This window comes from Manis pentadactyla, chromosome 7, assembly GCF_030020395.1.
Source record: "Manis pentadactyla isolate mManPen7 chromosome 7, mManPen7.hap1, whole genome shotgun sequence".
NCBI lineage: Eukaryota > Metazoa > Chordata > Mammalia > Pholidota > Manidae > Manis > Manis pentadactyla.
Window position 1 is genome coordinate 65349989 of NC_080025.1, and position 121896 is coordinate 65471884.

The following is a 121896-nucleotide window of genomic DNA, read 5'->3' on the forward strand; positions in this document are numbered from 1 at the left end:
GATATTAATCCTTGTAACATGATATTTACCTTCTTAAAGGTTACCAGCACCAAATCTCCTCTTAAGCAAACATGATTTGAGTGCCTAGCATTTGGTTGGCACTAGGGATAAACATTTAATTAACATTTCTGTCTTCCAAGAAGTTTCAATAAGACAGAGAGAGAGACCAATTTTGTGATAAGTGTTTTAGGAGTGCAGTGAAGGCATTCCCACTCAAGGAAGGATATTTAGAGAATGTGCTGTCTGAGTTGCCTTGCTTTGCAAATAGGAGTTAGCTGCTGAAGAAAGGTGAAAGAGGCCAGAAAGTGAACAGAGCAGAAAGGCACTATAAACAGAATATATGCAATGAAGTCCTATACCAAAGAATAAAGGCTTAACACATTGTGACAGACTTTGTGAGCTGCAAGTGGTGTTTTTTCCCAGAATTAATGGTATGTATCTGGGATTATATATGTTGGGGATAATGAAAAGCATCATTGTTTTCATTGGCTAATGATTTGGGATTTTGGTAGTGTGAAGTCAGCCTCAAATTTCTGTTTCCTTATAGGTTAAAACTGGAATAATAATACTACCTTCTTCCTGATGATTTCATGAGGATTGCATATTTGAATGCTTTTTGCACACCAGGCCCAGTACTTAGTACATGCTTATACAATGTATTACATGTTCACACAATCAGTACATGCCCCACAAATATTTTGTGTCATTATATAGTGGCAGTTCTGAGGCACTATTTGAAGTTGTTGAAGAAAGAGCAGGATAGAAACAGTGAGGCCAATTAGGAGCCTGTTGCCTTGGCAGGCAAAAAGTGATTAATTAAGGCTATTCCGGCAGTAATGGAGATTAATGGGGGATAACAGAAGCCATTTGAATCTACTTAATGTTGGGTTTGTGAATTTTCAGGATATAGGTTTCAAGAAAAAGTATCTCAAAAATTCATGAGGCACTGTGATTAAGTAAAAATTAAACAATGAATTTTTGAATAGAACAATTTATTATAATGTACTTGGACCTTTAAGCAAAATATTTAAGCATTTGTAATTCCCTTAATTTAAGTATAATTTACATAATTAAAATTTGACAGTACATTAATTAATCATTCCATAATGCTTTCTCCTTAGTATTGTGAAATGTTGTCCATGCTTTCAGAATACTTTTTAAGCATAGGAACATTGATTATATATCATGCTTTTTACCAGGATCAATTATATATCCATCATAAACTACTGATGCCTAGAAGAAATAATTAACAATTTTTATTCTATTCCAAATGTGTATTCCTATATATAGATGTTAATATTATCAATGATTTTATAATCCTAATAGGATTACTACTTTGCAATTTATAGACTCACTATGCAAATCATTTGTATAAGAAATCTGACAACTGATAAGAATCATTGTATTTACTTCTATTATTCATGTATTAGGTAAATACTTCTAACGTACTGGAAGCTTCCTTATAGCCTCATAACAATTTACTTGTTGATATTAAAGCTTTACTCAGGAGTATCCAAGACATTGGTCATTATTTATGCCATGTCTCCAGGGCAGCTAGAAAGAGTAGGTGTTATCACCTTCCTATTGATTTCTTAACAATATGAGTAGAGAAATCAGCATTCAGCCATATCTCCCCTAAACTGTAGGTCACTGGAGACATGGATAAGGCCATTTCAATGGAATGTTAGAGAACGACTCCCCTTTGGAGTGAGTCAATAGACACTTAAGAGACAAGAAATTGTAGATAGCCAGGCTGGAAAACTCTTTTAAAGGGTATTATTTTGAAGAATGACAAAAATGGAGTGGTTACTGAAGTGGAAAAGGGGGTCAAGAGAGGCACTTTGAAAGAAGAATATTGTAAGCTATGTCAAACAATGTGTATGATGTAGAAAGGAGCAAGGGATGGAGGAAGGGAAAAAGAAATTGAAGGGGTGGGATTTTTTTTTTTTCCATGAGAATACCAAAGAGATAGGTACCAAAAGCCTAACTGGAAGGGATGGCCTTAAATAAGAGCAGGGACACTTCTTTCAGACTTGGGAAAAGTCATGCCATATAGTACTGATGTAGGAAGGTTTGTGAAGTTGATTCTAGAAGTCTGAGAATTTTTAATTATAATTATGTCCATTTGGTTTATGAAGTATGGTGAGACATCACAGTTCAGAGTGAGAAGAGATGAGAATGTTGGATATTTGAGAAAGCTGGAAAGTTCTAAAATTGTCATCACTGAAAGTGTCAAGGTGAATGTATTTGGGATATGTAGACAGATGTGACTGTATTGAGCTACCATTTGAAAGCATGGTCATAAATCTGAAGTATGTCCGGAATGCATAGCTGTGTTATTTTCAACAGAAATATACTGCTTTGTTAGGTGTAGTCATAGAGTAAATGATAGTTGATCTAATCAAGTTGAGTTTTGTATTTTTTTCCCCTGAGTTTAAAGGAGGCTGGTGGGTGAAGGAGTTAAGAACTTACAAATAGAGCAATAATGTTGAAGAATGGATTCAAGCCAGATAAGAGAATTGACACATGAAAGAAGTAATAAGAAATAAAAAGGATAAAGAAAAACCTAAATATTTGGATTAAGTTAGGTAATGACCAGAGTGGGATATTTGTCTAGGTTTTCTAAAGCATTTCAATTATTGACAATGACAAGTCTGAGAGTGATCATGGGACTGGGTACCTGAAATAAGGAGAAGGACAAAAAAGCAGGCACAGAAGATTTCAAAGAACTGATCAGCCATGATATTGGATCATTTCTGTGGAGGTTCAGTATGCCATGAAATATGCCAAGAAAAGTGGTGAAAATAAGACCTGTGAGCCAGAAATTAAAGTCATTGATGAATTTGAGGAAAACAATAATAGTTAATGGCTGTTAAAATCTGGTGGTACACTCCTCAATCTGGTACTTTGTTAAAGTGGGAAGAGACATATGCTGGAAGAGGAAGATATGGGAAATAAATCACTTAGTCCATCTCTAGACTCTTGAGATATTGGAATATGTTTGCAAATATAAGCTTCACAGCAGTGTTCTTTGAGGTAAAGAAAATTCCACTGTGCAAGAAGGTGAAAGGAATAGCATGGTGGAAGACACTTACACACATATCTTAAAACAGTGTCATGAACACTATGATGAAGTAAATTCAGGTTCCTACAGATGCAAAGAAGAAAGGAAGCTGCTCCAGGTGCAGAAGACTTTTGAGAAGACTTGGAGTTTGTACACTATGCTTGATGTTAACATTGTACAACCTATTTCCACTATTCTCCATCTATAGAAAGGTACATATCCCCCATGTGAACCCCAGATGTAATTCTACAAAGATTCCTCTGACTAGTCTAACAAGGACCTCACTGTTCTATAAATGCCTGTGGAGCTTTTTGTATGCAGTGTACATGTGGACAGGAATTAATAAACTACCATACATGGTTTCTCACAATATTTTACTTATATCTTTTCCCAGCTGGAATATGGGTTCTTGATGAGTGAAAACCATGTTTTACACTTCTTTAAATTCTTCCAAGTAATTTGCAGAGTGGACTCTACAGTTAAGTGCTGCATAAATACCTATTAATGAATCTTGATTAAACTGATTTAAGTGCTAATTACTTTGGTATGACTGGGAAATATCTTACCTATTCAAAGACATTAGGCCTGATATAGTTTCACATAAAAATTAGCACTATAATTCAGTAAAACAGTATGCTTTGGTTTCAATATATTGAAATAAAATATATGCTAAGTGAATATTGTGATGGAAAAACACTATAACATGTTGTATATATATTTTGAATATCTGAGTGGTATAAGGGTGATTTGATGTCATAGACAACCTTAGCCACCACACCTCACTAGATTATCTATGTATTTGGGCAGACTTCAAAGGTAAGAAAAGAAAGAGCAATCAAATTTGTCCCCCTCACCAATATACACCATCAATTTATACTTCCATAGATGTATCAACTTTTGAATATTATTTATTACTGATATCACCAGTGTCAATCACTTCAGTTGATGTTAGCTCTTTCTCAATTTCCATTTCCATTTTCAAGTGATTTACATAAATTCTTTCATTTCTCCTTGTGAGTTACTGTTCACTATAATTTACTTGCAAATACTTTTTGTTGTCTGGATGTTATGAAAAATGAAAGAATAGCTATTGCAATACCTGTGACATGGTTTACTCTTTGCCCTTACCTGAGGATTTCCAGGCAGTAAGTTTGGCTTTGTGTCTGGTTTTTGGTCACTGTTCAATAGGTTTCTGTGCCTATAAAAAACATTAAATAAATAATGTAAATATTTGTTTAATCTCTAAAAATATATTTTAGATCTCATATGTATAAGTAATAAATAATTCAATATTTTAGTTTTATAAATAAGTAAGTAAACAAACACTATGTAATGCTATATACGAGTAAGCTTTAAATAGGCCTGTGATAGCTTCTCCAATGTAATAAATCACAATGATTTTACATTTTTAAGGACAGTTTAAAATGAGTGTTTTTATTATTAATACTTTCAGATAGTATCTTTTCTTCTAGATTGAAATAGTGGATCTTGATGCTGTTCTAAAACAAATTTATACATTTATCTTAGATTCTTAAAAAAGTTTATTTGTTCTCATTCCTTTAGTATTTATACTTCCTTATCATTAAATAAACAATTTGAAAATAGTAACAGCATTATACAGTTGGCAATAGAATACCAGTAGTAGATCTTAATGTTTATCTATGACTCTGATTTTGCTCTCTCCTATGTCCTCATGCCTGCAATAGTATTAGGTGATCAATAAATATTAGGGATTTTTATTGTAGTATAGTTGACATTCAATATTATATTAGCTTCAAGTGTACAACATCATGACTCAACAATGATATAAACTACAAAATGTGTAGTTACCATCTGTCACCAGTTTTAGTACAATATTATTGACTATATTCCCTATGTTGTACTTTTAATCACTGTGAGTTGTTTTATAATGGAAGTTTGTGCCTCTTAATCCCCTTCACATATCTCACCCCTCCACCAACCTGCATTCCCTCTGGCAACCACTAGTTTGTTTTCTGTATTGTGACATACATTTATGGCAACTATATATTGTATATTTATTCCTTCTGCTTTTTTAATTTGTTCATTTGTTTTATTTTTTTAGCTTGCACATGTAAGTAAAATCATGTGGTATTAGTCTTTTTCTGTCTGGCTTATTTCTCTAAGCATAATACCCTCTAGTTCTTTCCCTATTGTCACAAATGACAAAATTTCTTTTCTTTATGGCTAAGTAATACTATATATAGTATAATATATAATATTATATAATATATATGTATATGTATGTGTGTATATACATATGTATATATATATGTATGTATGTATATATATACCACATTGTGTGTCACATTGTGTGTGTGTGTGTGGGTGTGTGTGCATGGGTGTGTGTATGGATATCACATCTTTATCCATTAATCTACTGATGAACACTCAGGTCACTCCCATTTTTTAGCTATTGTAGATAATGCTGTGATAAATATAGGTGTGCATATATCTTTTTCAATTAGTGTTTTCATTTTTTTTAGGTATATACCCAGAAATAGAATTCTGAGCCATAAGGTATTTCTATTTTTAATTTTTAAGTAACCTCCATGCTGTTTTCCATAATGACTGCATCAGTTTACATTCCCACCAACAGAGCACAAGAGTTCCCTTTTCTTTCTCCACATCCTTGTCAACATTTACTTGTTTCTTGTCATTTTGATACTAGCCATTCTGACAGTCATGAGATGATATCTCATTGTAGTTTTGATTTGCATTTCTCTGATGATTAGTGATATTGAGCATCTTTTCATCTGTCTGTTGACCATCTGTATGCCTACTTCGGAAAATTTTCTATTCAGTTCTTGTGCTCATTTTTTAGTTGGATTATTTGTGTTTTTGGTGTTGATCTATATAAGTACTTCATATGTTTTAGATATTAATCCCTTATCATATATCATTTGCAAATATCTTGTCCCATTCAGTAGGTTGTCTTTTAGTTTTATTAATGGTTTCCTTGCTGTGCAGAAGCTTTTTTAGGTTGATGCAGTCCCAACTGATTATTTTTGCTTTTGTTTCCCTGGTCTGGGGAGACATATCCAAGGAACAATTTCTAAGGCCTATGCCCAAGTCTACTGCCTGTTTTCTTTTAGGAGTTTTATGGTTTCAGATTTTATATTTTAGGTCTTTAACTCATTTGAAGTTTATTTTTGTATATGATGTAAGAAAGTGGTCCAGTTTCATTTTTTGCATGTAGCTATCCAACTTCCCAAAGCCATTTACTGAAGAGACTTTTTCCCCATTGTATATTCTTGCTTCCTTTGTCAGATATTAACTGACCATATAAGTGGGGGTTTATTTCTAGACTATTCTGTTCAGTTGACCTATGTGTCTATTTAGTTCCAGTACTACACTGTTTTGATTATTATAGCTTTCTAGTATAGTTTGAAATCAGGGAGTGTGGTACATCTAGTTTTCCTATCTCAAGATTGCTTTGGCTGTTTGGGGTCTATTTGTTGTTCCAAACAAATTTTAGGATTATTTGTTCTAGTTCTGTGAAAACTATTTTTTATAGGATTACATTGAATCTGTAGATTGCTTTAGTTATATGGACATTTTAATAATATTAATTCTTCCAATCCATAAGAATGGCATATCTTTCTATTTATTTGTGTCAACTTCAGTTTCTTTCATCAATGTCCTATAGTTTTCAGAGTACAGGTGTTTCACCTTCTTAGTTAAATTTATTCTTAAGTATTTTATTCTTATTCATGCAATTGTAAATGGAATTATTTTCTTTATTTCTCTTTCTGCTAGTTCATTATTAGAATATAGAGATGCAATGTATTTCTGTATGTCAATTTTTTATCCTACAAACTTTACTGAATTCATTTATTAATTCTAATAGTGTTTTCATGAAGTCTTTAGGATTTTCTATATATAGTGTCATATTACCTGCAAATAGTGACAGTCTTAGTTGATCCTTGCCAATTTGGGTGATTTTTATTTTTTTTCCTTCCTAATTGCTGTGGCTAGGACTTCCAGTACTATGTTGAATAAAAGTGGTAAAATTGGGCACTCTTCCTGATCTTAGAGGAAAAGCTTTCAGTTTTCACCATTGAATACAACAGTAGCTGGGGTTTGTCGTATATGGCTTTTATTATGCTAATGTATGTGCCCTCTCTTCCCACTTTGTTGAAAGTATTTATCACAAATGCATGAATTTTTTCAAATGCTTTTTCAGCATCTATTGATGTATGTATTTTATGGCTCTAAACTTGAAATTTAATGATGTGTTAAGGACTCAAATCTTAAAGCCTAAAATTTTTTTCTTTAAAGTACTAAGTTGTCTTTTACCTAGGTACCTGCCCAGGCTCCTTGGTAGTAAGACTTAGACCAATCTGCTGATGTTTCTGACAGTAGGGAAAAAATCTTGAACAGGAAGGAGAACTATAAAGGAACAAAAGCAGATAAAGTTTTTAAAAAGAACCTGAGTGTTTATTTTTTATTAAAATTGCCAAAACTGTCAAAATCGATTATCTGCTTTCATATTAATCAAATAGCATTGGGCTTCCTGGTTAACACTCCCTGCACAAGAAAGTAAATAAATACATAAATACAATCTAAACAAAATGCCACTTAATAAGTATTTATTCTGTATATGAAAGTGAAAATAATATCTTTAAACAATTTTCACAAAATTTTCATTAAAAAAGTATCAGCTCCTTAGATGCTAAAGATATTTGAGATTACTATGCCATTTCGATAATGAGAAGGGGGAAAAGAAAAGCTATGAATATGGTTGATGGCATTGGAATACTAGGGAGAAGTCCCTAGTTTAACAGATCCTGTGGTGTAGCAATATAATTCTGTCAAGCTCTTCTTGGTAATGGCATATCTGTACATCCCGTTCCATGATATAGGATATCACATCAGAGATGCATTAGAGAGTGGAAAATAGGTATAACACAGACTTTTAAACCCACTTATTACACTTTCTTAGTTTACTATCTTTTTCACACAATGGTTTTAATTTGAAAAACCATTTCATAGGGAAAGAGCATTAGTTTTGAACCACAAGCTCTTGGTTAACATCCTGTATCCAAATCTAAAACAGTGATGCTATGACCTATCTCTCACTTTTGTTGTGATTATCAGCAAGGTTAACATTTGTAAAACATAGAAATAATAGGTGCGCAATTAATTTTCTCCCAATTTCTTCTCTCCAATTCCACTGTGGCCTTTAAAAGCATCTTTGATAGACTTAATGACTAATGAATAAATTTAAATAGAAGCAGCAATTCAAATCTTACTCTTTGAAGAGGCACCATGCAACAGCATAGAGACACATCATAAAAAGAACTCCTGTTAGAGTTAGCACTGCAGGAATCCAGTTATCAGGGCTCCAATAATATGAAATCTTTATTAAGACAGAAGTGGTAATCTGAGAAACATAATAAATATTTTTAAGTATTTATAGTGGTACAAATGATAAAAATGAATAATATATGCTGAGTAGAGTGTTTTGTTCATTTCACTGTTTCTTCTTATATTAAAATGAGATTATCACCTGATACTTACCTGAAAAAATTTTAAGAACACAAACATAACAAGTTACAAGGAATAATAAATTAACATCTCTTTCTGCCACCAAAACTAAATGTCTTTCCTTAGAAGTCTATGTCTTTGTTTGTAATATTGCCTCTTGACACCTTTTTCCTGCCCTGGTGAACCACTGGTGAAGGCTTGTTCACTTACCAACCAGGGTTATCCTCCATCATGATTTGCAAACCTGACATCTGGGAAGAAATTACCACATATCTTTGTTTGGATTTCTACTATAAGATGTAGAATAATTTACCACATTTATTTCCTTTAATTGTGACTCTTCTTCTGGGAAATAAAAGCCTATTAAATAAGGACCATTATTGCTTATCTGTAGAGATATGGATTCTATAGAGTTCTTGGCACAGATAAGATATTAATGAGTTTTGGCAAAATGACCAATTGAATGACTCAGAGAGTTCTGAACAGGACGAAGTATTATTTTAAAAAATGGGTTTGCCCTTTTTGTTCCCTATCATAAAAGCAGAATTTTTTTTTTTCAGATAAGCTCCCATCTAAAACGTTACCATTTAATAAGAAGCTGGTTATGTAGTTTAACGTAGATTTTAATTTCCATGATTGAGCAACATTACCAGCAGATGGCAGCATAAGATAGGATACATCTTGTGAACACAGCTGTTAGGTGTACCATTGCTTAAAGTCAGTCATGGGTTGGTTTCACAGAAATCAAAAAAGGAAGATAGATCTTTGCAAACAAGGTAACACCAGCAGCAGTGGTAACAGAAACAGCATTATTTACATAAGTCAGTAAGAGGAATCCTGATTATTGAATTTTGGTAGTTGTTGGGATTAGATAACATGACAACACATTCTGTTTTGTACTACAATCTGGGCATGTCTGGACAAAGAAATAAAAAGACCAGACCAGGTTTCAGCAGTATCAGTTGAAATATTGTGGCCTTATGTTCCTAAACAAATAATATATTGCATTTACAAGTGATAAACAGACCAAAAGGATGGCAATTTGGTGATGTCTTAATCACCTAGTTCTATTTTCAGCTCATTAAGATAAAATATACCAACCAAACATACTTGGAAAAAATGCCACTACTAATATAAAAAAAGAGATCCGTGGACTAAAACTGTTAAGTGAGCTAGCTTTCTTTCTTTCTCCTTTCCTTTCTTTCTTCTTTCCTTCCCTCCTTTTTCTTTCCCTCCCTCCTTCCTCTTTCCCTCCCTCCTTCCCTCCCTTCCTTCCTTCTTTCCTTCCTTTCTTCCTCTCTCTCCCAATAAATATTTATTGAACACTTACAAAACCTAAACATTGGGCATCAGAATCACCATATAAAGGAAATTTGAAACTTTGAAACTAAAAGGGGTGGGAGTAGCATTTATTTAACAGCCGCTATGTACCATGATTGATGCTAAGCATTTTAGCTATGTTATTTCAGTTTCCTTTAATGCCAATCCCAAAAGATAGGTGTTCATTGCTTCCAATTTACAATTGGGAAATGCAGTCCAGGGAGCTTCTGTGTGTTACTTAAAGTTGCACAGTTACTAAGTGGCAAAACTGGTGGTCACAAATACGTTTGTGTATCTCTAAAGACTACATTCTCTCCAGTAAATAATACTGTCTCCCAAGAAAATGAGGATATTATGAGAGTCTTGAGAAAAAAATCAATTCCTATACCACAGAAAAATAATTATAATTTTTTCATGGGAATTCAGCTGTATAAATTTAATTAAAGGGATTTGAAAATTGCGTACAGGTTAGAGGGAAGACTCGTCCTTATTTTTTGTACTTGGTTTGCCTGAGAAAAACAGTAGACTCCGCAGCCTCTTTATTCTCTGTCTTTACTGCCCTGCTTCTCTCCCTCACACAGACCAAAAATATCTAGAGCTATAAAAAAGAAAGCCACATCTATTTTTTTCAATATTTCAAAGTCTAAGATGAGTTTATGTAACTCCGGGGTGGGGGAATATGTTCCCAGCCCTGGGCAAAATACCTTTGAAACCAAAATCAGTCAAAGGGAGAAATAAAGTGGGAGAATCTCATTTATTGCTTACAAACAGTCATCCACTTCTGCTTGCCTGTGTCACTTGCAATCCAGCTGCAAAAAGGGACCCCACCCAACCTCTCTGGTCCTTGCATGGACTACTTCTCTCCTCCCCTTGGAAACACCTACTGATATGGAGATGCACTAAGGCCAGGTGAGAGATTCTGGAAATACTGCAATTTTACCCACAGTTGGAATATTACTTTTTTAGAGGAATTATGTAAAAAGAGCATAGTCTTTCTACAGGGATTAAATACAGTATTACTGAGTTGTATTTACATAACATTTACTACAAGAGCTTTCATGCCTCATTTGATCTTCGCAACACCCTTTGTGCAATACATATAGCTATTCTAATCTCTTTAGTAATCCGTGTGTTACCGGGTAGCTGCATCTGGAGAGGTGTCTCCCTGTGCACTAGGTGAAGCATGAGGAGAAACCCCAGCCTGGATGGGTAAGGATTCTTGACTCTGGACAAGAAAGAATTCTCAAACAGGTCAGACGAGGGTAGGTAAAGAAGGAACTCATTAAAGCAAGAGCAGCAGGGAATGCCAGTTGCCCTGCAGGCAGAAGAGAACAGGAAAGTGCAGAGGGAAAGAGGGAAAGTTCTCGGCCTAGGGCAGATTCTCTTGCCAACTCCTGAAGCCCGGGTTACCTGGGTCTGCTTGGATCTGCATGGCATGGGGACTCGCCCCTACCACTCCAGGATTTGGGGGAGCCATAGAGCACAGGATGGAGTGAGATTATGTTTTGAGAACTTCCCAAAGAAAGGAGATTTTCAGGTAGGCTACTAAGAGCAGATTGCACAGCTGCAGTTTCTTCTGGGTCACCCAGGTGATGGAAACACGCAGGCCCAAATCTGAGCTCTTAGCAGCCTCTTCCTACTTGTTAGGAGTAAAGCAGAGATAGAGTAAAGACTTGGAAATAAAATGAAATAGCAAAGAGACAAACTACAGTAATTTGAGCAGTGAGAAAACTTTATTTGAAAGTACTCATTTAAAGAAAGGAAAGTGTGGGCGTCCTCAGAGATGAGGCACACTGAAAGTTTGGGGATTCTGCCTTTTAAGTCTTTCAAAAATGGGGCAAAGGGCAGAGGGGAGGTTGTTGGGTGTAGGTTTGACTTGTGGTCTCAAGATGCCTATCTCTGGTGAGAGACACCATGTCTCCTTTCCTCTATTATTAGTCTTCCAGCTAATTTTGCTAAATAAACCTAACACTAGGGATTTACTTACTCTGTTCTTCTCCAAGATAGTGGTTACCCTCAAAGAGTGAGGACATATCAGTTAAGATTGCTCGCCCTGCCTTAAGGTGGGCTGTTCGATTATTGTCTGATTACCAGAGAATATGTTAGGAATTTTACTTCTTAACTCTCAGCTTTTTAAAATGGAATCTTAGCCTTAAGATGGAGTTCCTCCTGTTCTTACTATACTGTTTATATCTCAGCATTTTTCATCATAGGCAGGAAAAGTTAACCATGATGCTTGTCCCATGTCCCTGCCCTACCTCGCATGTACACAAAAAAGTATTTAAATATGTATTATGCACAGGCTTGGCTCTCTCATTTACATATATTTTTTCAATTGGTGACTCAAAATAAGTTTTTAAAACAGGCTTTGGGGGTAGCATTTGATACTCCCAGTGCATCCATAGCACCTTTTGTTTTAATTGATTTTAATTTTGGGGGGTCCTGAGTAGACAATAATCATAAGGACAAGGACACTCATCCCTGCCTTCTTGCAGTATCAACCTAACCAGCCTTGCTACCCATTCTTCCAAAGCCATTCTATCCTTCACTCTGCCTGTATAATATTCATCCTGAAACTACTCATTTACACAATTCCCAGGAATCTAAATAGGTTTTGCATTGTCCATAAAACAAAGTCCAAAAGTCACAGCTTTGATTCCAGGCCTGTGTCAGTCTACCTAATATCTACTTTTCTGCATTTACCTCTGGCCAACCCTCCTTAGACGGTCTTAGACAGTTTTTCTCCTTTCAGTAATAGACCATGTACTTTCATACCTGCATCCCCCATTTTCCACCATTTCTAAATGTATTTGCTTCTTACTCTATCCATCAAAGACCTACACAAATTTCAAATATCTCTTCTTGGAAACTTGTAATAATCTGTGATGTTGTCTGTATTACCTACCATATATATATTTACTCTTTCTTTGCAGCACTTGTATTAATGACTTGTAATCGATTAATTGCAAATAAATATATATGCTTACTGTGGTTTATAAGTCTTTGTATTTCATGACTCCTGCCGATCTTTTCACATTATTTCACTTTTCTCTAACTCCACACTGGTCAGAAGACTGCTCAAACCTCAACCATTTCTTCCTGCTTCTACTACTTACTAAGTCTGTGACTTTGCAAAAGTTATTTAAACTCCTAGACTCCCAGTTTTCTCCTTTAAATGTAGACAAAGAAGGTAGCATATCTTATAAGGAAAATTATTGAGATTTGATTTACTTATTATATTATAAAATTCTGAAAATCATTTTAGATCATGTATATATTATTGTGCAAGCTATTCTTGTTTTATTTTACATTTTAAATATAGGTTGAAACATTTTTTGTATTGCTTATGGGCTTGCTTAAGCAGAAACCATGATACTTTTATAGTTGAAAAATTTAGCAGTTACTCCTCCGTGTCATGAGCATGAGGAGTGATGAAATAAATGGCTAAGGATTGACAGGACGCTGGACTATGTATGTCATCAGACATTTACCTCATGATTAGGTAAATCACCAGTGAAAACAAAAGAATTTCCCATCTGTTATTTGGTCATGTACTAAGCTTCTCACAGCTGTGTGCAGTTAATTTGGTTTGATTCATAACCTTAATTACTTAACTTGTTATATGTTACAAAAAAGACAATAGCAATGTTCTTCCCTGTCATGAAGTCTTCTGTCATTGGGTATTAGAGTCACAGCAGATGTGCAAGGCTATAACCTGGCAGAGTACAATTTATATAGATCTTCTGACTTTTAAATTATTTTATTTAACTCTCATTGAACAAGTCTGCCAATAAGAAATTCTGATGCAAGTTTATGTAATAGTTGCTTCTCATGCTGTGTATCAAATACTTCAAGTAAAATATAGACCAGATTTCTATAGAACGTAAGTAATTTTTAGTGGTAAGACACTGGTAATTGAAGCAGAAATGCTGTGGGTATTTTTTCCCATTTGCCAAAAGTATTATAAAAAGTAATAAATATTATCAAATACATTTTTAAAAATATTAGTATGTTAATGAAAAAAAAATTCCCCCATAGTCAGGAACTGCAAATGAGAAGGAGAGTGTAGGAAAAGAAACATAATTTTCCCTCCACCCATCCAGGTTCTAGGCTCAGCTTCCTCTGTAATAGAAGACAGATGAACAGAAAAAACAAAACAAAACAGTAGTTTAATAACATGTATAACTCCTCTATACCTGAGAGATGCCCAGGAAAACTGAGTAACTCCTGGACACGGCCCATACCACTGTCTTAAATACCATCTCCAGCTAAAGACAAAAGACGTTGGTGGGTGGGAGAGCCAGCTGAGAGGCTAGCAGGGAAAGCACAATCAACAAAGGTAAGGTTAGGTCTTTGCCTTTTCTGCTGATACATTTCTAGAGATTTGATCATCTTCCTCTTCCTTGTACTTCCTGAGTCAGTCCTCCTGAGTCTTCCTGAGATGGGAGCCCCTTACAAATGGGGAGCATAGGTAACTTCCACTCTGTTTGCAGAGCTTTCCCTGTGTCTGCTAGTTCTTAAAAGTATTCAGCCTAAGGTCGAATAATCCTTATGCCAAAGAGCCATATTTTGGAGAGGCAAATTCTAGAGGTTAATAACCTTATTAGCCATCACTTATGCGTAATGTTTTCAAACAACCTGTTCTTGTGTTTTCAGCCAATTAATATACATTTGTAAAATGACTAATATAATATACTACGTATTACCTCCTATGCTTTGGGTACTGCACTAGGAGAGTCTTCTGAAGTAGCTTTGAATAATCCCTATTGATAGATTAGAAACTGAGGCTCACAGGTGGTAAATAACTCAACCCAGTTTCACAGTTGTTTAAAAACAAAGGTCAAATAAGTAAATTTAAATATCAAACTGATTGTATTCAGTGATGTGAATCAGGCAGTATCCATCTAGCAAACAGTAAAGACCTCCAAGGAACTTATAAAATGTAAGCCTTTTATAGGCAGAAGGGGACAGAGTCAAGGAAATAGCATATTACCTCATCTTTCTTTGGGAATGGAAGGGGTCTATCAGGCAGATTACTTCATTATACTGACCAGAAAATTCCAGACTGACTGGTTAAGATTACATTCCTGGGAAGGACTGAAACTGCAATTAAGTTACATACTAACCTTGGTTTGCTGATGTGGGGCTTAGCACAAATGACTCCATTTTGGTCCTGTTGTTTTTTTTTAACAGTTATTGAGTGGAAGACCTAGGATTCAAACCAAGATCTTTCTTATTTCTAAGGCCACACTCTTTCTGTTACACAGCTTGGGCCTTAAGGGTGCTTACTGTCTATGTACATCTGTTTAGGCAGAATCTATGTGAAATCATGTTGATATTATTTCTTTCATTTCAAACTTTTATTTGAAAAATTTACTTCCTTTTCTTTAGAAGGCCTGGTCATACTATGAATGAATGAGTATGGTGAAAGAATTTAAAAAGTGATGTCAAAATATTTCCTGAGCATTCATATTTATTAAAAAATTAACTCTTTTTTTCTTTTACTAAGATATCACTACTAAAGCTTCTTACTCATTCTCATATCTGAGGTGCTAATTAAATAACTATGTTATACAAATGAGAATAAATGCCAAAAAAAAAACCATGGAAAAATTATTTAAAAGTGTAAAGACAGAAACTCAAAATAATTGTTTGCACAACTATAATTTTCCTAGAATTAAAGACAGGATCATTAGCAAAAACAATTTATTTAGGGAAGTAAAGTCTTTTTAATCAGTTATTTGTCTCACTTTGATTACCCATTTTATTATTCTTTTTTTTTTTTTTTTTTTTTTTAAATAATTATTTTTTATTGAAGGGTAGTTGACACACAGTATTACATTACATGAGTTTCAAGTGTACAACACAGTGGTAGAACATTTATGTACATAATTCTAGGTTCCAGCTATCACCCTACCAGGCTGTTACAATATCTTGACTATATTCCTTATGCTATACATTACATCCCGGTTACTAATTTATTTTACCATTGGAAGTCTGTCCTTTTTTTTGTGAGGGCATCTCTCATATTTATTGATCAAATGGTTGTTAACGACAATAAAATTCTGTATAGGGGAGTCAATGCTCAATGCACAATCATTATTCCACCCCAAGCCTAATTTTTGTCAGTCTCCAATCTTCTGAGGCATAACAAACAAGTTTTTACATGTAGAACAAATTCTTACATAATGAATAAGTTACATAGTGAACAGTACAAGGGCAGTCATCACAGAAACTTTCGGTTTTGCTCATGCATTATGAACTATAAACAGTCAGTTCAAATATGAATACTCATTTGGTTTTTATACTTGATTTATATGTGGATACCACATTTCTCTCTTTATTATTATTATTTTTAATAAAATGCTGAAGTGGTAGGTAGATACAAGATAAAGGTAGAAAACATAGTTTAGTGTTGTAAGAGAGCAAATGTAGATGATCAGGTGTGTGCCTGTAGACTATGTGTTAATCCAAGCTAGACCAGGGCAATAAAACATCCACGTATGCAGAAGATTTCTCTCAGAACGGGGGGGTGAGGTTCTAAGCCTCACCTCTGTTGATCCCCAATTTCTCACCTGATGGCCCCCCTGCGACTGTGCCTGTCTTAGGTTGTTCCTCCCTTGAGGAATCTTACCCGTCTCTGGCTAACCAGTCATCTTCCGGGGCCATACAGGGAAATGTGAAGTTGGTAAGTGAGAGAGAAGCCTTTTTGTTTGAAAAAGTTAGCTTTTTACTTCTTTGCATATTTATGCCCTGTGGCTTCTATGCCCAGCATTTGTCTTGAGGAATCTTTACCACTTGGAAGAATTATGATACTCGGTAAATTTGATATGAGGCACGAATTCTATTTAAGGGTTGTAATTAGGAAGGAAGAAGAAAAGCTGTAGAAGTAGCAGGCGGAAGAAAACATGGGAAGATTGATTATTTCTTTGACATATCTTCTTGTAGAGTAACTTCAGCATATATAGGTTTTAAGCTACTACTTAAATTGCGCACACACATTAACATAATAGGAGTATAGTTACATAACCAAAGCATATCTGTAATTACCAGCCATCTGCAGTGAAACCAAGAAAACCAGTTAGGCACCCTAGGCATTTGTGAAAACTTATCTATGATATGGTGGATATTGTCCAACTGAACTTGAACAGTCTGAGAGAAATCAGACAAATTAAAACAACCCATTCCTGGGGACTGTTCACATGCCATATGTTCTTTTAACAGTAAATAGTCTGTAGTTGTAAGAGTTTGGAGCGCTACAATTTGCGCTTCTCCAAATTCTTGGTTGAGTTCCAACAGTATAGATCCAGTCAAATTTGTTGTTTTACTGTATGCACAGGCCAGCTTAGATATCTCCTTCCTCATTCCCATGGCAAGTCCAGGAACTGGTGGGATGAGTGCATCTACAGCTGTAGCAGTGCGTGGATCTTTGTTGGGGTTTTTTGATGATCATCTTCTGGCATCAGTCTTCCAGAGAGTGCAGATGTTGGAAGTTCTTTTTCATATCGTATCTTAGTTCATTTTCGGGGTAGCCCAATTAGGCTTTGATCCTCTGTATAAACACAAACAGACCCTTTGCCTACACTTTTATATGCCCTTTATACCCTTGTGTAGAACTCGTTGGAGGTTACCACACAGGAACTGCCTTTTTTTTTTTTTTTTTTTTTGCTATCACTAATCTACACTTACATGACGAATATTATGTTTACTAGGCTCTCCCCTATACCAGGTCTCCCCTATAAACCCCTTTACAGTCACTGTCCATCAGCATAGCAAAATGTTGTAGAATCACTACTTGCCTTCTCTGTTTTGTACAGCCCTCCCTTTTCTCCTACCCCCCCATGCATGTTAATCTTAATACCCCCCTACTTCTCCCCCCCTTATCCCTCCCTACCCACCCATCCTCCCCAGTCCCTTTCCCTTTGGTACCTGTTAGTCCATTCTTGAGTTCTGTGATTCTGCTGCTGTTTTGTTCCTTCAGTTTTTCCTTTGTTCTTATATTCCACAGATAAGTGAAATCATTTGGTATTTCTCTTTCTCCGCTTGGCTTGTTTCACTGAGCATAATACCCTCCAGCTCCATCCATGTTGCTGCAAATGATTGGATTTGCCCTTTTCTTATAGCTGAGTAGCATTCCATTGTGTATATGTACCACATCTTCTTTATCCATTCATCTATCGATGGACATTTAGGTTGCTTCCAATTCTTGGCTATTGTAAATAGTGCTGCAATAAACATAGGGGTGCATCTGTCTTTCTCAAACTTGATTGCTGCGTTCTTAGGGTAAATTCCTAGGAGTGCAATTCCTGGGTCAAATGGTAAGTCTGTTTTGAGCATTTTGATGTACCTCCATACTGCTTTCCACAATGGTTGAACTAACTTACATTCCCACCAGCAGTGTAGGAGGGTTCCCCTTTCTCCACAGCCTCGCCAACATTTGTTGTTGTTTGTCTTTTGGATGGCAGCCATCCTTACTGGTGTGAGGTGATACCTCATTGTAGTTTTAATTTGCATTTCTCTGATAATTAGCGATGTGGAGCATCTTTTCATGTGTCTGTTGGCCATCTGTATTTCTTTTTTGGAGAACTGTCTGTTCAGTTCCTCTGCCCATTTTTTAATTGGGTTATTTGTTTTTTGTTTGTTGAGGCGTGAGAGCTCCTTGTATATTCTGGACGTCAAGCCTTTATCGGATGTGTCATTTTCAAATATATTCTCCCATACTGTAGGGATCCTTCTTGTTCTATTGATGGTGTCTTTTGCGGTACAGAAGCTTTTCAGCTTAATATAGTCCCACTTACTCATTTTTGCTGTTGTTTTCCTTGCCCGGGGAGATATGTTCAAGAAGAGGTCACTCATGTTTATGTCTAAGAGGTTTGTGCCTATGTTTTCTTCCAAGAGTTTAATGGTTTCGTGACTTACATTCAGGTCTTTGATCTATTTTGAGTTTACTTTTGTATATGGGGTTAGACAATGGTCCAGTTTCATTCTCCTACATGTAGCTGTCCAGTTTTGCCAGCACCACCTGTTGAAGAGACTGTCATTTCGCCATTGTATGTCCATGGCTCCTTTATCAAATATTAATTGACCATATATGTCTGGGTTAATATCTGGATTCTCTAGTCTGTTCCATTGGTCTGTGGCTCTGCTCTTGTGCCAGTACCAAATTGTCTTGATTACTATGGCTTTATAGTAGAGCTTGAAGTTGGGGAGTGAGATCCCCCCTACTTTATTCTTCTTTCTCAGGATTGCTTTGGCTATTCGGGGTCTTTGGTGTTTCCATATGAATTTTTGAATTATTTGTTCCAGTTCATTGAAGAATGTTGCTGGTAGTTTCATAGGATTGCATCAAATCTGTATATTGCTTTGGGCAGGATGGCCATTTTGACGATATTAATTCTTCCTAGCCACGAGCATGGGATGAGTTTCCATCTGTTAGTGTCCCCTTTAATTTCTCTTAAGAGTGACTTGTAGTTTTCAGAGTATAAGTCTTTCACTTCTTTGGTTAGGTTTATTCCTAGGTATTTTATTTTTTTTGATGCAATTGTGAATGGAGTTGTTTTCCTGATTTCTCTTTCTGTTGGTTCATTGTTAGTATATAGGAAAGCCACAGATTTCTGTGTGTTGATTTTGTATCCTGCAACTTTGCTGTATTCCGATATCAGTTCTAGTAGTTTTGGGGTGGAGTCTTTAGGGTTTTTTATGTACAGTATCATGTCATCTGCAAATAGTGACAGTTTAACTTCTTCTTTACCAATCTGGATTCCTTGTATTTCTTTATTTTGTCTGATTGCCGTGGCTAGGACCTCCAGTACTATGTTAAATAACAGTGGAGAGAGTGGGCATCCCTGTCTAGTTCCCGATCTCAGAGGAAATGCTTTCAGCTTCTCGCTGTTCAATATAATGTTGGCTGTGGGTTTATCATAGATGGCCTTTATTATGTTGAGGTACTTGCCCTCTATTCCCATTTTGCTGAGAGTTTTTAACATGAATGGATGTTGAACTTTGTCAAATGCTTTTTCAGCATCTATGGAGATGATCATGTGGTTTTTGTCTTTCTTTTTGTTGATGTGGTGGATGATGTTGATGGACTTTCGAATGTTGTACCATCCTTGCATCCCTGGAATGAATCCCACTTGGTCATAGTGTATGATCCTTTTGATGTATTTTTTAATTCGGTTTGCTAATATTTTGTTGAGTATTTTTGCATCTACGTTCATCAGGGATATTGGTCTGTAGTTTTCTTTTTTGGTGGGGTCTTTGCCTGGTTTTGGTATTAGGGTGATGTTAGCTTCATAGAATGAGTTTGGGAGTATCCCCTCCTCCTCTATTTTTTGGAAAACTTTAAAGAGAATGGGTATTATGTCTTCCCTGTATGTCTGATAAAATTCCGAGGTAAATCCATCTGGCCCGGGGGTTTTGTTCTTTGGTAGTTTTTTGATTACCTCTTCAATTTCGTTGCTGGTAATTGGTCTGTTTAGATTTTCTGTTTCTTCCTGGGTCAATCTTGGAAGGTTATATTTTTCTAGGAAGTTGTCCATTTCTCCTAGGTTTCCCAGCTTGTTAGCATATAGGTTTTCATAGTATTCTCCAATAATTCTTTGCATTTCTGTGGGGTCCGTCGTGATTTTTCCTTTCTCGTTTCTGATACTGTTGATTTGTGTTGACTCTCTTTTCTTCTTAATAAGTCTGGCTAGAGGCTTATCTATTTTGTTTATTTTCTCGAAGAACCAGCTCTTGGTTTCATTGATTTTTGCTATTGTTTTATTCTTCTCAATTTTATTTATTTCTTCTCTGATCTTTATTATGTCCCTCCTTCTGCTGACCTTAGGCCTCATCTGTTCTTCTTTTTCCAATTTCGATAATTGTGACATTAGACCATTCATTTGGGATTGCTCTTCCTTTTTTAAATATGCTTGGATTGCTATATACTTTCCTCTTAAGACTGCTTTTGCTGTGTCCCACAGAAGTTGGGGCTTAGTGTTGTTGTTGTCATTTGTTTCCATATATTGCTGGATCTCCATTTTGATTTGGTCATTGATCCATTGATTATTTAGGAGCGTGTTGTTAAGCCTCCATGTGTTTGTGAGCCTCTTTGCTTTCTTTGTACAGTTTATTTCTAGTTTGATGCCTTTGTGGTCTGAAAAGTTGGTTGGTAGGATTTCAATCTTTTGGAATTTTCTGAGGCTCTTTTTGTGGCCTAGTATGTGGTCTATTCTGGAGAATGTTCCATGTGCACTTGAGAAGAATGTATATCCCGCTGCTTTTGGATGTAGAGTTCTATAGATGTCTATTAGGTCCATCTGCTCTACTGTGTTGTTCAGTGCTTCCGTGTCCTTACTTATTTTCTGCCCAGTGGATCTATCCTTTGGGGTGAGTGGTGTGTTGAAGTCTCCTAGAATGAATGCATTGCAGTCTATATCCCCCTTTAGTTCTGTTAGTATTTGTTTCACATATGCTGGTGCTCCTGTGTTGGGTGCATATATATTTAGAATGGTTATATCCTCTTGTTGGACTGAGCCCTTTATCATTATGTAGTGTCCTTCTTTATCTCTTGATACTTTCTTTGTTTTGAAGTCTATTTTGTCTGATATTAGTACTGCAACCCCTGCTTTCTTCTCACTGTTGTTTGCTTGAAATATGTTTTTCCATCCCTTGACTTTTAGTCTGTACATGTCTTTGGGTTTGAGGTGAGTTTCTTGTAAGCAGCATATAGATGGGTCTTGCTTTTTTATCCATTCTGTTACTCTGTGTCTTTTGATTGGTGCATTCAACCCATTAACATTTAGGGTGACTATTGAAAGATATGTACTTATTGCCATTGCAGGCTTTAAATTCGTGGTTACCAAAGGTTCAAGGTTAGCCTCTTTAGTATCTTACTGCCTAACTTAGCTCGCTTATTGAGCTGTTATATACACTGTCTGGAGATTCTTTTCTTCTCTCCCTTCTTGTTTCTCCTCCTCGATTCTTCATATGTTGGGTGTTTTGTGCTGTGCTCCTTCTAGGAGTGCTCCCATCTAGAGCAGTCCATGTAAGATGTTCTGTAGAGGTGGTTTGTGGAAAGCAAATTCCCTCAGCTTTTGTTTGTCTGGGAATTGTTTAATCCCACCGTCATATTTGAATGATAGTCGTGCTGGATACAGTATCCTTGGTTCAAGGCCCTTCTGTTTCATTGTATTAAATATATCATGCCATTCTCTTCTGGCCTGTAGGGTTTCTGTTGAGAAATCTGACGTTAGCCTGATGGGTTTCCCTTTATAGGTGACCTTTTTCTCTCTAGCTGCCTTTAACACTCTTTCCTTGTCTTTGATCTTTGCCATTTTAATTATTATGTGTCTTGGTGTTGCCCTTCTTGGATCCTTTCTGTTGGGGGTTCTGTGTATTTTCGTGGTCTGTTTGATTACTTCCTCCCCCAGTGTGGGGAAGTTTTCAGCAATTATTTCTTCTAAGATACTTTCTATCTCTTTGCCTCTCTCTTCTTCTTCTGGGACCCCTATAATACGGATATTGTTCCTTTTAGATTGGTCACACAGTTCTCTTAATATTGTTTCATTCCTGGAGATCCTTTTGTCTCTCTCTATGTCAGTTTCTATGCGTTCCTGTTCTCTGATTTCAATTCCATCAATGGCCTCTTGCATTCTATCCATTCTGCTTATAAACCCTTCCAGAGTTTGTTTCATTTCTGCGATCTCCTTTCTGGCATCTGTGATCTCTTTCCGGACTTCATCCCATTTTTCTTGCGTATTTCTCTGCATCTCTGTCAGCATGTTTATGATTCTTATTTTGAATTCTTTGTCAGGAAGACTGGTTAGGTCTGTCTCCTTCTCTGGTGTTGTCTCTGTGATCTTTGTCTGCCTGTAGCTTTGCCTTTTCATGGTGATAGGAATAGTCTGCAGAACTGGGACGAGTGACGGCTGGAAGGACTTCCTTTCTTGTTGGTTTGTGGCCCTCCTCTCCTGGGAGAACAGCGGCCTCTAGTGGCTTCTGCTGCGCAGCTGCGCGCAGACAGGGTTTCTGCTTCCTGCCCGGCTGCTATGGAGTTAATCTCCGCTGTTGCTGTGGGCGTTGCCTGGCTCTGGCAGCTACTCCAAAATGGTGGAGTCGTGTTGGAGCAGGAGCTGCTGGGAGGCTATTTATCTCCGTAAGGGGCCTCCCTGCTCCCTGCAGCCCAGGGGTTAGGGTGCCCAGAGATCCCGGATTCCCTACCTCTGGATTAAGTGACCCGCCCTGCCCCTTTAAGACTTCCAAAAAGCACCCACCAAAACAAAACAACGACCACAAAAAAAAAACAAGAAAAAAAATTTTTTTAATTAAAAAAAAAAAAAAAATTTTTTTTTAATTAAAAAAAAAAAAAAGGTTGTCGTTCGTTTTTCTTTATTCTCCGGTGCCAGCCTCAGGCCTCTGCTCACCGGTCTTTCTGCCCTGTTTCCCTAGTATTGGGGTCCCTGTCCCTTTAAGACTTCCAAAAAGCGCTCGCCAAAACAAAGCAGCAAAAAAGCAAAAAAAAAAAAAAAATGGTCGCGCGCTTTTCTTATGTCCTCTGTCGCCCAGCCTCCAGTGCCTGCTCACTGTTCTTGCTGCCCTGTTTTCCCAGTATCGAGGGCCCTGCACTCTGGCCCGGATGGCTGGGGCTGGGTGTTCGGCAGCCCTGGGCTCCGTCTCCCTCCCGCTCTGCCTTCTCTTCTCCCGCCGGGAGCTGGGGGGAGGGGCGCTCGGCTCCCGCGGGGCCGGGGCTTGTATCTTACCCCCTTCGCGAGGCGCTGGGTTCTCTCAGGTGTGGATGTGGTCTGGATATTGTCCTGTGTCCTCTGGTCTTTATTCTAGGAAGGGTTGTCTTTGTTATATTTTCATAGATATATGTTGTTTTGGGAGGAGATTTCTGCTGCTCTACTCACGCCGCCATCTTCCGCCCCTCCTACCCATTTTATTATTCTTTTGATTTTTCTTATTTTATTTTTTTTGTTATCATTAATATATAATTAAATGAGCAGCATTGTGGTTACTAGATTCCCCCCATTATCAAGTTCCCCACCATATACCCCATTACAGTCACTGTCCATTAGCATAGTAAGATGCTATAGAATCACTACTTGTCTTCTCTGTTGTACAGCCCTCCCCGTGAACCCCCCACAATTATGTGTGCTAATCATAATGCCCCTGATTCCACTTCTTCCTCCCTTCCTACAGCCCCCCTAACCAGTCCCTTTCCCTTTGGCAACTGTCAGTCCATTCTTGGGCTCTGTGAGTCTGCTGCTGTTTTGTTCCTTCAGTTTTTTATTTGTTCTTATACTCCACAGATGAGTGAAATCATTTGATACTTGTCTTTCTCCACCTGGCTTATTTCACTGACCATAACACCCTCTAGCTCCATCCACATTGTTGCAAATGGTAGGATTTGTTTTCTTCTTATGGATGAATAATATTCCATTGTGTATATGTACCACATCTTCTTTATCCATTCATCTACTGATGGACACTTAGGTTGCTTCCATTTCTTGGCTATTATAAATAGTGCTGCGATAAACATAGGGGTGCGTATGTCCTTTTGAGACTGGGAAACTGCCTTCTTAGGGTAAATTCCTAGGACTGTAATTCCTGGGCCAAATGGTATTTCTATTTTTAGTTTTTTGGCGAACCCCATACTGCTTTCCACAATGGTTGAACTATTTTACATTCCCACCAGCAGTGTAGGAGCGTCTCCCTTTCTCTGCATCCTCGCCAGCATTTGTTGTTCCTATTCTTTTCTATGTTGGCCAACCTAACTGGTGTGAGGTGATATCTCATTGTGGTTTAAATTTGCATTTCCCTGATAATTAGCTCTGTGGAGCATCTTTTCATGTGCCTGTTGGCCATCTGAATTTCTTCTTTGGAGAATTGTCTGTTCATATCCTCCACCCACTTTTTAATCAGGTTATTTGCTTTTTGGGTGTTGAGGCATATGAGTTCTTTATATATTTTGGATGTTAACCCCTTGTCAGATATGTCATTTACAAATATATTCTCCCATACTGTAGGATGCCTTTTTGTTCTGCCGATTGTGTCCTTTGCTGTACAGAAGCTTTTTAGCATGATGTAGCCCCATTTGTTCATTTTTTATTTTGTTTTCCTTGCCCAAGGAGGTGTGTTCAGGAAAAATTTGCTCATGTTTATATTCAATAGATTTTTGCCTCTGCTGTCTTCTAAGAGTTTTATGGCTTCATGAATTGCATTCAGGTCTTTGATCCGTTTCAAGTTTACTTTTGCGTATGGGGATAGACAATAATCCAGTTTCATTTTTCTGCATGTAGCTGTCCAGTTTTGCCAACATGGGTTGTTGAAGAGACTGTTATTTCCCCACTGTATGTCCATAGCTCCTTTATTGTATATGAATTGGCCATATATGGTTGGGTTTATATCTGGGCTATCTAGTCTGTTTCATTAGGCTATGGGTCTGTTCTTGTGCCAGTACCAAATTGTCTTGATTACTGTGGCTTTGTAGTAGAGTTTGAAGTCAGGGAGTGTAATTCCTCCCACTTTATTCTTTCTTCTCAGGACTGCTTTGGCTATTTGGGGTCTTTCGTGGTTTGATATGAATTTTAGAACTATTTGCTCTAGGTCGTTGAAGAATGCTGTTGGTATTTTGATAGGGATTGCATTGAATCTGTAGATTGCTTTAGGGAGGATGGCCATTTTGACAATATTAATTCTTCCTAGCCAAGAGCACGGGATGTATTCCATTTATTGGTATCTTCTTTAATTTCTCTAATGAGTGTCTTGTAGTTTTCAGAGTATAGGTCTTTCACTTCTTTGGTTAGGTTTATTCCTAGGTACTTTATTTTTTTTGATGCAATTGTGAATGGAATTGTTTTTCTGATTTCTCTTTCTTTCTGCTAGTTCATCATTGGTGTATAGGAATGCAACACATTTCTGTGTATTAAATTTGTATGTCACCATTTTATTATTCTTAAAGTCCTTGTGACTTGCCTTATATTTTGTAAAATATTAAATACATTATTGATCTGTAATTTATACATAACTTCAAAATAAATCAATTATACTGTTTCCAAAGAAAATTGTTTTATTTTAAAATGAAATAGTGTTAAATTAATATCAATATACTTAAATATTCAAGTATGTGAAATGTCACATGAAAAAATTAAAAATCCATATCATGAATCTGAGCAGTGTTTTATACTTGTACTTTTGACTAGCTTTTTTTAAAGTTTGATTTAGTGTTCTTGCATAAGAAACTCAGATATAACAGATAGTTACAGATTTTTTTAACTGGAAATGGTATCACAACTTTGGGGACTTCCATGTATGAATTTCAGTCCATGTGATGAAATCACAATCTTATATTTTTACTATATGAAGAAGGGTGTTTATAAGTGTACTCTTTCCTAACGCATATAAACCACCAATCAAGAAATTAATATAAGTCATTTTCTCTTTTTAATTAGGTAAGACACTATTTTCCTTAAAAATAAACCCTAGCTCTTCTGTTTAGTTGCTCAGGAAGATGTATCATATAACTTTAGGCAATAGCATAGTCAAGTAGAATCAGAAAAGGAAATTATATATCAGTTTTCTAGGATGTAATCTGATTAGGAAGTGGTAGGCAGAGTCATGCCATGCTGGTTTTCCCTACCTCTGCCTACACCTTTTAAATAATTCATTCCATAAGTCTTCTGTTACTTTATGTCTGTTTCTTACTGGGAGTCAGATGGACACAAAGACCAAGAAATACATGAATGTAAAATGTGATTCTCACTGTTTATTCATAGAATTTGTTTTCTTATAGGGCATATAACTGTAGCACATAAAAAACATGGAAATAAATGCCCCAACAGTTACATAATTCATGTCACTTCTAAACATAGAATAAAGTAAAATGTTTTGAGGGTCGATAGAAATGTGAAGATTAGACCCAGGTCAGCAGAAAGTGCTGGTGTCATCTATGGATACTCTGACCTATAAAAATATGGGTATAGTTCTCTATTATTTCATTCTTTGAAATGAGGGGTGAGAAAGCAGAGTAAATTCTCTTTCATTTTTGGGTAGCTAAATTTTTACTTATCATACACAAGTATTTACTAATCTCTCTTAAATCTCATTCCGACCCATTTTAAATTTCTTCTGCCCTCCTAGATCTACTAAAGAATAAGATGGGCAGACCAATAGTGTGCTGGTAAACTTTAAAAAGCAAAAACAAAACAAAATAAAACACAAGTATCCTAGTGTGTAGCATGTACCAATTTCTGTAGGGTTAATATTCCCACCATAACTAATTTCAAGCTACTACAGGCTTACAGCCAGACCACAAAATTTCTGAATATTTAACAATAGACTCTCATTAGCTTAAACAAGCCAGCTCCTACACCCCACTGTTCCAAATTACCAGATGAAAACAAATTTCCAGACATATTTAATTGGAAATTATCTTGTGAGGTATATGCTAGTAAACGATTGATCTTTGATGAGTCAAAGGCAGCCTTGGAAAGTAATATGCCTCTTCAGTGAGCACAATGGCGTAGAAAACATGAAAAGTTATAAAGACATACCCTTCATCTCAAAGCATAGTAATATCCCCAGGATTAGTTTTCAAATTCAGATTAAATGAAACACACTGAACAATTCCTATTTTGTTACTCTATGCATTGAATACCCCTTTTTCAGTCATCATCGGTTGGTTAAAAAACTTCATTGTATAGATACATATCATTAAACATGGATAGGTTGCCAGGATAAATGGATGAAAAGATTAGACAGTTATTTATAGAGACTTTCTCCTTTCTACTTTTACCCTCTGCACTATTTATGCTCAAATCAGAGTAAAAAAAACATAGCTATAAATTAGTATGATTTAAGATTTCTACTATCATCTGTATTTTGAAAATGGATATTAATTGTTTTTTTATTAGGGAATTCAATTTGCTGCATGCTGATAGTTTCAGGAATTTTGATTCATAATTCTTTGGGGATTATATTTGCAGGAAATGGTGTCTAGCCAGTTACCTCATTGTCTCTTTAGCTGATCTGGACTTGGACAAGTTTAATTCAGTTCATGAAACATGACTTAATTTCTTTCTTCTTCTCTACCTGCTCTGAGAGGGACCTCTGAATAGGGAGGTAGGGGTTCAAAGACAAATGTTAATAAGGAGACAATTTCCAGCAGTTCTATTTATTTTACTTAGTTTAGAGTTGGGCTTATTTATTATTAAATTCTTTAAGTCTTTCTACATTTAAGATAAAAGGAAGTCTTCCTATTTGCCTTTCTAAGCTTCAAGGTGTTATTTTACTTATTGTACTATCTATAACAGCATGCTAAGAGTTAACATATTTAAGGAATGTATTATGTAAAGTTTTCTCTACAGTTATTTTAGTGGTTTATATTGCTTTGTTTACTTTATAATAATATAAATATATTTTGTTCATGGGAACATTATTTTACAAATTCAGAAGCATTAATAAACCCTTGTTTTCATTCAGGAGGATTTCTTAATCTGAGTTCCATGTTGAGTTTTACAATCTGTGAGTATATGTGTGTATTATTCTGAAGAAAGAGAGAAACCACAGCTTTTATCAGATTCTCCAACAGTTCATGAATCCCTCCTACCACCAGTTAAGAATACCTCTCATATATTATATGGCATTGCCCATATACCAATTACATACCTCTCATATAGCATATGGCATTTTCCTTTAACTTATCAAGTACCATACTTGATACTGTAAAATATGCAGAGGTCTTTATTGAATGTCTTCACTAGATTACAATTATGGAATGCCTTATTTTTTTTTCAAGAGCCTAGAAGAATATTTTGAAAAATAATATACACTTATGTGAATTTCATGCTGAACATGTCTCCTATAATATTTATAATATGATTGAATTCATTTTTAACTACTTTAAGTTTTTTATTCTCAGGCCTTAATTTCTTTATAACTCATAGACACACACTGTTAGCAGTCTAGCTTTAAGAATGTTCTACTTTTGCAATGGGATTTTATAGTTATATGTTAGAAGCAGATAAAATTCTGGCAGTATATTCTAACCACTTAGAAATGTTTTAAAGTTTTCATATCTCATTCAACATTCTAAATTAGATCTGCCTTATAATTAAAAAAACCCTACAGTCTATTAATAACAGCTAAAGCCCAAGAGAAATTCTCTTTCCCACGATATAGTACACAAATTTCCAACACAGTAAATTGTGAATTCTATTGTGTTTGTATATTTCACATGTAGCACTTCACCTCCACATTAAGTATCACTGCCTTATTTCAAAGCCTACCTCTTTTACATGGATTATTAAAAAACGATCGCAACTGGTTTCATGGATACTGTTTTCTCCATTCACCAATCTTCCTTTAATATTTTCTTAACACTTATTCTAAAATCACTCACACTTATCAGATATAGCTGATCTTATCACCCTCTGTTGAAATATCTCTTTAGGTCCTCTCTGATTGGAAGATAAAGTTCATATTACTTAGGATGATGTACAGAAATCTTCAAATTTTGCCCACTACTTTTCTGAATCTGAATTTTCATTATTTAAGTTGGATTCAGTATTTTGAGTTGGATATTCTATTATTTATAACTAGAAGGGTTTTCTCTGACATATTCAGTTTTGTACTCCAACAACTAACACAAAGCTTGGCAAGCAATGCAGTTGAAAATTAGACAAATATCTGGAGACATAGGTGATCTTTATCTTTATAGGATAATTTTATAACACTCAAATATAAATAATAGCTACTTAGTAATATATTAAATAAACCTCTAGAAACATTAGCTTTTTAAAACCTATCTTAAGATAAGCAGGTGCTTTTGCATGTGTTTGCTGACTCTCAAGAAAATGGAAGTTATAAATAACCTGTTTAGGTACCATTTCCTCTTCCTGCACAATGGGTCATTGAACTATAGCATTTCTAAGGTTACTTCTGGTTTAATAGTACTTTTTGAAAAGAGAGGCACATATATCTCCCTGTAGATACGTGTGTATTATTTAGGTACAAGTATAAACATAAAAGCTGATATAGCTTATGTAGAATAGTACAGACCATTTGTCACAATCCTTGGGAGTACATTCCTAAGTCACAGGTTGGTAATCACTTCCAGGTAGCATTAATTGGTTTGCTGCTTTTAGCAAGCTTAGTGTAGTTTGCCAAGAGAATTATATAGATTACAATTTCACTCAACCACAAATCTAAAAATCCTTTCACATCTTGCTGCAGAATTTGTTTATTCTGTATTTTATATTTAATTACAACTGTTCTTCTTTGCTAGATTTTGCTTTATTAATCAGGGATTTCAGTGTAGAAATCCATGTGTTAATATGTTAGATTGTTTTGCACCATGGTACAGGCTAAAATGATCTCTCCCAAAAGAGCAAGATCCAGCAGATAAGAAAGACTTAGAATAGATAGATGAGGTTCATATTGAGCCAGAAATGGAAAACAATACATTTTAACTGTTTGGAATGTTGCTGTAAAATCCTATAGTATTATTGATGTTATAGCTAGGTCTTATGTAGTATTTACTTGATTTATCAAATGATTTGAATATATATTTGTAGAATGTGAAAAAAAGTTGCATGGTCACATATCCTGGGGTAGGGGAAGAGACTAAGAGCAATTTACAGAGTGACCAGGAGAATATTTATGCTTAAAATAATAAACTGCAGATTTTGACTGTATAAAATATATTATTAAAAGCTCCAAAGCAGACAGCTTTAGTGAGGCTACAAAGTAAGTGAGACTATTTTGTTTGTGAGGATTACTTGGGGAAAAATTTGCACATTAAATGCTAATAGTTTAGCAAAGTTTATAAGCATCTGGGATTATTTCCTTTTCAATTATTATACAAGATTTTTTTGTGATGCCTAACATATATAAGGAAGTTTAAAACCAAGTACAATAATCCACCTGATATCCATAACACAATCTCAGTGATTGCCAATTTATGCCCATTTTTGTTTAAACTTGCTTACACTTAATCTTTTCCACTAAATTTTTCTGAAGCAAAAGTCACATAGTCAAATAGCCTATCATTTCATCCATAATAAGAATTTCTATTAATCTAATGTATTCAATTTTCTAAAAATTTTCTTTTGGGTATTTTTTTTCTTATTTAATAAATCTTTTCCTACCCCCAAATTATTAAGGTATTCTCTTATATTCTTTCTAAAATTTGATGCATATGCTTATTCTTGCCACTTGAAGTCTACTATCCATCTGGACCTAATTTAGGTTTGGGATCATTCCTATCTTGTCCTTGTACATGCCAGTTGTCCCACAGTATTTACAGAACCCATCATCTTTTTAGCACTGCTCTATAGTGCCACACTTCACATAAATCATAGGTTCATATTGTGGATTATTAGCTGAACTCTCTATTCTGCCCTCCTGTCTTAATTACTGTATTTTATATTGGAAATAAAGTAAGTTCTTTCACCCTGATTTTTTAAAAATCAAATTTATTGACAAGATCCTTCAGAGTATTCTCTTAGGATTCTTTTTTTGAAGAGTTGCAAGACCTAAGGACGTTCCCTTTTTCTTCCTGACATTAGTATAGTATGATTTCACTGTTGTCTTTATTAACCTCCTCAGAGTAATGTAGATTTTATTATTATGTTCACATAATTAATTTTTACCTTGCTATATATATTTGCTTTCTATTTCATTAATTTTAGTTATCTCATTATTTTATTTTAAAAATTTCTCTGAGTTTTATTGTGCTGTCTTATTTCTAACTTCATAGGAAGTGCAGTTTTAAATAACACAGAGGGAAAAGTTGAAGTGTTAAGGAGATAGGTAATATTTTTAAATGAATGATAACAAAAATACTACATACTAAAATTTGGGAGATGAAGTTAAAATGATACTTATGGGGAAATACATTGTCTTCACTTCTGTTTTAACTTTATCCCACAGTTTTATTATGCAGTATTTTCATTTATCAATTTCAAAATATTTTCTATTCCCTTGTCTTCTGAAGATATAGTGAATTCTCTAGATACCTGTTCACTTTAATCTTTAGCATAATTATTTAAGATCACAGATAATACCAAACATGATTTCAATCAACTGAAATGTGTTGAGACTTGCTCTATAGCCTAATATATGATCAAATTTTGTAAATGTTCAAAAAACATATATTTCATAATTGTCAAACACAGTGTTTACATATTCTGTATGCCAATATGATCAAGTTTTAATTTCATTAATTGTTTTTTTCTAATTTCTAGATGTAGTTGATATATTTTCAAATATTCTATGTTACTTTCATAGTCTCTAATACCACAAACCAAATTTCAAACTTGGTTTATATCTCTTGAACTTAATAGGCATAATTATATTACAGTTAGTTTTTAAAAATTTCTGTAATTACTATGAATCTGTTTCTGCTTTTTGTGGTTTTGTTGCCTCTTGGTTATGGCATCTTATTTTCTCATGTGCCTGACTATATTTAATCATGTAGTGTTTACTGGATTGAAAAATTGTTAGAAATAATTGGAGGCCTAGGATACTGTTACCTTCCCATGGAGAGAATTTTAATTTCCTTCTGCTAGGCACTTGGGAGCATTACCAGTCCTACACCACTGTAATCCAATTTTTTTGTTTTCTTTGGATCAAGAATATTCAAATTGCATTATGATGATTTTGTATAGCTAATGCAAAACTTCTTGACTGTGAAGTCAAGCAATGGGAGGAATTTTCTGTGACTTGTTCAACAGATGGCTATTTTAATTCAAATATCTTTCATTTTGTTAGCTCAGTTATATAGAGAACATCATAATAATGTTAGTAAGGGCAGGATATGAATATCGACTTGGCTGTTTAAACTCCACCTGTTTGAAATCAAACAGCATATTCCACACAAACCAGTTCTATCACATCATTGATTTTGTCTTTATTTCCACATTAGCAATGTTAATGAGACGCTGTGAGTCTGCTGTGAAAATGCTATAAATTTCTGTCTTCTTAATCATACAGACTTCTCATCTTTACATTCAAGATGTCCCATGCTGAAATATTTTTCATATCCACAGTGAGCTTCATTTTCCTGACACAAATCTAGCCCCCAGCCTCACTGCTTTCTCAACATTCCCCAGAATTTATTATATTCTTTCCAGGGTAATTCTACTCCTTCTCCTTACAAAGTTTTCTTCTATGTACTTGAAAAAAGAAAAAGAATATTTGTTCTTCAAGAACTACATTATTTTTCCCTCCTCTATTTATGGAGAACTTACTATCTCAGCCCAAATAAACTTACTTTATTTTCAACCTCAAGTTAAGTAATTTCACTTTTATTTGACACTGTCTATTATATATTTAAATTATCCTAAATGAACACCTGTCTTCCAGTGGGACTGTATATCTTTAAAGGAGACAAATGCCATGTATTTTTATAAACCTTATATGGTGCTATGTATATAAGAAAACCTTCATGAGTTTTCATTTTAATAGGGAAAAGTATACTATAATGAGAGTCAACTGAATTACTAGAATATAAATTAAATACTAGCACAAGGGCCTATGAAAATTATTAACATTGATGTATTTGCCTTGACTCAAAATAATAACTGATAGCTACAATAATTTCTCCTAATTTTGATGGTATGAATTCTAATGTATTAAAGTAACTGTTTCATTGTTGTCTTTCATTGCCAAAATATAACTCTTACAAGAGTTCCCAAATACATTCTGTGTTTATTAATAATTCACACTTTAGAATTATATTTCATCATTAAGTACTTACTGTAGCTGTAGTTGTTTTTGTGGAAAAAGTTGGCTGCAGTGTGGTCCAAGGAAATACGTGAATTATGACTGTTGCAGTGGCTGACAGTTGACTAGCTTTTTTCCCACCTAATTCATCAGTAACCTCAATAAGTAGCTGGAAAGTCATAGGATCCTGAATCCCTTGATACACATCATACTGGAAATTCTGAGTGGTGGCCAGAGAAGGAGGATCAACACCTTGTCTCCAAAGTGTGAATTGATTATTTGTATTTCCTGAGAATGATGAGGTAATAAAACTGCATTATGTATTCTATTATTTCTATTGTCTCACTTAAGTTCTTATTTAAAAATATGTTTCATGATATCTTTCCAACAGTTATAAAATATCTCACATGGGCATCTTTTAAATAGCATAGGAGTGACTTATTTGAAATCATGTCTTACCTCCAACAATTGAATAGCTCAGCTCTTCCTGTGGAGAATCTTTGTCTGAACAGTTGAGCTGAATAAAAGGAATCTTAATTGTAGAATTAATCTGAGTTTCCAGATGTGGTGGGTTACATACAGGAGGCTCATCATTCATATTCTATAACACAAGAACATTATCTATTTTAGAGTATGTGTTAAAAATCTTGCCATACCTATACTAGTTCAATTTTTATACTTACTATTTTCACCTTCACAGTATTGCTCAAGCACACTTTTACAATTCATCATAATTAACTTACATTTGAAGACTACATTTTAGTGTTTCATTATAAAAACTTTGATGTTTGGGGTTATCCAGCAGTAAAGTCCATGTTCTATTTTGAATTTTTTGAATGAGGAATTAATTTTTAATAAATGTCTATTTCCTGTGTAATACTGTTGGGACAGTTACTTAAAACAATCATGAGATTATTGAATTCTAAAAATAGATTGAAAACTAAATTATCTATTCTAATCCCTTCCATTTAATTCAGGAAAGATATGTCAAGCCTTCTCTTAAACAATTCCTCAGAAGGGATACTGACTACCTAAAAGGAAGCATATTCACTATTGGAGAACTTTACTTGTTCAAAATAATCATTTTTATTGAATCAAGTACTTTTGCCTGCAAATTCAACCTGTTCTTCCTAGTTTTTTGTTCTGAAGAAACTCAGTATCTAGTTGGCCATGTGACTTATATTTCAAACATGTGGGAGATTCTAACAATTAGATTGAAAGAAGAATTATATTATCTCTGGGAATGTTCCAGTTTTAAGGTTCTTTTACTCTGTAATCTGGAATAGAAAAGTGTCTGATGAACTGCTTGCCACTACCTCCCCTCTCCTCACCTGTAACAGACATTGTAATCCATCTACTCTCCTGAAGAATATAAACATCATCTCAGAGATATTTTCAAAGCAGTACTCAATGAAGACTACCAATTTGTCAGAATGGAATGTGAAATGAAATCATTTTATGTCTTTGATTTAAGAAAATGAAATGCCTAATTCTATTTATGCTTTCCTTCTTTTCCTTAGTAATATTTCTTCAACATCCTCGGGTGCCTTCGTTTTGAAGTCAGTTCCTTTGAAGCCACCTGAGATTGCAAAGCAAATTCTACTCTCCTTTTTTTCTCTCCAGCAATGTAGCATGGTTTGTTAGATTGCTCATTGGAAGCCATAAAGGACACTTGCTAATATTTAAGTTCTAGTCTATAATTAAGTACAAATACCTTTAAAATTAAAGCCTTGATAACCATATTTCCCTGAAAATGAATCCTCGTTAGTCTCAGTCTCCCTCTTCAAAAATAATCCAGAAAGGGAAAGAGAGAGCATCTGTTCTTTCACAATTTCTCACAGCTGTTTAAGTAATAATAACTACCCCATGATATGTAATATTATTATCCTAAAACAGAAAGTGAAAAGAAATAAAATAGCATAGACAGCTATAAGTGTATAGGAACTGGAATTCAAAAACAAGTATCTCTAGAACCCACGCTTGTAACCTGCGTTCTATACTGTCTCTCAATTTAATACTGCTTTGTACATAATCATAACCAGAGTTTATAGTATTATGACACTAACCTATTCTGTGTTATCATAAAAAGTCCCTTCTACTCTTTAAAAGGTGTTCTGGAATGGTGAGAAGTAACTGCAAGAGAACTTTTTTATCTTTTAAATGATGGTTCAGTTTTTTTTGCGCCCTTAAAGCATTTCCAGTTTAAGAAATTTTCTTATGTGTTTCATAACTTCCTCATATTTGAGCTGAAATTTTATTAAAATCGCAAATAGTTTCCTCTTACTATTCAAACAGTATTTTTTAAATTAACTGAACATATTTTAAACATTTTAAAGAAAAATGTTGGTTACAAAAACAATACATTTTAAATACAAATACCTCCCCTCTCCTCACCTGTAACAGACATTGCTAATCCTCTTTCTCTGTGAAAAAAAAAAATATTTCCCAGTACTCAACATAAATTTTCTTTCTTTTCCTATTAGATTATTTTTTTCCATTTTAGTGAAAAGGAAAAACACACACAGACATATTTTGGAAAAATGCCTTTATAAAACCAGATACAGAAAAGACATTGGAGGCACAAAAAGAAAACTTTGCAGAAATGGATAGTCAGTGCATATATTAAGATGGTAGGTGGAAGTTATTGCTATGCAAAATAAACTTTTTTCTCATCATTATCTGTATTATTGTATGTACTTATATTCTGATTTCCCTGGAATATAATATGTGAATTCAGAAAAACTATTTTGGTAATAGAGAATATCATTTTAATATTCAGGTACACTGAACTCTACTCAGTAGTATCTAGAAATGTCATGTTCAGTAATGCTTTATTAAAATATCACATTACCTCTAAAATCCATACCAGGAAGATGATATTCTTTCTATGTAATGAGTGTTTACTAACCCAACATGAAGTAAGAGGAGTGAGTGTTTCAGGAAGCCCTATTATCTGGACCAAGTGGTCTGTGCAGGTCTCCTCCTTTTGAGAGTGGGACTGCTCAGTTATGGATGGATAGTTTGATGTAAACTATAGAGGTATTATATATATGTAACATATATATGTAGCAATATATAACTAAACACACGCACACACACACACACACACACACACACACAAATATACATATCTGTATCCAGTGGCTCAGATCCTGTGATTGCAGAACAGCCAAGACGATTTAGATGCTCAAAACTGGCAGGGTTCTTAACCTCCGCAGCATTGTATGATGTATTCTCTCCATGAAAAATTCGTGTCTCACACTTATTTTCTTATTGGACTCATTCATTCATTCATTTACCTTTTTCCCCTATCCTCAAGTTACTCATTTGTGAAATAAAACGGATATGTTGGAGTATAATACTATTAATTGAATATGTGGTAGCTCTTTCATAAAGATTATATAAGAAAATGTATTACTATAAAGTCTCACTCTAAAGTGGAATAAAATAACACTTAGGACCTCTGATGGTTTTATTATGGATGTTGAAGCATAGTACCATCACTGCAGTATAGCGTGAATTTACAGACCATAATTGGTAAAGCTCTATGAAAAAAAAACAAAAAACTGTGGTTATAAGGACAAGATCAAACGGTAAGGGCATGAGTTGAATTGAAATTACTCATGAATTTTCCTATGAAGTTTGTTACTTTTAAAAATTTATTCATCTCATAGCTTTAATGAGAAATTAACAAACCTAAGCAGAGTCAAAAAAATTACTGAGAAGGACAGAGGATAAGGGCCAATGGTCCTCAGATAGAAAGTATCTAAAAACTTTAAAAAAATCATTATATGATCATTTATGGCTTTTATTTATTGGTAGCTTCCAAGTTCATCTCTTGACCTTGTTTTCTAGATCTGTAATTGTCAACAGTCTTTCTCACATCTCCATTATGTTTTTGAACTCAAGGAACATGTTGCAAGGAAGAATTCTTCCTTTTCCAACACTTGGACCAGCCTGTAAGCTAGTTCTTAATGTTGAGCACAAGGAGACTCTGCCAAGCTTGAATCATCAGCCCCTTTTTCTGGGGTGCTGTTTCTGTAGCTTGGCATTTAATATATTATGCCAATGTTGCTTGTCAGAATTAATTTTGGCAAAAGGCCATCATTATGCTAACTGAAGCTCCAATTACAGGATAATGTAGCATATTCACTTCTCTAAATGTTCCCAAATAAAATATTAAATATTAGAAATCTAACTATTGGATTATGGAAATTTGCTCAATCAAAGTCTATACAAGAGAGGAAAACTAAATTTTAGCTATTTGTACATTCCTAAGTGTTATTTACTTAGAATAGTTAAACTTCTAGAAATGCTAATGGCTAAAAAAGCTCTTTTTACTAAGAAAATGAAGGATAGGTAATACTTTGCCTTTCTCTTAACTAGCAACACAAAAATGTAAATAATAAGGCAAGCTAATGTAGTTCATATCATTATTGCTTGTACTCTTGAATTTTATTATCTATACATCTAATATTGATTATTAGTTTTACTTTACATTCTGGAGATAGAATAATTTCCTTTAAAGTATAGAGGGTGTATCAATTGTTAAAATACAAATAAAATAAAAATTGTTAAAATACAAAAAAAAATAAGGTAAACTCAGACTATTTGGGCAGCTATGAACCATTTTTTTAATATAAATAGCAATTAAATGACAACAGTCAAATGGGAACTTTAATTAACTAAGAAAAGCAAATTTTCTAATGGTAACATGCCACTCTAACACGGAGACCATACTGATTCTTATTATCTAAAACAGTAGTACATATAAAATAATAAAACTAACAATTTACTCTACAAGAGGAAATTAAGAACCTGGGTATCTTTAGCTAAGACAATCTCTCACAGAAATGCTTATAGAGTAGGTGTAAGTCTTTAATATCTAATTTAAAATTATAGCCAATTATTTGCATGAATATTCATGACATTCATGAGGGACAAATGGAGTTATATAATATCCAAAGTGTTTTAAAAATCTTGCTTTTCACAGATTGACAAGATAATAAATAATATCCAGGAAATGGCAAAGGCCTTTTGAATATTCTACAAATTATACCACACACAGGTTTGAGACAAGTTGTTCAAATTTTAATTTTCATCCATATACTCTTACACACCAAAAAAAAAAATTCTGAATTTACCAAATAGGGCAAAAATCATTTGTAAATTTTCCAGCTCACAAAATGATCAAGTCTAGTGATGAGTCACACTGTAAGTCATGTATTTTTAACTACATTTTAACAAAACCTCTCAAGAGCAAACCCATCTTCAAAAGTGAAGAATACTTATACCTTTGCAAAATTGTTATTACAAACACAATCATTTCTCATTTATACATTACTTGAGATAAATAATTGTTTAAAATTTTTGTTAACACAAACTAGCCTTTCATTCTTCTTGAGATTATTATTTAATATAATCAACCTTATATTATCTACAGTCACTTAATGTTTTAGTTTTAAATAGAACTTCAATAATTAAATTAATGTATAACATAGAACATAAACTCAAGAGGCATGTTTACATCTGATAAGGCAGTCCTGGGAAACATGAAACAATTAGAAAAAACTGTGTTAAAATGTGTTATTGTTAAAATTCAGAGGACATATGATAGTATTTGAAATACTTTATAGAAGAAGTAAGGAGGTCATAAAGTTGGAAATTGTTGCCACAATCTCATATAATTATTTGCATTGTATTAGCATTTTATATAACCATATATAATACTCTATACAATTAGGATTTGATTATACATTATATTAAAAATATAAATATGTGCAGTTATCAGTTAATACAAACCCAAATTATTTCATTGACTTTGAAAGTTAGAAGAAACTTTGAGATTATCTGTATCAGAAGTCATTAACTCTTTCACTGTGATTCCACAGAAATATCCACAGTGGGCTTTTAGAACATAACTAACTCAAACTCCTCCTAACCACTCATGTCTTCTCCCACCACTACATGACACTAAAGCCTTATCATTTAAAAAAACAATTTAAGTCAGTATCTTAAACACCTAAAGGGATAGTTTATATATAAATGCTAATACATGTTAAGTTAAAAAAAATCCTCTAAAACTCTAATTCTGTATTTTAAAGACATTGGACAGTTGAGTAGAGAAGATGTTTTTGTGTAAAGACAGGATGGGGCCTTTCTCTTGCTTCTCAGAACAAGCAGAGGACAATATTGCATTTATTATACATAAAGGTAAGCATAGCTATAATCTCTGGAAAAAAAAGCATAAACCACGATTTGGAAAGAAGGAGACCACCGAAGCCATCTATGGTATAGTGGCATACAATAGATCAAATTAACTATTTCCAACACCCCTAAACTGGGCAATAATAGTGTGATTTTTGTTGTTGTTTATTTGTTTAATGTAAAATGCTCTCTGCTAAATGAAAAATTTTAAATTTAAGCATGCTTTTTTAATAAGTTTGTATGTAATTATGCATATAATCAATCATATGAATCTCCATTAAAATTATTTATATACTTTTTTTTTTGAGAGGGCATCTCTCATATTTATTGATCAAATGGTTGTTTACAACAATAAAATTCTGTATAGGGGACTCAATGCACAATCATTCATCAATCCCAAGCCTAATTCTCAACAGTCTCCAATCTTCTGAAGCATAACGAACAAGTTCTTACATGGTGAAGAAGTTCTTACATAGTGAATAAGTTCTTACATGGTGAACAGTACAAGGGCAGTCATCACAGAAACTTTTGGTTTTGATCACACATCATGAACTATAAACAATCACAATCAAGTCAGATATGATTATTCATTTGATTTTTATACTTGATTAATATGTGAATGCCACATTTCTCCCTTATTTTTTTATATACTTTTTAAAGTTGTTCTAGAAATTGTGTGAAAACATAATAATATATGACATTAGTGCCTAATCCCAAGAAGCTAATATTATAGTTGTTGATAAAGCACTTTTAAATTAAACTTACAGAAAATAAGTTTGCTAAATCATAAGAGACTTTTATAGGCTTTCAGAAGACAGGGAGATAGTACTTAGAGAATAATTCTTACAGGAAGTAGGAGAGAAATATAGTTCAGAAATTGATCTCAGGACAAAGAAAATAGTGTTTTTTCTCTTATTTTTCCATTTTAAATGGTCAGATTAATAATTCTTCTCATACTTATGATTTGAAGATTTTATTAAAAATAAATACATGCCCACTTGTTGGTTAATACAGGATCCAAATTATAGAATTTGAATATGAGAATTAAATTAAAGATTATCTAGTGTGGAGGTCACCAATTATTTATTCTGGAAGTAACTGAAAATCTTAAAAATTAACAAGTCCTAATTTTATCACTGTTTACACCACACTTAAACCTGAAATGAATTAAAGGCCTAAATATAAGATCTGAAACCCTAAATCTCCTAGAGAAAAACAGGCAGGAAACTCTTGAACATGAACAGTAGTAATTTTTTTCTGGAAATGTCTCTGCAAGCAAGGGAAACAAAAGCAAAAATAGAGGTGGGACTACATCAAGCTAAAAAGTTTCTGCACAGAAGATATTTGTAAATGATATATCTGATAGGGGGCTAATACCCAAAATATATAAAGAATTCATACAACTCAACACCAAAAAATGAATAATCCAATTAAAAAATGGACAGAAGACCTAAATAGACATTTTTCCTAAGACATACAAATGGCCAACAGACACATGAAAAGAAGCTCAACATCACTAATCACTAAGGAAATCCAAATCAAAACCGCTGTGAAATACACCACTTCATACTGGTCAGAATGTCTGGTATTAATAAAAGATAAGAAATAACAAGTTTTGGTGAGGATGTGGAGAAAACGACCTTTATGCTCTGTTAGTAGGAATGTAAATTGGTGCAGCCACTGTAGAAAGCAATGTGGAGTTTTTTCATAAAAACTAAAAATAGAAATACCATATACCCAGCAATTCCACTTCTGGGAATTTACCCCCAAAACCCAAAATCATTCATTGGAAAAGATACATGCACTCCTATGTTTATTGCTGCACTGTTTACAATAGCCAAGATATGGAAGGAACCTGTGTCCATCTAGTAGATTCATGGATAAAGAAGATGTGATATATACAATAGAATGGTACTCAGCCATAAAAAAGAATGAAATCTTGCTTTTTGCAAGGAAATGGATTGACCTAAAGAATATTATTCTCAGTGAAATAAGTGAGACAGAGAAAGACAAACATCGCATGATTTCACTTGTGTGTGGAATCTGAAAAACAAAACAAACAAAACAGAAGTAGTTTCATAAACACAGAGAACTGGGTGGTAGGGGGATGGGTGAAGTAAGTGAAGGGGATAAAAAAGCACAAACTTCCAATTACAAAATTGGAATAAAAGTACAATATAGGAAATATAGTAATACTGTGTTATCTTTGTATGTTGACAGACAGAAACTACATTTATTGTGGTGAGATTTAGCAGCATATATATAATTGTCAAATCATTATGTTGAAGACCTAAATCAATGTAATACTACATATCAGCTATATTTCAATTGAAAAATAGTTTTTTTAAGTCTCCAGGTGATGATAATGGCAGCCCCAAGTGAAGGGTAGGCTATCTATAAATCTCTTGGCCCATAGTAGGGCTTCATGAAATCATCATTCCTCCAGAAAATAAAATAAAATAAAAACCATAAATAAGAAATAAATAAATGGTGTTGCTGAAAAGAAAAAAGGTAACTCGTTTACATCTCCAGAGGTTCTAATTCTACAGGTCTATATGAGTTCCAAGAATTTCTATTTTGAAAAAGCTACTCATGAAGTCGTGATATGCACTATATATGAGAACCCTGATTCAATGGGTTGCAAAATAAGTCTTAGAAAACATGGTTGAGGATTCAGTGGAAAATGCTAAGTCATCACAACGAAGTTCTAAATTCAAAATAGTTACAGATTCCTGGTTTTTCACTTCCTCAATTAGATTTTAGGTTTAAGATTTGCTTCTGTTTATAGTTAGTTGTCCTTTGTGTTTGTCTTTTATAATGTCACAAAATTTTCAATGTAAACTATATTTTTTAGTGCTTTTAGCTTTTTTCTTCTAGTGTTGTATAACTGATGAATATGATTGAGTGTTGCACATTAATAATCTAAATCAAGAAGAGCTATATTCTCAACACTACTGTTTATATGACTCCTTTTATTTAGGGTAAATTAAGTTTCAATAGAGTTTTAAAGTGAATGATTGCTTGTCCCCATGAATGTATGCACTTGAATTTGGCTTCTAATTCTTACTAAGTTTAATATGGATTAAATGTTTTTCCCAGATGGTAAAATATTTAGGTAACCATTAAAAAGAATCATTTGGAATGTACTCTGAAGTATCTCTTTAAGTTGGATATATTTTTAAATGACCTTTAATCTTAAATGGGAAAAAAATGATAATGTTCATCTAGTTAAACTTAAGTACAGTTGTGGATTATTTGTAAAAATGTTAATCAAAGTGAATATTTTTTAAATTGAAGTACAATTGATACACAATATTATATTGGTTTCAAGTATACAACACAGTGGTTCAACTGTTGCACACATGATTAAATCCTCACCCCAATTAGTGCAGTAACTATCTGTCAACATAGAAAAATGTTACAGAGCCATTGGCTATATTCTCAATGTTATACTACCATTCCCATGACCAACTTACATTACTGAGATATTTTTTGCACCTTTATCCCCCTCATACTCCCTACCCACTCACCCCAACCCTTCCTAAATATCCTTTAATGCCTTGACCATGTATGCCAGCAGTTCTCAGTCAGCAATTTGTTGCAGAATCACCAGCATACATCAATCGGAGTAATCAGAAAGTCTGTTGCTTTGTGCAATAATCAGACCAGTTGCTCTGAAGGTCTACGTTGTTACAAATAAATGGATTCTAGATAAAATATGATGATTGATGCATCCATGATCTCTACAGAATTAATATTTTCTGATAGATAAAAAGGAAACTGAGACTCAGATTTGTAAGTAAATGGCTAATGCCAGCCAGTGACCATATGGGCACTGAGATCCTAAAACTCAGACTTGAAACCCAGAGAGCCAAACCTAAGACACTTGTGTTAAGATGGGCTGCATGAAGATTATACAATTTTTAATGGGTAGTGAGCCCTTTCTCACAGCAGAGGCAAAAAATAAATTCTCTTTGGAAGAAGGCATCCTCAATTTTCACTTCGCAGTTCCCTCAAACAAAGATCACTCACAGATGAGTCAAAATCTAAGATAACATAGAGGAAAAAGGCCTAATGAATGAGCATTTGCTTATACAACCAATAAGAGGGCATTTCCAGTGGCTGCTGATCGTTGGTGGGGATCCTGATCCATTCTCAGTGATGCTGGGCTTCCCTGAGGTTGTCAGGGAGATTCTCATTTCTTCTTGCAGCAGAATGAGCCTAGACTTCTGTTGTTAGGTTGGGAGTTGAGAAATGAGAAATCTAGGTCACTGTCTTCATTAGGTTGGGAAGTGTAAGAAGTGTTGCCACTGTATTGAAGTCACTCCTTGTGCTATTTCCAGGGTTTATAGTTGTGCTCACTAGGGGAGCAAGGAGAAAGGCCTACACCATCCTGACTGGAAGTTAATGTATTTTTGAAAATTCATCTAATAATTAGTCTATTCTTGAAAACTCCCAGACCAGAGAGAAGGCAGAGAGAATACTCTGGAAGTTAGAGCATCTGAATTGGTGATCAGTTCCAGGGTACTCTTTGTCCACTTAACAATCATAAATTTCCCAGACATTCACCAAATAGTTGATTATTTTTTCCTCCCACTGGAAAAAAAGGTGGAAGTAAAAATTTTTTCCTGGAAATTATTTTTCCTCTGTAAGATTACACAGCTTTCCTTCACCTTTCTCAAAAAGTTTAATTTCACATTTATTGTCACAAATAATACATGTTGTGCTTTCCAAATTTCTGCGATACGCATCTCTGTCCAAAATGTCAACCATTTACTTTTATATAGAACCATAAAGTGCCTGTGCAACCCATGAAATCCCCCTTAAATGAAATAATGAAGCCATGAATTGATTTCATCATTTTCAGTTATTTCTGTCATAAAGAGACTGGAAAAAAAAAAAGACCTGAAAACCTCCCTACTTTGAAGTAGACATTTTTGTTTGTAGTCCCACAAATAGACATTCTAGAACTGCTTGGGAATACAAACAAAAGAAATGCCATAATCAGAGTGTGTGATAATCTCTTAATTTTACATTATGTTATTTTGACTTGAAAATAATATACATCTAACTATACAAAGTTCCCTATTCTGACCATTCTATTCTTGTATCTGCCTTCAAGATAGCATCACAACAGGTAACCTTCATCCTGAAACTAGTACTCAATATTCTCTTGATCTAATTTGTTTTTTATAACTTTCTTAAAAATATATAATGGTGTTTGTAATCTTTTGGAACTTTTTAACACTTAGTGTTGCTAAGATCCATGCATATGGATCATTCCTTGACTGCTGCATTGCCATTTTCCCACTGTTCTACCTTATCATTAAGATTCTAAGTAACATTTTGTGTGATGGGTTTGAAGGTAGAATTATATTATTAAATGACTAATAAAGGCTGGCCATGGAAAAACAATGATAAGAGTTAGTTATGCATCGATTACAAAAGTGTTTAAATTTGTGCATTGGAGGTCCTTTCAGATTTTCATTTCCAGAAAAATGACAGGAACACCTACTACAAACTGCCCAAAATGCTGAATTTGAGTTTACTAAATTAAATTTACAGGAAAGAAAGGGAAATGCACAGATGCCACCAATGGAGAGGAAACTGAAAGGCAGGAGACAAACTTATTTTGCCCAGACCCTGAAGGCTCATAAGATTTTCACAGGGCCCAGATAGAACGGAGAATGGGAGAATAGGCCTTCAAACTATGAGGCAAGGGTTGAAACTGACAAGTCTGTACACAGTTAGAATTCATGAAAGCAGGTACTTTCATTGGGAATAGGAGCACATACATTCTGGCCATGGCAAGAAAAATTTTCTCTCCCCAGAGTTCTGGAAAGAAAAATCAAAAGTTCCTTGGAATAAATAAGGACCACAATCCTACTTGTTTAGTATAGAGTTTAAGTTTACCCTGTTTTCCTAGTGTGGGAATCTTGAAGAAAGGATTAATATGCAATCTGATCCAGAAATCGTGGTATTCATAGAGTACAGAGCAGAATAAAGGCAAATCTATTCTAGAGGGATGTTACAAGCCAGTCAATGGACTTTCCATAAGAAACAGAAAAGAATAAAATCCCTGTACAAGATAAGCATACAATGGAAAATTGCAAAACACAAATAGGAGTAATCTCTGGAAGATGATAGAATTATCTTAAAGGGACAATAAAAGTAAGTGTGCTCAAATTGGCTAAAGTAAAATTTTTAAATATTTTAAACAAGCAAAGCATAAGGCCTTATGAAAAATAGAAGATTTGATAAAATGCCATGATTCTTTTTTCATTTGGAAATAATAGTAAAAGTTATGTGAAAAAATTACTTTATGTAAGGATAAATTTTATGCTGATTATATGTTATAATCTCACCATTGAATTCTACTCTGTGTTAATAATTATAAACAAATATAATAAATAGAAAATTTCCCAAATACAGAGACTATGGCCTGTCTATTCTTCCTACACTGGGACATTCCTTACAACTGAAACAAGTTAAATTTGCTACCATCCTACAGCTTTATTTGGAAGGAAACACACTCACCCCAAATACCATACAATGCAAGAAACCAATGAAAGTAATGATCTCTCTCTCTCTCTCTCTCTCTCTCTCTCTCTCTCTCTCTTGAAAACTGTTTCACTTTGCAAGTAAGACAAGGTAAGAGTCTATATAACGTTTGTTAAGAGAATGAGAAATGTTATTTGAATTACTAGTTAAATCTTCCCCTTTAATTCAATATTTTTTTTTTTTTGAAATTAGGATAAAAGACTGGATTATATCCCTTAAATGGCATAGTGGGATTTAAAAGTCATTCCTTTAGTATGTTTTTCTTCTTAGTTTATGGGATCAATTTTCCATATGGTATTTGTAGTTCTTACAGGAAAGTTTGTATTTTGGCATTCTCTCTGTAAAGCACATGTTCTTGAGTTCTTGGAATCTGATTGAACATCCTCTGTCTCAGAGGATGCCTGGAAGGGTGTTTTTATGTTATCTCTGGGGTTTATTCACACACGGCCTCCAGCCAGGGATTAGGCTTTAATTACTTTAACTGAAGAGTGTTTTCCAGTTGTGGGTGAGCATAGACATAACTTTCCATTTTCCTTTTTTTAATCTTTGAGCCAAAATAACAAATAATAATAATTATTATTATGCTTCCCAACCATGCTTTCATTGTGCTGTTAAGATTTGCTGCACTGCAAAAAATAAAAAGTAAAATAGTTTGGATTAAACATAACAGCATTGAAATAGAAGCAAATTCAGGTTCAAACAAACCAAAAAAATCAAAATCAAACCCCTCAGGCTTTATTTCTGCATTTTCTGGTCTTAGCCAAAGAAGAAAAAGAAAACTCAGAAAGAAAAGCTCTTGTGTGGGTATATGTATCCAATGTTGTTGTCATCCTAATGTTCAGAATCTCATGAGAAATCTTGGTTTCCATAGTGAGTGCAATTGGATATCTGACACACTGCACTAACATAAGATGGTATGAATGTTGACAGACTGTATAGAAAGCAAAATGGCACTGAAGCCAGCATAAGAATATCTACTAAATCATAATCTGGAATTTCCTTTGTTTTGGTCTGGCAAATTTCCTATTATCAAACTAGAGTGAAAATAGAAGTACTGCTGGGGATTATCCAGTATGAACTTGTCCAAATCTTTTCTACACCCCTTAAGCTCTTCATTTTCAGTTTATTACCCTATGATAAAGAAGCTATCAAGGTCATTCAAGATTGAGAACCTTAATCTTTATGCTCTTACCTAAAATTTATGGCATTTGTCCATTTTTTATAAAAATATGCTACATATTGATCATACTTTACTTTTTAAAAATACAGTTTCTCAACTAAGCTTCACAATAGCTCTAAAAGTTAAATGGGAAACAAAAACACTGTTCCTGTTTGATGAATAAGAGGCACTGAGTACTTAACTAAGTAACCAGTCCAGTAAGTGATCAAACAGGTCTTCAGTTTCAAGATTCTGCTTACCAGCCTACACAATCTAGGGTCCGAATTTGGGGTTACAATCCTGTCTCCATGGCAGCTTCTTGGGCAGGGAACCATTCAGATCCTTACTTGTAAAATAGGAATAAAAACATCCTATCTTTCTGAGTTTTGTGAGAATTGAAAGATATACACCCAACATTCAGAACAGCACCTGTAGGTTACATCCTTAGTAAATGTTGAGGATTGTCATTATTTCTTGAGAAAATTTTTTTTTCATCCTTGGGTAGCCCCGTATTCATTTTCCCTTCCAGTCTATAAATATCCTCCTCCATTAAACAGTTCTCTACCTTGGATCTTTTCCTGTCTAACAATATAATCAGTACCCTTTCTCATCATGAGAAAACAGTCATTGTTGCTCTTTAACGTATCATCTTCTCTCCTTTACTTTTTTTATTTCAAAGAGCCACAGAGCATTTAACTTTCCATCTGGAAATGACTACCTCAGATCATCACTCGTTTCACAGATTAGTACATGGGGCCCAGAGAATCTAGAGCTTCGTGTGAGGAAACAAGGCACCGACGGGACGGGGCTGACCAACGCCCAGAAGCCTCTCAGCCCCCGAAGGAGGCGGTGCCCTTTTATAGCCACGCCCTTCCTGCCTCTGCTATCGCACCAGTTTCCTGCTTCGGGATTTTTGCCCCACAGCTCTTCCAAACATGAGGGCTTTGGCTCACTCTTTAACATGCAAAACTCTAGATTTCCTTTTACACCTTTTCCTTCCAAACAATGCATAACATCGAGTTTCCTATTTTAATTCTCCTTTCAAAATGCATCCTTTTTTTTTTCTCTTCCTAAGAGAGGTGCTGCACTAAATTCATTTCAGCCTCATTGCTTCACTACATTTACACCTTCAGAGAGTGAATCCTCTCAGCTGGCTTCCATCCTAACACCACTGCAAACCATTTTCAGCGTGGCTTCATCCATTAAACCTGTATTTTTGAACTCCAGTACTGAGGTAGGCCATTTGCCACACCTGAATATGAAATGAGAAGAAAGAAGCTCTGGTCAATTTGAGGCCTCAGAGAACTTACAGTCTGGTACGATGCTCCTTAGCAACCACCCCCACCCAAGTCCTGAAAGAAAAAAACTGATTTTTAGTTTGCCAAATTCTGTGGTATATATACTTTGAAAGTCTACCATGGCTGATTCTAAGCTACTGACAAGATATTACTAAATGTGAAGTTGAGAAGAAACACTAGGCTCTGTTCATCCATTACGAGCTGACTCCAACACACCAGCAAACTCAGGAACATCAGACATACAACCCTAGTAAATATATACTTAGAAACTACATACAAGAAGTCCAACTTTGAGTTCTCTCATAAGTATTTACAAAGAACTTCCGTTAGTTTTTCCATCATAGACCATAAATATTCACAATATTCATGCATTTTTCCCTTTTTTCAGGGGAAAAAAACCCACTAAATTTGAAAATTAAAATAATTGTGACTAGAACTATTATTTGGAAATAAGTCACTCATTGGTCTATAAGCCCTTTTTAAAATTTATGAACTTTATGTCTTAAGGCAGTTCAGGTTTATAGCAAAATAGAGCGGAAATTACAGAGTTCCCATATAGCCCCTGTATCTACATATACACAAACTCCCTCAGTATCAGTGTGCTGCACCACAGTGGTGTGTTTTTACAATCAATGCACCTACATTGACACATCATTATCACTCCAAGCCCACAGTTTATATTAGGGTTCACTTCTGGTTGTATATTCTATGGGTTTGGAAAAATGCAACACTACAAGTATCTACTTTCTTAGTATCCTATGTAATACTTTCCCCAACCTAAAAATCCTCTGGTCTGTCTATTCATTCCTGTCTCCCCCGATAAAGCTTGGCAACCACTGATCATTTTCTTGTATCTATAGTTTTGCTTTTCCCAGAATGTTATAATTTTCCTAGTTAAGTCTTGAAGGTGGATGATTCTAAAGTTTATATGGAGGTAAAAGACTTAAAATAGCCAATATAGTATTGAAATAGAACAAAACAGGAGTTATAATAAACAAGACAGTGTGATACTGGCAAAAGAATAGACAAATAGATTAATGGAATAGAATAGAGAGCTCAGAAACAGACTCATGGCAAAACAATGGAGCAAAGATAGACCTTGCAATAAGTAGTGCTGGAACAATTGGATGTCTAAATGCAAAAAAAAAAAAAAAAGTGTAAGATGTCTGTATTTTTCTATACTGTGTTGGCTATTTTAAGTCTTTTACCTCCATATAAACTTTAGAATCACTTTATTGATATTCATAAAATAACTTGGTAGAATTTTGATTGGGATTTCATTGAATCTACAGATCAAGTTGGGAGAAGCTGGCATGTTGAAAATACTGCCTTCCAAACAAAACCAAACATTCTGTTTGTAGGTTTTAGTTCAAATAATTTCAGTAACAGAATCCCTAAAATCAATTTCTAGAGTTGTCATCCAGAATACTGTAATAGATAAATTTTTAAATGCTTAGCTGTAGAAGTGTATATCTAAAAAGTTAGACTGTTCACTAATATCTGCAAAACTTATGTCACATTGTTATACATAAATTTATTGTCTTTATTTTAATCTCAATTATCAATTACTTGTGTACATTATTTCTCATTGCATGTTCTATGAACATAATTTTCCGAGAATGCCATAAAAATTTGGTGCATGGACAATGAGTTTGGGAATTACCTTAAATTATTATTCCCACCCCCCTCAGAGATTCATAATGCATGCTAGCCTATTAATACTCTGAGAATTTCAGCAGAGGTTTTTTTTTAAATGGCATTATTAATTCTATACTTTCCTATATATATGCCTCTATCTATCTATCTACTTTCCTATACTACATTTTGGGTTAGTTCTAAATTGATAAATGTTACAGAATTTGTACCAAATTTTCCAAAAAACCTTCACCAAAATTATGATATTGACTCAGTAAATGCACTTGATATTCTATAATTCAGTGAGAATTTCAATCCCTGTATGGAACCATTAAAAGAAAGCTGGGTAACAAGTTGTAAAATTGGCAAAAACAATCAGATAACCTAAAATTTACTTTGTGTTTATTATGTCATTGTCACTTTGCTGGATCTACTTTTTCATTTAACATCCCCAAAACCTTTGAAGTCAGTACTATTGTTAGCACATGCTACCTGTGAGTTAAATAATTTTCCTAAGCTATACAATTCATAAGGGCAAAATAAAGGTATCTACCAGGCTTATCTAATACCAGAATTCATACTTCTAATTACTGTTTTAAAGTTCCTTTTCAACAAGAAACTAATCAAGACAACCTATGTGATTATTATGGGTTGAATTTTGTACCCCATAAAAGATGCATTCAGGTCCTATCCCTTGATATTTTGAATCTGATACTTTTTGGAGAGTCTTTCAGATATAATTAAGTTAAGATGAAGTCATATTGGAGTAGAATGGACTATTCATCAAACATGGTATCCTTAGAAGAGAAGAGGGGACACCTAGGAAGAACACCCTATGACGACTGAGGCAGAGATTATAGCAATGTATCCACATGCTAGAAAAGGCCAAGGGTTGCTGGCAACAGCAGGAGCTAAGAGAAGGGCAAAGACCAGAGTCCTTTCCAGGGTATTCAAAGAGAACATGGCTCTGGTGACACCTTGATTTTGATCTTCCAACCTCTAGGCTGTAAGAGAACATATTTCTGTTACTTTAAGCCACTTAATCTGTGGTGCTTTGTTATGGCAGTCCTAGAAAACTAATAACAGTGAACAATTCAATTCAGTAATTAAAGCTAATAGGACACACATACTTCTCATATTTGAAGAAATGTTTACAGTTTATTAATAAATGGTTGATACACAATATGTCTCATCCTTAAGATTGCAATATAATTTAAAATAATTAAAACTAAATTTTCAGTTAATGTACCTAAAATAATAATAATATATGGATTCTCATTCAGGAAATACATATACATGTTTTCATTTAAAAACGTGTTATATATGCTTGTTATCAATTTTGCTCAAATTTAATTAAATAAAAGAATTTACATTTCTGATTAACAACATATTGCAGGAATAAGTATGGGTGATTTATTTCTCCCCCCCACTTGCCAATGGAATTACTTAGTGAGGAATTTTAAATTGTCAAGACAGAAAACATCATTTTATGTTCATTTTTATGTCTTTTATGGTTTTTGTTTAAACTAATCATCAAATTCCATCTCTCCCTCCTCTCTTGCTCTCTCACTCTCTCTCAAAATACTGTGTTTTCCCAGAAATACACTGGTTTCTTGTAATCATATATAATAATATTGTATAACATTGAGTCATTACCCCCAGGACAATTGTATTCCAGTAAAAATAAGAGATGAGGACAAATTAGAGACAATGTTCATCTCAAGAAGTTGATCCCATAAATCACTTAATATTGAAATAAATATGATAATACAGATAATAAATTTTAAAATCACATAGATATTAAAAATTTCATCTCAATTTTTATGATTTTCAAAACATTAACTTATATTATTGTTGAAACATAATTTTTTCTTAAATAAGTAATTATTAAATTTTATTGAGACCTTTAAGTTTTTATTTTATAACTCACTGATACTAGAGAACTTATAAAAAAAATTAGAAAAGAACATAATTGTAAAGAAAATGAGCTGGCAAAAATTCATATTGATAATTTTTCCATGAAAAAGTTCCTCACATAAATGTTTATATACTTTTATAACCTAAATAAAACCATAAGAGCATACAACAAGTATGTCTTGATATTATAAAAATATTGTTGGTTGCTCTCAAAGCCATGGGGATATAAAGATGGAAAGAAATTTGTGAGAATTCCAAATATTTAGGAGAATCCTACTGTTGTCCAGAAAATCTGCATTAGGCACAGTAATCTAGACCAAGTTGTAGTAACAATTAAAAACATGAAATCTGATTGACTTAACATGGAACAAGGTTAATTCCCGCCTATGTCACAGTCACACATGACGAGTAGGTCTTGGAAGCTGCTCTTCAGACAGTGACTTCCATCTTGTAATGTTTCCATCTTGAAATCACCTTGCAAAGGGAAAATGAACTAGGGTTTTCATATGGCCCCAATCTCACTAAAAAGTAGCCATAAAAAGTAGTCTTCCTGTGTACCCAGAAAATATGATAAGCTCTGGTGAACATAAAACAGTGTATCTGCTATGACCTCAACTTCAAAGCTACACATTAGGGAAACATTGACAACCACATTGTTTTTCAACTTCAGTAAGGCAAATCTCTTTTACATAAAATGAGAGGGGAGATGTTCTTTCAGGTTATCTCCAGCCCCCAAATTCTCATACTTAGTGACAGGAAGTACTTAAGCCTAATGTGTTTTTTCCTGTCCAGAGTTCTCTATTAAATTTATAGTCTCATATACATATATATATATATAATATATATATATATATAATATATATATATATATATATTCAGTAAATAATTAAGGAAATCCTAAGCTTAATGTATAGTAATAAAAGATATATAAGAAGCATTGCTGCTTTCAAGGACTTAATGTAAGCCAGAAACCTTTAAGTGGCAAAATGTAGATATAAAAAGCATTGGAACACAAAGAAAACAATTTCCAACTTACAGATCTACTAGAACTGTGGTGAGATGGTTAATTTTGTGTCCACTTGGCTGGATCATGGGATCCCCAGATATTTGGTTAAACAGTATTTCTGGTTTTGTCTGAGAGGATGTGTCTGGATGAGATTAGCATTGGAATAGGTAGAGTGAATGAAGCAGATTGTCCTCCTGAATGTGGGTGGGCATCACCCAACGGATTGAGGTTCTGAGTAGAACAAAAAGGCAAAGGAAGGGAGAATTTGCTTTATCTCCCTGACTGATAAGCTGGGACGTTGGTCTTCTGCCCTCAGACTGGGACACCCCATCAGCATTCTCCTGGTTCTCAAGCCTACAGAATCAAACTGGAAATACACCACCAGTCCAGCTTGCACACAGCAGATCATGGGACTTTGCAGCCTCCGTAATCATGTTAGCAAATTTGTTATAATCAATCGCTTTATACAGAAATATAGATGATAGATGATAGATAGATAGATGATAGATAGATAGATGATAGATAGATAGATGATAGATAGATAGATAGATAGGTGATAGATAGATAGATAGATAGATAGATAGATAGATAGATAGATAGATAGATAGATAGATAGATATAGATAGGTGGATAGGTAAATAGATATTTCTCTGGAGAACTAATACAGTGGGTTTTTTTCTTTTGTTTCCTTCAGCTTGCATTATTTTAATTTTTTTCTCAAAGTATGATGGCACACATTGTATAAATGCTGCAGTAAGTTAATTCTTTGTGCTATATATTAAAGAATTTAAACATGAAAGAAATTGATTTACAGTTTCAGTTTCATAATAATATAAGCAATACAAGAAACATGCCTTTTAAAAATATGCAAGCTTAGTGACTCTTATGCTGTAGCTTTATTCCATGATCTGCAAAAAATAGTAACATTCTGAAGTGCTTATCAGTCACATGTAAGTAGTTGCTGGCCTTTGTTTTGATGAGTAAATGGTAGAAATCAAATCTTAATCAAGTATGTAGACTCAACAAAACAACAATCACCATCACTTTCTTCTCGAGCTATGGAAATGGCTCTAGCTTTTTCATTTACTGACTACTTCTTGGTGCTTACTATGAGCACGTCAGTGCTTTACAAATACTCACTTTTTAAAACCTCATCTCTACCTTCTGGAGTAGAATATTATTATTGTCAAAATTTATAATGAGGAATCAAGGCAAGAGAGGTTCAATAACTTGCCCAAGGTCACAAAAACAGTAAGTGGTGAAGCTGAGATTCATATCCAGGCCATCTGGCTAAAAAATCTGTGCTCTTAAACACCATGAAATAGCATAGAAGATATTTGGCAATCCCATCATCTCTACATACATGTGGATATCATTACTGGCTCTTGTGGTTAATAGGCATCCAGGTTAAAATTATATGGATAGATTTATTTGGCACAGAAAGCTAAGAGAAAAATATCCACAGAGAGACACTCTACTCTTGGTAATGCCTTGTCATTTCAGATGGTTATTTCTGTCCTTTCTAACACCTGTTAGAAAGCCAAGTTAGTACAGTTTCCTTAACAAATAGGCAGTTTATTTATAAAACCAGATAAATTTAATGTGGTCACTACCAATGTTTTGCATACTAGTTCCTTTAGAACATGAATGTATTGTATTCTAAGAGTTTGACTACTCCTGGAATCACATTCAAGGAAGGACAAACATTCATTTATAAGGCAATGACTGTATTAATAATTTAGGGATAAAGAAAATGGCTTATATTTTTACATGTTCTGAGCATCTGGCTGTGGGAAAGCCATCCTACTCTGGTTTGGAAACAAAGGGAATGTGTTTGGTAAGAATTTCTTCAAAAGAATTTTTCAAAAGAATCACTGAAGAGACAGTGATGATTTGGAAAGTATCCTCTGAGGAAATTTATCATGCTCTTTGCAGGAGACAAAACAGCCTTCAATTTTGTATGCAAATTATTGTCAGCAAGCACACAATGGTGTAATAGACAATGTATGATCTAGGATTTATTTTTTCTACATCAGTAAAGAAGTTCCTGGTTTGTTTTTCTTCAGATCTAGGCAGGAGTATTATTGGTGAATAGGTGCAAAAATTTTGTCTCTAACTAGAGAAAAGCGCATATCTTTTTAGATATTTGCTTTGTGACAAACAGGCCTTCTATACTCACTTTCCAGTTGATACAGGCATAACACTAACAGCTGACTGTAATTCACTCAGGCCATGTTCACTTAAAAGGACATGTTTACCTATCTTTTTAAAAACTTGTTTCAGATAACATGATCCAACTCACAAATTACCATTTGATAAGAAAACCTGTTGAAACTTCTTTGTTGAATCTGGTCTCAGCACCATTTTTCAGTTTTCCAGTGAATATGTTTCTCTAGCTCTTTAAGTACTACATGAGGGGTACCTTGTCATGGAAAAATGAACTTGATGGGATATATAGATAAACATACAATATGTTCATAATTAGAAGCTAAATGCTATGATTAGCAGCAAAATAATATAAAACAAAACCCTAGCATTGTCAAATCATCATTTGTAAATGAGTTAGAAATAGACTCCACACAGAAAGGAAAAATCTATGTCAGGTCATGGTTACCTCCCAAAGATTTACCAGCCTTTGCATTATATCCAGGTCCCAAACCATCTGTCCCTCGTCATATCAGCTTATACCCAGTGAAGTGGGCATGAAGTTAACTGTGCACTGGAGAATTTAGTACTCTTATGCTCTGTGGCCTTTTTCTAAGAGTTTGTGATTTAGATTCTGAGCTTGTATTCAACAAGGTTTTTTTCTGTAAGAATTTTCTGCAGTTCTGGTGGCATTAAGCCTCTCCAGAGAAGTTTTAATTTTGTTTCTGCCAAGAACTCCTCAAAATAAAATAACACCCAAAGACACCCTCAAAACAAAACAATATTTTCTTCTAATGTCTTGTTTTATGTTTTCTGGTATCTTGCATTGTGTATAATCCAAACCCAACATATTTACTTCAAGCTTCAGGAGATAGTTTCCCCTTAATTCAGAGCCTAGGTCTAGATAGGCAAGCTTTCCTGTCACCTTCCTGGGCCAGTAGATGAAGATGTTCTGTCATGTCATCATTGTGAAGTTCCCTTTGTTATAAGGGGTTCCAATTCCCTGCCTTTCTTGCTCCCCAAATTTTATTTCCTGTTTCCAAGTATCTATGCAAAGCAAGCCTGTTCTGTACAGAGAGAGAAAGAAAAAATAGATGTTCCTAGGAAAATTGGCAGCTTTGAGTAGTTTATTTTTGGCCCAGGGAAATTTCCCTTAATTTCTTTAGAGGTCAATTTTCTACTTTAAAGACTTAATTATTATAATTTTTGACATATTTCAAAGTGTTTTGTGACAAAGGTTTCTTTGGGATATTCACTTTACCTTATAGGTGAAAATGAAAATAAATTGTAAATTGTGTAAATTACAATTCTGCCGATTTGAGAACTACTGGGCTGAGCAGCAACAGGAAGCAGTATACATTTATTCTTTTGTGGCTTAATTTGTGATATCTGTGATTTACATTCTGAACATATTTGTAATTCTTATAATCCCAGAAGGAGCCTCTCTAATACTAGTACATCACTGAGTGATATGCTCCCTGGATAAGAACTACACCATGTGGTAAGCTTTTGGAGAGCAGATAAATTAATTCACAGTTATGAACACAGACCCTGCTGTCTAGTTTCACTAAATACTTCTATTTTATTAAAAAGTAGGACTTCATATAGAAAGAACACATTGGATCTTGCAAGATATACAGAATAGGGAATAGATGCAGAAGACAGTAAAGGACACACTGAGAGCAGAATCAGAAGTCTGAAAGCATATGTTATGATGCACTGAAAACAGTGGACAAATAAATATCAATAAGGTAACGACAGTAGCCAGGAGTGATTTTCTAATTTCCTTGGGATTCATAGTGGTTAGGAAGTATCTTTTTATAAGACAGATAATAATTCTGGTGGGGTGAAAAAGGGATTTGTTCTCAATTTTTTCTTTTTAAAATATTCCTTGAAAGATTGGTTCCTAATTTTGTCAAAATGAAGGCATGTCCCTTCCAATTTCTGCTTCTGTGGAACATGCATTTTCTAACAAACCAGTTTATCATCATAATCAAGCTTAGTATCATGACCTAAACAGTTATCTTAAAATTATATATGACCCAAGAAGATAATTATTCTGCTAAGAAGAAGTTTAGATTAACTTATCAATTGATAATAGAAAATTTGAATTTGGTGATAGCTAGTGACAGCTATAAAATTCATCTCACTAAAACATTTAAAAATTAGTTTATCTTGGAGAATATAGCAGGAGATTGTATACATGCTTTCTGGGTGTTGTGCTGGGAATGTTTTTCATTGTCCTTTTATTCTGTTGCCATATTAGAAACACAGACATTCTGTACTATAATTGCTTTAAAATTTTCAAAAGACACAAGTATGAAGAGCAAAAAAAAAGATATTTAATGATGTGGAAATATATCCATGACATCTTTTCAAATAAAAGTACAAATGGATGGACATACAATGGGGAAATGACAGCCTCTTCAACAACTGGTGTTGGCAAAACTGGACAGCTACATGTAAGAAGATGAAACTGGATTATTGTCTAACCCCATACACAAAAGCAAACTCCAAATGGATCAAAGACCTGAATGTAACTCATGAATCCATAAAACCCTTAGAAGAAAACATAGGTAAAAATCTCTTGAATATAAGCATGAGCAACTTTTCCTGAGAACATCTCCTCAAGCAAGGGAACCAAAATAAAAAATGAACAAATGGGACTACATTATGCTAAAAAGCTTCTGTACAGCAAAGGACGCCATCAACAGAACAAAAGGCATCCTACAATACTGGAGAATATATTTGTAACTGACATATCTGACAAGGGGTTATCATCCAAAATATATAAAGAACTCACATGCCTCAACTACCAAAAAGCAAATAACCTGATTAAAAAATGGGCTGTGGATACGAACAGACACATCTCCAAAGAAGAAACTCAGATGGCCAACAGGCACATGAAAAGATGCTCCACATCACTAATTATCAGGGAAACGCAAATTAAAACCACATGCATTGCCAAAAAATCTTCAGAAAAAATTGTGCTAATTTAAATTCCCAGGAAAATGAGTTATCCATCCCTTACACAATTTCTAATGCAAAATATCATCTCCTCTTTTTTCTTTTTACTAATTTAATACACAAAAACAAGGTTGTTTCCATTTTCATTCCTTTGCTTACTATTAAATTTGCTAATTTTTTTCTTTTATTAATTTTCAATTCATACTGAGATTTTTTCTTCCTGATTATAAACAGCTCTTTATTGACAAAGATTAACATTTGAAATTCTGCTGGAAAAGCTGTAAATATATTTCTGTTAATTTTTTGTTTGCCTTTCAGTTTATGGTATTTTTTGAAAAACAGTTTAAATATTTTTGTGAAATCTAGCAGTCTTGTCCTTTATGATACCTGCCTTTGTTATGATTCTTAGAAGACCTTCCCTAAATTCAGGAATTTGTAACTATTTATTTATTTTCCTTTCCCTATATTTATAGTTTACTATTTTACATTTAAATATTTCGTTTTCCTAGTTAAAGTAGGAAACAACATTCATTTTATGCCAAAATGGTTTATTAGCTATTCCATTCCATTTATGTAATAACTTATCATTAACCTACTATCCTACATCTTGGATTACAGACTTCCTAGTATGGTCTATTGGTTTTGCTATATATCTATTATTTACTAGGAATATATCTTTTAATATTATAGTTTATAACATTTTTATGTTTGTTAAAACAAATTGCTATTTGCCTTAGTTTGCTCAGGCTGCTGTAACAAAATAATATAGACTAGGTTACTTAAACAATATAAATTTATTTTCTCAAAGTTCTGAAAGCTCTCTGTGTGTACTTCATATAAGGAAACTAATCCTATTGATGAGACCCTCATCCTCATGACCTCATCTAACCCTAATTGCCTCCAAAGGCCCAATCTGCAAATACCTTCACACTAGGTATTGGGGCTTTATATGGGACACAAACCTTAAATACATACATAACATTATTCAGCCTACATTTTGTAAAAGATATAAAATGTTCTTGTTTGTTCATTCTTATATACTACATTTAGATTCAACTACTTCTAATTTAAGTAAAATTTCTGTATTGTGTTTATCTTTTAGATGAGCGTCAGTCTTTCTTGAAACAAAGTGTGGTATAAAAGAAGAACTATTATACTTATTATACTTGGGAATTTGGGCCTAAGTTTATTTTTTTGAATAAAACATTTTGATACATTCTACCCGAAGCTTGACTAAAAGTATCTTCGGAGGAAAGGTTTTGAATTTAGTAACAATGTCTTTGGCAAAACTTAAGCTAAACTGTCCAGTGGTGGGAAATGTATAGCCTTTTAACTAATCCTAAGAAATGAAGTATTCAATCCTCAATAAATCCTTCTAGCCCCATAAGAGAAAGAAATATGAATGTTTTTAAGTCTGAAGAACAAAGATCTTTTGTTCTATACCTATCTGAATATAGGAATTCTTCACAAACAAAATGAAAGTGGAAATGATCAGTTATAGAAGTGCAAACACAAAAGACATATTCTAAAACTTACAATGTAATTTAGAGTGCACTTGGGGTATATTATTGAAAGCTTGCATAAAGACAGCAGGTTCATTAGCTTATGACATCCTCTGAGTCATGGTTGAAACCACTCAAGTCACTTCATTAAATTTCTCTCCACAAAGATTTTTTGGCCTAGTTTATTGTGTTTTCCAGACATAATGGGGTTTGTAACACTGAGTCATGGGCACCACTAAGGATTTTAGCTCACCAAGAACACATATGAAAGTGTTCACCAAGTAGGAGTATATACAGACTCTAAATAATATTTGTGGTTTTGAATCATTTTTATTAGAAGTCATTGCCTGCTTCATAAGATCCACTCCTGGAATTCTTATTGCTCTCAAGTAGCAAGAAAGACTGCAAACAAAGTCATAAGAGAAAGAACATTTGGCACTACCTGTAAAGGAGCATTTCTCCTTTAGTATAGTTCTGCCAATAAAAGTACAGAATTGTATTGATGTAAGTACTGAATAAGCCAAGTCAAATACGTTTTTGCTTTGAATATTTAAAAAGCATTTATAAGCCATAAGTTCTTGCCTCTATACTTCATGTTTGGAAATTGTATAGCTGATCTCTCAGAATCTTTACTAGTGAAATATTAAAATATTTCTTAGGTGAGAACCAGAAAGGGAACAGGCAGCCAATGAGCAGAGAAACAGATTCTTTTTTTAAATAGCAGCTTTTTTTCAACAGTCCAGGATGGCAATATAAAAAGACCCTGAATTCACTTCACAACCATGGACACACTGAATCAATAGCTACATATGGAGCAATTCCCTATGAAGAAGACCTGAAAACTAGCTGAACATCTTCTTCAAAACAGACAGTAAAGACCACGTTAAGGGTAAGAGAGGCAAAGATGCAGTCTCACCAAAAACCTCACCCCAATTTGGCAACCTACATCTGAGAGGGATCTCACATTCCAGAGTTTCCCTGAGGAGTGAGGGGCACCACATCAGACATCAAAACCCCTAAGACCTGCAATGAACAGATGAACCCCCAAAACATCTGGCTTTGAAAGCCAAGGTGTCTGGGTGCCTGGGCTCATATCCAGGAGACCCAAAGGGCTGTAGGGAACTGAGCCACTTCCCTTAAAGAGCTCACACAGAGAGTCACTCTTAGTGCAAAAGTAATAGTTTAATAAGTACCTAAAATATAGGTGAATGAGATTCACTAGCTAATCTTAAAGTTTCTGCTGGAGGGACAGGAACTTGTTGTGACTCTCTCTCCAGGGACAGAGGCACTGACAGGAGCCATTTTTGTGTTATCCCTCCACCATGATAGCAATAGCAGATACACCCTGACCCTGCACTCTCCCACACCCTGCCAAAAATGACATGTGTGCCCTAGTCCTGCATGTTCTCATGGCTCTGCAAAAACCAACAAGCATGCGCAGTACACATGGAACATTCCTTGACTTCCTGGATCTGGTGGCCAGAGGGGCTTGCATTCCTGGGTCCCAGAGGACTGTAACAGTTGGAGAGACAGTTCTTGGTAGAGTGCCATCCTGAGGGCATTACACAGATGACAGACTGAAATATACCCCCAGTCTTTCTGTGAAAAGGCCTATTTACTTGTCTTGGAGCTTTAGCCTAAGGAGCAGATTCAGGTTTCCTACATTTTGGGGGTTTTGGAGTTACTCTTAGGGAACATAGGCCAGGGGATGCCATCTTCGCACTCTCCTTTGGTCTCACTATAGCTCACTGGTACCTCCCAGAAAGGAGCTTATGTACTTGTGTGAAGTCCTGATTTTTGCAGTTGTTGCCCAGGAGACACCTCCAGATTGCTTGGTCTGGAGGCAAGCAGGGTTTATGATTGTGGTCCCATAGGATTATATGTATTTGCTTACTTTAAAAGTTGCTGCCTGAGGGTCTAGTTTCCTATCATCCTGAAACTAGGTTCTAAATAAGATTCCTCCCTTTGGAGTACTAACAGGTCTTGGTACACTCATAACAATGGAGACCTAACAATAAATCACGTTGCTTTAACAATCATAAAAGTTCAAGGGAAAACCGAGAATAGGGCAGATTGAATGATAAGGTTCATCTCCTACCAAGGCTACTCCTTCAAGGCTCAGGAAGGTGCCTGTTTCTCCTAATACATAGAAAAAAGACAGAGTCAAGTAAAATCTGGAAATAGAGGGATATGTTCCAAATAAAGGAATGAGATAAAAACTCAGAAAAAAAATTAATGAAATGGAGATAAGTAATTTATCTGATAAAGAGTTAAATGTAATGGTCATATAGATGCTCTGAACTTGGAAGAAGAATGAAGGAACACAGTGAGAACTTCAACAAAGAGAGAGAAAATATGAGAAAATACTGAACAGAAGTCACAAAGTTGAAGAATACAATAACTGAATTGAAAAACACAATAGAAGGATTCAATAGCAGAACAGATGAAGCAGAAGAAAAGATCAGAAATCTACTAGACAGGAAGACTTACAACAAATAGAACCACAAAAAGAAAATAAATTAAAAATGGTAAGATATCTTAAGGAACCTATAGGATGGCATCAAGCAGAAAAACATTCACATTATAGGGGTCCCTGAAGAAAAGAATGAGAAAGAGACAGAAAACTTACTCAAGGAATTAATGGATGAAAACTTTCCTGACCAGGGGAAGGAAACATGCATCCACTTCTAGGAATCCCAAAGAGTTCCAAATAAGATGAACCCCCCAAAATCCACACCAAGACATATTATAATTAAAATGTCAAAAGTTAAAAAGAGAATCTTAAAAATAGCAAGAGAAAGCAACTTATTATATAAAAGAGAACCCACATAAGACTGTCAACTGATTTTTCAGCAGAAACTAAACAGGCCAGAGGTAGTGACACAATATATTGAAAGTGCTAGAAGGAAAAAAAACTTTGAATCAAGAACACTCTATCTGGCAGGGTTATCACTGAGAATTGAAGAAGAGAGAGAGAGTTTTCCAGACAAGCAAAAGCTAAGGGAGTTCATTACCACTAAAATAGCTTTACAAGAAATGTTAATGGGACTTCTTCAAGTGGAAAAGAAAGGGGATTAATTAGTAACAGAAAAAACATGCAAATGTATAAATCTAACTGGTAAAGGTAAATATATAGTAAAGGTAGTGGATTTATCATGTACAAAGCCAGTATGAAAGTTAAAAACCAAAACATAGGAAGAATAGCTATAATGGTAATAATCTTGAGAAAGAAAAAGTTAGAAATATCACATTCCTGATTTCAAACTGTGTTACAAAGCTATAGTAATGAAAATATTATGATACTGGCATTAAAACAAACATGTAGTTCAATGGAGTAGAACAAAACCTCAGAAATAAACCCATGCATATATGCTCAATTAATTACAACAAAGAAGGCAAGAATATACAATGGGGAAAGGACAATCTCTTTAATAAGTGATGTTGGGAAAACAAACAAACAAAAACCCAGAAACAGATTAAAAAATACAAAGAACAAACTGGTGGTTGCCAGAGGGGCAGGAGATGGGAGAATAAGCAAAACAGGTGAAGGGCTGAAGGGTTAGAAACCTACAAACTTCCAATTATAAAATGATTAAGTTACGGGGATGAAAAGGACAACATAGTAATATTTTAATAACTTTGTATGGTGAAAGATGTTAACTACACTTACCATGGTGAGCATTTTGTAATGTACATAAATGTTGAATCACTATTTTTTATACCAGAAACTATTATAATTTATGTCAACTCTAATTTAATTAAGAAAGTGAAAAAAATAATAGGAAATATCTAGTAAATCAAAAAACCTACCTTTATTGTGCTACACATTACATATTTAAAACTTAATATTAACTGTAGTAGTAATCTGCAAATTAAAATCTACTATCCAGAAATGAAGGTAGAAGTTAGTAGGAAATATCCTAAGGTTCATTGTACATGTGTCACCTTGTATAAATTACACATACCACAATCCCTAAGATTATGAAAATAAATAACTGTAACTAGAAAAAAAAGAGAGTATTGGGAAAACTGGACAGCCACATGCAAAAGAATGAAGCTAGACTGCTATCTTATACCACAAACAAAAATTAACTGAAAATGGAGTAAAGACATAAATGTAAGATACCAAACCATAGAACCTCCAGAAGAGAATATAGGGAGTAAGCTACTTGACATCAGTCTGGCAATGTTTTCTTAGATATGACTCCAAAAATGAAAAAAAAAGCAACAAAAGCAGAAATAAACAAGTGGGGGTATAATAAGCTAAAAAGCTTCTGCGCAGCAAAGAAACCCAACAAAATGAAAAGGTAACCTACTGAATGGGAGAAGATATTTGCATATCAAATAGCTGATAAATGGTTAATATCCAAAGTACATAAAAATTCATACAACTCAATAGCAAAACAAACGAACATTTAAGAAATGGGCAGAAGGTCTGAACAGATATTTTTCCAAAGAAGGTATACAGATGACCAAGAAATACATGAAAAGATGCTTAACGTTACTAATCATCAGGGAAATGAAAAGCAAAACCACAGTGAGATATCACCTCACACAAGTCAGAGTGGCTATTATCCAAAAGACATGAAGTTACAAGTGCTGGCAATTATGTGGAGAAAAGGGAACCCTCCTACACATTGGTGGGGATGTAAATTGACCCAGCTGCTATGGAAAGCAGTATGGACATTCCTCAAAAAACTAAAAATAGAAATACCATATGACCCAATAATTCCACTTCTGGGAATTTGCCTGAAGAAAACAAAATCTCTGATTCAAAAAGATATATACAGACCTATATTTATTGTCACATTATTTAAAATAGCCAAGATATGGAAGCAACCTAAGTGTCCATCAATGCATGAATAAAGAAGTCATGATATATATATAATAGACTATTACTCAGCTGTAAAAAAAAAGAATGGGATCTTGCCATTTGTGATAACATAGATGGACCCTGAGGGTATTATGTTGTGATAAGTCAGACAGAGAAAAACAAATACCGTATGATCTAATTTATATGTATAATCTAAAAAGCAAAACAAGCAAAACAAAATTCATAAATACGAAGAACAAAATGGTGGTTACCAGTGCAGGAGAATAGGGGGTTAAATGGGTGAAGTGGTCAGGAGGTATGGACTTTGAGTTGCAAAATAAATAGGTCATGGGGATGTGCTATGCAGCATCATGACTATAGTCATGGGAAGTTTATTTGAAGGTAGCTGGGAGAGTAGAACTTGAACATTCTCATCATAAGAAAAAGAGAATTCTTTTTATGGTGATGTATGGTGACTAGAATTATTGTGGTGATCATTCCACAAGCACATACCAGTGTCCAATCATTACATTGTACACCTGAAACTAACATAATTGTATGTCAATTTTACCTCAATTTTAAAATAAGTATTAATCAGAGTAAACTCTTAACTCTGGAACATATGCTTCTTTGTGGAAATGTGTGTAACAACAATATAATCCTTCCAACAACTTCTTACATACAACGAGTTCAGATTTGTAAGACAATTAAATTCAGAAATCATACAGATTAGTTTGTATATAATGACAATTTTTCACTGCATGTTGACAGTTGGTACAATGTTTCTGAACCCAGTATGTTACTCTCTGAACTTACGTCCATACTAAGGGCACTGAATTTTATCACTCAAAATTTTCTCTTGTTTTCATATCCCAAGAATAAACCTTACCAGGGATAACAACATTAAAAACAGTGATTTGTTCTTACCAGAACATTGACAGTCACCTGAGCAGTACCACTTCTCTGTCTGAGGGGGTCAGGGACAGCATCATTGTCAAAATCGGTTATCCTCACAGTTATTTTGTACTGTGATTCAGTTTCCCTGTCCAATGATTCCAATAGCTTTATCATTCCTGACACAAAAATGAAGGGTGAACTGTTATCCCAAGATCAGTAATATCTTCAATTTATACTATACAAACCTTATAAATGAAACAATCACTATAATAAGAAATGGAAATGAACTAATACAAATCAACTTTGGTTAGGTATTCATTCTCCCATATTGTAATTTATCAGCAAAATCAGGACAGATGTTAATTCACATACACCATTTTAGTCACTTGTTATAAATTCTTAGATATAAGGAAGAATGCACATGTTCTTATGCTTTTTGAAGATATGTATAGCACAAATCAAACCTTCCATGATTTTCATGCAGTAAGAATGTATGGATACAGCTAACAAACCAAGGTGAAGTAACTAAGAATTTATGGGTAAACTAACAAAGGTGAACATTACCTAGGGCAAAGAGAAAGTTATTTTTTAAGATGTTCCAATATCCAGTTTCTCAATAAAATAAATTCCAAATGAGTATATAAGCTTTTTAATTGTATTATTAATTGATATCAGTGTTTTAACTGTACCTGTGTCTGGTTCAATGTAAAATTTATGAGGTGATCCCAAATTGCCTCCAATAATAGTATATTTTATATTATTAAATGGCCAGTCTGCATCAGTAAATGTAATTCTTCCAACTAGAGTATCAGCTGGACTATTTTCAAATACACCGAAGGTAAATGCTGACATAGTTCCAATTGGATTCAGTTCATTTATGCGACTCACCCTTATGATGATTGTAATCATTGCTATGAAGAGAAAAGTACATAAAAATATAGCTCAGACAATCATGTGTCTTCTATAAGTCTCATTTTTCCTTTCCTTTTTAATTAATATCTAATACTGTATTTTAAATTTGGTGTGTAAATTATACAAATACATCTATTGTTAAATTCTGTTATTAAATTATTATTTTTTCAATATAGAGCATTGAAAATAAGTTTAGGATCAAAGTACTCGATTACCTAAATTTGAATACCTGTGAAATAAATCACCTTTTATAATATGTTTATACACAAATGATACTATTCTGAATTAAAGATCAAAGTTTCCAAGAGCAAACATTGTTCCTGGGTGAAATATGATTAAAATTCTTCAGCATGATAATATAATAAAAAATATGAAGGAAATGCAATATACCATGAGAACCTGAATATTAGTTTTTTTCTCTAATGGAAAATAAATTAATTCCCTGAGAAATATTTTAAACAATAAGATTTCAGGAAAGTTCAACTATGACATTGTAAATAGCTGCAATGTGCTGTAATAACATTTGGACACCATTCTGTCACTCATGTTCTTGATTCTGTTTCATTTTTAAATAGCACAATATAAGTTAATATGAGTGCTAATCTATGTATTTTACTGCAACACTTCAGAATATTTATAAACATGATATGTTTGTAAGAACTATTTTTTAAATTACTTGCTATTTTATATAACAGAATATTTTAATATTTCAAATTAATAATTTCTTACTTGATAGCACAGGACTTCCTTCATCTGAAACTTTCACAAACAATGTATATTTGAAGTGCATTCCTGCAAAAACAGCATTATCATAATCTAGATGTGTAGGTCCAACCTACAGATGAAAAATATTACATTGATGGTTATTATTTTTCTTGGTTAAACATCTCATGTATCATTTACATTAAAACTAAGATGTGTGAAACTTTTAGTGAAAAAATAAGTGGAAATGATATTCTACTACCATATTGTTCAATAGGCATATATTTACTAGAAATGTGAGCCACAAAGAATTTTAACTTTTCTAATGGCCACATTACCATCTCATCAAGTGACAAAAGAAAATCCCACATGATTGTATCAATAGATGCAGAAAAATCATTTGACAAAATCTAACACCATTCATGGCAAAAAATCACAGTAAAGTAGGATTAGAGAGGTGCGTCCTCAGTTTGATAAAGTACAGACCTAACATCAAACCTAATGGACAAGAAAAAGCCTTCCCACTAAGATCAGGTAGAAGGCAAGGTTGTCCTATCCCACCACTCCTTTTCAACATCTTACCAAAGTTCTAGTAGACACATTTTTAAAAAGTGAAAAGAAACAGCCATAATTATTTTAGATTTTATTTAATTTAAATTTAATAATAAAAGTAATAAGATATGTAAGATATTTAATAAAAGTACTTATTCAATTTAAAAGCATTTTTAATCAAACATGTCCAAACACTATTGTTTCAACATGTAACCAACACCAAAAATATTGATGACATATTTACAATTGTTAGTTCATGCTAATCCTGACAAATCCATTGCTTTTTTCACATTTACAGCATATCTGAGCTCAGACAAGCCACACTTCAGGTGCTCAAAAGCGCACATGGCTAGTGGATTCCATACTGGGAAGCAAAGTTTTATAATATATAGACAATAAATTTATTGTAAAAACTAAGGTAAAATTACTGGCACTTTGTAATTATTATCTTATATTCAAGAGTCCACAAATAGTAAAACTAGGGTTAGAGAGTTGTGTATTCACTCATACTGACTCATTTGCCATAGGTTGTCTTTTTCCTATTCCATACATCTCTTCATAAATAGCTGCTATATATATTTAACTAACATTAATCAAAGTAGTTGTCATGAATTTATTTGCACTATTGTAATATGAGTTAGGTATTGCTTTGTAGCAGCTAAAATAATCTCTCCAAAGCAAACTTTAAATTGCAAGTTTGAATCATGTAAAAATAGAATTTGAGATCCACTCTGTAAGAGAGGTCAAAGCATTTCATATTTCTGCTCTTTTACTGTACTCTCCAGGGAAGGATGTGCAGGGCAGGCATGAGGCATTCAAGATTTTCATAATGTTAAATAAAAAGGGTGATGGTAAGAGTCCTGCCACCCCCTCTCCACAGCACATGCATAACCACAGAATCCTCAGGGTGACCAGAGCTGGAGGAGGTCTAAGGCCATCCTAGAGGAGTGGAAGGAATGTGATTGCATGCTGTGTCTCCAGTTCTGAGGTTCTTTTTGGGCCTTAGCCATACTAACAGTAACTATTTTCCTCAACAAACAGCCAAGACCAATTAGAGAGGGAAGTAATGTGCAGCAACTAGATGATGAGTTGGTGCAGAAAAACATAGGGGAATAGCATTGTTTTAATAGTCTGTGTTCCAAGAATTACAGTAATCAAGGACGGTAAATGAATTTTCAAATGGAAAAAATAATTTCCACATGAATGAAGTAAAATATTAATTCTGCTACATTACTAAATTGAGTAGATCTCTAAGTTACTTTTCAATCCTAAAATTCTGTAGCCAATAGTCTGATCAATAAAAAGAGGTGACATGAAGAACACTGATAGCACAGAACCAAGTGTCAGTCAAGAAGTTAATAATTCACACTCGTAGTGCTCATGTTTTATTTTACTGCATGCCTTTTCTAATCTATTTATATTAAATTAATTTGGAAAAACTGGAAATGAATTGAACATTGAAAACAATTACAACAATAAGAGAATAACCAGAGGGAGACACAAGCATACACAAAAATTATATATATGTCAGAGATAGTATTACAGGTCACTGTAGAAATATCACTGTGCAAGTTGGTATTACATCAAATGGTGAAAAAAATCAATTGAATTCCTACTTCCCTCCAGACCACATAATCAGTTCCCTTTGTTTACAAAACTTAAATTTATGAAAGGACACTTGCTGAAATATTTAAAGGAAAATATAGAATATTTTCCAGAACATTTGAATGTGTTATACAAACAAATCAATAATGAAAACAAAATAAGAATGGGTAAACACATGTTTATACTTCACACTAAGGAAACACAAATACTTACGTTTTTTCACACAACTGGTGAATATATGAAAAGAAGTGCAACCTTATTACTAATTGGGCAAAAGCATCTTTATCTTAACAAGGAGCAATGCTTATGCATACTGGTAAGAGTGTAATATGGTACAACCACTTCAGAAAAAAAAGTGTACGCTACTGCATGAGTTGACAGTTTGCATACATATAGCATGGCAGTTGTTCTTAAGTATATACCCTAGAAATGTTGGATGTAGGCAATGTTCATCACAACCTTAAGCAAAATTCAGGGGGAAATACAAATCTCTGTCAATGGGAGAATCATTATAGTCACACAGTTGAATATTAAAGAATATAATAGAACATTACGACAACTAGGTAGATAGATATTGCTCATACATGGCTTTAAGAGATGTACATACATGAAAAAAATAGGTCACTGAGGACTGAATAGAATACGGTACCACTCTTTTAAAGCTCAAGAGCTAATCAAGCCAACAATATTGTCCAGAAATATACATAGATGATAAAACTATAAAATCCCCAAAACAATGACACATATGAAATTCAGGATATTGATTGTCTCAGGAGGACAAGAAGGATGAGAAAAGATGGTAGCAGAGCTTTTAGTAATGTTCTACTTCTGGATAGAGGTGATGGATTCAATCCTTCATTTTATTGCTGTATCATAACTTGCAAATATGTTAGTTATGTTACCTTGTACATATCAAATATTACATCATAAAATAGTAATTAAAAATGAATTAGCTAGTAAAAATATATAAGGGTGATTTTCAGGTCAATGCTCATTAAAGAGAAATGACCTAATAAAAATACATGGTAAGCATTACTGATATAAAGAAATGTTCATTTTCTAATTATTTTATTAATAAGTGAAATATATTACATATAAAGTGGTTTGGATTCATTATATAGTAATTTACTCTTCAACATTAAAAGCCCGTGGCTATCAAAAGTACCTGGTGAGCATCACTACTCAGTGAATCAAGATAAGTTTAAAATTAATGATATCTAATAGTTTAATTAGAGCTTTATTAATTACTTTAACATTAAACTCTTAGTGTTTAATATAAATCCTAGTTTTGTGTGACTGCTAAAATTACTTTTTTCTCCTTTTAGTATAATATGCATGCAAATGTATGGCTTCCTAAGAATGAATCAATTTTATTTTTTTTAAGTAGTGTCTTAATTATATCTTTTTTGTGAGCTTAAATCTCAAACATTGTTGGAAAGCCAAATAATTGCTCTTTCTATATTCTCTTAATAAGCATTTTATTACTAAGCATTAAAATAATGTCAGTTTCTTTTCTTCTACAAACTGGTTTCTCTTACTTGTCTGCTCTGGCAAGGGTAGGCCTGTTGCTGCTTTAATAACCCTTTCTGAACTTAATACCCTTTGAGAAAAATGCTATTGTTCTCATTCTAGTAATATAATAATTTTTTTAAAAGAAAAAGGATTATGCCATATATCAGTGAGTTTAGTGGATATCAATATTCCAAAATTTATAGGAAGACCCATCATGATGTTCTCTGATGCAATGACTCTAAGAAATCTGTTGGGCAAGTTTTCTGTTTTTTTGTCAAAATTAGAGCAGGTCCAATACAATTTGTTTTTGCTGTTGATTGTTATAGAATTTGTGTACTTACTTTGTTTCATTCCTTTTGAAATTTGAGTAGGGAAGATTCAAAGAAATTTTATGTAGTGCCATGATCTTCATGTTCCTAATCAAAATTATTTTTGATATTGTGTTATTTTCTATTGTTATCAGAATGTAAATTAATAGATATGGTTTACGAATATCTGTTCTAACATTCTGGTCATATTAACAGTATCTTCTAGTTGCAAAAATTGTGAAAATGTGGTATTGATGCATGTGGGAGTAATTTATTTCTAAATCTTTCAATGTCTTATAAAACTGTTTCACAGTTTAATTTTGTTCATTTATTACTCATGAGTTCAGTCATGGATTAACACACATCTAATAAATACAGAATATATGCCAGATACTAGTTTAATAACAGTTTTTATTATATTCCTTTCTAACTGAAGAAATAGAAATGCTTTATTAGTGGGTGTGCCATTAGTGGGGAAGATAGAGAACTCAGAAAAAAGCACCTGACCCAGGCAAAAGGGAGAAATATTAAGGATGGCTTCCTAAAAGAAGTGATGCCTAAACAAAGTTATGAAGGCTGTGTAAAAGTATATGGGAAATGGGAGCACAAGATACCTGGGAAGCATTTTCTGGTAGTATGAACAGTGTGAACAGCAGGACTAAAAGCCAGAGTGGGAAGACAGCACAGAGTTTTAAGGCTATGAAAGTGATTCTGTGTTCCTCAGTGCTACAGTGAGAGGCAGCAAATGATAACGGTTTTAGGGGTTTGTATGAAATGCAACTTGGAGCTTGGGCAGGGGTCCAGTTGCTAGGCATTGTGTCAAATCAAGGCCAAAAAACTGCTCATTGCCTATGTCTAATCTAGACCATGTCCAGTGTCTTGACCAATTGAACAGAAGAGCAATTTTTTATCATTGTAATATCCAACATTACCCATTAGCCCTGGTTGAACAAATGCCTAACCCAATCTTGCGTATTCTTTTTTTTTTTTTTTACCATATTTATGTAGTTATTTTTTTAAATTAAAATAGCATTAATATACTATCTTAATGCTAGTTTCAGTTATACAGCACAGTGGTTCACCAGTTACCCATATTAAGTCATCACCTCTTCTAGTGCTGTCACTATCTATCTATGTAGTAAGATGTAACAGACTCATTAACCCCCATGACCAACTTATATTGTGATTGTAAATTATGGTGTCCCTCTATCCCTTTCACCCTCCTCCCTCCCTCCTCCAGACCCTCCTCCTTGCTAACCATTAGTCCTTACTCTGTGTCTATGAATCTCCTGCTATTTTGTCCCCTCTGTCTTGCTTTGTTTTTATACTCCACAAATAAGTGAGATAATTTGGTATTTGTCTTTCTCCCCTAACTTATTTCACTGAGCATAATACCCTCCTGCTCCATCCATGTTGTTGCAAATGGTAGGATTTATTTTCTTTTTATGGCTGAAGAGTATGCTATTGTGTTTATGTACCACATCTTCTTTATCCATTCATCTATTGATGGATGCTTAGTTTGCCCCCATATCGTAACTATTGCAAATAGTGCAGCAATAAACATAGGGGTGCATATGTCTTTTTGAATCAGGGATTTTCTTTTTTATGGGTAAATTCCCAGGAAGGGTAATACTGAGTCAAATGGTATTTCTACATTTAGTTTTTGGAGGAACCTCCATATTGCTTTCCACAATAGTTGCACCAGCTTACATTCCCACCAGCAGTGTAGGAGAGTTCCCATTTACCTGCATCCTTGCCAGCATTTGTTATTTCTTGTCTTTTGGGTAGTGGCCATCCTAACTGGTATGAAGTGATATCTCATTGTGGTTTTAATTTGCATTTCTCTGATAATTAGTGATGTGGAGCATCTTTTCATGTGCCAGTTGGCCATCTGAATTTTTTATTTGGAGGAGTGTCTGTTCTGGTGCTCCACCCATGTTTTAGTCAGGTTATTTGTTTCTGGGGTATTGAGGTGTGTGAGCTCTTTGTATATTTTGGATGTTAAACCCTTATTGGATAAGTCATTTATGAATATATTCTCCAATATGGTAGGATGCCTTTTTGTTCTGCTGATGGTGCCCTTTTCCGTATAGAAGCATTTTAACATGATATAGTCCCATGTGTTCATTTCTGCTTTTGTTTCCCTTGCCCGAGGAGATGCGTTCAGGTAAAAGTTACTCATGTTTATATATTCAAGAGAGTTTTGCCTATGTTTTCTTCTAAGAGTTTTATGGTTTCATGACTTACATTCAGATCTTTGATCCATTTTGAGTTTACTTTAGTGTATGGGGTTAAAAAATAATCCAATTTCATTCTCTTGCATGTAGCTGTCCAGTTTTGCCAACACCAGCTGTTGAAGAGGCTGTCATTTCCCCATTGTATATCCATGGCTCCTTTATCATATATTAATTTACCATATATGCTTGGGTTTATATCTGGGCTCTCTATTCTGTTCCATTGATCTATAGGTCTGTTCTTGTGCCAGTACCAAATTGTCTTGATTACTGTGGCTTTGTAGTAGTCCTTGAGGTGGGGGAGCATAACTCCCCCAGCTATATTCTTCCTTCTCAGGATTGCTTTGGCTATTCGGGGTCTTTTGTGGTTCCATATGAATTTTAAAACTATTTTCTCTAGTTGGTGGAAGAATGCTGTTGGTATTTTGATAGGGGTTGTATTGAATCTGTAGATTGCTTTAGGCAGGATGGCTATTTTGACAATATTAATTATTCCTATCCATGAGCATGGGATGTGTTCCCATTTATTGGTGTCTTCTTTAATTTCTCTCATGAGTGTCTTACAGTTTTCAGAGTATAGGTCTTTCACTTCCTTGGTTAGGTTTATTCCTAGGTATTTTATTCTTTTTGATGCAATTGCAGATGGAGTTGTTTTCCTGATTTATCTTTCTCTCTAGTTCATTTCTAATATATAGGAATATGACAGGTTTCTGTGTATTAATTTTGTGTCCTGCAACTTGGCTGAATTCAGTTATTTGTTCTAATAGCTTTTTTGATGGACTCTTTAGGGTTTTCTATGTATAATATGTCATATGCAAGTAGTGACAATTTAATTTCTTCCTTACCAATTTGGATGCCTTTTGTCTCTTTATTTTGTCTGATCGCTGTGACTAGAACCTCCAGAACTATGTTGAATAAGAGTGGTGAGAGTGGGTATCCCTGTCTTATGCCAATCTTTGAGTAAAACCTTTCAACTTTTGGCTAGGAAGTCTGATGTTTGCTGTGGGTTTGTCATATATGGTCTTTATCATGTTGTAGTAGGTACCTCCATAAATATTTTGTTAAGAGTTTTTATCATGAGTGGATATTGAATTTTGTCAATTGCTTTTCCAGCATCTTTGAGATGATCATGTGATTTTTGTCCTTTTTGTTGATGTGGTGTGTAATATTGATTGATTTATAAACATTGTATCATCCTTGCATCCCTGGAATAAATCCCACTTGATGATGATGGATTATCTTTTTGATGTATTCTTGTATTCGGTTTGCTAATGATTTGTTGAGGATTTTTGCATCTATGTTTTTACCAGGGATATTAATCTTTTTCTTTTTATTGGATATTTTCTTTTTGTGTGGTGTCTTTGTCTGATTTTCGTATTAGTGTGATACTGGCCTCATAGAGTGCATTTGGGAGTATTCCCTCATCTTCAATTTTTGGAAGACTTTAAGAAGGATAGATATTAGCTCTTCATTGAATGTTTGATAAAATTCAGCTGTTAAGCCATCTGGACCTCAGGTTTGTTTTTAGATAGTTTTTTGATTACCAATTTTATTTCATTGCTGGTAAAAACCAACCCTGTATATTCTATTAAAAAATATATGAATATAGAAACATATAGTTGGACTTTGGTCTCAGAAATTGTTAAAAATAAAACTTACCATGACTTGGTAAATATGTAAGCTATTGTGTATTCTAAGATATAGTGATAAAGTTTTCATTATTCTATCTTATATAATGCTCAATAGTTATTCATTACACTTATTCACAACAATTGTGGTAAATTCAACACATTCACATAACCGTTTGTTCTAGGAAATTTATAACCTTCCTAGATCAAATTTTCCATTCCAAGATCAAAATTACATTCCAGCATCACCCCAAACTGAGATATTTTATTAGCTATTTAAGGTTCATTTGAAAATACAGGAACAAATTCTGCCATGAGCTATTTTAACTACTGTAGTTCAATAAGATAATAAAAATTGTAATGTTGCAATAATAAAAATATTTTTTAATCTAAGTTTGATCACAATGGTGCAATCAAAGTACAACTTTACAATACTTACTCTCAGTTCATTGTTTGTGAGAGTAAAGGTTTCATTTGAAAAAGTATCCTTGATCAAATGATAAGTGATATTGTTATTAGGAACAGTTCCATCCTTATCGGTACAAGTTAGACAGACTACAAGAGTTTCAAGTGGAATATTTTCAGGAAGTTCAATTCTGTAATGAGTAAAACAGGAGAAAAGTTGTAGTTTAGCATGTTAATATCCTTAATTTAAAATACATTTCAAATTTAAAATTTTGCATGCAGATGAAACTGAATTTAAAATAGAAATGACTCTTAATATAAAATACATTTCTAATGTGATCATATTTTGCATTATCACTTCTGCCAATAATAAAATTACAGTGTTGGTGAAAAATTCTGAAATATAAGAAATAATTTGGCATCCTTCCTAAGGCCTAGGGAAAATGAGCAAGTATTATGTTACAGTAATAAGCAGCAAACTTAGTAAGATAAATACTTAAATTATCACTGGAAAATATCAGTTTGTACCTCAAATTCATAATTTATATTTATAAATTCAAGAGCTGAAAGTCATCTGAAATTACTTGCTCCATACTTTTGCCTTTAGGCACTTAAGTTATTGTCCCCTTTTGAAAAATAATGAAACTAAGAACTAGAGAAGTTAAATGAAAAAAAGACACAGGCTCAACTGGATTAAAAATGGCAGTGTGAGAGGTGAGACAGAGACCTCTTCTTAAAACCACATATAATGTGAAAACATAATTTCATATAATGAATCCTGAAAGAGCAACAGAAAAGAAGACTGCACCAGACTGCATACACCTGGAGTAAAGAGCAAAACTCATGGAACAGGGTAATGTACCAAAGCTGTGACCCAGCGGGTCCCAAGCCCTTCCCCAACCCTAGCTCACTGAAAGGAGGAAGCGAAACAGAGCAGGGAGGGAGTGGAGGCCTGAGACTGTTGAATACCTAGTCCTGGAGATCTTTTCTGGCACCATGAACCTACATTGCATGGTGCTCTGGTGATTTAGTGTGGTTGGAAAGCTAAGACAGGCAGAATACTTGGAGAGACAGAGATACCAACTGCTTGTGGAAAACAAGGATTCATATCCAGCTGATCCGGGTGGGCAGTCTGAGAGAGGTCCTAAAAGTGAGAGGGCTGCTAAACAGGCAAGGATTGCACAGAACTTACTGCTCAGGAAAAAAGACAGGTAAACAAAATTGTCCAGGTGCACTCTGCCCAGCAGGTTGGGAACTTAAATAATCTTCAGGTGCTCCATCCACCTGGCTTGCTATGCAGCTCCAAGGCCCCCCACTGTGATACACAGCCTGCTGTGTCTTCCTCCTGGTTAGCCTGCACCTGTCTCAGGCTCACAAAATGGCAATGCCTGCTGTGGCATCAGGCCAGCCAGAGGGAAACCCCGCCTATAGCAGCTACAAGCACCAAGCATAGAGGCTTACACCTATGTGTTCGGCCCACTGGTTCTGGCAGTGGAGACAGACATAGCAGCCAGGAAGCAGGAAACAGCTTTTTCCTCCCCTCAAGCACCAACACCGCTCCCCTGCAAAATGAGACATTGCTCCAGGGGATGAGCAGCTCCAGAGAGTAGAGCTTCTGAGCACTAAAGGACACCAGAGACAAATTATGAAATGTCAAAGGAAACTGGTTCCAAACTAAATTATGAATACACCAGAGAAATAGTCAAATGAAATTGACCTCATAAATCTTCCTAAAAAAATTTCAAAATAAAAATCATTAACATGCTCATGGAGATACATTGAAGAACCCAATGGAGGGTATTAAAAGCAGATTAGATATGATGGAGGAGATGATCAATGAATAGAAATTAGGAAAGAGGAAATACAAAGAAGCTGAGGCACAGAGAGAAAAAAGGATCTCCAAGAATGAAAAAATACTGAGAGAACTGTGTGACCAAACCAAATGGAACAATATTTATATTAAAGGGGTACCAGAAGAAGAGAGAGAAAAGGGATAGAAAGTGTCTTTGAGGAGGTAATTGCTGAAAACTTCCCCAATCTGGGGAAGGAGATAGTCTCTCAGTCCATGGAGGTGCACAGATCTCCCAACACAAGGGACCCAAGGAGGACACCACCAGGACATATAATAATGAAAATGGCAAAGATGAAGGGTAAGGACAGACTATTAAAAGCATCCAGAGAGAGAAATAAGATCACACACAAAGGAAAACCCATCAGGCTATCATCAGACTTCTCAGCAGAAACCTTACAGGCCTGAAGGGAGTGGCATGATGTATTTAATGCAATGAAGCAGAAGTACCTCAAACCAAGAATACTTTATCCAGCAAGATGATCATTTAAATTTGAAGGAGGAATTAAACAATTTTCAGATAAGCAAAAGCTGAGGGAACTTACCTCCCACAAACTGTCTCTACAGTGTATTTTGGAGTGACTGCTATAGATGGAAGTGTTCCTAAGGTTTAATAGCTGTCACCAGAGGTAATAAAAATTGAAGGACAAAGAGTACAGAATATGATACCTAATATATAAAGAATGGAGGAGAAAGAAAAAGAGGAGGAAAAAAGGAACTTTTAGATTGTGTTTGTAATAGCATATTAAGTGACTTCAGTTAGACACTTAGATAGTAAGGAAGTTACCCTTGAACCTTTGGTAACCACTAATCCAAAGCCTGCAATGGCAATAAGTACATACTTATCTATAATCACCCTAAATGTAAATGGTCTGAATCCACCAATCAGAAGACATAGAATCACTGGATGGATAAAAAAACAAGACCCAACTATATGCTGCCTACAAGAGACTCACTTCAAAAAACCCAAAGACATACACAGACTAAAAGTGAAGGGATGGAAAACATATTTCATGCAACTAAAAGGGAGAAAAAAGCAGGAGTTGCAGTACTTGTATCAGACAAAATAGACTTCAAAACAAAGAATGTCACAAGAGACAAAGAAGGACATTACATAAGGTTAAATGGGTCAATCCAACAAGAGGATCTAACCATTATAAATAACTATGCACCCTATACAGGAGCACATACATATGTGAAACAAATATTAACAAAATAAAAAGGGAAATAGAATGTAAAGCATTCATTCTAGGAGATTTCAACACACCACTCACTCCAAAGCAATGAGTCAGAAAATAAGTAAGGACACAGAGGCACTGAACAATATCAGAACAGATGAACCTAACAGACATCTAAAGAACTCTACAGCCAAAAGCAGCAGGATGCACATTCTTCTCAAGTGTACGTGGAACATTTTCAAGAACAGAACATATACTAGGCCACAAAACGAGCCTCAGTAAATTCAAAAAGATTGAAAGTGTACCAACCGATTTCTCAGATCCCAAAGGTATAAAACTAGAAATAAATTGTACAAAAAAACCAAAAAGTCTCACAAACACATGGAGGCTTAACAACATGCTCCTAAATAATCAATGGATCAATGACTAAATTAAAACAGAGATCATGCAACATAGAGAGACAAATGAAAACAATAGCACAACACCCCAACTTCTGTGGGACACAGCAAAGGCAGTTCTATGAAGGAAGTATATAGCAATCCAGGCCTATTTAAAGAAGGAAGAACAATCCCAAATAAATAGTTTAAACTCACAATTACTGAAACTGGGAAAAGAAGAACAATTGTGACCCAAAGTCAGCAGAAGGAAGGACATAATAAAGATCAGAAAATAAATGAATAAAATTGAGAAGAATAAAACAATAGAAAAAATTAATGAAACCAAAACCTGGTTCTTTGAGAAAATAAACAAAATAAACAACCCCTAGCCAGACTTATGAAAAGAAAAAGAGAATCTACACATATATACAGAATCAGAAAGAAAGGAAAAATCATGACGGACACCACAGAAAAACAAAGAATTATTAGAGAATACTATGAAAATCTATATGTTAACAAACTGGATAACCTAGAAGAAACTGACAACTTTTCACAAAAGTACAACCTTCCAAGACTGACCCAGGAAAAAAACAGAAAATCTAAACAGACCAACTACCAGCAATGAAATTGAATTGGTAATCAAAATACTACCCAAGAACAAAACTCCCATACCTGAGGGATTCACACCTGAATTTTATCAGACATTTAGAGAAGGCATAATACCCATTCTCCTTAAAGTGTTCCAAAAAATAAAAGAGGAGGGAATACTTCCAAACTGATTCTATGAAGACATCATCACTTTAATACCAAATCCAGGAAAAGACCCCACAAAAAAAGAAAATTACAAACCAATATCCCTGATGAACATACATGCAAAAATACTCAACAAAATATTAGCAAACCAAATTAAAAAATACATCAAGAGGATCAAACACAATGATCAAGTGGGATTCATCCCAGGGATGCAAGGATGGTACAACATTCGAAAATCCATCAACATCATCCACCACATCAACAAAAAGGACAAAAACCACACAATCATCTCCATAGATGCTGAAAAAGCATTTGACAAAAATTAACATCCATTCATGATAAAAACTCTCAACAAAATGGGTGTAGAGGGCAAGTACTTCAACATAATAAAGGCCATATATGACAAACCCAGAGCAAATATCATACCTAACCGTGAGAAGTTGAAATATTTTCCTTTAGGATTAGTAATAAGACAAGGATGCCCACTCTCCCAGTTTTATTCAACATAGTTCTGGTGGTCCTAGCCATGGCAATTAGAGAACACAAAGAAATAAAAGGCATCCATATTGGCAAGGAAGAAGTCAGACTGTCACTGTTTGTAGATGACATGATATTGTACATAAAAAACCCTAAAGAATCCACTCCAAAATTACTAGAACTAATATCTGAATTCAGCAAAGCTGCAGGATACAAAATTAATACACAGAAGTATGTTACATTCCTATACAGTAATGATGAACTAGCAGAAAGAGAAATCAGGAAAACAATTCCATTCACAATTGCATCAAAAAGAATAAAATACCTAGGAATAATTCTAACCAAGGAAGTGAAAGACCTATACCCTGAAAACTACAAGACACTCCTAAGAGAAATTAAAGAGAATACTAATAAATGGAAATTCATCTCATGCTCTTGGGTAGGAAGAATTAATATTGTTAAAATGGCCATCCTGCCTAAAGCAACATACACATTCAAAGCAATCTCTATCAAAATACCAACAGCATTCTTAAAGGAACTGGAACAAATAGTTCTAAAATTCATATGGAACCACAAAAGACCCCAAATAGCCAAAACAATCTTGAGAAGGAAGAATAAAGCAGGAAATCTTGCTTCCCAACTTCCAGCTCTACTACAAAGCCACAGCAATCAAGACAATTTGGTACTTGCACAAGAACCAGCAAAGGACACCATCAGCAGAACAAAAAGGCATCCTACAGTTTGGAAGTATGTATTCATAAATGACATATCTGATAAGGGTTGACATCCAAAATATACGAAGAACACATGCACCTCAACAAACAAAAAGCAAATAATCCAATCAAAAAATGGGCACAGGATCTGCACAGACACTTCTCCAAAGAAGAAATTCTGATCACTAACATGCCCATGAAAAGATGGTCCACATCACTAATCATCAAAGAAATGCAAATTAAAACCACAATGAGATATCACTTCATACCAGTTAGGATGGCCAACATCAAAAACAACAACAAATGTTGGTGAGGATGTGGAGAAAGGGGAACCCTCTTATACTGCTGGTGGGAATGTAAATTAGTTCAACCACTGTGCAAAGCAGTATGGAGGTTCCTCAAAAAGCTCAAAATAGAAATACCATTTGACCCAGGAATGCCACTTCTAGGAATTTACCCTAAGAATGCAGGAGCCCAGGTTAAAAAAGACATATGCACCCCTATGTTTATCACAGCACTATTTACAATAGCCAAGAAATGGAAGCAACCTAAGTGTCCATCAGTAGATGAATGGATAAAGAAGATGTGGTACATATACATAATGGAATACTACTCATCCATAAGAAGAAAACAAATCCTATCATTTGCAATAACATGGATGGAACTAGACGGTATTATGTTCAGTGAAATAAGCCAGGCGGAGAAAGACAAGTACCAAATGATTTCACTCATCTGTGGAGTGTAAGAACAAAGGAAAAACTGAGGAACAAAACAGCAGGAGACTCACAGAACCCAATAATAGACTAACAGTTACCAAAGTGAAAGGGACTGGGCAGGATGGGTGGGAAGGGAGAGATAAGGGGAAAAACGGGCATTATGATTAGCACACGTAATGAAGGGGGGGCGGGCATGGGGAAGGCAGTATAGCAACCACAATGTTTTTCATGTTCAGTGTATATTAATGATACCAAAAATAATTAATTAATTAATTAATTAGAAAAAGAACGACACAGGCTCCTGAAGAAATTAACAAATCCTTAACCTCCTGCTTCCCTGTGCAGTATAATTTCTTCATTTTCATGGTATATAAAACTGTCTTGTTGTTAGTAAATTCTTTAAATATATATTAGAGATGAACTAATGCATTGATCAGCTCTATGCATTCCTCAAGCTATGGTAGGCTACCATTGGCTGTCTATTAAATCTGTTTGACAGTTAGCAGGAACTGTTAACTTTTACCAGTATTCATTTGCCTCTTTTTGTATCCCTGTTTCCCTTAAACTTCCACAAGTTGTCTCTTTGTCCAGGGGAACAGGAGGGTATGTTGGAAGTTAAATGTAAGTGGAAGGCATATCCATCTATGCAAGGTAACTGAGAATTTAGCACCTCCCACATGCTCTCGATTTTTGTTATCTCTCCATGTGGTTGGAAGCAAAAGGCAACATAGCAAAGCCAGAGGATCCAATAAACCAGAATCCCTAAGTAACAGCCTGGAGGAATGCCACTCAGTAGAGCCAATGGACCCTTACTGCTCTATGCATAAGGGACACGGAAATGCTTATTGGATTTACTGGGTTCATTGCTATTGTTATGGTTGTTACAGAAACTTACGTTAAGCATCAATAAAGAGAGTTATGACTTTAATTGTTTTCTGTTTTAAAAGAATATTTCTTATTTTAATTACTTAAAATACCTTAGGTTTGAAATAAATAGTGAGGTAAAAGATGAATTGTCTAATTTGTTAACATAATGTTCTAGAAACCAAAAAATCATATTCCTCCAGCAAGAATCTGTGAACTACTAGCTGGAATAGAAAGTGGGAGAAAACTGTAATTGGAGTGGCTACAGGATTATTTTTCATTATTTCTGCCTCTTGATTTTTCATTAAAACTTATCTCTGACAAAATATTTATGAAGTAAAAGTTGATTTTTAAACTACAACAGAGCAATGGCACTGCTTCTATATGTGTATTCTGGCCTATGTTTTGTCACTATACAGGGATCAAATATATGCCACAATAATATTCATAAAGTATTGTTTTATGTGAGAGATAAGTTATTCCAGAGCAGACCAATGAAAAGCTTTTATAGCATTGTATAAAACATCATTCCTGTTATGTAAGTGAAAATTCTGCTTAAACAGGAGCTGCTGTTGCTCAACTTGTAGGACTGTCAAAGTTTTACTCCACATAGTTGATTTTAGCTCTATCTAGATTGTCTTCAGTTGCTTGATAATATTAAGAGCAGATTTCTGTGGTGTTCCTTAGGGATAGATTATTACAAATGCCTTTGGAATGAAATATGCAACTATAATAACAAAGGAGAGTATGTTACCAGGATATTCCCAGGCTGGGCTAAGAATTTTCTGAGCAATCAGGGGTTCTGTAAAGAAAAATGTACTAAGGACCCGAAATCTTGGTTTCAGGATCTAGTCCTCTGCTAATCACTATATAAAAATTTGTAAGTAAATGAAATCTTACAGATTTGGTACTCCATTTATGTAATGGGAATAACATACCTGCATTTTAAAATCTCTAGGTAATCATAAAGCCACATCAAGGAAGGTAAGTTTGCATGTGGCCTTAGAGCTATCTTTAAATTAATGTCAATAAAATTTTTTAGAAATGAATTAAAACTCTGCTATGTATACAAATATATATAGATGTTTTTTAATGTGATGGTCGTTTTACCATCTGAAAACAAGAGGTTAGATGAAAACCATTCTTTGAGGTTCTTGTGAGCTTTAATGTTCATAATCTTTAGAGACAAACTAAAGCAGCTCCAATTGTACCAGGGAGGAAAAATGAGATGCTGCAATTGTTTGAAAATAAAGTAAGGAAGGAATGAAGGACTTCTTCTTCATCCCAGGAATAGTATGTTTGACACCTATGTATTTTTCTGTCCTTTTTTCTTATATGCCAAAATCTGAAAGCCAAATTTGCTACAGTAACTTACGTGTAAATATCTTGAGGACAATGAGGTGGATTGTCATTGACATCTTGTAGAATCACTGTGAGTGTTCCAGTTGTGGAATGCTCTCGTCCATTGTCATAAACTCTAAAATGTAGTATCCAAGAATGTGGGGTGGCTGCATCTTCATAATCCAAAGGATAGGCAATCATGACCTCTCCTGAGTCTAAAGGACAGACAAATGCAAATTTATTCAACATTCACAAGATGAATATGTTATGCATTAAAATGACATAGATGTAAAATGTTAAATTGTAGTGATGGTTACAGGGGTGAACTGCATGGTATAAGAATTATATCTCATTAAAGCTATTTTTAAAATATAATAAAAAAATAACATGGATGAAATAATTCTAGGGATAAATTAAAGGACAAATCAGAGTTGCTGACCTGATGAAACTCATAAAACATTCACCATTAAAGATCTTTGGGAAATAGTTAGTGACAGGGAAAGAGAAGCCTTCTAAACTGCATAGATCAGAAAACAGCAGGGTGATGGTGGGTTGGGCTGAGGGATGCATGCAAAGCCTACACTGAATATTGAAAAGTGAGCACTGGAAATCCAGGCAGAGAAGATTGGAGTGGAGTGGATGTTGCAAGGAGAGGGTTAATGGCAAAGTAAAGCTGAAGGACAGCAAAAAATAGGACAGACACTCCAGGCAGATGGAACAGCACGTGGAAAGACAAAAACTATACAAGAACAGATGAGAGAAGAAAGTAAACTGAACTGCTGAAGATTGAGTGAGAGATGTTAAATTCCAATAGTGATGGAAAGAAAAGATTTGAATTCATAGTTACCAGGTAGAACTGATAAACACATATTCTGGTTGGTTGGACATGTGTATGTGGGGAGGGGAAGAACATAAGTGGAGTGAATACAATAAAAGAAATTCTTAATATCTTTACTATGTTCCATCCACTTTTAAATTCTGTTATTTAAAAGATAAAGTTTATTGCAATTGAAAATATTAATTGGATATTTCCATTTTGGTAGGGCATCTTATTTTCCTGAATAAGATAATTTTTATTTTAAAAACTCACATATACTACAAGAGAGTAATACATTAAACCCCCTCATACACATTACTATCTTCAACAGTTAGAATACATGGGCGATTGTGTTTCATCTGTAGTATTGCCTACTTTTTCCCTACTTGGGTTATTTTGGAGAAAATCCCTAACAACATGTCATTTCATTTGTATTTTCTTAACTATTCTTAAAGACAAAGGATTCTTCTTTTAAAATATAAGTATGATATAATTAGTATACCTAAAAACATCACATTAATTTTTTTAGCACCATCATATATCTAGTAATTATCAAATTTCTTGGACTGTGTTATGAACTTCAGCTGCTTTGCAAATCATCATCTAAGTCCATACTTTGTAACTGATTGATATATCTCAATGCTCTTTATAAGGTTCTCCACCAACATTGAACAGCTTTTTTTATAATATTGTATTTTTTCCTTGATAAATTAAATGGCAATACACTATGCACACTTTTCTCTATGCTTTTTCCCCTAATATATTTTAGAGATTGTTACATAATAATATAGAGAGAGGTTACTCATTTCTTTTTCGAGGTGCATATTATTCCATTGTGTAGGTAGAATAATAAAAAAATCACAGTTTATACAACCAGTATCCCATAGATATTTTCAATCTTTGCTATTAAATAATTCTGCAATAAAGAGCATGTGGATATATCTTTTTACATTCTGCCAGGATATTTTGAGATCTTTTCTAGAGGGGCAATTGCAGAGTCAAAATGTAAATGCATATGCAAATTTCCTAGATCCTGCCAAATTGCCCTTGGTAAGTGTACTATTTTTCATTCTCATCAGCCATATATTAGGTTTGTTTTTCCACAGCTTCACCAACAGAAGATGTTGTCAAACATGAATTTTTGCTAATCTAGCATGTTAGAAACAGTGTAGTACCATATATTTTTCAAATTTATTGTGAGCAAGATTAGGCATCTTTTCATATGGTTGAGAGTCATTTGCAACTCCTCTAAACTATCGATTCTCATCCCTAGTCTTATTTCATATATGACTGTTACTTTTATTTCTTCTAATATTCAAATACTTCCCGATTTTTCATTTGTATTTTTTTCTTTCCATAAGGTGATTTGTTTGCCATAAAAAAAAAAATGTTGTCATGATGCTAATGTGATGATTATGTCACATAAATCAAGTTATCCCCTTATAGTTTCTGGATTTTGAGTTAAAGTCACAAAACTTTTCCCAGATTATAAATAAATCCATTCGCATTTTCTCCTATTCTGAATTTGTTGCATTTTGTAAAAAAAATATCTATTTGATTGTTGTCTGGTGTACACTATAAAAATGTTTTATTTTTCCTAATGTTATCCAGTTACTACATCATTTATTTAAATGTCTATTTTTTCTACACTGTTACTGAATACTACACTTTCCTGATCATTAGGGTCTCTTGTCAAGAGTTTATATTCTGTTCTAAATGTCTTCTCTATAAGCATTTGTAAATATAACACTCTTTGCAATTCAGAAGCACTTTAATGTGTTTTAATACCTACGAGGGTGAGCTTCACATTGCTCCTATGTTTCAATTTTTTTCCTACATGAATGTTTTTTATTCTTCTAGCTCCAGGCAGGGTAGAGTGAGATAGGGTGATATATGCAAAGAGAAAAACAAAAACAGCAACAAAATCAACAAAAAAAAACCCATAATATTTTAATTGTGAATTGTTTTTAAATAATTATGTTTCGTCTATATTTGCAGAGCTTGTAGCCTTTATGTGTAATATACTCTGACCTTTATAAATATTATTTATTTTTAGTTCCATATGGAAATATATGTTTAGTTCTCACCACCATTTTTATGCTGATATCTCTCCATTTTTTTTGGTTATGTGAAATGCATTCTCTGGTGAATTCTTTAGGAAAAACTCATAGAACAATATTTCCTGAGTGCTTACATGTTCCTAAAATGTTTTTCTGCTTTCTTTATCTATGAGGTCATTTTCGTGTGTATAAACTTCTTAAGTCATATTTTTTGTCCTCGAATTTCCTAAACATGTTATTCTATTAACTTGTGGAAAAATGGTTATACAAAAGTCTGTTGCCAATTCATTGATTATTCTTAGTGTTTAATCTTTTTGCCTAAGGGCTCAATATTTTTTTCTATCTTATTAATATCTAATAGTTTACCAGAATATGTCTAAGATTCATCCAGTCTGTGTTGGTTTTCCAGAAACCTAGTATGTCTTTTTAAAACATATAGCCTTGAATCTTCTTTCATTTTAGGAACATTTCTCAAATGATACTTTTAAAATATTTGTTAAGTTCCACTGCTTTTGTTTGCTTCTTCAGGATCTTTTAGAACATGATTTAAGATATTGGTACTTCTCTGACTCTCTTCTATACCTGTCATCTTTTTTTTCTTTCCTCATTTATATTTTTTAGTCTTTATAAGTATTAAAATTTTAAATAATCATGAACATGTAGGAAAATTATTTTCCTGAACTCTTTGATAATAAGTCACTGTCCTAATGTATCATCATCTCCAAATACTTTAATGTATATTTCCTGAAAGCATTCTCCATTATTACCACTATAGAAACAACAAAATTCAGACATCACCAATATTTCTAATACTGAGAACCCCTTCCAAGTTTCACCAATTGTCTCAATGATATTTTTATAGCAAAAAGATCCAGTTCAGAACCAAACATTGTCATGTCTCTTTAGTCTCCTTCAATCTTGAAAATCCTTCAATCTCCCCTTAAATTTTATGATCATTTTGAAGATTAAAGGCTGATAATTTTGGAGAATTTTTCCCAAATTGGATTTGCCTAATATCTACTCATGATAAGATTTGGGTTATACAGTTTTGGATAAAAAAATCAGAAAAGTTATAATGTGTTCTTATTGCAGGCTATCAGTTTTTCTCATTACTGTTGATGTTCACTTCAATTACTTAACTAAGATGGTGTCTGCCAGTTTTCTCTACTCCAAAATTGCTATATTACCCTGTGCAATTAATAAGTATTTTATAGTGAGGTATTTTGAAAATACGTAAACATCCTGTTCCCCCATCAAACGTTTAATTTATTTATGTATTTATATATTTATGGACTCGTAGTGACCCATTTTATATAGTTATAATCAGCAACTATTATTATTCATTTTGATGTTCAAATTTCCCTTTAATTGACTACAGCCAGCCAATTCAAGCTGATTTCTGTGTCTTTTTAACATACCCACATCATCCTTTGAGCATTTTCTTGCTTTCTGTTACGACAAGATATTTCAAGCTCATCTTGTAGTTTGCTCCTGTCATCTCAAAAAGAGCTATTTCCCTGAGCTCTTCTAGGGTAAAAATGGTATTGAGAAGTCAGTATCTAGGTGCTAGGTCTGTTCATTGCTATTGTGGTATTTTCCTCCTTAGCTCTTTCTCTCTCTCAGTAAACATAACTACAGGAATGTATTTGTGTGTTTATGTGTATACATACAATTGCATCAATATTTATTTATGCACCTACACATCTTCCTGTTAACATACATATGAAAAACTTCATTTAGTCTGACACTTTTGATTTTAATTCATCCTCATATCACTCATTCTAACTTTTTCATTTTCTGCATTTGTAATTAACATGTCTAACAGGAGAAACCAGCCTTCATTTACCTTTAACAGAGTTAATTTTACTAATCCCCTTATATGTCACTACACTCTTTTCCTCATTATCAGCTTGGATACCCATCTCTGCTTAAGCTCTGACTTGCTATAGGTCCTTCCCTCTATAGGCCACCTTCCTCACCTCTCTCAGATTCTACTCCTTGCATGATATGATAGAGATATAGGCTCCTTCTACTGATATGATAGAGTGTGTGTTTAACCCTGCTGTTTTCATGTGTGAAAATGTAAGAGGTGAAAATCACCTCTTAAGAAGAGGAGAAAACATCATTTCTCCCCTTCCCTTGCATTATGTATAGGTTGTTAGAGGCATTAACTCTTAACTTTTGGTCACTTGAAATATACTTAGAGTTACAAGTATAGTAATCAAGCAGATTGAATTCAAGTGCAGGTTCTGTTAACTGCTTAAACTGTGGCAAATTAAGATCCTTCTCCAGGCATCATATGCTAGATGAGGATTGGATTAGGATAGTAAAATACCAAAGAATTATTATGTATGCCAAGCACTTATGAGAATGTATGATATGGAATAAATATTCTATTTTTTTGGCTAGTTTTATGTTTTCAATGGGAAAATCCGCTTCTCAGAAAAAATCATAACAATAAAAATCCCAGGGAACCCTGCTGTGGGTCTGGATTGTTTGGGAGTTCCCTGGAGTAGACAGATTGTACAGACTATTTCCATACTTTTGAGAAGAAAGGAAGAATCACTTTTTACCTTATATAAAATATGCTAAATATGCTGCTGAATATTTTAAAGATTCTTTTATTCTAATAGAATGATAATGCTTATTTCTAACTAGTGAAAACTTCATATTATACTTCATGAAATGATTAGCAACAAAAATTTATACCTTCATTTATTGAAAATTCTTTTTGTGTACCTATAAATTCATAATGCACTGAGTCTCCTGTATCTCTATCAGTTGCTGTCAACTTGACTAGCTTTGTTCCAACAGGCAAATTTTCATAAATATTTATAGGTGCATCTGGTATGTATCTGTGGGACAAAAGAGATTTTTTTTATCACTTAGTGTAAACAAATGTCCCTTTTCATCTATGTCACACAACAAATACTCTAATACATATTTTATAACCGTTTCAATCCCCTAGCCTTAAAAAAAAAGAATCTTTTTCTTTTACAAGTTACTATATATATAATATATGTTTTTCCTCCAACCTGTACCCTTCCTTTATTCCTTCAACTGACTGGTAAGGTGTACTTTATCCAGAGAGCAAAATACCACAGACACTTCTGCAAACACTTTTTCATTTTATGTTTGGAATTATTTCCATATCACAAGTACTTATTGCCCAAATTCTCTTTAAAGGCTATATAGTTCTTGCAATATGAATTTATCAATGTGCATTTGCTATATTATTTTACTTCTTAAAGATAAATAGCAGGGCAATTTAGAAAAAATAGAAAGGTTTGGGTTGTTTCCCATAAAAAAATAAATAAATTGGCTCTCTTCTGTGGTTTCAAGCACAAAATATAAACAATATTGACTTCCACTATACATAAAAAGAACAATAACACATGCCTCATAGAGGTTTGCCTTCTATGTCACTGAATATTTGTAAGAAAACTGACAAGGGAAGTAATGGCAAACTTATATTTACCCCTTTAAGAAAAATATTTAAAGTTAAATCTTAGCATTTAAATATTTAGGTCACCCATTGCTTACGTAAGAACAGGACCCTCATCATTAACATTCTTGATATTTATAGTGATGGTGCCAACACAAGACTCCAGAGACAGGTTCTCTCTGTTTCTCACAGCAACCACTATCTGGAATTGCTAAAATAAATAAGACAAGGCAGAATATTTTCTGAGTGCTTAAAATATGCAGTTTCCCTTTACCACACACACACACAAAAAAAAAGCTTTAAAAGTAAAATTGAAAAACACTTTAAAAAGTTGCAAGCATAAGAATGTAGATGTATTCCCAAAACATCTTATGGTTATTTGTCAAAAGGAATACTCTTATACAGATTTCTGTGATTAATGCTACATACTGATTGTTATAGAACTTTGACCATATTTTCAAACATTGGTTTTGATATGTTACATCTAATGCAGTAAAGCCAATTTAAATTTGTTGAAATACCAAACTAAAAAAGTATCTTAAGTCTTGAGAAAGAAAAACAAAGCTGGGGTGTCATGCTTCCTGACTTCAAACTACACTACAAAGCTACAGTAATCAAAACAATTTGGTATTGGCACAAGAATAGATCCATAGATCAATGGAATAGAATAGAGAGTGCAGAAATAAACCCACACATATATGGTTAATTATTATAAGACAAAGGAGCCATGAATATAAAAGGGGGAAAGACAGCTGTTGAGAAAATGGGAGAGCTACATGCAAGAGAATGAAAAGGGATTGCTGTCTAACTCCATACACAAAAGTAAACTCAAAATGGATCAAAGGCCTAAATGTAAGACATGAAACCATAAAACTCTTAAAAGAAAACATGGGCAAAAATCTCTTGAATATAAGCATAACCAGCTTTTTCTTGGATACATCTCCTTGGGCAAGGGAAACAAAACCACAAAAATGGACAAGTGGGACTACATCAAACTAAAAAGCTTCTTCTGTACAGCAAAAGACACCATCAGCAGAACAAAAAGGCAACCTACAGTATGGGAGAAAATATTTGTAGACAATTTATCCAAGGGGTTAACATCCAAAATATATAAAGAACTCATACTCTCCATCACCAAAAAGAACTAAAATTTCTCCAAAGAAGGAATACAGTTGTCCAATAGGCACATGAAAAGGTGTTCCATGTCACTAATCATCAGGGACATGCAAATCAAAGCCAAATGCAAATGAGCTATTACCTCACACCAGTTAGAATGGCCACTATCCAAAAGACAAGAAGTAACAAGTACGGGCAAGGATGTAGAAAAATTGGAACCCTCTTGCATTGTTGGTGGGAATGTAAATTGGTGCAGCCACTGGGGAAAGCTGTGAAGGTCCCTCAAAAACTAAAGATAGAGATACCATATGACCAGCAGTAACTCTACTTCTAGGAATTTATCTGAAAAAAACAAATCTCTAATTCAAAAAGATATGCATCCCTGTGTTTATTGCCTCATTATTTACAATAGCCAATACATGGAAGCAACCTAAGTATCCATCAATAGATGAATGGATAAAGAAGAGGAGGTACATATATACACAATGGAATATTATTCAGTCAAAAAAAGAAAGAAATCCTGCCATTTGTGAGAGCATGGATAGAATTAGGGGGTATTATGCTAAGTGAAATAAACCAGGCAGAGAAAGACAAATATCATATGACTTCACTTATATGTGGAATCTAAAAATAAAACAAAGCAAAATGAACAAAATAGCCATAGACTCATAGACACTGAGAAGTGACTGGTGTTTTCCATGTGGGAGGGGTTGGGGTGGATGGGTGAAATAGGTGAAGGGGATAAAGAGGCACAAAATCTTGATCATAATATAAATTAGTCACAGGGATGAAAGTACAGTATAGAGAATATAGTCAATTATTCTGTAACATCTTTCTATATTGACAGATAGTAGCCACACTAGTTGGGGTGAGGATTTTATAATGTTTATAACTGTCAAACCACTATGTTAGATACTTGGAACCAATATAATATTGTATATCTATTATATTTCAATAAAAATTTTACCATAAGAAAAGAGTATCTGAAGTTTCATCTTTTAGGAAAAAATTACGTGAAGCTAAACAACTATATTACTTTTGGAAAATTTTGAAAAATCATGGATACTTTAGAAATCTCAAGAAAAATCTGTAAAACTTCACTGAAAAAGTTGATTCCAATGTCTAAATAATTAAGAAATGTTGTATAATAAGGTAAAAAGTTTTACAAAGTCAAAGACTGACTTTAATTTTGTTATATTAAATAGAGTTCTGTAATTAAAAAGTAGGTTATGTGTATAAACAAAAGCACTTCAAAATGCTTTTAATTCTATAAGATTGTAAGTTATCAAGCTTTCTATTTCAGGAATATTTTGAACAAGTGAAAATAAACTAAAGATTACAAGGGACATTAAATAAATTATGGCATGACCAAAAATATATTACCCCTGAAGTAAATTGTTACTCAGAAAAAAATGTATGAACTGCTTAAAAGACAAATGAAAAGGGTGATTAAAAATAAAAAGACTTTCCTCAAACATGTCAATTTTCCCTTTCTCTGACACTGTTGTAAAAAAATGGGGTTCTCTATGAAAGCCCAGCTGTTTTGAATTAAACTTAGATTCATTTGCTCATTCATTCTCAGTACATCCATTGAATACCAAATACTGATGTTTGAAATGAGCAGCACACAGTTTCTGCCTATATGGAGCTTAGAGGAGAATATAAAAGCATTAGGAAGGATAGGACTAGCTTATTAGAAGAGATGATAAGCCAATGGCAAGGTAACATAGTGGTAAAAGACCCATATTAAAGTTAGGCTGCTTGTGCTGGAATCAGTTTCATCCATTTACTAGGTGAATGATCTTGGGAAAGTTATTTATTTGGACTTAGTGTCTTCATTTGTAAAATGGAGGTTATCACCCTGAGAACTTCACAGGTTTCTCATAAGCATTGTTATTATTTGTAAAACACATTACTAGTGCCTAACACATACTCAACATAATGTGTTTTGTTCCTTTAGAAAAATATAGGAGAAAAATTAATGTGTGGTGTCTAGAAATCAGGGTAAGAGTGCCAGGATAGTACTTGGAATACAGCAGATATTGAATAAAATGTTTCAAACCAATGAATAAATTTGTTTCTGGATGTTTTAAGTCTTTCAAAGCCCACAGACCCCTAAAATTGGTAGATAAAGTTCATGCTTTCATTCCATAAATATGGGTACTGAGGGTATATATATATATATATATATATATATATATATGTACATGTCTCATATATGAGACACACTGTGCAGCACACTATAGACAAGAACTAAGTAGAAATAACCTTACCATGGAGGAAATCACATTCTAAAGGGAAGATGGATATGGAAATCAAGGGAGTGTAAAAGTTTGTTAAAGATTTGCTTTTAGGTCAGGTTGGTGGATACAGTAAAATCGTTTGCCATAATCCTTCCAAAATACCACTGAAGTGAAATTATAGGAGAATCACAGAAAGAGAGAGAGAACCAGAGAGAGAACTTCATTATACCTAAGATTATACTAACATTTGGTGAAAGAATAGTGAAGCCATGAAATTAACATAAAATCTTTTCTGAGGGCAGTTATATCCTAAGGATGCCTCGCAGGGTCAAAAGGTAAACCCCTCTGCAATGGCTATGTGCAGCACTGCCCAAATATGTAAATATGTAAAGGACTTTTAAAGATGAGCTCATGTGTTGGGGGAAAAATGAGTGAACAAACTATCCTGAGCTTTACTCAGCAAAAACAGGAGAAATAATCAGGATTACAATCCCAAAATTAATGAAAATATTAACAAATTGAATATAACAATCTATATTGAAAACTACCTCATATATGGTTGGCTATATACCAGAAACATAAGGATGGTACAAAAACAGAAAATGTATTAAAGTAACTCAGAACTGTAATAAATTTTTAAAAAGTGATATCATTTTCTAAACAGATGGAGAAAAATGTTACAAAATTCAACATCAAATTCCTGATAAAACACTCTTAACAAACTAAGAATAAAGGAAAGGAAAATTTGTTACTTAATAACCCTACAACAAATACCATTCTTATTCCCATCATTTAAACACTAACTTCCAAAATTGTGACAATGTTGCCTCCTATTACCATTTCTGATAAAGATCATTCTTGAAGTCCTCCTCAGAAAAATAAGGCATATAATAGACATAAAAAGTTATAAGAATTAGAAACATCTGTTATTTTTCACAGATATGTTATGAATGTTAACACACAGAAAATCAAAGATAATGTAAAAATTGCTGTAATCAGTATGAGGAGTTAGCAAAGTTGCTATTTTCAAGATCAAGATTAAAAAAAAAAAAACAGTAGTTTCCTCTATAACCCTGGAGAACAATTCAAAAATAAATATTTGGCATTAAAATTCAAGTTATCCAGGAGTGTCACACAATATAATGTGTAGAAATTCAAAATTTTATGGAGGAAAATACAAAATATTATTGCAAGACTTAATGAGGTTCTGAGTAAATGAACAAATCCTCAGGGTTCTATGAAAGAACAAAGAAAAAAGAAAAGAATGAAGGCACTTTACTTTCAAGAGAGTGGAAAACATCAAAGTTGATAATATGAGAGATGATCCTATAATAACAGGGAAAAGTAAGATTATAAGCCATTATTCAGTTGTCCTGGAGAAGCAGTTGTTGCTTCTCATTCTTTCTCATAACTCTCACACAATGAGAAAATTCCTGGTCTTTCAGTCCTGGTCAAATATATGCAGTTTATATAGGCTTGTTCTAGGTAAGATGATGTTAAAAACAAAAAAAAATGCCTGATGAGTCTACTACTGGAAACACTGAGAAATGTTTAAAGAAACTGGAAAACATTTGAAATTTAAGTGGTCCCATTTCCCCAGAATGATTTGATAGGAAAAGTAAATTTTATGTTTTCTTTCCATCACCTTATACCTCTCCTTTCCAAATGCTTCTAGATATGAAGTTTAACCAGTGCATTGTTGGGGAAAAAAGACTTTGGCCAGACCTCTACAGTCAAGTAGATACAGTGTATCTCTGCAGTCAAGCATAGTCAGGAAAAGCCAGGGGCAATTCTCCAGATAATTTACAACTGTAAAAAGTGTATTTTTATTGAATTACCCAGAATATTGCCTCAGTTCTATGCTTTTGAACATAGAGAAAATCTCTTCTCTTTTACACACCTAAAATAATATTTAAGTATAGTCTAGTGGAAAAACTAAAATGAATTAAATAAGCTTCTAAATTTATTGTCTTAAAGTAAATTTCTGCTTGATCTATGTGAATATGAAAATCGAATTACATAAATTTGGTACTTTAAAAAATTTCACTTTACGTAAGTTTTTTAAAAGTTATTGAAAATATTGAAAATTACTCTTATTTACAAGAGGAGTATATAAAACTATGTACTATTTTAATACTAAGTTTTACATCTACTCTCACCTTAGGATTTGTTTCATAGTCCAGAAGAGGTTCTGTAGTCTTAGAAATAATACCATTGTACAAATCCAAAGCAAAGTAGGCAGTAGCTTTAACTGAAGAATTTAATATTAAAAACTTAAAAGAAACACACAAAAAATGGTTAACATATTATGGAAAAATCACGGATTTTGAACTGACAGTTTTGATGCAATTATTTGGCAAGATTTAACTAAACCAAAATTAATTCTGCGAAAACAGTACCCGTAAAATAAAAGCTAAACTTTTTTCAGTTCCAGACTTGAAAAACAATCTGAAAATTCTTTTACATTTTCAGTTGTATTTTTCCCAAAGGATTTTATGCTTTAAGTATTAGAGCATTTTTGGTAAATAGCTATTATTGGTTTTATAGTTTACTTTCTAGTGTTGAATTTACAGATTTTTCTAATATATAAAAAAGTCATTCCCTCTTGTATAGTCACGAAGTGTATCAAACAGAGGCACATGCACTGAATTATTTGGAAGAAGCCATTTGATCTCATCTCTACATTGATTTTCTGTGTAGCACAATAAGAGACTGCTTTAGACAAAGACATACTTTTATGGGCATCAGCATGTTCCTCTCCATTGTTATCACTCATGCTTATAACTGGGCTCATTTTCAAGATGAATATTAAAGGTTTTAAAAGGGATTTAGTAAAGACGTTATAAATTTAAAAATTTACATCCAGTTTCTGGCTCACAGGAAAATGATAAAACCTAGGAGACTGGATATCCAATGCCATTTCCAAGAAGACATCACAGCCATTTTGATGGGCATATTAACTGATTTTTATTTGTCTATAAGTGAAAAAACAAAATTGGCTTATGTTACACTAAAATTCATTCAATGTTCTTAGGGAAAAAAATCTCCTTTTCTTTCTTTGTCCCTTTATTAATATGGTTTTTAGATTTGTTTAAAAAATTATTTTCCAAGTTTTTGTTTTGTTTTTTTTTCCCACTGACTTTTACAATGAAATCCAGATATTATAATTTTTGTAATAAAGGTCCTATATGTAAACACATAACTATAATTCATATTTACAGATACTCACCCTTTACACACATGCACATATTCTGGCCTAAACCCACATAAAAATAGTTTGCCCACACACCATAAACACACATGTCCACATGTCTTGACCCTCTAACCCGACACATATTCACACACCCATAAATCAGAAATTACATTTTTTCCTGTGTTGTTTTCTGTCCTAGGAATAAAATTCACATAAGCAAAAAAATTAAACTAGGATTGCGGATCAGTACCTCATTATAATCTAGTCACCAGAACTATATACAAACTACTATACACAAACTAAATTCTCCAGCATGCTGCCTTCCTAAACTTTTATTTCAAACATAGTCTCCAAGCAACGTTTATGAGCCAATTGTTAGACAAAGTGTGACCAAATAGGAAAAAAAATCTATTTGCTTTACAGAGAATTAGACTAAGAATCATAAAATTTAGGGCAGCATATCCCAGTGATTTACAATTTACTGGACAATAAAGAAATCAGTTTTTCTTACAAATATAATTAGAATATAGGTTGTACACCAAAATTTTTCTGAGAAAATCAAGTGAAAAATTATCTTGTATTTCTTCTTTACCCTCTCAATCTGTAACTATTTTGTTATCTGTTACTTATAATTCACTATACTTTATTAATATGAAAACACATCATATATACAAATTATGTATATAATAGAGAAAATATGCCTGACCTGGGATGAATACAAGACAATGAAATATGAAAGGATATTCTCTCAGCTGTGTAAATGTCATCAGATAAATGCAAATACATGTAAGCTCTAGGGGTTTTCTTGGCTTCTTTTTTTTCTAAGTGCTTTCAGACCATTTTAGAATGTCTATCACTTTTATTTTCAGGTCACATCATTTTTAGCCTGTTACTATATTCAAAGATTGAAACTTCTTTATTTCAACAACTACTGTAAGATATAAAGAGTACTTTTATTCAAAGCCTCATTGAAAATTGAGCACTCTTTTCTTTAGTCAAATTTGGAAAAATAATAAACAGATGATAGAATACTTACTTCAACTTCTTGCCCTGGATCTGGATCTCTTGCAAGAATCTTATATATAAAAGCAGATGCAGGAACATTTTCAGGAACAGATACTGAAACACCTATACAATTACATAAACCATGATCAATAATTTAAATTCAAACGTTCTTCCACCACATCTTGTTTTGCATTGGTGTCATAAGTTGTCATGCTGTATTTCTCCCTATAGCAGTTGTCTTAATGATAGTCATTTCAGAAAAAAACAAAACAAAGAAACCACAAGTAACTATTCCCATTAACATCCATTTTAAGAGCCCCAACCTAATAATATTAGTTTCATATTTCCACATTTACATTTTTGGGCTAGTGTATTGAAGAAGCTATGATTACTTGGTGTTTGGCACAAAGTCAATGGTCATTAAGATATGATTTCAACTTTGCTTCTTTTATATTAGAAAAATGGACCTTTTTATCTCTTTTCACAACAATGTAGCAAAAAACAGAGCACAGGCTGTGGAATCAGGAAGACATGCCTTTGAATTCCTGATTTATCAATATTCTCATCTGCACAGTGGGGATAAAGTATATTTTCAAACTTCGAGTTCAGTCTCTTTTTAATGTTACCAGTTGTGATACTGTCTCACCTCAAAATTGAGTAACACAAACGGACACATATTTAAACCACAGGCATTTCTTCACCTGTTATGTGATTCTACAAATGATACTCTTTTTAAAAAAGTATTCCTGCTTTTTTGTGCACCTGAGTTTTGGTTATGAAGTCCACAGAATTCTAAATTATAATCTAGAGGAGGTAGTCCTGCAAAAGCCTTGCATGGTTTGACTATTTCTGAGGATCTAAAGGAAGAAATTTTGTGTGAATGTCTCGATTATTTTGAATCTTTGTTTCAAACTGAGTAAACAGATTCCCTAATTTAGTGGTTTGCTCTAGTTAATTAAGGCAACTGGGTAATTTAACACAGTAAATGAATTGAATATGCATATGTCACATGAGCCACCTGAAAATTGTGGAAATGACCTGGTTTGGGTACCTCATGGAGATCCACAGCATTATTTTTCATAGAAAGCAATGTTTTATTTCCTGCTACTCCTATGTCCCAAGGATCCTAAACCCATATAATAGAAGAGAAGGGTATCTTGATCTTGATGCTGCCTAAGCCATTTATGCTAATTCAGCCAAGACTGGGAGAAATCAGGTCAGAATGACCTCCCTGGTATCCCTGTGTATCTTTTTAAAGATTTCTGTAATTTCCAAAAGGAAATGGCAAATAACATCAGCTAAATTGCCTCAAAGTGATCCAAAAGATATCTTCATAAACACCAGACGTGTAAGTTGGTTTATTGCCAAGGCTTACCTAGCAGACTTTTCTTTATTCACTTTATCCTCTGTGAACAGGTCCCTTTAACACAAATTCTGATTTCAGATAAATTTTAAAATTTTCATTACACATACCAGAAGGCATGCTTTGGTAAAGAGTAAGATGTCCATGTGTGTGTGTGTGTGCATGCTCATGTGTGTGTGTTTTGGAACTTTTGAGTTTGGAAGTGATGTGTCTTAAAAATGGAGAAGAGATAATGCTGGTAGTGAGAAATGGATAGAGAGATAGATTCCTGGACAGGAATCCAGAAGGAGAAAAAAAAAACCATCTTAACAAGGTTTTCCTTGTTCCATTTGCCCTCAATTTTATTTCCTTTACATTGTCTCCAAGTTAACTGGGCAATTTTTCTTAATAGAGTGAGAGAAAGAAAAGGAGTCAAAATAGAGAAGGAGAAAGAGTAGAGAGGATTTAAAAATGGCAGATAAGTAAGGTTAGAAATAAATGGAGAAAGAATGGTGATACCAACTAGCAGAATAGATACAATCAATGAGCTTGAGATGACCCAATCAAATTCAAATCAAGTCAACTTATGTTTTCTGAGATCCTACTATGAGCAAAGTCTCACATTCATTCAAATGTTTTTTGTTTTTGTTTTTTTAATTTTTTGGAGGTCTTCATGAAAAAAACACAAACACACATAAGGATGAAGTCAGGGAACAGTATGTGAAGTTGTGATTTGTATGGCATTAATGAGAACATGCTTCATTATTTTACACACATCCAATTAGTATATTATGAACATTTTTCTTAAGGGTAGAATTTAAAGAATGAAATTAAAGTGATAAAATGTTAATTTATACCAAACTTTTCAGAAAATGTATTTTATTCATATTGAAGGGTACCTGCATATATTACTTTAATATCTATCCTATTATAATATATATAATTTAAAACTTATAAGCACATGGTCTTTTGGGAGCAAGAATATCAGAGGAGATAACTGCATACTATAAGGAGTAATGATAACTCTTACTCATTTTTCAAGATATTTCAAGATAATTGAAATTTTTTACTTAAAGGTAGAGTTTTAATTTGAGAAAAATAAAAAAATTAACAGGAGAGAATGTTATTAAAAATGTTGGGAAATAAAGGATACTATACTGTATATATCTCAGCTTTTTTCATCATAGGCAGGAAAAGTTAACCATGGTGCTTGTCTCCTGTCTCCGCCCTCCATCACAGCATTTCATTAAATAGATATACCACCTTTTAACCAATTTCCTGTTTTTAGACATTTTGGTTATTTCAACCATTATGCCACTACAAATTTTGCAAATAAATTTTGACTGTCCAATAATTCTGTTGATGAACTCTAAGAAACATAAATACTGGAATAAATATTATAATCATTTTAATAGTCTCAATAAGTATCTTAAAAATGTATTGTGGGTGGTTATTCAAAATCCTACTTTATGAATTTGGTTTGTTTTTTTAATTTTTTAAATATTCTTAGCCAACGTTGCTTTTTTTCACCTATTGTTTTTTTTTTTTTTTTGAGAGGGCATCTCTCATATTTATTGATCAAATGGTTGTTAACAACAATAAAATTCTGTATAGGGGACTCAGTGCACAGTCATTAATCAACCCCAAGCCTATATCTCAACAGCCTCCAATCTTCTGAAGCATAACAAACATTGCATCTACCTACCACTTCAGCATTTTATTTAAAATAATAATAATAATAATAAGGGAGAAATGTAGGATTCACATTTAAATCAAGTATAAAAATCAAACAAATAATCATATTTGACCTGATTGTTTATAGTTCATGATGCGTGATCAAAACCGAAAGTTTCTGTGATATGACTGCCCTTGCACTGTTCACCATGTAAGAACTTATTCACTATGTAAGACCTCACTTATTGTTTTAAACATCTGTCAATTTAGTAAGTGAAAATTTTATTTTATGACTTAGATTTTCATGTATTTGACAACTTTTGAGGCTACCTCTTAATTGGTATGTTATAGATCAACTTAAAATAATTTTGTAATTATTCCTATGCTCAATATGTGATACAAATAATTATTTAAATATTAATTTAAATTATGCTAATTATTTTTTATTTTTAAGAGTACATCTCTCATTTTATTCAGTTATTTTTTTGTATACTTTTATAAAAGGAAAAAAATTTGAACTATAATTTCAAGTTTTATTTTAAAATTTTCTTACTCATTCTTTCATGAATGTCAACAATAAAATTGACTTGTAATATACCTGCTCCTGTTGAAAAACTTGAGTCACAGACAATAGGATCATCTATATTCTCCACAAAAACTGTAAACATATAGGTACTGGTATTATTTCCATTATCTCTGGCCTCAATTTCCAAAGAGTAGATTTTTGGGTTATTTGGGTTGTCAAGATTCAAAGGCTGAAGAATGGTGATTATACCTGTGACTAATTAAAAGAAATATAATTAAGAAAAATTACCAAACTCAAATAATTAAGCACATGTTAATTTATTCATATTGAAGGTATTTTAATTCACTTAATGATATACATTTTTAGTGAATGAGAAAAGTGATATTTATCAATTCTACATTCACTGAAAATATTTCTTCAAAAATGTCTGTTTGCTTACACTTACCTTTACAATATTATTAAATATTAAAAATGTTTTCATCATATTTTCCTCCAGGTCTCTAAATTGTCACTTTTGGATTTGTCAATACCAGACATAAACCACTATATTTGATTTGATTTTAATTACAATATTAAATAGTTATTAGTGTTTTTGAGCCTGAGAAAAAAGAGCCAAACCAGATCAAAATCCTAATCACATATTGCTTCTCATACCCAATATAAGTCAATCTTACTGCATATAATGATGAAAAGTGAGCTCAAGGGTCAAACTTAGGAAAATTTGTGAAGATGGAGATAATTGTTCATCCTTGGTGTCACCAAAGGAGATTCTTGGCCAAGTGGAAGGGTGGAAAGGCAACAGCAGCCATTTCAGTTCTTACATGTGTTTTTGCTGGCCCACTGTCTCATTATGGAGTAGAATCTGGTTCTGCAACTACTCTACCCAATTCTGTATTTCTTTCAACTTCTCTGACTCCCTGAGTGTGTGCTCAGCCTTGTTATTAGAGGCCCAAGCTTCTCTGCAGGATACTTACACCACCACCATCAAGTAGCAGTAAGAACTGACATGGATTTTAGTCCACCTTTATGGAGTCCTGTGCCTGCTGCATGTTCCAGTCTATCCTTAATCTTTCCCACTTTATATCCATCTCTCTCCCTGACTTGCCGCCTGTGGATTTCAAGCTCCAGCATTAAACACAGAGACAATAGACATCCAGAGGTTGCTTAACCAGCCCTCACAGCTGTGTCCCTTGTGGTTCTTTTTCTCTTCTGAATGCCAACCAGTTAAATCAGGTACAGTGACAGACTCTAGGAAAGCCATATTTCAGAATAGTAATCCTGTCCACAGAGGCAGAAATGTATCCATAATCAAATATCCAAAATACAAGTATTAAGGAAAAGTCTCAACTTCCATAAATGAAATTAGGGAGATAAATATGACTTTACTTGTCATATAGTTTATAAGGATTTCACAGAAACATTTGTATTGATTGCCTCTGAAAGATGATGGCCAGTTATAAAAATAAGGTACTATAACACTCATCACTTCACAAGAATGTCACTTTAACATATAGGAAAATAGCATCTGTCACACCGTATATTTATATTTCCTTCTCCATATTTCATTTAACTCAAAGGGTAGTTTTATCAGCCCAAGTTCTAGAGGAAATACAGAGATTGGATAGTGAATGTTTAACCAAAGTAGGCTAAAAGTATGTATTTAAAACTTACAAGGGTCCAGACCGAACTTTTTCTGCTGAGTTTTAAAGGAATAACTGATGTTGCTATCTTCATCTCTATCTGTTGCTTTTACTCTTGCTACAATTTCTCCAACAGGTTTATTTTCAGTCACATTAATAGAATTCAGAGGAAATGGCCTAAAGAAATAAAATGTACAGCAATGAAAAAAATGTTGAAAATGCAAATCCATGTGCATAGATCTGCTTAGTTAGTATAACAGCCAAGAATCTTTTGGGTTTATGCTGATACCACTTTTGTCTTGGCAAGAATTTGAGTTCCAAAAGTATTCAAATATTGAGAAACTCCATTTTGGGCACAAAGTTACTTAATTTTTGCATAAACTTTAATTTTTAATCATTTAGTCTCTGGGATCATTCCAGACATCTAAGATACTATGACAACAAAGAGATGAAATCTGCAAACCAGAATGAAATAGGGCGTCTCTATTTTTCCAAATTGTACTTGACGTTCCTGATCAATTTGCAGCATTTCTGAAACTTGTTTCTTTTTCAGCCTTCCATTCAAGCGTCAGATCTATAGTACGTCATTCTAGTTTATACACATATGACTAACCCTGCTCCTGCTACCTAGAATCCCACTGCTGGTGGAGAACATGATGTAAATAACTATAATGCTATGTGGTAGGTACCAAAACTTTGCTACAGATTTAAAGAGAAGAAAAGGCTAAATCCAAGTTGGGAGAGAGATTTAAGGAAGCTCTCAAAGGAGTATAAAGTCAAAGGAAAAGGGACACGAAGTGGGTGATGTCATTCCTGTGAGCTACTTTCTTGACCAACACAGTCCAAAGAGATTTCTCCTTCACAGTGTGGTTTATCCTGTATATCATAATATAATATAATTCATAATATTTACACACCAGACCACTTTAAGTTATTTCTTTTTCTGTTTAATTAATTGGAATTCAACATATTATGTGTCTTGAGACTAAAAAAATATTTTCAGGCAATATTTTAGTAATTGGTATTGCTCATAATATGTAATATTAAATTCTACTAAATAAGTAAAAGCATTAAGTTCATATTTATTGAAGGCATGACAGCAACAGAAAATCATTTCAAGGAGTTGGTGGCATCTCTATGGCAAATGTAAGAGGAAAATTAGGTTACCTCTTAATACCTCTGTTTCCCCAGATATAGAAAATAAATATGAAGATATTTGCCTACAATATATGTAATAAGTTAAAGTGAATTTGGTGACTCAGTGAATTACTCTCCTTGGCCAACTGTAGAGATGTAATTTAGTGATAGTGGAAAGGTAATTTGAACAGTTCTATTTTTCTTCTTCACCAATTTAAGGAGCATTTGATTCTTCTTAGACTTTAGTGATATATTTGACTACAACATTCTGAAGCATAGAAAAACATCTAACAGACATTCATAGTCTGCAAATATTTTTGAATGCTACAGTTATACCTCAGAGTATGGAAGTGAAAGAGTTTAAATTAAACATTTTAAACTATATTTTAAGGTCTATTTTTCCTATTATTTAAAATTAATGCATTTATTAAAAAGCAATGCAACAACTTTATAAAACTTTTGGGAAAGAAAACAAAAGGAAAAGAGAGACACAAAAATATTTTTACCATATTATAATGGTCACATCTATGTTTGGTATCCAGTATTTTCTAATGTATATTTTACTTATAATCAGCACAAGTATCAGATATGGATATATAATCATATTTTTCAAATATAGCATAGAAAATATTTTCTATGTAGCTACATAATCTTTATCATTATTAGTTATAGTATATGTGAAAAGTTTAGTTAGATTCTCTTATGATTACACTTCATAATAAATATGCTTGCTTACTCAAATTGAGGCTTCTCATCATTTATGTTCCTGATTTTGATAATTAGTGTCCCTTGACAGAACAGACCTGTTTTATCTGTTGCTCTCAATGCAAGCTGGAAAACCTGGAAAAGAGTTTTTAAAAACTTTACAATATGCTATTTGGTAATATGTATATATCTTTATAATATGTTTTCTATTAAGGTTTCTTTTTGTTTGTTTACTGCAATTAGATATAGCCTTTTATTTTTCTTCCAGGCAGTTAAAAGAAATATAACTGCTTTCTTAATTAACTAGATCAGTTGTATCTTTCAAAGTAGCTTTATCTTATATACCTTAAACTTCACTCAAAGATCTGTGTAACCTTGGCTGTATGCCTAAATGAAGAGTACATTGAACAAAAGAAGATAATGAATAAACTCCAGATTCAATCATAAACTGAAAGTACTGTGCAATTAAACTATTCACAAAGCAGGCTGTTTGGTGCCAACCCAAGAAATAAGACCATGAGTTACTCTTTAGGATCAAGAACAGGAGGTAATTTCTGAAGAGTTGAGAATGTCATCAAATTGCAAATATTTTCCCCATCATCCTGTTACACATTTCGCCCTTTAAATATCATTCATTCATACATATCAGCAGTGTCCTTTGAAGGAAAAAAAAACCAAACACTGCTGAGACAGTAAGATAGCCAGTAAAACCTTTCTTAAGCAAACATTCAACAAGCCCTTACAATGTACAAGAACCTGTGCCGAATGAGGGCTGACAGTGATAGTACTTGAAATTCCTTGGATGGGTACTAACATATCAAATATAAAGTGGATTGGTTAGTTATATAGTGCAAAAATGAAATATTTCTTAAAAAACTTAGTAGAAGTTTGATTGAATATGTGAGTCAAGGCAAGCAAGAGAAATGAGATGGAATGGTCACAAATATGAACTGCTTAATATGTGGATCATATGCATAATCTCCATTTTTTCTAACTAATTTTAATTTCATATTGCAGTCCTAACATTCAGTGCTTAAAGGCTACATATCATTAGCTTCTCCACCATCCTGTAACATTCAGCATATCCAAACTGAAATAGAATCACTGGCTTTTTTTCACCATTTATATTCTTAATAATGCTTCATTCACCTAAATATCTATTCAGAAGCAAATTCTCTATTTTTTCTATAAATTCTTACATTTGCCCCTTATGGCTATTTTCTCAATCACATTGTTGAAATAATACATGTGGATAGTTCTGAAAATGGGAATGTTTTAACAATAACATTAATAAATCTATAATTTATACCTTTGTTTACCAAATTTCACATACCACTTCTGTGTGGACAGATTATTTCAATAGCCCTCTAGCTGCTTTCTTTCAGTCAGTGGTTCTTACATCCTTCCTTTTACACTGAGAAAAATCTCAACAATGCTTGATTTAAATTGTCTTTCTCATGGAAATGCCAGAAATTGTTCTTCTTTCCTACCATATTAATTTCAGATTCATCTGTAAGATTTATACCTAATCTTACCTTGGGTACCTATGTGTTTTGACATTCTAAGTGGAGCAGGGCGATATGAACATTGAATTAGTTTCAATATGAATACTTCACTGTTTTAAATTTATTCTATTTATTTGATGTTAAAATATATTTAAATTTTAATGATTTATGACTTAAATTTTCCCTAATTAAAAAACTATTTAAAGTCTTTCTTTTCCCTCTCTTAAACTTCTTTAGTTAGATCTAAAAAGTTAAGATGTGAGTTCCATGCTTTGAGTAACCATAAAGACTAGATCTAGGCTTTTGGTTAAATGTACTAATCCCCATGAATGAATCGCACAAAATATTATTCATCTTTTACAATAATATGTCTAACTTTAAAGGCAAATTCAAAATTATAAAAGTTCTTGCCACTCTGTGTAGAATGAGAAATAAATACATTAATTACATGATATCCAGCATCAAAGTCCAAGAGATCTTTGCCACTCAAGCTAACAATGCCACTTATCAAATCCACTCCAAAAGAATTTGCCCCTTTCTTTGGTCCAGATAACTGTGTCTCAATGGAATACTAGAAAAATAAAATACACATTACTCACACCAAAATAAATGAAAAGATATTTGAAAGATCATTAAGATACAATAATGGAAAAAATATGTAGAAATTTCTCTTTTTTCACATTGATTAATTCAGTCTTTTTTAGCTTTTATTAAAAACACTATCATACACTGTTGCAGAATACAGGAAAAGTAAGAGTTCCTTAGTCTATTAACACAACCAAAAGATTTGCTATATTTTTATACAGCTTCACAACATCATACACATTTTTCTAAGAGAATTTTCAAAAAATACTTAATTTTGATTTTGCAGATTAACACAACTTTGAAAGAATGTAAAAAATGAACTTATGGTTACTAACTTTGAATCTTAAGAAACAGAACAAGAATTATAATGATATAAGCTAATTTCAAGTATCAGTACAGTTGAACGTGGAGTCTGTAATTTATCTTAACTCCATTTTTTATTTATTTAACACTACGTCTAGAAAGAGGTGAGAGCAAATAAGTCTATTCTCAGAAATATGTGAAAAAAATTAGTTTGAAATGAGGTAAAATTTGATTAAGAAAAGTTCTATTACATTTGTGTATTTTTTCTAAAAATCTGACAAGGATCTCACTTCTAAGAATATAACTGTCTCCCAAAACACTAAATTTTAAAACTGTCAATGTGTGGGTTCCTATTCTGTTCCTACAATGACAGAACTGGTAGTAACTATTTTCAACTGGACCATAGGTTATTTTTTTAATCTATTCGAGAGACTTATCATCTAATAGGAAAGTCTCATATTTCTTAACAATTTCATGTTAATTTCATATTGGCTGGTCTACAATAAAATATTTTTGAACAGGGTTTTGAGTACTTTGATGACAGTCCATATATCACTGAAGGTTAACTGTGGAAATAAAGGGCAAGACGAATTACATGACCTCCCCAGGATCACACAGCTAGTTTGTGTTAAAGCCATAACTTGACCCAAGACAACTGGTATCTCCACTCTCCACCCCCATACAGAGCTCCATTACTTCATACTGTGAGTTACTGAATGAGAAACAGTAAACTCTTTCAATGCCTGTTTAAAAAGAACATCTGCAGAGAAAGCATGCTGACTTTTGTAGTCCAGTGTACCACTAAATTCCCAAGATAGAGCTTTATAGGTCCTTTATATTTTGCCAAATTTCTAAGAGTTTTTACAACCATGAATCAATTAGGGGAAAAGCAAGTCTCTTACAGTTAGATATCTAGTAATTACGTTAATGAAACATCAAAAAAATATAATCACATTCACATGTGCCATTGAAATGGCTAGAAAAGTGAAACCATTCTGAATAGAATCCAAAAGGCAAAGCTCCGATTTCAACTCAGTATTGACATCTTCCTTCCAGCTGCCTACTTCCATGAGAACTCATAGAATTTTCTTGTACACACCAAGACAATAACTTGTAAAAATGCTGTTTCCAACAATAACACAAACATTGCTTTTTAGTGCTTGCCACCTTCATTATGCTCTTTCATTAACAAATTAAATATATTAACTACTCTTGAAAAATATCTCTGAAGCATAGCATATATGCATCTCACACAGTGAATACCACCTACCACCAGTGTGTCACCATTTGAAGAGTCCTCATCTGTAGCTGTCATTCTGTAAAGGGACTGAAATAATGGATAGTCCTCATCAATTTCCAAGGTAGCTGTGAAGCAAAGATCAACATGTTGTATTAAAAAAAAGTATACAATTCATCCATTAACTCTCTATATGAAAAAATAAAGATCAATATTAATTTTAGATTGGATGGTGGGGCTGGGAAAATATTTCAAGATAGCTATCTATTTCTGCTTATTTTTATATTTTTCTCTTTAGCTTCCTATCATTTTTCCTGCTCTCACAGAGTGCCTTCCCTTACATCTTGGCACTGACTGTGGCATATATAGCTTAAAGAAAAAGTACATGACATATATGCAGACAGAATGTCCCATGGGGAGCCAGTCAGGGAATCTTACAATAGATTTATCCAATTTCTAGACCTGATGGGACCATGTACGTAGGAAGTCTTTATTATAGAAACACATTTGTAGACAACTGATTGATGTCTAATTCTCACACACCTGGAACATCTCCCCGTAGCCTTGACCATGTGTAAAATACCCAAACTGCAATACAACATGGATGAAGTGACCTCAGGAAAGACTTGAGTTAATTATTTTTTTTATTTGTTTCCTGATGTTTGTGTGTCTCTCACTGTGCGTGTGTGTGTTTTATTACAGCCCACGGAGTATGAGTCTGAAACGCAGTTTAACTCAAGTTGGGTAGTAAGACATTTAAAAACTTCTCTATTTCTTACACAAATACGTTTGGCAACCAAATTTACACATTATAGTAAATGTTAAGTTATAACAAGTCACCCAACTAAATTTAATTGATCTTTGTTTTCTAATGTAATTACATTTAAAGTGAGTGACTAGGAGATTTGGGGATAGGTGAAGATAACAAAATAATAAAGACAATGGTAGCTGCCTAGAAGCACGTCTCCCAATATTTTCTCTAAAAACAATACAGAAAAAGAGAGAGGGAATAAAATAAATAAATAAAACAAATAAAACAAAAGCCTCCCCTCAGCATAACTTGAAGACAGAACATGACCAAACATCATACATCATAGTAACTTTAAGTAATTTTTTTAAAAAGAAAAGGAACAACTTTAACAAATCCTGGCAAATACAGGCATACCTCATTTTATTGCTCTTTGCTTTACTGCACTTTGCAGATGTTGCATTTTTTTACAAATTGGAGGTTTGTGCAATCCTGCATTGAGCAAGTCTGTCCTGTGCCATTTTCCAACAGCATTTTCTCACATTGTGTTTCTATGTCACATTTTGGTAATTGCAATATTCCAAATTTTTTCACTACTATAATTTTTTTAAATTGAAAATTTTATTTTAATGTGATCTGTAATCTTCCATATACTACTTTTTTAAATTTTGGTATCATTAATATGCAATTACATGAGCAACATTGTGGTTACTAGACTCCCCCCATTATCAAGTCCCCCCCACATACCCCATTACAGTCACTGTCCATCAGCATAGGAAGATGCTATAGACTCACTACTTGTCTTCTCTGTGCTGTACTGCCTTCCTCGTACCCCCCTCACATTATGTGTGCTAATTCTAATGCCACTTATTCCCTTTCTCCCTCTCTTCCTTCCCCCCGACCCCTCCCAGTCCTTTTCCCTTTGGTAACTGTTAGTCCATTCTTGGGTTCTGTGAGTCTGCTATTGTTTTGTTCCTTCAGTTTTTGCTTTGTTCTTATACTCCACATATGAGTGAAATCATTTGGTACTTGTCTTTCTCCGCGTGGCTTATTTCACTGAGCATAATACCCTCTAGCTCCATCCATGTTGTTGCAAATGGTAGGATTTGTTTTCTTCTTATGACTGAATAGTATTCCATTGTGTATATGTACCACATCTTCTTTATCCATTCATCTACTGATGGACACTTAGGTTGCTTTCATTTCTTGGCTATTGTAAATAGTGCTGTGATAAACATAGGAGTGCATATGTCTTTTTCAACCTGGGCTGCTGCATTCTTAGGGTAAATTCCTAGGAGTGGAATTCCTGGGTCAAATGGTATTTTTATTTTGAGTTTTTTGAGGAACCTCCATACTGCTTTCCACAATGGTTGAACTAGTTTACATTCCCACCAACAGTATAGGAGGGTTCAACTGAAAGGAAGAAACACACATCTCTTACTTAAAATGCAAAGTTAGAAGTGATTAAGCCTATTGAGGAAGGCATGTTGACAGCCAAGATAGGTCAAATGCTAGGTTTCTTGCTCCAAACAGTTTGGCAAATTATGAATGTAAAGGAAAAGTTCTTGAAGGAAATTAAAAGTGCTATGCCAGTGAACACACCTAACTATGAAAGCAAAACAGCTTTATTGTTTATATGGAGAAAGTTTCAGTGGTTTGGACAGATCAAACCAGCCACAGCATTGCCTCAAGCCAAAACCTAATCCAGGGCAAGGTCCTAAATCTATCGATCCTGCAAAGGCTGACTGGTGAGGAGCTGTGGAAGAAAAATTTGAGCTAGGAGATATCATTTATGAGGTTTAAGGAGAGAAACAAAACCCTCCGCCAGCAAAGATTACATCTCGCTGAAAGTGCCTATGAGGGTTAGCATATTTTAACAACAAAGTATTTTTAATTAAGATAGTTTTTTAGACATAACATTTTGCACACTTAATAGAGTACCATATACTGTAAACATAACTTTTATATGTACTGGGAAAACAAAAAGTTCATTTGACTTGTTTCATTGTGGTATTTGCTTTGTTGTGGTAGTTTGGAACCAAACCTGAAATATCTCCAAGCTATGTCTGTAATGTCTCAAGTTTACATCCCACCATGAGGCCTTGTGTTAGGCAAAGGGTGATACCGAAAAGCTGTCGGTAAGAGAAAAGGAGAAAGCAAACTACAGGCCTAAGATGTAAAATTCCTGCTAGAAAGACTCAAAGTGTACAAAAAATTCCAAAACATCTGTTACGTTGAAAACACCATGCTTACATATAATGCAGGTTTTTATTATTTTTAAGCAAATTTCACATTCCCAAGTTTGTTTTTTTAAAGGCAAATAAATAAAATTAATTTGAAAATAATAATATTGTTAAATACAATGATGAATTAAGTAAAATGTGCTAGAAATATACTGAAGATATATATTTTTAAATTTTTATTTACCTACTAAATTGTACACATATATAATTATATATTATATTATTTTTATTTTACTTATATGTATCTTATATATATAATCCACATATATATATAATCCATATATATATATACATATTTATCTATATCTTATTTTTGACCCAAAAAGCAGAAAATTAAGCTTAAAACCCTTCTTCATTTTTCCAAATTTAGATGAATGTCAGATTTTGTGATATTTCATAAGTATAAGCCTGCAATATTGATTACAAAGAAAATTAATAGAGGAAGAACTGTATTGGATCCTCAATGCTCTTAGGCAAGTCTCTGTTATATTTATTCTTCAACTTATTAAAACTTTTCAAACCTTGCCTTTTGCCCCAAATCTCTTAACCCTTCCCTTCTACCTCACTCACATAGAGGATCTCTCTTTCTACTGCACAGAGTAAATAGAAACTCTTAGACTAGTGATCGCTCACCTTTTCCCCATAAGATCAACCACCCTACTTACTTCTGCACCTTTTTTCCTTTTGTAGTCCAGAGACAACTTCTTGTGATTAAGATATCCCTGTTCACTGAGAGGTGACTCCGTTTCTACTTTCTCAGAAAATTGACTCTAGATGTATGCATTTATTTGAAAATAAAAAAAGGCATTTTAACCCCCAGTACACTTTAACTATGGCCTTGTGTCTCTCCTGTCCTTCAGAGCCAGTGTGTTGTATATTACTTCACCTCCCACTCAGTCTTTAGTCCACTCTAATAGTGGTCTGGCCCTCTGTAAACATCAAAACTTTTCACAAATAGTTATCAAAGGCCTCCATGTTGCCAGACCCATCAATACTCAGAGTCCATCTTATTTGACTTCTCTTTAACATTACACAATGCTTTGCTTTTTCTATTGGCAGGAAAAAAAATCATTGCAAATCCTTAGCACTTGCTCTTAAACTTCTCAGGACCTTGGAGAAACTGTCTGACAAATCAAACTTGGCAAAGTTCCTGAGCAGCTATAAAGTTCTCAGATCAGACAAAAATCCACAGTATAGCTTTTCAAATCTTAACCAACATCTTAATAATAATCTTTAGTCTCCTTTAGCTACTACTTTATTCTGTCATCCTTGAGTGAACAACTTTTACCACCTCACATCCTGGGTGCGGCCAGCTCTAGGAAGTGGAAAACAGAAAGAACTCAAGGGCCCTCAGTGTGACACAGAAGGGAGCTGAGAGCTCAGGACAGCTTGAGAGATAGGACCTGAAGTCTTACTCCTTGGTCAAGTGGGAAAAAAAAAAAACCAAAAAACCCAAAATCTATGAAGGGATTTGCTATGAAATATAGCACATGTTATCAGGGAACACTGTTTTTAATAGTGAAAATCAGAAAAAAGAATGCTTTTGTCTCAAAATAATAAACATTATATTTGTGGATGTAATCAAAGTCCCTTCTGCAACTTTTAAGAAAATCAATGTGATATTTGAACATGGTGTAATAGAAATGCATATGGGAAAATCTTAGTTTATTTTTACAATAAACTAAAATAGGTACTTAATATGGCAATTTAAATGAATAACTTGTTATTGATTATATGGTCCAAAACTAAAAATGATAATTTTAAACTTTATTTTATATTTTTAAAAGAAATGTATAGTTTACATTGATGATTTTTCAAATCAAGGGATAACAATGCATGTTTTCAAAAATATTATATTTTAATTGCAATGAAAAAGAGAATTAATTTCTTTCAGGCACACACACACACAAATAAACTGGGACCCTCAATTCACTAGTACTTGTCCATTAATTAGTTTCCAGTGCAGTCCGAAAGGAGAAAATTTTAAGTTCCAGGTATTTTAATTTGTTAATATAAAAATTAATTTAAAATGTAAATATAGACATGTAAATATTTATAAGATAGATAAGAAGATTAGATTGATAAATGATTGGTGATTGATTCCACCTGGGCTTTGATCCCATCTCTTTCCTACTTTCTCTTTTATATATGTTCAACTCCCTAGTGAAATGGATTCTCCCCATTTGTGTGTTAAATTACTCAAGAGTCTCCCTTTAATACCAATATACCAGACAAAACTCTTTCAATCCAATATAGTTTGTCCATTGCCTTCTGTCCAGCTTCACATACAAATTTCTAAAAACTGGTTTCTGTTTTCACAATCTCACTCCTCAATCTGCTCCATTCTGGCTTCTACCCCTATAACACCAATAAAATAGTTCTCAGTAGGCTCATTATTATTATCCCCATAACACTAACTAAATGCAATAGACATTTGAATACTTCATCTTACTTGATTGTGGAATTCAAGTGTACTAACCACTGGCATTCTCTGTCAACACTCTCTTCCTTGTCATTTATGGCATAATTCTTTTTTCTACCACCACTCTAGCTGCTCCTTAGTCTCTGGCTGGCTGAGCTTCTTCCCAATCCACGTCATTAAGTGTAGGAGTTCTTCAAGGTTTGGCCCTAGTCTTCCTTTCTTCCAATTCTCTACTCTAGCTGAGTAATCCTATCCAAATCCATGGTTTCAATTACAAAACATTATAGCCCTAAGCAAGACCTCTGAGTTCAACTGCTTATTTAAATCTTGCCTTTGATATAACACAGGCATACCAAACATGACATGTTCACAAATGAAATCATTTTTCTCTCGAAATTTGGTCTGTTTCTAGAATTTTCTATCTTAACTAAGCATCTCCAAACCAGTTATGCAAATCAGAAACCTTAGAGGCCTCTCTTCCTTTATATTGAATTCAATACCAGATTCATTCTAATTAAAATACATCAAGATTATACTTTTATATTTACCTCCATCACCTTCCTGGGCCAAACTGTAACATTTCTTGCCTGGGTTACTGAAATAACCTGGTAATTGGTCTTCTCTCTATTCCCTGGTTTTCAAATTACCGCTCAGGAGGCAAATCTAGACTGCTGCCTGTGTTTGTATGGTCTGTGAGCTAAGAATGTCTTTTATAGTTTTAAATAGTTAAAAAATTACAAGAAAGAATAATACTTTGTCAACATGAAATTTATATGGAATTCAAATTTCAGTGTCTATAAAGTGCTAAAAGAACACAAACACCCCCACTTGTTTACATAGTATCTGTTGCTGCCTTCTTGCTATGCTAGCAGAGTTGCATAGAGGCAATAGAGACCATACACAGTGTTCACATCACTTCACATACCATAAATTGCAGTAATCCAGTCACAGCAGTGTTCTGAGTATCATGTTATTTTTTATAACTATTCCTACCTACCCACTATGGCTCAACAAGAAAAGAGAAACATGGACTTTGAATGCTGTACTTTTAAGGCATAATGGAATATAGATTAGTTATTGAATTAGGTGGCAAAGCATTGCATTTATTATACAAAGGCAGTATAGCAGTGATAAAAGAATATGATATACATCAGAAAAATAAAACTCAGTACTCATCACAATATTCCTATTTGACAAGAAAACAATGGACAGAAAAATTAAAAATGTAAAAAAGAATTCCTATGAATGACAGCTTTTATTCACAAAATAAATCAAAATGAGGCTGCAACCAAAATAAGATTCTGAGTGGCTCATTTGTTAGCCAAGCAAGAATAAGCATTCACTGATGTTATTTAACCCCTCCACCCAGTAAAAGAAAATTCTATCCTTCTGAAAGAAAATCCATTCTTCTCATTAATAGACCAGTATTACTATATTATAACCAATTGTTGCTATTATTATATTTTTAAAATGTTATCATTAAAAATCTATAGAAATTTGTTTCCTCTATTGTTATATAAGTGCTACATAAACAACATCTTTTATTTTTGCCTTTGGCCATCAAAATATCAAAAAAATATTTACTCTCTGGCACTTATAACATCTATTGACAACTCTTCTTCTACACTCAACCAGCTGGATTTATTTAAAACATCTATGTGCTTAAAATATTTCAAAGGAGTCCCACTACCCTTAATACAAAGACCAACATTCTTAAAATACGCATATTACCTTTCAATAATTGTTTTTTTTATCATATTACTTAGCGCCCTCTCTTTTTCAATCACATTAGACTTTTAATTCTTCTTACTCACCATGCTCTATCCTGTCTCAAGGCATTTATACATACATTTCCTTCTGCATGAAACACTGTTGCTGCTATTCTTGCTTCTTTACTCATATCAGAGTTTGGACCCAAGTAAATTATCACTTCCTTAGAAAAAGCTTTGCTTATGTCCTTGACTTGGCCAACCTCACACACAAAGACACACATGTTATTTGCTTTCATAATATGAAAATATTCTTTCAACCTCAAGGGTATTAAAAATAAAGTCCTTTTGTGTTATTTTCACAAGTAAAGGTTTAAATTTATGTATTAAGTTGTCAAAGCCTTTTATTTTTCCTTTTTTTTAGTAGTCTATTCAAGAATCTCTATTGCTATTTTTAGTGTATTTTTTTCTGAAATCTTAATTGTGGAGTAAGAATTTATAAATGGTAAACCTTTTTTCAAACAATTTCACTGAAAAGTTAGGCTTTATTTTCTTCTTTTTTAAATGTTTTCTTATATACAGAATATCTGCACATATTTTTATGTGTTTATATAAGCACATACTGCATACATAATAAATATCACTGAACATCCTCAACTACAGAAATGTCTAGTTTTTTTCATTAAAACTAGCTATTGAAAATAAATGATAGGAAAATGCTGTTATATACCTGTGCCTGAAGAAAATTGGAGATCAGCAGTACAGTCGGGAGGTTCCGCAACATCGATGATATTAATGGTCAAAACATGTCTCAAGAGCCCTCCAGTATCAACTATCAGTAGAAATCTTCTGGGATCAGTTTCATAATTGAAAATTTTGGTAGATGTGATTACACCAGAATCTACTTAAGACATAAAATGTTGGGAGTAGGATAAAAGCTAAAATTACTTCTTGGAGGAAATAATTTCTGAACCCATGCCGAAAGATGAAAAGAGGTTGGTCAGATGATGAGGAATAAAGGAGGAAAAAGACATGTATGTGCAAAGCCCCAAAGGCAGAAAATTAGTTTTTCATGAAGAGATGTGTATTTTTACTAAAATACACTACGTGTAATGGAGAGTGATATCGTTTGAGTTTGGGAAGATAAACAAAAGCTGCATCTTAAAGAAATTTGTGTGTCAGTTTAAGCAGTTTGGATTTTGCCTTGAGGAAAAAAGGAATTAGAATTATAAATAGTATGACATTAATAGATGACAGATAGAGAGATGTTAGATATCGAAGAATTAGAGTGATACGATCCTATTTGTACTTTAATAAAATTACCAAGTCACTGAGGAGAAAACTGTGGAAGTCTGGAGGCAAGAAGACAAATAGGAGGTAGGTGCAAAAATCCGGAGGAAAGGTAATGGGAAGTAACTTGAGAAAGTGATCATGGAGATGAGATAAGTACACTGAGGATTTAGAATCCATAGGATTTGCTGATTGATCAGAAGTGGAAGGTGTGACAAAAGGAGTCAGTAATTCATGCCTCATATAATGGTGTTTTGGATGTCCTGCAAAATAGTAAATGATGATTAGGGAGTTGAGGATTATATGCCCTCATGTTTGGCTACTTCTGCCCCCAAGAAGGTTGCTTTATATAGCTCATACAAAGGTTAAAGTAGAAACAGATTTTGGGAGAAGAGGGCGAGTCCATATTTGAATTTAACACTAAAGATTATTGCTATGTATGATGACATGTCTTGGAGGAGTGGTCTGTCAATATTCATACTGAACTTTGTTCAAGAATAAATGGAAGGTATAGGAGTGGAAAAAGTGGTATGGAGAATTCTTTAAAGATATTTGGCCAGTTAAAGGAAAAGTGAGACTTTCTATAAAAAGTCAAAAGACAATAAAATGAGGGGGATATCAGTCAAGAGTGGATTTTATTAAGATAGGAAAGGCTCAAAAGACTGTTTAAAACTTAATAGAAGTGAACCAGCAGAGAAGAAGAAAAAATATAGGAAAAAAGGTGCAAGCAATGCAACAAGATCTCTGAAGAGGGAGAAAAAAATTGGAACTCAGAACAGAGTGGAAGGCAATGGAAGCAGACGAGAGAAAGCATACATCTTTGTGACAAGAGAGTAGAGAAAGGGGTAGATTGCAAAGAGCAACTCTCTATGGGTAATAACAGAAAGAAATTCCCTCCTGATTGTTCATAGTTTTCCTCAAATATGTGAGTTGAATTATCTGACAAAAGAAAAGATTTTAGGTGAGGAGGAGATTTGAGATAAGAGTGGAGAAAATTTAAAATAGACAAGTTGGTAAATAAGAGATCTGACTGGAGAAATTTTAGACTACTAAGAAGTATATTGGGCCACATAAAATTTAGAGTTAATATACTGGTTCACGTGATTTTATCTAACAATACTCATCAGTCCAGATGCAGTAGGACATACCAACTACTGGATTTATCTCATGTTGGAGTATTCCTCGGTAAAAATTATAGAAAACCAACAAGGCAAGTTATCTGAGGGTGTTGTCAAGGAGAGGTTGGAGGATCCTAGTGCTAGATAGGGAAGAAAAGAGAAGAAGTGAGTGACAGAGAGAAAGAAAATAAATCAATGGATTTGTGGCCTCCATGATGTTGACAAAACAGTACCAAAGGGATAACTGAATAAAAGAATCCAAAAAGCATAAGAAAGAGACGTGAGAGGTAAGAGTGAAGAAGCAGAATTGTTCTGGGTGCTGATGAAGGTCTGACTGTGACCCTGGAGGTGTGTGGATGGAAGTAGATTTTAAAGTCACAGGGATTTAGGTACAGAGGTTTGTACTAGACAAGGTGGAGGGATTGAGCGTTTGGGTGCCAGATAGGCCAGAATGTGAATATTGAACGTAAGAGTTGGTGGCAGGACTTGAGATAGAGAGAAATACTGTGAATGATACATTCAAGTCTCCAGGGTTTGAGGGGGAGTGATTAGTATATTTGGTAAGGAGCCAAATACCCTGTACTCCAAATAAGCGAGGGAGTTTCCAAAGAGGATTGGAGTAATGGTCAGGAATCAGCCTGGGGAGTGAGAAGAATGCTGACTTCCCACTTCCTGACCCAGAGATATGAGATGTGTGGGTGAATGAGTAACATGAGCTTGAGGCATGCTGCAGTTATGCCATAGAATGACAAATTTCAGTTAAAGCTAGAGTAAAGAAATGTCACAAAGGAGGTTGAGAAAGTAAGAGATGTATGTATGCATGTGTGCATTTATTTGCTTGCCGCATAATGCGGATTTCACAGACCATGACTGAAAGATATGCAAATGGAAGGAAAGTGTGAGTTTAGGTTAAGGGAGAGGAAGCTTGGAGCAGTTTGAGGTTGAGAATAGAGAAGAGGTTAAATACACATTTGCAGGCGTTTTCATCTTAGGCAATTACCATGGATAACAAGGATATGAGAAACAGGGAATTTAAGTAGGCACACATTCTCTATATAATTGGATTCAGAATCCTTCCATATTATTAAGGAAGCCATGTGCACAGAGGACGGGAACTCTTCTGGGATTCGGGCCAAGGTCTCTGATACCACTCCCAGGAAAGGTCAAACAAAAAAACCCCTTAAGTCCAAATGGCAGATGATCGGGGAGCATGATGAGATGGGAATTATTGCACTCTTGACTACGAGGATCAGAAACTCTTCTACCAAAGAAGGGCTTGCAGTGTCTTGACCCTCATTAGGAGGAAACAAAAGGTCTAGAGTTGTTGAGATTATTCAAAATTTGAAGGTCTAGAACACAATTCTAGGTACTGAGAAGAAGTAGTACGTGAGTCAACAGAACTTAGAATCCACTTTTGTGGAAAGGGGTAGGAATAGGGCTTGTTTTCAGAGTTCAGGACTGTGCCGAGCGACAAGCCAAGCATTCAAGTAAAGTGACACTGGGCTGAGAATGAGACAAATTAATGTACAAAAATTTTAATTTTTTCAGGAAACATTTGTGGTACCTTTCGGATATGTGGCATGTGGGGCAGTATGGTAATGGGAAACTACTTTAGAAATAAGTATGTAACTTTGTGCAGCAGGTTTTAATCAATAAATCCAATATAACATTTAGGTTTAATTAAATAATTTTCTTTTAAAGTCTGAATCTTAAAAGAAGGAAGTATGAAGTAAATAAAAATATGAATGCTAAAATTCATTTACTTGCATCGATGATAAAATCCTTTGTTTTATTCAGGAAGTGGTAGACATTTGCTTTGCCGGCTACATCCTTATCATAAGCTCGACTTAGTTGTGTCCCCGGAAGTGTGTTTTCAGGCAAATTCACTGGGTTAATTAACATCTGAATATCTGCTGCAATGTGTGAAAACACTGAAGAATAACATAGAGATTTTTAAGTGAAACCCAGTTATAGAAATTAACTTTATCAATAATAATTATACATATTTGTTCCTATAAAGGGAAGTGAAATTGTGATTTTGAAAAGTTTCACTTAAACTTAGTAGGTGTTTTTTAACTCATATTTAGTATAGAACAAACTTGAAGAATAAAACTGAGATACTAGCATTACTACATTTTTATTTCATTCTGTCTTTAACAACTGCTATGTAAAATGGTTATTCAGTTAAAAGCTAGTTTAATTTCCTACTGTAGCTTATTAGGCAAACCATTTTGCATGTTTGTATAACCTATATTTTTCTTGTAAAAATTTGTTGTAATTTAATTTAAAATGCTAGTTGTAAAAACTCAGTAACATTTCTACACTTATTATCATTTTTCTTTTTAATAGAAAGAAAAGAGGCTATGTTTTGGTTAAGTTGTGACTCATGGTAAATTGTGTTATGCTGCTCTTCTAGAGCAAAAAGCAGATAGGCATGTCCTCTAACTCACTCCAGAGTGTGTAGTATGACTAAAGGTAGTATAAATTTTAAAAGCCCAATATTAAGAAATAGTCATAAATTAATAAGTAATTTTCATGTTTTGTTATTTAATAAATAGTTTAATACAGCAAATAGCTCTAAGAAAAGAGGGCCTTAAAGGAAAACAAAATACCAAAAATAGAGTCCTGTTTGAAATAATCCAAGGTTAATGCTGACTTTTTGTTCATTTAACCTTGAGCGTGCACGCGCACACGCACACACACACACACACACACACGAGAGACTGAGAGTGAGAATGAGAGAAAGAGAGAATAATATAAAATCAATTAAAAGGATCTCAGCAGGGGTTCAAATTCTTTAACTAAAACTGAAAGTTAAGTTTCTTAAAAGGTAAGGAAACATCAAAAGTTAAACAAACCTGTGCATATTAATAAAATCTTGAAGATGTTCATATCTAGTACAGCTTCCCAATGCCATTAGCAATGTGTCCTAACAAATGCATGGCGTTAGCTATTTATACAAAGTCATTCTTTACTCAAATTAAGCCAACAGGTCAATAAATTATTGCTCAACACTGAAACCACTCATTTTATCTGTTTAATTGAGTGATTATGCACATAGGTCATATTTCACCTTCTGTGTCTGTTTGCCATCTATCTCTGGTGAGAAGATTATCAGCTAAGCCAGGATAATTATATAACATCAATTTAAATTGTAAGTATTTAGAGTTGGTGTGGGGTCTCCTATGGAGAGTTTTTGGCAACCAGTCCAGGTGATTTGTTCTTTAATCCTTGTTTACCTAATAGAAAGTATAATAGGATAAAGAGTTATTTTTAATATGACTCCATATATATGTGCAAACCCTAAAACAATTCAGGTAACACATAATTCTGAGGGGCACTAGCTATGTACTCACTACTCTGTTGATGCATGAAGAGTTCCAGAGCTGAGCTTAGGTAGTCTGTAACCTAACAGGCATAAATTGATGGATAAAAACAGCTACACTGTTACAGAATGAATAATATGTTTCAATAAAATAATATGAAAGTTCAAGAGAGAGAAGAAACACTTTTAAAAAGAAGAAAAAAGAAAAACCTTTAAGGAGGAGATGGCATCTATAAAATGAGGCATTAAAGCACCAAAGTGTTTTTATAACATCTGATGAGTAAAATGAGTGAGTGATTCCTACAATATGTACATTTATATATTTATAAATTATTCATATGTAACACATCATAATATTTTATGTGCTCATAAAATATAAACAAAAATTAGAATTTAAAACAATTATATAAGGATGAAAAAATATTTTAACACATTATGTTATGCATATTGCCTTATAACTATCATAAAATTATTGTAATTCAAAATGATGGAAATATACTACAGTAAATGTTCTGTCTCTTTAAAATATTACAAAAAATGTTATATAGTGTTTATTGTTATATTATTATGGGATTTAATATTTCATAATGAGATGAAGAATCAACTAAATAAAAATCAAACTATTGCTTTAAAAACTCTGTATATATTAATTATACAAGAAGTATTTTACATTT

General features: G+C 33.8%; 1 protein-coding gene across 2 annotated transcripts; it reads right to left on the reverse strand.

Annotated features, from left to right (window-relative positions):
* Window positions 1-4043: 4043 nt before the first annotated feature.
* LOC118935427 (cadherin-related family member 3-like) lies at window positions 4044-120804 on the reverse strand. Of its 2 annotated transcripts, none has more exons than XM_057504456.1 (22): window positions 120756-120804; window positions 119661-119828; window positions 116220-116390; window positions 108401-108495; window positions 106691-106813; window positions 104769-104872; window positions 102927-103072; window positions 101328-101510; window positions 97745-97836; window positions 95675-95788; window positions 90255-90367; window positions 89421-89566; window positions 83869-84049; window positions 75601-75757; window positions 67350-67455; window positions 66398-66619; window positions 65739-65884; window positions 34061-34202; window positions 33636-33889; window positions 8338-8468; window positions 7382-7474; window positions 4044-4262 (listed from the first exon to the last, which is right to left on the reverse strand). In XM_057504456.1, exons 1-22 carry the CDS (start codon window positions 120787-120789, stop codon window positions 4100-4102), a joined length of 3084 nt encoding a protein of 1027 aa, XP_057360439.1. In that variant the 5' UTR covers window positions 120790-120804; the 3' UTR covers window positions 4044-4099. The 2 variants fall into 2 exon arrangements, with proteins under 2 accessions (XP_057360439.1, XP_057360438.1); XM_057504455.1 differs by having other exon boundaries at window positions 116220-116393.
* Between the last annotated feature and the right edge of the window lie 1092 nt (window positions 120805-121896).

Bases quoted from the DNA above. Each gene is read 5' to 3' on its own strand.
- LOC118935427 (XM_057504455.1), bottom strand. From the start codon at position 120,789: ATGAACATCTTCAAGATTTTATTAATATGCACAG. The intron at 103,073-104,768 runs GTAAGCAAGCAT...TTATTTCTTTAG, and splicing joins GATGAGAAGCCTCAATTTGA to GCCATTTCCTCTGAATTCTA. The intron at 97,837-101,327 runs GTATATTACAAG...GTAATTGTATAG, and splicing joins AAGTTTTTCAACAGGAGCAG to GTGTTTCAGTATCTGTTCCT.